Below are 144,179 nucleotides of genomic sequence, written 5' to 3' on the forward strand. Positions count from 1 at the left end.
CAATTTGCTCCTGTTTCTCCCACCATCCTGGAATCTCAATTAGGTCTATATTCAATCTCCTGCAGAAATTTGGGGTCTCCTCTGGAAATCTTAATGTTGCCGATCTGCCCTCCTTACGGCCAGTCAAGCAAGCAGGAAAACCCCATGTGTACTGAATATTTTTTGATTTAAGTAGCTCCAGTAGTGGCTTCAATATTCTTCTCCGCGATAGCGTTTCTCTTGAAACATCTGGGAAGATCTGTAAACTAGTCTCTCGATATTTAGTCGGATGGTTAGCTTTCATATAGCTATTTATTTGCTCCTTGTCTTGATAATTATGAAATCTAGCTATCACGTCTCTTGGGGCCTCTACCCCCACTTCTGGTGGCTTTCTGATCTGGTGTATCCTTTCAAACTTAATTTTTCTTGGAGCATATTTATTTCCCATCATGCGACCAAATATCTCGTCCATTTACATCAGATGTCCCCATCACAGTGCCACCTTACATCAGGTATTTCTATCACATCAGGTGTGCCCATCAGAGTGCTCCTTTACATCAGGCATTCTAGTCAGAGTGCCCCTAACATAATATGTGCCCATCAGCGTGCCCCCACTAGCATTAAATGTGCCCATTTGCATGCCCCTTATTTTATGTTAAGGTTCACTCTGATAGACACATTTTATGCTAGTGGTGGCACACTGATGAGCACATATTATGTTAAGGGATGCTCTGATGTGCCCATCAGTGTGAACCTTAACATAAAATATGCCCATCAGAATGCCCTTTATTTTATGTAAAGGTGCACTCTGATGGGCACATTTTGTTGTGCTCATTAGAGCACCCCTTAACATAATATGTGCCCATCAGCGGGCCACCACTAGCTTAATATGTGCCCATCAGCATGCCCCTTAAGAGAAAATGTGCCCATCATTGTGCTCCTGTATATATTACATCCCACATACCTTGAGGGCAGTTGGGGGGTGGAAGCCAGCACAGGTAGAAAGTCGCAGGGGCCGAGAGCTGCACCATGCATCTTGCTGAAGGGGGCAGGGTGCGCATAATACCCCGTGGCTGGTAAGGAGTGAGAGTCAGTGTTCGGTCAAGATGTGCCCGCCAACGAAAAGTGCCCAAGCATGCGTAGAACGGAAGGGCACTCCAGCTGATTTGACGATCACGTCACCATAGCGCATGCACACATCGTAGGAGCCTTTTTTGATGGGAGATACCTTTTTTGAAAGCTATACAAAGAGCGGAGGAACACCATAGATGTCAGATTAATAGGTGGGGAAGAGGGCGCTCGTAAAGAATATATAACCTTGTATTGGGACACCCTCAGTGCGAGGATCCCAATGGTATAGGTGAGAAAAAATTAAATTGGTATTAAACACTCTAGTGAACATAAAAATCATATATGTATATATCTTAATTGTGTACAATGGTTGTTCACACAAAAACTGTGATGCATGCAGCAAAAACAAAAAACGAATAAAAAAAAAAATTAATTATATGCGACCAGTGATAGTGTAAATATGAACATCTGATAAAAAATATATATATGCGACCAGTGGTAGTGCAAGTAATAATATCTGATACAAAATAGATGCGACTGGTAATAGTGCAAACACCTCACTATGCGATTAAGAGTCTCTGAAGTAAATCTTCAAAAACCGCAATAACAGAAAGAAACGAAAAAAACACAGTCCATAGGTGATTCTTTCCACAGGTGAGTTCAATCCAAAAGACCATCAAAACATGCAAAAGGTCTTGAGTGCTACTGCAGCCACCACCATCTAATACAGCTTCACCCAAAGTGATCTTGCCAAGAGATAGGCTTACCAGATGCAGCGGACCCCTTTCGTGAAAAATGGGTCTAATGAGCTAAACAAGTTTAAGTGCCTGCACACTGTTCACCACCTTTCAGACTGCTATCGATCTTTCAATCAATGGTATCCAGAAATCCATCCAAAAAATTAAACAGGAGAGAGCTATAGTGCATTACCTTTTATTAAAATAAAACAAAATATAAAAAGCTGATTGGCCCCTTACTTGGAGGGTGCCTGCCCGGCACTAGGTCTGCATGCATCTTTGTCTGGACCCAGACTGCCTCTTGTGGGTCACTGTAGGGCGCGTTTGTATTGCAGAGTGTCGGCAACAGCGAGGCACAATATGACAAGTACGCTGTCCCTCCGCTGTTTGCATAGCATTAAATTGTGCCTGAGAAATTATATCTCCCATCAAAAAAGGCTCCTACGATGTGCGCATGTGTTATGGTGACTGCAGCAGATCAGGAAATTAGATGGCGTGCCGTTCCATTCTGCACATGCGTGGGCACTTTTTCATTGTGGGCACATCTCGACAGAGCGTAAAGAATACGAGCAGCAGTGGGCAGCCGCACATGTGACGTCACACCTTACCTTGCCGGGAGCCGCAAGATAAGCAGCAGGGGTCGGGGAGCAAATGCAATGTCATTGGCTGCAGGGACGCCCGCGCTCCCTGCAACCAATGACGGTGAAGCGGAGGCACATTACACTGGCGATCTGACGCTCCCAATAGAAGCATCGCTCGGTCCATGTTCGGACCGTAGGCCTCCATTTGATAACAACTGCTATAGAAGATATTTTTTATTTTATTGAAGAAGTTCATCCAAAAATATGTTATTACACTATTAGTCATTGCATAGACATGTTCTATGTATTTATTATTGTGCAGTCCAGAGAAGATAACATTTTAATCATGGTTGTCCTAAACATGGACTACGTGCCATGGGTCCAACTGCACTGTAAAATATCTACTGCTTGGTGACAACCACCAAGGCCAACTCAGAGAACTACAATAAACCTGTGCCACCACACACACACACACACGAGTTTAATGCTTGTTAATGTTAAAGTGTTAGGAATATTGTATGATACTTACCCTTTTCCTTGCTCTGGTAGACATGATCTGTTTGTATGACTGTTCCCCTAAAGACTTTTCTATAAAGCACTGCAGATGCAAGATAATATCACCAAGTACCATGCAGGGCTAATGGCTCTGCATTTTATGTGATGATGACGAGAGACTGCTCCGTCCTAACCCATAATGAAGGAGAAAACCAGAGCCTGCTGGAGCAAGCAATACAACTTATTCCTTATCCCCTAGAGTTAAAGCTGAATTAAACACAAAAACAAATATGTATTATATTGCAGCTTAAAAGAGAAGTATGGGTTTGTTTGTTTTTTGATAGTCATACTTACCTTGGTGGATGCAGCATCAGACCGATGCTGCATCTGTCCCCCAGAGTCATTGCACTGAGAACCGAGCCACGAACATCGCTGATGGCTTGGTTCTCACTCCTCCTCGAGCAGAGCGATGCTGACTGTCAGCTAGCATAGCTTCTGCTCTATTTCTATGTGCTCATTGGAGTGCTGAGCCATGAAGGGGTGCAGAGCGGTCGTCTCAACGGCTCACTGAGACTGCCATCAATCAAGGCAGCTGGTGGATCCAGACTTGGGAAGTCGGAATGATGCACTGCCTCGACTGATGGCAGTAATGTCAGTGGAGAGTGAACTTCAAGTTCAGACTGCTCTCCACTGAAAAGAGGTCACAGGAGTGCAAAACTAATTGCACTCCTGTGACCCAGAGGAAAAGCCCAGCCAAGCCTAAAAAGCTCAGGCTGGACTTCTCCTTTAATATACAATATTGTAACAAATTAGGTGTCCTAAACATGCGCATGGGAGCCACCGGTAACGGCAGTCTAACTGAAACAACGGCACGACGTGCTATTGCTTCAGTGCGCATGTGCTGATGACTTTGACACATGCAGATACAGGGGGATATCTCCTAAACCAGGCATGTCCAAAGTCAGGCCCGGGGGCCAAATGCGGCCCCCCCCTGTTGATTTAATATGGCCCCCCTGAGGATTTGGATATATATATTGTTTGTGGCCCCCTGGGCCACAAAAGATATATACTGTATTTATTGGCGCTGCCTTGGAGGGGACAGGGAGGGGGCAGGACGAGCACCGTCAGATTACATGAAGAGAATCTCCTGTTTACTCAGCAGCGTCTCTATTGGAAGTCCCGTCTCCTGGGATGCCATTGGACGACTGTTCTGTCTATCATAGAAGGCAGGACTTTGTATTAAAGAGGCCACAGGGTAAACAAGACATTCTCCTGTTTGTAATCTGTCGGCACTTGTCCCGCCCCCTCCCTCTGCCCTCCGAGGCTGCAGATGGGCATCGTTCAGGCTGCACTGATGGCAATGGTAAGGCTGCATTTATGGCACATGTGAGGCTGCATTTATGGCACATGTGAGGCTGCATTGGTTGCAATGGTGAGGTTGCAATGGTAAGGTTGCATTGGTTGCAGTGGTAAGGCTGCATTCATGGCAATTGTAAGGCTGCATTCATGGCAATGGTGAGGCTGCATTCATGGCAATAGTATGCCTGTGCGTGTTATACGCCGATAAATACGGTATATCCAAATAACACGCCCAAGCTCATCCTTAGTCCTAAGCAGCGCTCTGGGATTCGTTGGGGCCACAAATAAAATATATACAGTATATCCAAATAACACGCCCAAGCTCATCTCTTCACCACACACAGCCACAAAGGCAAGAGAATTCTTGTTGGGCCGTGTATTAGTGCTCAGACGAACACACTTAGACAGAATTTTAATGGTTCAAAGAATGCCAGGCAAAATAGTCGGCCCTCACGCATGTTCACTTAATCAAATCTGGCCCTCTTTGAAAAAAGTTTGGACACCCCTGTCCTAAACTGTGCAGGTTTAGGAGATATCCAGGGTAGCTACAGGCAAGCCTTATTATAGGCTTACCTGGAGAAAAAAAAGTGGTTTGTAAGGGTTTACAACCAATTTAAGCTTCACAGGAAATATGTGTCACTCAAACGATCTTACAGAATTTTTCTTAGCAATATTAAATGATATTGTGAGCCAGTCTGTTACATATTGGATCATGCTATTGCTTGCCATTTGGTCATTGCATACTGTATATGGATTGTACAATTCAAGTTAATTCAAATCAAGGAATAGATATACCAGTACTTAAATTTGCCCTTTCCTAGCGGATTGCTTTGGAAGCTTTTCTCAAAGTCTTTGTGTTTGGGAAAAGATAACGGTAATACAAAATGTAATATACAGCATACGTAATCAAAAGTTCACCGTCAAGGAGATCATAATGACTATTGATTAGTTAAAAAAAGGGAAAAAATGCCTAAAAAAGAAAACCAATAAGGCCACAACATTGGTGAGCTGAAATTTAATACATTTTTGGTTTTGGGTTTAATACTACTTTAAGCAATTAATTGAATCTGGCAGCTAAATTATACTTTTGAAATAGGAGCAGGCCAAACCAGGTATTTGTTGCAAATTAAAAACAACTCTGGGAATAATATTAATATGAAAAAACTTATGAGGTTTTTTGTAATCTGATGTGGATCTACTTTTAATACGACATTGGTATTAGACGTGCTTTATAAATGGCATTGCAATAAATACCAATACAAAGTTAACCTGATATATCTATAAATACTTTCTTGCAAAAAATAAAAATAAATACTTCACACCGAAAATATATTTATTTTTGCAAAATGTGCACCTGTAAGTGAAAATTTGCATCATATTTAATAACCTAACAATCTATTTCTGTAAATGAGCCAAATATTTCAGTACTGTGTGTGCGATGCTTTATGGTTTGCTGCCACCTTCTGGACACGCATTTTCATCTACAACCAATTCATGTGTTTTATAAACTCACTAAGCTTCTCTTATACAACCCCAATTCAAAAAAAAGTTGGGACACTGTGTAAAATCTACATAAAAACAGAATGCAATGATCTTCAGATCTCATAAGCCCATATATTGTATTCACAATAGGAAACAGAAAACATATTGAATGATTAAACTGAGAAAATATAAAATTTTAAGAAAAAAATAAGGTAATTATTAGGGCTGTTACTGATCAAAATTTTTCTGTTCGATTCATCGTTTTTTTTTTAAAATCTATTAATCGACTAATTTCGATTAATTATAACGCACATACAGATCCAACTATTTTTAGCTGATCTCCTTGCAGGCTAATTCCCAGTGCAGCTACCAACCACTGGAAAAATGAATAGCAAGATACAAAAAACACACAAAGGCAGCACTCGATGGGAATAGCATTAAAACTTTTATAGTCTTAAGTAGGTAACCAAATAAATATTGCACTGGAGATAAAATCGATGTAGCTACATAAACTGTAAAAATGGTGCGAGTAATACCAAACGGTACCAAAAGCAGTCATAAAAACATGTAGCCAAGTATGGTAGTGGTAAAAAAATGTGTACAACGATACCGCTGCTGAATCCAGATGAGGAGAGGTTAACATCAGTCCGTCGGCATGTAGATGTCCCATGAAGGGAACTCTCACAACTCCCAGTGGATGGTTGTAGAATCCCAGGTTGATAGAGGGAAGTGATAGAGAGAAGTGTAACAGCCCTTGCGTGTGGCAGATAGTAAGGTCCCGCCGGCATGCAGATATGAAGGCACAGCAAAGGAGCCCTTAAGATGGACATGGCAAGCCCCGCCGGTGTCCGTGGCGTTACTGGATCTCCGACGGAACTCCCTGAAGGCCCAGAAGCCGGCGGAGAGGTGAGTACCAATCAAAAGAATTTTAATAGATCAAAAAGATTTTGATCGATCAAAAAAATTAAAGATTAATCGATTAAAGTTAATTTGCACAGCCCTAGTAATTATAAAACTAATGGAGGCAACGTGTTTTAAAAAAATTGGGATAGGGCAACAAAAAGCTGGCAAAGTAAGTGGTACGAACAATGAAGAGCTGGAAGAACATTTTACAACCAATTAGGGTTATTGGTAACAGTTCAGTTTCATGATTTTGTATAAAAAGAGCATAAAGGCTGAAACGCAATATTGGATGTCCGTGATCTTCGGGCACTCAGACATGTCTCCCCTTATTAAGGTATTTGATGTTAGATGGCCCTCTAAAGGAGGATCCATGGGGTTTATTTTGGGATAGGTGTGTCCCAAGTGGACCACCCACCCTGTCACTTCCATCTCAGAGCTTCCATTGATTGTCTGTTCGGCAACTAATTTATTTTGCCATTCAAAGACAGTCGCTCCCTGGTAATCAGCCAAATCCCTATTGTTTTTTTCCTTTTTCTTAATTTTCTGTTCCCTCTCCTCCTTCTCAAGGAGAAGGTGTTGATGGACATCGCTGAATGGGTTCAGGAATAATTCCAAAAAACACTGTCTGTGAACATGTGCCACTGTGCCATCCAAAAATGCAAGGTAAAGTTCTATCATGCAAAGAGGAAGCCATATCTGAACATGATCCAAGAACTCTGCCATCTTCGCTGGGCAAAAGGTCATTTAATATGGTCTGTTGCAATGTGGAAAACTTTTGTGGTCAGACAAACTGAAATTTGACATTCTCTTAGCAACCATTGGCGCAGTGTCCTCCAAACAAAAGAGGAGAGGGACCTCTTGGCTTGGAATTTAGTACTCAGTTCAAACGCCTGCATCCCTAATGGAATTGGGGTGCATTATATGTATGGAATGGGCAGCTTGCACATCTGGAAGGGCATCATCTATGCTGAAAAGATATCCAGATTTTCGCCTAGGTACACACTGAAGGTGGGTGTGAAATTGTGCGAGTTCAGTTCCCAGAGTGCTGTTGAAAGAGGGGATGATACACCATATTAAACATAGCCTCGGGCATGGCCTAGGCATGGCGGCGTGAGGACGTTTCTTCACAGGGCTCCCGGCCAGTGGCTCCCTCGCAGCTAATAACCGATACACTACTGCACATTACCTGCATTCACCCACAGCCTCAGACACCCGAGGACCCCGGTCAGCCACCCGCCTGCTCTGAAAGCCGGTATGGACCGTTACTTACGCCTGCTCCAGCCGGCTGCCTCCACTGACGCAGCAGCCAAGATGGCGCCGGCCCGCCATACAGCCCAGGACACACTGGAGGTTCCGAGGGACGCTGAACCCCCACAACAGATGGCGGATGATCACTGCATGCCGCCCTTCTCGCCGCCCAGCAACCTCTAGCCCTGTCTCCCCAGATCCCTGGCAGCCTCTCCAGACAGGGAAGACACTCTGCACGGCTCTTCACTTGTGGCTTTACCCCCAGCCCCCACCCCATCCAGTGCTCTGTGCTTCAGCCCAGGAGACATGGAGGAGCAGAGACAGCCATCAGACTGCAGTGAGTACACCCACTTTCATACAGCAGCCACAGGGTCTCCCTCTCAATGCCTCATCTGAACAAAGACTGTGGGCTTTCTTGCAGCAGCTGCCCACAAGAAATGACTTGGAGTCACTTGTTCAGAGAATAGAAACAGCCTTGAAGGGTGAGATACAATCTGTCAGAAGAGATGTAGCAGCACTAGATTCCCGGGTCACTGTGGTAGAGCAGGAACAGGTTGCAGTGGCTCAATCTGTACAAACCCTGCATACTTCCCAATCCGAACTTACTGACCAAATCATACAGCTACACTCAGGCTGCGGGGAGTGCCCGAGAGTGTCCCACACTCAGAGCTACGTTCCAAGGTGACTAACGTCTTTAATCGGTACCTGGATCGACTGTCAGACTCCGAGATTATCATTGACAGAGTTCATAGAACCCTGGGCCAACGATCTGAGCCCTCTGACAGACCAAGAGACGTCCTCTGCTGTTTACACTCCTTCACCCTCAAGGAAGACATACTACAATGGGCATGGCAGGTGGGAGTCCTGGAATTTGATGGTGCAGCTGTCCACCTACTACCAGATGTCTCCAGGAAGACTCTCCTAATGCAACGATTGCTTTAACCACTTCTGGATGGTCTTGTGGAGAAAGGTCTCACGTACAAGTGGGGACACCCATTTCACCTCATAGTCCGCAGGGGCCCGGATACCTTTTCATTGCGTCACCCCTCAGAGCTTCCAGGCTTGTTTACCTTTGCCGATCTGGATCCGTTTCCAGTACCCAACTGGTTGCTGACAGTCATTTCCAGGGATCCACCACACCAAGCTCCCCCGGGTAGACCACAGAGGGCTCACTACAGTCGCCGTGGTTGTGGGAACCAGTCTCAAGCTCGGCGGGCAGGCAACCCCCGCCCACATCCCCTGAATGAGGAGGCGGCTGGCTGATAATGTATTACATATGCAGACTGCGGACTCCTACCAGATAAGCCTTACTCTTTTTCTGTTTTTTTGGGTTGTTTTTTGTTTTACTATTCTTATTGTTATCCATGGGAGATATGCCGGGAACAATAGGTTTCTGGCCTATAACCTGGAGGCCCCTTTTTTTCTTTTTTGTTTGGCCGTTTAGCTTTTTTTCTGGTCCGTGGATGACTGAGGGCCTCTTATATGTACCGACCACCTCACACAAACGCTGACAGGCCTCCTACTTTTCTCAGCCCTAGTGCAATGCTTACTGCCGTAATCATTGACCTATCACCTCCACTTTGGTATATACCGAAGGTCCTGATAGAACACTGGTCCTTAGACTATGCATGGGAGCATTTGCTCCCCCACCATTTTTTTTAGGTGTTTCTACGGCTGATCACGGCCAGGGGCAGAGGGGTGGTTGAGGTGGCGGCTGCCTGTGGCTGGTTCCATGGACTAACATCTCATTACCTGCCTCCGGGACCTGGCGTAATAGTTCTGTTATTTTTCATGAGGTCGCACATTTGTATATGTCTATGTTTAGTGATATATATATATGTTTACTTGCAGGGGTATTTAAACGATTGCATATGTATGTATTCCCTTAACTAACTATAACCTTGCTTTTAACTTGTTGTGGGTTATACATTTTGTTTATGGTCTTCCTGGTGCCGGTGGGATGCCGTGGTCCTGCCTCAGGGTAGGCACGGCTGGCCCATCGTGTCCAGTTTTGGGCGCCGCATGGCTGGGCCGCGGGACCGGCGATGTCCATGGCCTTGACTCAATACTGGGCCACTACTTTATGACGTCGGACTGTGAATCCGTCTTTACCAAGTTTGACTTTACTGTTTATTTTTAATTTTTCTTTTTTCTTTATATATTTATATATATATTTATATATATATATACATTGTATCTTTTGTTATCGTTTGCCGGGCAACAATGATGCCTTACTGACATGACCACAATGGCTGCGGGGGCTCCAATGGTCGGGGCCCGGTACTTAGCTGTGCCTTACTACTCCCCGCACTAGGCACACTCTGCCCTGGTGGCAGTAGCTCCTCTCTGCGGAGTCTATATTTTTGCTTAGATCTCTTCTTCTCTTCCCTTTATTCTCTTTTACACTTTATTTTCCCACTTTTTTTTCTCTCCTCTTTTTTGTTTTTGTTGTGGTTCTTACCCCTCTCCTCTCCCTCACCCTATCCCCTTTCTTTACAACCCGGGAGTCAACGCAAGTTGACACCGAAATCGGACAACATGTCTGCTAAGATCCTCTTGTGGAACATAAAGGGGCTGAATTCCCCGGAGAAGCGCACTAGTTGTCTTGCCGAGCTATGGAGACAGAGGGCTCAGATTGCAAATTTTCCAAGAGACTCACTTTAGAGCAGACAAGATACCCAAACTAACGAATAAACACTTCCCAACGGCCTATCACAGCCCGTCTTTATCCTCTAAATCCAAAGGAACTAGTATACTTATTTCTAAATCCCTCCACTGGCATTTTCTCGATGAGTGCCGCGACCAGGAGGGCAGATTCCTGCTCATTAAGGGAAAGATATATTCTCAGACCTTCATTCTTGCGGAAATTTACCTCCCGAATTCCAATCCTCTTCCCACCCTTGAGGCCTTCCTGTCCACCCTTGACTCCTTTCTCGAGGGAACCCTGGTTTTGGGAGGGGATTTCAACTTAACATTAGATCCTCACAAAGACTCCTCTTCAGGCCTGTCTTCCCTCCCAAGGGGAACCAGATTCCACTTAAAAGATCTACACTCACATCAACTAGTAGATATCTGGAGAATAGTCCACCCACAAGAACGGGACTATACCTTCCATTCTGCCGTTCATGGGTCCTACTCCAGAATTTACCTTTTTTTCCTAAAGCACTCAGCTATTCCCATGGTTACTAAGACGGATATAGGTCACAAAGCACTATCTGATCACGCCCTGATTTTACTGGAACTGGCTATCTCGCAAACATCTCCCTGATCATCCACGTGGCGACTTAATGAGGCGCTCCTTAAAGATTCTGAAATTGCCGCTGATGTCCTCAGGGAACTTAAGTCTTACCTTTCTGTCAATACGGACTCGGTAGATAACCCTGCCACGGTATGGTCGGCGCACAAGTGCTTGATCAGAGGCATACTAATCAAACACGGGCACGCGGCCAAACAACATCGCGTTAAAACCCTGAATGACCTCCTAGTACAACTTCACACTCTGGAACGCCAACATAAGAACCGGCCAGATGGGGCTACTGAAGCGGAACTGCTACGTCTTTGGGAAGCTATACGGGATCATTCTATGTACGAGGCGAAACATGTGCTGCTGAAGGCCCGTCGCTCTTTTTATGAATACGGCGACAAATGCGGCCGGCTATTGGCCAACGCCTTACGTGCCAAGCGCTCCCAAATGTACGTACCCACTCTCCTCTCGTCCATTCATCTCCAGAACTAGCGGACACTTTCCATACTTTCTACTCCAAATTGTATAACTTAGATCCAATCTCCGCACCTCGGTCATCACCCCAAACCGCCCTAGATATTCACAACTATCTGCGAGAAACTGACCTCCCTACGTTGACGACAGAAGAATAAGAGGATTTGTCGAAACCCATTACCGCAGAGGAATTCGCAGCCGCAATAGCTGACACCCAGCCTGGTAAGTCTCCCGGACCGGACGGATTCACCCTCCACTACTACAAAATGTATCAGGACACTTTGACACCTTCCTTTCTTAACGCCGCGATCGACGGACACAACATCCCGGCGGACATGCTGCGCGCCTCTATATCAGTGATCCCTAAGCCGGGAAAAGACCCACTATTATGTTCCAGTTACAGGCCCATTTCACTTTTGAATTGTGATATGAAGCTATTCACTAAAATTTGCCTCTAGGATGAATACTTTGCTGCCACGCCTAATTGGAACAGACCAAGTCGGCTTTATTCAGTCCCGAGAGGCAAGGGACAACACTATACGGACACTGAACATCATCGATAAAGCAAAGCGTCCCAGATTACCCCTGTTGCTCCTGTCCACGGATGCCGAGAAGGCTTTTGACAGGGTGGACTGGTCTTTCCTCCTGGAGACGCCTAAATTTGTGGGTATGCCAGACTCCATACTGTCATGGATATCGGCCATCTATGATAATCCTTCAGCTACTGTTCGGGTGAATGGCTACTATTCCAGTCCTTTTCATATCTCGAACGGTACCAGGCAGGGCTGCCCCCTTTCTCCACTGGTGTTCGTCCTTTCCCTGGAACCTTTCCTGCACCACATCAGAGGCAATCAGTCTATCAGAGGTATCCAGTCGGGCCAATGTCACCACAAGGTTGCAGCTTATGCCGATGACCTTTAATTTTACATTACCGAGCCCCTCACCTCTTTACCTTCTCTGTTGCTGGAGCTGAAGCGTTATGGCACCCTGTCCAATTTTAAGGTAAACCTACAGAAATCAGAGGACCTAAGTGTTTCCTTGTCGGACTCTACCATCTCTAACCTACGCCCTTTCTTCCGTTCAGGTGGGCTGCCTGCTCAATCCAATACTTGGGAACAAAAATCTCTGCTAACTTACAAGACATCGTTGTCCTCAACTTCCAGACCCTTTTATCTACTCTTACAGCTGATCTTGGGAGATGGGACTCTCTGGCCCTCTCCTGGTTCGGCCGTTGCAATGTACTAAAAATGAATGCAATGCCCAGACTCCTGTATTTATTGCAGGCACTGCCCATCAAGATCCCTCAGACATTTTTCCATGCCGTACATTCCACATTCATCAGATTCATATGGCGCGGCAAACATCCGCGTCTCGGCAGAGCACTCCTAACACGACCAAAGACCAAAGGCGGTCTTGGATTCCCAGACCCAGTCATGTACTATACGGCAGCTCACATGACCAGGGTCGTGGATTGGTGTCGTCAGTTATTTGAGGGTCTGGGTGTCGCTTGAGAGGGATGCGGCCGGGGCACCCCTTGCGGGACTTCCATGGGCAGGGAATACTCCTGCCACACATTTTACTACCCACCCACTGATGTTCTTTCGTTTAGCCTCGCTGAAAATGTTTCCATCTCAACTGACGCCAATCATTGGTCACCCGGATTTTGTACCTGGCCTTACTGATCAGTCTTTTATTTGACAAGCCCCGCAGGGTCTCATGAGGGCTTCCTCATTCCTGCGTCCCACCGGTTGGCTCACTACGGAGAACTTGTCCTCAGGCCAGGCCCCACTTTAAATAGGAGGGTCAACCAACTATCTCACTTTCTCGGTTCACTGCCCAAGCCAGCCCATTTCCTCAGAAAGCTTCACCTTTTCAAAGAACTCTGTATGGGTGAGGGTACCGATCCGGAGGTCCTTATCTACCTCCTACAAATCCTTGTTAGATCTCCATGCCACTGAAGACCCACCATTCCTGGCTAAGAGGGAAAGAGACTTGCATGTAACCTTCACGGAACCCCAAAAAGACTGCATCCTTTTTTTTGCACAGAAATCTCTTTGCAGCAAATACCAAGAGACCACATATAAAATAGTGGCACAATGGTACAGGACTCCTTCTGTTCTGGCTAAGATATTTCCTCTACAATCTCACAATGCTGGCGTTGCGACCTACACACAGGTACGCTATTGTATTTATTTTGGGACTGCCCTGTGCTTCAAACTTTCTGGCAACCGGTACTTAAGCTCATACAGAAACTCACAGATGTTCCCCTTCAGGATAACCCAGCTGCAGTTCTCCTTAACCTTACCCCCCTATCACGGAAAAGTTACCATAAATCCCTCCTAAAACATCTCCTTAATGCTGCCTGGGCCAGCATCCCACCTCTCTGGAAGCAACAGTCAGCGCCCACGGTGGTCCATTGGTTTGCAAGGGTGAGGGACCTTAAGCAAATGGAAGACCCGACCTCTGCACTGCGGGACAAATCTGAGGAACATAGGGCCGATCTGGGCTCCCGGGGGGGTAATTGCCCCTCCCCTCCTGTCATCCCACCCTTTTTTTTATTTTTATTTCTCTCTCTCGTCTTTCCTTCTCTTCTTCTTTCTCTCTCTCCCTTCTTTCTTTATCTTCTTCTCTCTTTCTTTTAGTTTCTCTCATTAAAAAAAAAAAGGAACGAACTGTGATGAGTGTAACGGTCACCACCGTTACGACCTTCCATCCCATCCAAGACAGCTTATCGACACTCCAATCAACAGGACCCGATCCATAAGAATTCCCCCCCAGACACGAGACACACAGCTCTGTGCTTCTGGTTTCAAATGTAATGATACTTTAATGGTTTCTTCTCAGCTGTATATACAGTACAAGGCATTAAAGCAACAATGAGATCTCCACCCCCCTAATCACACACTAAGGCCTAGTACACACGAGAGGATTTATCCGCGGATACGGTCCAACGGACCGTTTCCGCGGATAAATCCTCTCGAGGATTTCCACGGATTTGGATCCGATGGAGTGTACTCACCATAGGATCGAAATTCCGCACCGAAATCCCATTGCGATGACGTGTCGCGCCGTCGCCGCGATGATGACGCGGCGACGTGCGCGACGCGGTCATATAATGAATTCCACGCATGCGTCGAATCATTACGACGCATGCGGGGGATCCATTCGGACGGATTGATCCGGTGAGTCTGTACAGACCAGCGGATCAATCCGTTGGGATGGATTCAAGCGGATAGATTTGAAAGCATGTCTTCAAATTTTTATCCGCTTGAAATCCATCCCAGGGGATAAAAATCCGCGGAAACAGATCCGCTGGGTTGTACACACCAGCGGATCTATCCGCTGGAACTGATCCGCAGATCAATTCCAGCGGATAGATCCTCTCGTGTGTACGGGGCCTTAGGGTAATTACTTAACATTCCTTAATCAACAGCATAACAACAAAACACCTTCACCCACTCCGTCTCCGCATACAGCTTGACACCTATTCACACCTCTGATCATCACTAGGCTCTAGACAGTGTTATCACACATAAACAGTATTTAGTATGCATAATTATAGGTCTGGGAGCAGACCTGGGATTAACACCTGTCCGTTACAACACCTTTACACAAGGACAATGGAATGTCTTCCAAGCCCTGATTCAATTAGCATGTCACTAGAAATGAGTCATAGAATATTCTTTGCAGGCATTTAAGGAATATACTGTAAATCACTATCCACGCCAAAACAATCCAACATCTTGCAGTATCTCAAAATCCTGCAATACGAACTATCCGTGATGTCAAATCTCATGTAATACATGAATTATGATTCACTTGCCACTCCATGCCCAAAGGGCACAGAGTGGACTCAGACCCAAGAGTTATCAGTGACGCTGACACAGGAGTATCCTCCATCCTCACAAAGTCTTTGGGTGTCACGGGTCATTCCGTTACAATGAGCACAGATGTTTATGATTACCCCTGTATTAGACTTCAGCGAGTAGCAAGACGCTGACTGAATGTGATCCTTACCCACAAGTAACGGTTTTGTTTGGTCATTATTTCTCATATGCTCATTGCAATCTATCGGTAATGTGAAGTTGCTTTTTATGCTTGTATCTGTGTCTTAGGCCTCGTACACACGACCAAACATGTCCAATGAAACTGGTCCGCAGACCAGTTTCATCGGACATGTTCGGTCGTGTGTACGGCCTATCGGACCGTTTTCCAGCGGACATTTTTCCAGCGGACCGTTTTCCAGCGGACAAAAGTTTCTTAGCATGCTGAAATGTTACATTTTTTGCTTGTGATTTTAGTTTTTGTAAATGTTTGCTAGCCAGATGTCCGAACTTTTTTTTGGTCCTCCACATGTATATATTTGTGTTCTTTTTAGTTAACGTTGATCTTATATATTTGATTTTTTTTTTGTTATGTCAACATTGTTTTTTTTTTTACTTGCTATATTTTTTTTATTTCTTTTGTTGGCAAGTTATGTCAAAATATTGTTTTTGTGGATGATTTTTTTTTTTATGGTTTACAAAGTTGGCACACCAAATGTACCCCCCCCCCCAATGAGTTTGTGTCCTTTGTAAATGACACATTGTATTTGCCTACATTGTTTGATGCCTAATCACCACAGTATAAAACACAATAGACAAGGTTTGAACGTAAAGAAAAAAGCCATTTATTTTGGCAAAACAAAAAATTAGAAATAACCAGAACGGCAGCACTTGATCAGTTAGCAAAATACATGCTGCCTTGGAATTCCAACATGATCAAGGAGAAAGTGAATAACCTCAGGAGGCACGAAAAAAAAACCAGAAGCAGCAGCACATGACCAAATGAACCCAAGCTGTGGTACTCCAACAAGCTCACTTTTTGGGTTAATTAACTGGAAGGCAGGGAATCACTTTCTCGTCTTCTTTCCAGCCTTTCTTCCAGGCTGCCTTGCAGCGGAACTTCCACGGACCCGTCCACGGCCCCTTGCAGGTGGGGATGATGTGGCAGCAGGAGGATGTAGCAGATGTGGAGCAGGCCGGGCCGGGTAACTTAGATCAGTGTCCCTGGTCAGCAGGTCCCTATGCATCCACCAAAGGACCTTATTAATCAGGTCCTTTGCCAGGACCCTTTGCTCCTCCCCCCCTTGGTTTAGTTTGTGCACAATGGAGGCGCTGAAGGCTTCAGTGGGGTTGAGGGGGGCCCTCATTATAGCACTTGCCTCCCTGATCATTTGAAGGCTCTCGTCCTCCACCTGCCTCATGCCTTAGGCCTGGTCGCCTCATCTGGAGGGGAGGAACCTGGCTGATGTTGCTGAGCCTGGGCCTGGGGACCTGCTGAACTCCACTGGGCCCGGCCTCCTCCTGGCTGCCACTCACCCCTTCCGCCTGGCTGACATGTTCCTCAGGAGCTGCCACCTCCTGGCTGGTCTCTTCTTCCTGTGTCTAAAAAAGGGACATGTAATATTTTGCACAATCAAATCACACACACATTTTCATGCTCTAGACTGTTTTAGTTTTTCTTCATTTAACTTGAACAGACTCTCCTTCTGACCCCTGCAGTTGGCATCCCTGACACCTTTTTTATGCCCACGACTTGTGTTTTTGTTTCCAAGCTTGGTTTTTTGTTTACAATATCAACTCAATAAACAAACAATAATTAGCAGCCAAGAAATATGTTGGAAACTACTATACCTCACTGAAGATCGCCAGATCTGGGTCCATGTCAGCCAGCCCCTCAGCGGACCCTGCAGGGGTGTGGGGATCTGTGGAAGTTCCGCTGGAAGGAAGCGTGGAAGGAAGGCTGGAAGGAAGACTCGAAAGTGAGTCCCGGCACTCCATTTGATCCCCCAAAAAGCGAGCTCCTTGAAGTACCTTTGGCTCACTTGCTGCTGCTCCTGATTTCTTTTGTTGTTGCTCTCTGTATGTTCTTCTGTACGTGCTCCTGGGGTTTGCCATTTTCTCCTTGACCATCATGTTTGTGCAGTCTGGAACCCAAGTCTGTATGTATGATGCTATCTCCTTCAGTGCTGCCGTTCGTAGTTTTTTTTTGTGATAGGCAGTGTGCTTGGGATCCCAAAGGATGGGCATTTCTCTATATTTTTCTATTAACAGCAGGATGTTTTCCGGAAGGTGCAATTGATCCATCCTTATCCTTATTGTTTTTTTTCCCAAAAAATATGTCTAGAATAACAAAAGATAAATAAACAGAAAACATGATTTAAATAAGGCTCAGCTTTGACATTGTCAGAATATGTGCCCAATCATTTTTGAGCTACTATACAAACACAGTGTCTCCTGCTGCTAAAATGCTGGCCAGCTCTGCCCCATTGTTGTACAAAAAAATGATTTTACATGCAGACCTTTTGGTTCCATTTCACTAAATACGTGGCATCTATAACCATCCACAACTATTATTAATGATAGCAATCATCAAGGCACTATTTCATGTGTAGATATCATGCCCCTCAGCATTGATGACATAATACACTACCTAATTACCTCTGTCCAACCAACACAGAACAATACTTGCATGATCTGAATACACAAGACTAAAATAAAAAAGAGGTAGAGCATTATCACATATAGATTTTGTGATGTGTCAAGCAGTTGGAGAACAAAATAGCATGTTGGGCCCCAAGATACATAATAGCGTAAAAGGATGCAAACAACATACAAAACCCCCATCCCATGGCTCTCAAGTTTCTAGGCCTCTGCTGATCCCATGTTGTAATTTATTACCTTTGTCTCTGTAGCTCCTCGCTCAGAACGCTCAAGTAATCTCTGCGTAACCTACGTAATCACATCGTTTTCCTTATATACTCCGCGTATGCGTGAAACGCCGCCCTTGTCGCCGCCCATGACGGATCCTTTACTCTTTTCCACGCCCCTAATCACTGTGAAATGGAAAGATGGCGTAACTCTGTAGCTCCTCGCTTAGAACGCTCGAGTAATCTCTGCGTAACCTACGTAATCACGTTGTTTTTCTTCTAAACTCTGCGTATGCGTGAAACGCCGCCCTCGTCACCGCCTATGACGGATCCTTTCCTCTTTTCCACGCCCTTAATCACTGTGAAACGGAAAGATGGCGATGTCACACGAGCGTGCATTAACCTCTCATCATGATCGGGAAGGGACAGAGGCAGGAACGTCCTGATCCAGGCCCAAACGCTACAAGGCAACAAATATGTCTTTACAAGAGATGGTGGAGATGGTGGACATACTGCGGAGCTAAGAAATGACTGATGAAAAGACAGTGATGTCTATGTTAAACACACATATAAATGAACAAAAAACGTGAGTCCATGATAAGTGAATAATTCGTATAAATAAATAATGTGATGAGACACCATAGACCTGAGTCTAAAATGTTTATAAGATTAAAAGTCCATAAGGTGAACGTGACATCAGAAATCAAGATGGTCAATCAAACGACAGTGATGAGGCACCCACGGTGATTCTAATTAATCTGTACTGTTAGTGATAACGCCCACCACCAGGAGGGAAGGCTTACCAGATGCGATGGATCCAAATGAGCTTATGCCCAAAGGATCAGTAAAGCTTTGTATATACAATGGGAGGATAAACCAGGACACACCAAACAGAGCGACCAGCAAGTGACGGTGGAGTCTTCGCTTAGTAATAGGTGGAATTGCCCAAAGTATGTGGAGGAAAATAAAAGGCACATAGCGTGATACCGTAAAAACGGGAAAGGTTTTAATGCCGGTTAAAAACACTTACAATTTGGTTGATAAAAAGGACATCATAGTGGAAAAGTGCATGGCAGCAGTAGAGTTTGGGACTCTACTGCTGCCATGCACTTTTCCACTATGATGTCCTTTTTATCAACCAAATTGTAAGTGTTTTTAACCGGCATTAAAACCTTTCCCGTTTTTACGGTATCACGCTATGTGCCTTTTATTTTCCTCCACATACTTTGGGCAAGTTTTCCAACTCCCATGAATCATCTCCCAGCTGAGGTTATCCCTTCCACCTATTACTAAGCGAAGACTCCACCGTCACTTGCTGGTCGCTCTGTTTGGTGTGTCCTGGTTTATCCTCCCATTGTATATACAAAGCTTTACTGATCCTTTGGGCATAAGCTCATTTGGATCCATCGCATCTGGTAAGCCTTCCCTCCTGGTGGTGGGCGTTATCACTAACAGTACAGATTAATTAGAATCACCGTGGGTGCCTCATCACTGTCGTTTGATTGACCATCTTGATTTCTGATGTCACGTTCACCTTATGGACTTTTAATCTTATAAACATTTTAGACTCAGGTCTATGGTGTCTCATCACATTATTTATTTATACGAATTATTCACTTATCATGGACTCACGTTTTTTGTTCATTTATATGTGTGTTTAACATAGACATCACTGTCTTTTCATCAGTCATTTCTTAGCGCTGCATTGTTCGATTTTTGTTTGTATTTCTTTCCTATTTTCACTGGATTGTATGTAGCTGCTTTTTTACCCTGATAGCGCAGATTTACTTTTTTATTTTTCGACATACTGCGGAGGAAGGCTAAAATTATGGACAAGGTTGAGAGGAGACTTTGATATCTTTGGGGTCACCAGGTCCAAGGAGCAGCTCCGTAAACAGTGGTCTGACTTGAAACTGCATGAGCCAGAGCAGTTTAGGAAGATCAAGAAAATTATTGATAAAAGTAGGTCCTTTTAATTATTTTGTTTGTCAATTGTCTTTCTTAATTTGTTGGCATGTATATTTCTTCATCTGCCTCGTTGGCCTGGTTGTACTTTGGAACACATGTATAATTTTTATGTGGTTTTTGTAAATAGGATTTTTTTCCACGATCGTAGTAGTAAACATCGTTCCATCACATAGTTTCTCAGATATCCTATGTTGTTCCAGGAACAGCACACCTGGACATGGCTATTTGGCGTAAAACAACATTTATAAACATTGGGGAAAAGATGATGTGTTTGTTCAAACTTACTAGAATGTGAAAGGCAAACAGGATTCATTCACACAGTGATAATAAGCAGCTGTTTTCACATCTGGACTCAAGAGCACCTGTGTCTCCCCCATAACTAGATTACTTTTTTAGGGTCTCCGACAAATAATTTTTAGGGGGGCCATCCATGTGTGTCACTTCGCTAAAAAGGGGCTGTATCACAGCTTGGGATAAGTCATATAAAAACAAAGGTTAGGTTTGGTGGAATAAGCCCAAAAACACAAAATTGTAAACCATTTCTAAGCAATGTTTGCGATTTCTGCCCTACAATATCTGTGTGCTGATGAGTATACCTTTTGTTTCATGTTATTTAAGGGAAAGAAGAGGACAGCATTTGGAGGAGGCAGGGAGGCCCAGACTCTCTAAAAAAAGAAAACATCTGCATGTGGAGGAGGAGGATGTGGAAGAAGGAGTGGTGGAAGGAAGAGAGGAGGAAAAATAAATTGTGGAAGGAGGAGTTATGGAAGAAGGAGGAGTTATGGAAGAAGGAGTTGTGGAAGAAGAAGGAGTTGTGGATGAAGAGGGAGTTGTGGAAGAAGGAGGAGTTGTGGAAGAAGGAGGAGTTGTGGAAGGAGGAGTTGTGGAAGGAGGAGGAGTTGTGGAAGAAGAAGGAGTTGTGGAAGAAGGAGTTGTGGAAGAAGAAGGAGAAGTTGTGGAAGTTAGGGAGGTGGAGATTATCAGCACAACAGGTCAGTCACCCCAGCTTCACAGGGAAAAAGAGATGTAGATAGGCCTGCACAATACTATTTTTTTTTATTTGTGTTTTTTTTAGGGGATGAAGATGGTGTTAGCACATCTGCTAGTCCGCATTTTTCACGTGCAAGTGCACAAATTATCATCCAACAAATCATGGAGTGCAGCACAGAAATGGACAATATGAGGGAAAGGATGATTGTGATTGAACAAAATTTCAAAAAAATCATTGACATGTTGGGCCGTATCCAAGACTGAACCCCCCTGCCCCCCCCAACCGTTTTTAAAAGTTTAAAATCAATACGCCAAAATTTGAAGATGCACACACAGTGTGTCAACATCTGCTATCTGCCATCACAGGATATCGATTGTCTGTGCTTTGTGGGTACAACCCCTTCCTCGCTTCTCAAATAGGTGAGTGGAAGGGTTTGCACCCACAAAACACATACCTTGATCACCCATGATGGCAGATAGCACATGTGGACATTTGTCATGGTATTTTAGGAGAGAAATCCCCATTTGGCCCCTCACACAGAATGTGTGCATCTTCAAATTTTGGCGTGTTCCGGGGTGACATCAGACCATGACTGTTGTTGGGATTAAAAGTTTGAACTTTGTAAGTTCCATTGTTTGTAAAAATGTATATTTGGATTAAAAAACTGGTTTGGATAATCCATAACAAAATAAAAAATATTTTTTAAAAAAAATAAAAATTAAAAAAAGCCACGTTTTGCAAAAGAAAAAAAAAATTGGCAAATGAACAAGTTGAAAATAAAAAGGTTAAACCAAAAAACACAAAAAAGAGTGGCTTCTTCTTTCTATGCTCAATACCCAGTTTGTAGATGAGTGACTAATGTGTAATTGTGGTTATTTACTAAAACATGAAAACTACATTTGGCACTAGAAGTGCACTAGTTGGAGAACCAGGAAAACAGATAAAAAGAGAAAAAGCAATAATGACAAACAACTGTATAAAGTCCAATGGTCTAATTATTTATTATTTCTTGGAATATTTCTTTCTTTTGGGGGCCGAATTAGAAAGAAATATGATCAGGCATAGCAATGGCCCCCCGTCCCATGAAGTACTCAACATATTTGTCGCGTACCTCACAAGCAGATTGGGTGGCCAAGCCAGCGCGACCAGTGTCCAGCCCAGGAAGGGTATCTGAGGGTAGTCCTGCCTCAGCAACGATGTTGGGTAGGTACGACTGGGAGTGCCTGCGTAAAAAAATTGTGCAAAATGCAGCAGGAAAAAACAACAGTGTTCAATTTATATTCCGCCAGGTGTATCGCTGTCTGGAACAGGGGGAACCGGCTGGCGAGTATCCCAAAGGCATTCTCGACTACCCTTCGGGCTCTGGCCAGCCGATAATTGAACACCCTCCTCTCTGAGGTGAGGGTCCTCTGGGGAAAAGGCCGCATGAGGTGAGGTCCAAGCCCGAAAGCTTTGTCCGCTAAAAAAACAAATGGAAGTCCTCCCACATTGTCTTCATCCGGTGGCAGTTCCAGACCACCAGTTTGTAGATGCCTGTAGAATTCAGTCCGCGCGAACACTCCCCCATCAGACAGCCGGCCGTTCTTCCCCACGTCCACATACAAAAATTCGTAGTGTGCCGACACCACCGCCATTAACACGATACTATTAAAACCTTTGTAGTTAAAATAGTACGACCCCGAACGGGGTGGCGGCACTATGCAAACGTTTTTCCCATCTATTGCTCCTCCACAGTTTGGAAAATCACACCGCAGGGCAAATTGGGAAGCCACAGTCTGCCATTCCTGTGGCGTGGAGGGAAACTGTGGGGACAAACAAAAAAAATTAGTACTTTGGCACATAAACATTGCAAACACAATACAAAAACCATCCTAGTGCAACATCACAGTATTCACATTTCTGAAAATAATTGTAGAGTGAGTATTTCTGGCCACAAATATAGGCCCACTTAATTATCAGACTCCACACCCCTCTGATGGGGCAATAAACAATTTTAGGGTGGGGGCAGAACTACAATGGAGTAGACAAAAAAATGCCTCGAAAAAAATAGGCTAGGCGTGTTTGTCTCTAGGATAGCATGCTGGACAGGTCAATAGTGATAAGGTAAAAATATTCAGGTAGGCCAACAAAAAGAACATGGAAAGCTTATCAACATGCATGGGGAGAAAAGGGAACATTCAACACACAGCATATTACAATCATGGTAATTAGGGAAAAAACAAGAAAAACAATACATTAGCATACATTATTAAAGACATAGATTGTGATGTTAAAATGAGGAAACTTACCTTAAGATACTCCTCCTGCAGAACTTGTATGATGGCAGAACATGTGTCCGGTATGATGATCCCAAGCGCCTGGGGAGAGATGCCTGTCGAGAACTTGAGGTCCTGCAGGCTTCTCCCAGTCGCCAGGTACCGCAACGTGGCAATAAGTCTCTGCTCGGCCATGATGGCTTGGCGCATCACAGTGTCCTGCCTCGTGATATAGGGGGACAGAAGATCCAGCAGACGGTGGAAAACGGGGTCCGTCATACGGAGAAAGTTCCTGTAGTCATCAGGATTATTCTCCTGGATTTCCCTAAGCAGAGGCATATGAGAGAATTGGTCACGCTGGCACAACCAATTCTTGGCCCAGGAACTCCTCCTCCCCCTGTTCCTGGCCAAACTCCTGGATTGATGATAAAATCCAGAACCAAGCCCATATCCAGCACCAACTCGAGTGAAGTCACGCTGCTGCTCCATCATGGCTTCAAACCGGCCGGCTGGTCAGTCAAGAACGCACTCAAACAGAAAGCACACCCAAATCCAGCAATACCTGCAAAGAACGCGCGACAAACAGATACGAGCGGACAGGACAGCACTGCAAAGCAGAAACGACCTGAAAGCCTGCACTGACTGCCAACTACGATCCCACAAGCACACACTGAACCCGAGAATACGACATGTAAAGCGCGGAGACTGAAAAGCGCGAATCGGCTCTAACCAAACCTTCGCTAACACGCGGGAACACGTAACTAGCAAAAGCGGAACAGAGGGCGGCGCCGTAGGCTTTGGCCTTTCCCTTTATAGTGACGTCGTACGTGGTTTACGTGCCCGCGTTCTGGCCCGAGGGAATTTTTGTCCGCTGGTGTGTACGCACATCAGACCAACGGATTTTTGTCCGCTGGAAACGGTCCGTCGGACATGTTGCATCGGACATGTTCGGTCGTGTGTACAAGGCCTTATCCTTAAATAAAAAAAAATAAAAAAAAACATAGCCTCGTTGACGTGTTGCTGCCATCAATTTCAAAATTACCTTTTTTTTTTAAATGGTAGGTTTTCTCAGTTAAAACATTTGATATGTTTTCTATTTTCTACTATGAATAAGATATGGATTTATGAAATTTGCAAAACATTGCATTTTGTTCTTATATGGATTTCACACAGCGTCCCAGCAGAAAGAGGAATGTTTCTTCTTTTCAGTGATTTTTTTTGTCCAAGTGTGTTATACCATCCATGTCAATGTAAGGGTTGTGATTGGTCGGGTATTGGCACCAAACTGTACAAGGCCCTGCCCTGCTTCTCCTTGCATAGAACAACCCACGCATGCTCAGAAGCAAGTTATGAGATGGGAGCTTGAATGGAACAGAGTGCTGTCGTACGTGTTGTACGTAACCGCGCTTTGCTAGAGCATTTTAAAAAAAAAACGATGGTGTGTGGGCAACGTCGTTTTTTAAAATGAAGTTTGAAAAACTTCGTTTTTTTTTCATGATAAAAAACTTTTTTTTCATGATAAAAAACAATGTTTTTTTCCAAGACAAAAAACGACCGTGTGTACGCGGCATTACTCCTGGCTGTAGGCCTGCTCACGACATTCCTGGCCATAGGCCTTAAACTTTGAGACTAAAGGAATATCCACACACAAATGCATTTTCCACACTTTAGTGTACTGTGTTCCCCCTGAAAATAAGCCCTAGTTTAAAGTGGTTGTAAAATCTTAAAATGCACTTTATTACAGTATTATATAATGTAAACTGTGTATGTTCCTGTATCTATTTGTGAGAAATATCTTTGTTACGACGCTCAGCTGATTCCCCCACTGCTCTCCTCCCAGCTGTCAGCGGGGGCGGGCCATGAAAGCATTAAGTGGCACTCAGCTGATCCCCCGCTGCTCTCCTCTACCAGCTGTCAGTGGGGGATCTCGGGCCCCCAGTTCCTCTGCAGGCACTATAAGAAGGTATTTATCACAAATAGATTACAGAAACATGCAGTTTATATTATATAGTACTGTAATACAGTGCATTTTAGGATTTTACTCAGTTCCACTGGCCACTGGGGATACCTGACAGGCAGGGAAGGAGATGGGGAGGGAAGACAGCAAATGACAAGCCCTACCCTGAAAATAATCCCTACAGGGTCTTTTGTTACTAATATTAATGTAAGACCCAAGCTTATTTTCGGGGGAAACATGGTAGTTTTGCAAGATTTCTATGACATATGACATCACATGTCACGAGTGAATGAATAACTTGTATAGCGCTACAAATGCGAACTGAATCGCCTCAAGGAGCTTGGTATCCATTGTCTTCCTTATGCTTCAGAAGAGGTGGGTCTTGAGTTTTTTCCTGAAGGCCCGATGGTTTTCTTCCATTCGGATGTTAGTTGGTAGCGCGTTCCACAGCCGGGGGGTCCTTGGACTGTGAATCTTCGTTCTCCTTTTGACTTGTAGCCGGACTTGGGGATTTAAAGTAGATTTTGGTTTGTTGATCGAAGAACGCGATTGGGGCTGTAGTATTTTATTTTCTTGCATAAATATTGAGGGGCGATTCCTTGTGTACATTTGTGAGTGAGGCAGAGGGCCTTGAATGTGACTCGATCCTTTACGGCTAACCAATGAAGGGTCCTCAGGGACGGGGTGATTGATTCCCAGGGTTTTTGTCCCGTTATCAGTCTGGCTGCCATGTTCTGGACGACTTGTAGACATGAAATCTGGTATTTGGTCCGAGGTAGAGGGAGTTTGCATAGTCGAGCTTGGAGTTGATAATTGTTCCAATCACTACTGCTGTATCCTCTTCCTCTTCCGGGATGAGTCTTTGTAGCAGGCGGAGAAGATGGTGAGATCTGCTGACTACTGATCCTATTTGTGCGTCCATAGTCATGTCAGAGTCAAAGATGACTCCTAGACTTTTGATTTTGGTAGTTGGGGTGATGGTTTGTCCCAGAATGGGTGGTGGCATCTATGTCGTCTTAGAGTTTGTCTTTTGGTTTGCGTGAAGTAGAAGTTCTGTTTTGAATCCATTAAGTTTAAGATGGCTCTCCGTCATCCAGTTTGTCTATCAATATGAGGCATTGTTCTAATCCGCGATATTGGTCTTTTTTGTTGCTGATGCGAAACTAAAGTTGAGTGTCGTCAGCGTAGGAATGGTAGGGTAGGTCCTGTTTACTGATGATTTTGAGGAGAGGGCGCAGGGCCGGCCTTTGTGTTGTGCGGGTTGTGCGACCGCACAGAGCGCCATTGACTAGAAGGGCGCCGTGCGGCCGTCACAGTCCGCAGTCCATTTAATGTGATTGTGACTCGTGAGTGTGCGGGGATGTGTCCGGGACTCTGCTCAGGCAGCCAGCACGTCTGCACGGCGCTGCAGAGGAGGGGGGGGGTTTGGCTCCGATGCGCCCGAAGTGTCTGCCACTGGTCCCCTTGGCACGCACACAGTGACGCACGCACGCACGCCCTTCCTCCCTCCCTCCTCTGCGTCTCAGTCAGGTCAGGTGGTACTGTCTTGGGGGCTGGGTAGCGCGGCGCCGTTGCGTGCATGCGTAAGGCATGCAATTCAAATTCAAAGGCGGGACCAGGACGGGACTGACAGACTGCGCTGAAGAAAAGTAAAGGTAAGGCCGCCCGTCCCCTACCACCTCACCTGTACTCCAATGAGATGTGAGCTAGTTTATAAAAAAAAACGTAAAAAAAAATAAAAATGTCAAAATTGGTCTTTTGTTGGAAAAAAATTAAACGCAGAGGTGATCAAAAACCAAAGCGCAGTTGTCATCTTAAAGTGGACGTTCACCTAAAAATAAACTTTTAACATTGCATTTTCGAGATTAATGACAATTAGAATCGGCTGTTTTTTTTTTAAAAATACGTCCGTACATACCGCATACCGTTTCCTATATGTGTTCTCACCGCCGCTTCCGGGTATGATGGCCGGGCGTTCCTAATTGATTGACAGGCATCCGACCGATGCATACAGCGCGTCACGAGATGCCGAAAGAAGCCGAACGTCGGTTCGCAGGCGCCGTATAGAGCCACACCGACGTTCGGCTTCTTTCGGCATCTCGTGACGCGCTGTATGCGTCGGTCGGATGCCTGTCAATCAATTAGGAACGCCCGGCCCCGACCATCATACCCGGAAGCGGCGGTGAGAACACATATAGGAAACGGTATGCGGTATGTACGGACGTATTTTTTAAAAAAAAAACAGCCGATTCTAATTGTCATTAATCTCATAAATGCAATGTTAAAAGTTTATTTTTAGGTGAATCTCCACTTTAAGTTACGCAGTGCACATATACAAAATGGCCTGTCATGAAGGGGGGGGTAAATCACTGATTAACCACGTGACCTCTGGAAGATTTACCCCCCCTTCATGACAGGCCATTTTTTGCAATGTGCACTACGTAACTTAAGCTGACAGCCGCACGATCATGCAACGCTGTACACAAATAAAATTTGTATTTTTTTTTTCCTCATTTATTTTTTTTCAAATTTGGTCTTTTGTCAAAAAATAAATAAAAAAATAAATAAAAAAACACGGAAAAAATAAAATAACGCAGAGGTATTTGATCACCTCTGCGTTATTTAATTTTTTCCGTGTTTTTTTATTTATTTATTTTTGACAAAAGACCAAATTTGAAAAAAAATAAATAAAAAAAATGACTTTCGGCTATATAACTTATCCAATTTATTTTTTTTACGTTTTTTTCATAAGTTTAGGCCAGGTGTCTCCAAACTTTCTAAACAAAGGCCTGGTTTACTGTGCTTCAGGAGGGCCAGACTGTGGCCATTTGGAGTACAAAAGGTCCTGATGTCAGTGGGGAAAAAACAATGCTCCATCTTTGGTGTCAATGGGAGAAATTGTGCCCCATAATTGGTGTCATTAAAGCGGGGGTTCACCCTAAGAAATTTTTTTTTTTTCCTAGCATGCCATCAAGCATACTAGCTCGAGCTAGAGTATGCCTTTATTTTATTTTTTGGCCCCGTACTCACAGTTTAATGCCGTAGTGAAGTTTCAGACTCCCTCTGGGAGTAGGCGTTCCTATCAAGAGCGGAACATGATTGACAGCCAGCTATGGCGCGTCACGCTTCTCCGGAAATAGCCGAAATAGGACTTGGCTCTTCACGGCGCCTGCGCTTAGTCTGTGCGCAGGCGCCGTGAGGAGCCGAGACCTACTCCGGCTATTTTCGGGAATCGTGATGCGCCATAGCCGGCCATCAATCATCTTCCCTCTCCATAGGAACGCCCATTCCCCGCGGGGAGTCTGAAACTTCACTATGGCATTAAACTGCGAGTACGGTGCCCAAAAAAATAAATAAAAGGCATACTGTAGCTCACGCTAGTATGCTGGATTTTATGGTAGAATGTTGTTATTTAGGGTGAACCACCGCTTTAAGAGATATTGTGTCCCATCATTGATGTCAATAGGAGTAATGGTTGCCCTATAATCGGTGTTGTCAGGAGAAATTGTGTCCCGTCATTGGAGTCATTGCTAGAAATTGTGCCCCATTATCGGTGTCATTGGATGAATTGTGCCTACTAACTATTGGATATATTTATGGAATTTATTATTTTTTTCTAGTAATGTCGGAGATCAGTGACTTATAGCGGGGCTGATATATTGCGATTGACAATCTGACACTTTGTGGGAACCAGTGACGCAGTAAACAAGTGACAATTTTCATGTCAGTGAGAGGAGTAATGACCCATCGTTGGTGTAATTGGGAGGAACTGTGCCCCTTTGTTGGTGTTATTAGAAGAAAATTGTTCCTCATTGTTGGTGTCATTAGGAGGAATTGTGCCTCTTTGTTGGTGTCATTAGGAGGAACTGTGCCCAATTGTTGGTGTCATTAGGAGGAACTGTGCCCAATTGTTGGTGTCATTAGGAGGAACTGTACCCAATTGTTGGTGTCATTAGGAGGAATTGTGCCCCATTGTTGGTTATTAGGGGAAGAGATGGAACACAGAATCCATTACTACCCCACTTCAGCGAAAGAGAGCTCTACCTCATTTACATAGACAGAGCTCCATTCTGAGTCTCTGCCCGATGATCAGAGGGTGCCAGTGGACATCAAATGCCCACCACCCACAGATTGGTTTCTGCTGTGAAGAATCTCAGCAGAAGCGGAACGTGCCCCCTGCAGGCCAGAAGTGCAGATTACGTGTATAAATATGTCAGTAAAACAGCTGTAGAGCGGTCAGCAAGTGGTTTAATAGCAGCCTGTTTTAAACCTTGGTTCACAGTAGTGCTTCCGCAACATGATGCGTTTAGTGGTGCGGTTTTTGTAGTGAGACTGTGTATTTTTCAAGATCCCGCATCTCTCCCTGTTGTACCTCTGGGCCGGCTGGCAAGTTGCAGCATCTCTTACTATAGAGGGGGGGGGGGGGCAGCGGGAGTACAGTGGGGAGCATCAAAATACATATTTGCCTGTGCAGACAAAAATTCTTGCACCAGCCCTGGTCACACATACCGCACTGAGCTTTCTGAAATGCCTGGCGGCGCTGTAACAAAGTCCCGCCTCCTAGACTGGGCTCCTGTAATATACGGCACACTGATCCAATGCCGTAAATTTGAATCAGTGTGACATGTATCATAGGAGCCTGCAATTTTGAATCCAAGCTCCGTGACAGCAAGAGATCGCTGCTCTGTGTGATCCATAAGGACACTGATAAGGCTGCAATTGGTGGGCACTGATAAGGCTGCAATTGGTGGGCACTGATAAGGCTGCATTTGGTGGGCACTAGTAGGCTGAATTCTATGGGCACTGATAATTACCATTACCAATGCAATTATGTAATAAGCATATTATTTTTATTAATTTTTTTATTGTATTTTACTCCTTTGTTATTTGTCTTATGTTAACCACTTCTGGACCAGAAGATTTCGCTACTTAATGACAGGCCCTATTTTGTGATTTGGCACTGCGTTAATTTAATGGACAATTGCGCGGTCATGCGACGCTGTACCCAAACGAAATTGGCGTCCTTTTTTCCCACAAATAGAGCTTTCTTTTGGCGGTATTTCATCACCTCTGCGATTTTTGTTTTTGTGCTATCAACAAAAATAGAGCGACAATTTTGAAAAAAAACAAACAATATTTTTCACTTTCTGAAACAGATCATTTGTTTGTATCCATACTTAAATGGCCTATCTTTTATATGCATATGTATTTTTTATTGTATTGTGTTGCAGCATTATGGGTCCTAAAAAATTGTCAGGTGCTCAGAATAGAAAACGGAAGGCCCTTATGAATTTGGAGGACCAGAAGAGTGCTGGAGCAATAAAAAAATATTTTGGAACACCAGCATCTAGTGGTTTACAAACCACAGAAGAAAAAGGTGAAGAAAGCTGCAGTGGGCAAAGTGATGACCATGTGCATGTTCAGCTCAGTGAGCCTTCACCATAAAAAACATCCTTGGAAGAAGAGGATGCTAATACATCTTCTAGCCCTATGGTTTTTGATGAAATCACTGAAAAAAGAAAAGATCGGGAAAGCTGCAGTAGCCAAAGTGATGTACATCTTCAGCTTAGTGATCCTTCAACATCAAGGACATCTTTGGAAGAAGAGGATGCTAATACACCTTCTGGCCAAGTGTCTTCTGATGAAACAAACACGTGTGAAAAATCAAGCTTCACAGATCCTGCTTTGTGGCCAAAATTGATTTCTAAGAATATTGATAGCATTTTAGAGGTTGGTCCTGTACAGGTGCAAGATGTTGATTTTAAAAAAGATGCCTATAATATGCATTTTTCTTCAGCATTCTACAAAAGGAAATTAGACAGTGGTGAAGAGCAAAAACGACGATGGTTGGTATACTCCTCATCTGCCAATAAAGTATTCTGTTTCTCTTGTAAATTATTCGATAAGAATCCTAAAACATTGCTTGCCCTTGGAGGATCAGATGACTGGGCACATATGTCAAGTATGTTGAAATCGCATGAAACCTCCAGTGGTCATTTTACAGCCCAGCAGATGTGGCATGAAACACAAATGAGACTGAAATCAAAACAAGCAATCGATCAAAACTATCAAAATCTTATGAGCCGTGAAAGGCAACACTGGAGATCTGTGATGGAGAGGCTGTTAAGCATTGTCCAGTTTTTAGCAGAGCGTAATCTGGCCTTCAGAGGATCTTCAGATCGACTTTTTACATCCAATAATGGAATTTTTTTAGGTCTCGTAGAACTATTAGGAAAATATGACAGTGTGATGGCAGAACACTTACACAGGGTGGTATCAAAAAAAACTGCAGACCACTACTGCGGAAAAAACATTCAAAATGAAATAATAAATCTTATGGCGAAACAGGTAATTGAGGACATTTTACAACGCTGCAGAAATGCTAAATATTTCTCCATTATTCTTGACTGCACTCCAGATATTAGTCATAAGGAGCAAATGTCTTTTACTATTCGATTTTTGGAAGACGTTTCTGGAAATTTTCAAGTAAAGGAACATTTCCTTGGGTTCAATAAAGTAGAGGACACAACTGGAAAAGGATTAAGTGATTTCCTCCTTGAATTTCTTTCAGGAAAAAATTTGGATATCGATAATTGTCGTGGACAGGGTTATGACAATGGAGCCAATATGGCAGGAAAAAACAACGGAGTTCAATCCAAAATTCTAAACTTAAACCCAAGAGCAGTATTTGTACCATGTGGCTGTCATTGTCTCAATCTTGTAATTGGAGATGCAGTACGCTCATGCAAGGAATCAATGCAACTATTTGGTATCATTCAGCACCTTTATGTTCTATTCTCAGGATCAGTAAAGAGATGGAAAATTTTGACTGACCATGTTTCTGGCCTCACTTTAAAACCTTTGTGCACCACACGGTGGGAATGCCGTATAAATTGTCCTAAACCACTAAGACATAATCTAGGCGAAATACAAGAAGCATTGATTGTTTTGTCTGAGGAAACCCACACTGAACCGAACATTTGTCATGAGGCTAACACACTAGCTCAGCAGATTGTGGAGTTCAAATTCATCATGTCATTGTGTTTTTGGTATGAGATATTGTACCAAGTTAATATTGTGAGCAAAGCTATGCAGAATGAGACTGCTGATATAATTTTAGTCTCAGACCTAATCCAGAAATGTCACAATTTTTTAATAAATTTCAGAGAGTCTGGATTTGAAAGGTCCTTTCAAAATGCAAAGGAACTAGCAGAAAAAGTGAATGTGGAGCCTGTTTTTGAAAAGTCTTCTCGTATTCGCAGAAAAAAAGCCTTGTTTGAATATGAAAGCCAAGATGAACCTTTAACAGATCCCACGGAGAAATTTAAGATTGATTTTTTTTATGTTTTGGTTGATACTGCTACTAAATCTTTGGAGGAGCGTTTTACTCAGATGGAACGACACAACAAAGTATGGAGATTTCTATACAACATGAAACAACTTCCAGCAAGAGAAAACTTAAGGGACTGTTGCCTGCAGTTACAGAAGGCATTAGAGAAGAGCAGCCAATCGGACATTAATGGTCTAGATCTTTTAGAAGAGCTTTGGCATATTCAAAGCCTACTACCTCAAGATGTCACAGCACCCCGCCATACACTCAATTTCATAGTGAGAAATGGCCTGACTGACACATTTCCAAACATGTGGATAGCATTTCGGATTCTCTTAACAATTCCGGTTTCTGTGGCATCAGGAGAACGCAGCTTTTCCAAGTTAAAACGTATTAAAACTTATCTGAGATCATCAATGACTGATGACAGACTAACCTCTTTATCAGTCTTATCAATTGAAAGTGATGTATTGAAGACATTGGACATGAACAACGTGATTGATGAGTTTGCAAAGGGAAAAGCACGTAAACTTGCATTTTGAACACACATTTACCCCTTTACACTGGAGCGTTGTTCGAGCGCTATTGAGGCGTTATTCGAGCGCTATTGAGGCATTATTCGAGCGCTATTGAGACGTTATTCGAGCGTTATTGAGGCGTTATTCGAGCGTTCTTGAGGCGTTATTCGAGCATTATTCAAACGTTATTCGAGCATTATTCAAAACGTTATCTGAGCATTTATTTGAGGTTATTTGAGCGTTTATTGAGGCGTTATTCAAGCATTATTCAAACGTTATTCGAGTGTTATTCAAACGTTATCTGAGCATTTATTTGAGGTTATTTGAGCGTTATTCGAGCAAAGCCTCATCTGCAATCCCAATGTGCTGGTAAAGCACCGCTAAAACCCTAACGTTTTAGGGCGTTTTTGCAGTGCCTCATTTCAATGGAGAGGGGCATTTTTGGAGCGTTTTTTTTTTCAACACCCAAAAGCTGCTCCAAAAGATGCTGCTTGCAGGGCTCCTTGTGAAAGGGTCCATTGAGATGCATGGATTGTTTGCACATGCACTTAAATTGTCTGTTTGTTTATTAAAACAAATGATTTGTTACAAATATTGTTGTCCTCTTTGTGTATGTTTAGGTGACCAGGGGGCGATGGGTGAAGATGGGGGGGGGGCGCCACAGGATTAGCTCGCACAGGGCACCTGAACACCTAAGGCCGGCCCTGAGAGGGCGGAGGTATATGTTGAAGAGTACGGGCGACAGGGGTGATCCTTGAGGGACTCTGCAATAAATGGTACGTGCTTCCGAAGTGAAGGCTCCTAGTTTCACTGTCTGGGATCGATTCTTTAGGAACGATGTGAACCAGGGTAGATCAGAGTCTGCGACTCCGGCTACTTCTGTGAGGCGAGTTAGCAACATTTTGTGGTCTACTGTGTCAAAAGCAGCACTAAGGTCCAGCAGCAACAGTAGACACGATTCTCTGTCGTCTGCTGCTTCAAGGGCATCATCCCATATTTTGAGAAGTACCGTTTCCGTCCCGTGACCTGGGCGGAAACCCGATAGTAGTGGGTCCAGTAGTTTGTGGGTGTCCAAATGGCGCTGTAGCTGTTGTACTACTGCTTTCTCAATGATCGTGGAGAAGACGTTAAGGCTAGTTACAGGTCGGCGGTGGTTTGGGTCTTTGGGGTCGAGGTTGGGTTTCTTTAGGAGGGGTTTGATTATACCTTGCTTTCGGGAGGTCGGAACCATACCTTCTTTAAATGATTGATTTATAAGGTGTGTGATTGTGGGTGCTAAGATGTCGAAACATCCTTTCAGAAGGTTTGTGGGAATAATGCTGTTTGGTGATGTACTGTCTCGGAGGCTTCCAATGATGCTTTTGGTGGTATGAGTGGTGATTGGGTCCAGTGTAAATTGTGTTGATTGTAGAATATTTAGATTGATGTTTCCTTCTTTATTTGTAGAAGTGATGTTTGTTGTTTTTTTCTGTTGAATTGTTTCTTGGATTTTTTTTATTTTGTCAATGAAAAAAAAAACAGATAGTTCATTGCAGAATTCTTGTGTTTCATTTTTTGGAGCCTTTAGGCAGGCTGAGCGACTCCCACGCATATTTCGGGTCAAACTCTCAACCTCATCTTCAAACAGAATATGGACATCAACACACTGGATAACACGCCTTTACCCTGGACGGATCACCATGCAATTAAATTCGAAATAACCACCAACACCATCTTTAAAAAACCAACACACCCATTAATAACACACTGGACAAGATCACAGAAGAAACTACACTCGGAACTCTTCAAAACCACACTATTTAACAGAATAACAATGGTAAATCAATCAACGGAAGAAACACTGAACTCCATTAACAAAGCATTACTACAGACAGCAGGCATAATCGCTCCGAGACGCAGAGCACTCATCCGCAAAAATAATTCCGGTTGGTTCAATGACGCTCTCACATTATTGAAGCAAGAATGCAGAAGAGCGGAAGGAGCCTGGAGAAGAAACTCAACAAAGGAAAACCTTACAAATTATTTGAAGCAAAAAAAGAACACTTCTCTAACACCATCTCAAAAGCCCTCCTAGTCCCTCCACAACTCCTGCGCGGTGTGGGGTTTTTCCCCCAAACAGGAAAGTTTTAAAACTGCCTGCTGTCGTTTACCCATGACTGCTGAAGTTGGTGGTGAAAGTGTTACGCTGACTGGATGAGGAGACGGTAGAGGATGAGGAATCGGAGTAGGAGGGGTTAGCAACAGGAGGCAAACTGAAGCGCCCTGAAATCCTCAGTGGTGAAAGGACATGTGTCAAACTGCTATCCGCCTCAGGCCCAGCCGCCACTGCATTTACCCAGTGTGCTGTTAGGGAGATATAACGTCCCTGACCATGCTTACTGGTCCACGTATCTGCAGTTAGGTGGACCTTGACACAGATGGCGTTGCGCAGTGCACACCCGATTTTGTCCCCCACTTGGTTGTGCAGGGAAGGGATGGCTCGCCTGGAAAAGTAGTGGCGGCTGGGCACGATGTACTGTGGGACAGCCAATGCCATCAGGCTTTTAAAACTCTGCGTCTCCACCAGACGGAATGACAGCATTTCAAAGGCCAGGAATTTTGAAATGCTGGCATTCAGGGCCAGGGATCGCGGGTGGGTAGGGGGGTACTTCCTCTTCCGCTCCAGTGTTTGGGAGATAGAGAGCTGAACGCTTCCATGGGACATTGTGGAGATGTTTGGTGACCCAGGTGGTAGTGTTGCTTGCCGGTCCTCTGAGGCAGGTGGCACTGTCACTACAGAGGTGGATGAAGAGGCCGAGACCAAAGCAGAAGAGGAAGCAGGAGGAGCCAGAGACCGTTCTTGGTTTTTGAGGCGTCTACTCCACTGCAGCTCATGCTTTGCACTTAGATGCCTGGTCATGCAGGTTGTTCTCAGGTTGAGAATGTTTATGCCTCGCTTCAGGCTCTGATTGCACAGCGTTTATTTGCCCTAAATAAAAAAAAAATTAATAGCACAATAGAAAAACAGTATCTAAAGTGTGTATCTCACACGTACAGATATGGCGGAAAAACTGCAAACACTGGAGGAAACACTGCAAAATATATTTTTTGGCCCTAAATGGGTGTTTGTTGAATAGAACAATAGAAGAACACTAGCTAAGATGTTTATCTCACACGTACAGATATGCAGGAAAAACTGCAAACACTAGAGGAAACGCTGCCAATTTTTTTTTTTTTTTGCCCTAAATGGATGTTTTTTCAATAGCACAATAGAAGAAAAGTATCTAAAGGGTGTATCTCACAGGAACATATGCAGCGCTGGTGTAATTTGATTTCTGAAGCAGGACAGTCTGACTCCTATATATTTCTCTCCCTACAAGCAGCAGCAGCCTTTCCCTACCCTAACTAAAGCAGAGTGACGTGCTGTGCTATGTGCCTCTAGCTTATATAGAGGCTGGGTCACATGCTGCACTGGCCAATCACAGCCATGCCATTAGTAGGCATGGCTGTGATGGCTTCTAGGTCACACAATTAAAACAAATGGTGATTGGCTGCCCTGCAGCGCGCCATTACATTGCCGAACACCGAACGCGAACTTACAGCAAATTGTTCGGGTACCAAAAACCCAAAAGTCTGGTACGAACCCGAACTTTACAGTTCGGGTTCGCTCAACCCTATTTTTAGGTGTATTAGTACTCACATTGGAGGCGTGGCCTAAAATGCCTTATGCACACTAGTCACGACCTGCAGAATACCATAAAAACAGTCAGGGTGACTACATCTGTTCCTACTGAGTTCTGAACCACCTTAAATCGGATTTCAGCTCTTTATATGGTCATGTAGGTCAGTACCCAATTACAGTGAGGAAAATAAGTATTTGAACACCCTGCTATTTTGCAAGTTCTCCCACTTGGAAATCATGGAGGGGTCTGAAATTGTTATCGTAGGTGCATGTCCACTGTGAGAGACATAATCAAAAAAAAAATCCAGAAATCACAATGTATGATTTTTTTAACTATTTATTTGTATGATACAGCTGCAAATAAGTATTTGAACACCTGAGAAAATCAATGTTAATATTTGGTACAGTAGCCTTTGTTTGCAATTACAGAGGTCAAACGTTTCTTGTAGTTTTTCACCAGGTTTGTAAACACTGGAGGAGGGATTTTGGCCCACTCCTCCACACAGATCTTCTCTAGATCAGTCAGGTTTCTGGGCTGTCGCTGAGAAACACAGAGTTTGAGCTCCCTCCAAAGATTCTCTATTGGGTTTAGGTCTGGAGACTGGCTAGGCCACGCCAGAACCTTGATATGCTTCTTACAGAGCCACTCCTTGGTTATCCTGGCTGTGTGCTTCGGGTTATTGTCATGTTGGAAGACCCAGCCTCGACCCATCTTCAAAGCTCTAACTGAGGGAAGGAGGTTGTTGCCCAAAATCTCGCAATACATGGCCCCGGTCATCCTCTCCTTAATACAGTGCAGTCGCCCTGTCCCATGTGCAGAAAAACACCCCCAAAGCATGATGCTACCACCCCCATGCTTCACAGTAGGGATGGTGTTCTTGGGATGGTACTCATCATTCTTCTTCCTCCAAACACGGTTAGTGGAATTATGACCAAAAAGTTCTATTTTGGTCTCATCTGACCACATGACTTTCTCCCATGACTCCTCTGGATCATCCAAATGGTCATTGGCAAACTTAAGACGGGCCTTGACATGTGCTGGTTTAAGCAGGGGAACCTTCCGTGCCATGCATGATTTAAAACCATGACGTCTTAGTGTATTACCAACAGTAACCTTGGAAACGGTGGTCCCAGCTCTTTTCAGGACATTGACCAGCTCCTCCCGTGTAGTCCTGGGCTGATTTCTTACCTTTCTTAGGATCATTGAGACCCCACGAGGTGAGATTTTGCATGGAGCCCCAGTCCGAGGGAGATTGACAGTCATGTTTAGCTTCTTCCATTTTCTAATGATTGCTCCAACAGTGGACCCTTTTTCACCAAGCTGCTTGGCAATTTCCCCGTAGCCCTTTCCAGCCTTGTGGAGGTGTACAATTTTGTCTCTAGTGTCTTTGGACAGCTCTTTGGTCTTGGCCATGTTAGTAGTTGGATTCTTACTGATTGTATGGGGTGGACAGGTGTCTTTATGCAGCTAATGACCTCAAACAGGTGCATCTAATTTAGGATAATAAATGGAGTGGAGGTGGACATTTTAAAGGCAGACTAACAGGTCTTTGAGGGTCAGAATTCTAGCTGATAGACAGGTGTTCAAATACTTATTTGCAGCTGTATCATACAAATAAATAGTTAAAAAATCATAAATTGTGATTTCTGGATTTTTTTTTTTGGATTATGTCTCTCACAGTGGACATGCACCTACGATGAAAATGTCAGACCCCTCCATGATTTCCAAGTGGGAGAACTTGCAAAATAGCAGGGTGTTCAAATACTTATTTTCCTCACTGTACATCCTAGTAGCTCTGGGGTGTTCCCATGCCCCTCCTCCCCATGTCCCTTCCATCTTGGCACTTATATGGGTGCTAACTTCACTCATTATATAAGTAAAAGAAAGGTTTTCTCTAAAAATGGGCCTAAGACTAAGTTACCAATTTCCCTTTACAATATTGGGAAAAGAGCCACCTAGGGGCAAACTGCACCTGCCAACACAGTTATGGCCATTACCACAAACAACTTTTAAAAAAGGGCTATGTTGCATATTACACATGTTCTGGACTTGTACAAAACTCTAAAACTACACCTACAAAACTGTACCCCACCACCACTAGCCCTGTTAATGGATCTACCAATTTTGTAACAATCTACTAATCATGGTACATCATCACCGCTGCATTGTGCTTGTAACAATACAATCACTATTTGGTTATAAATGTTTTCTATGCCATTTCCATAAATAAATCCTAAAAAACAAACAAAACACTTCTCCCTACAGCCCCCCCCCCCCAAATGTGAAAAATACCATCCTCTTCACATTCAATCTATCAAACCGTACATTCTTGGAAATCCCTCAACACTCACTGATTGTTCGGCTGCATCTATGCTACCAAAATCACTATCCTCCCCAGATTACTATAATATTTTTGTGTAGGTCAGTCTCTGTTCCCTCGTTTGGCCTCTAAACTATAAATAAAAATCATATATTTTCCTACATTTGACATCATAGTCACCCTATAATTTCCAGGCAAACTATGTTTAGGTACAGAAAGGAGGATGGCTCTGGTGCCATCCAAAAATACTGTATTTCCAAGCAGCCCATATGCTCCCAATTCTAACCTCACAGGCCACAACTGAACCCCTTTTTTTGGATAAATTATGATGAGACTTTATACAAATCTCCAAAGCTTAGTCCTACGCTGAACCAATGTACAGTAACTATGTGAAAATAGCCATATACTTAAATTAAACTTTAATTACCCCCAAGTCAAACTTCTTAAAATGTGGTCTCCCTTGCTGTAGCAGGAGACTATTTTGACATCTCCTGCCTTGTATCTTTAAAACTAGACCTTAAAATTGTCCCTAAAAAAATTGTTTGATAGTTCTTGCCAAATACTAACTCGGTCTTGGTCATATTTGTAAACTGTGTCATAAGTCTCCTTTTGGTCTCTCTGATAAAAACACAGTAGGGAGATTAACTTGCACAGTAATTCCTGTGGAATAATCATGATAATAATGAGCACCCAATTTTCATCAAGTGTACCTGTCTCATGGGCTGAGCAAACATCCCTAGTGCTAGCCTTATATCGAGTAAACAGTAGTCAATTTCTGATTAATATATCCCCCCTACAGAGCAGCTGCTAAAGTTCCCATAGGTGTTTCCCTTCCAATTGTTAACTGAACTTGGAAGACAGACAATCTCATATTAACAGATAGCTTCAGATCATCAACAAGCTGAAGAAGCTGCTAATTGTGTTCTCTGGCTCTCAAAAGTCAGGACTAGGTTTTTCAGCTTTCATGGTACAGCAATGTTATGCAATGTGAGAGAACATTAAGCCCCTGTTAACACTGAATGTAACTTTAAAATCCTGCTACTTCAAAGCCGCAGATCAGTGAGATTTCAGGTGCAAATTGCTTGACATCTGAGCAACTTCTTTCACAGATGTCTATGCAAGTCGCACACAAAATTGTAAAAAATAGTGCAGGAACCTTTTTTTAAAATCAGTGCAGCACTGCAAAGTCTGAGTCGCACTGACTGATGTGAACACTTTCATTGCTGACAATAGGGTGCAACTTGTCATGCGATTTGGACCTGTCAAATCGCATGACAAGTCGCACTGGTATGAACAGGGGCCAAGGGTAGATTTATGCATCTAAATCTCCCTTTCCTTTGAAGCCTGACCAGCATTCGGATCACGCTCCAGAGGCTAGTGACAGGTGATAAAGAAGCAATGCAACGTCTTCTCACCACATTTTTTAACTCCCATTTTTGCTGACAAATGCACCGCAACCGCTTGTGGCACATTCCAATTTACTTAAATGTGTAGCAGTCAGCAGGCAGTAAGCTACCTGCTGGTAAACCTTTCCACACATGCACAGTGACGAATAGCGACTCTGGCAGGTAAACACCCCTGTCCTCTGCCATTTGCAGCTTAAAGGGGGGGGGGGGGCGGACACTATAGGTTAGTATTTCATCACTAGGTGTGGCTTTTCAGCAATAGTGGAGCATTGTGGACAGATATCATTACTAAATAAAAATAACAATTTCCATCTCTCACTCAATACTCTAAAAGAGAGGGTAGGGGTGTAGGGAGGTCTCTCATATACCTTTCCTTTACAGTCTTCAAAGCTAAAGAAAACTTAACATGCCACAATGAGACACAGATGGCAAAAAAATAAAACTGACAGGGGTTGTAATCCTTTCTTGCTTTATCCTAAATGCCTTTAGTGACACTTTAAAGCCAACCACTTTGTGAATGTTGCTCCTGACTGTAAAGCACGTGTCCATTCAGCTGGCAACATGCTGGGGAGAAGACACCATACTCCACTGAGGTTCCAAGCTTCAGATCCCAGCTTCTCAGGCTCCTCAGGATATCTGGACTTCTCCCATGAAATTAAATCCTTGTGTTTTACATACTAGGCCTTTGTCCAGCCACATGGCCACCTTCCTCATGCCTGAGAGGATTCAACAGCCAAACACATCCCTCCCCCAGGCAGGAGCCCCAGGAAAGCACTAAATCACTAAGGTCACATCTTGAAGTAAGGCGAGGGAAAAGCCTATCAAATATGCAGTACCACTACATATTATAGATGCCAAGGTTAAGCAAATGTGAGTGGTGATAAGGAAAGGAAGGGTACTCGTGGATGCTAGGTGCTGGCGCTCAATGAGTCTACACGTAGATTTGTATTCCATCATGGGGGCAAGCACAGAGGGGTGGCTATGTTCACATACACAAGGGGGCATGGAAAACAAATGTAGCCACTCTAGAACATCTTGCACTTCAGAGATGAAAAGACGGAAGGGAGAGATAGAAAGTACATTACATTAATATTTAAACGTATTTATTTTATTTAATAAAAGCTGTAAGTTTAGCCTTCTGTTAACCGAAAATGTGTGGTAGTCACACCTATAGTTTCATCATACATGTGAATGTGATTCACTCTCCTTGTCACATGAGCACGAGGAAAGGATGAACTACAAAGACATTTTGAAATTGGACTTCCACTGCATACTTACGTCGCAGGAAGAAGTATGATCTGTTCATTTAGCTGGGGGTGGGCATGCTGCACGCAGGGGAGCACTGCCCGAGGGCCCCATGCCACTAGGGGGCCCCATCAGGGTTGCCAGCCTCAGTAAAACCAAGGACAGTATGTAAAAATCTGTGTTTTTTTTTTTAAATCCCAAGATTATAGCTGGAACAGATGCAGGGAAATAACCAAGACAGGAAACAAGTAATAGACTGATTTTATTGGCAGCAGGACAAGTACAATACTTACTAACAGTTCTTGGCAGATGCCATTACCCTCCATACAGTAAGTAAACCTAGCAGGCATAACTTTGCACAGCCACCGAGTAAAGGCACCTGCTATAAAAGCTGGTAAAAGCCACTTCTTTCTGAAGAACATGCTTTTCCCTATAAAGTGGTATCATTAAAATGTATAAACACTTTTAATTTTCAACTCCCTTTTTTTTTAATCATGATAGCTTATTTGTAACATGCAGTAGTCACACACTAAAAAGCAGTTTTTCACATTCTTGGGAAGTAGTTTACGCGCCGTGCTGTGTCATGATATAGCAATGCACATAAATAATGCTCGCCCACACTGTTTACACAAGATGTCAAACCAGCTCCGAAAACCCACGCAGCATCAATCTGCAAGTGAATGTCTATCATCTGTATAAATTGAAGTAGAGAGGAACATTAGTGTTTGGGACACACTTCGCTCCAGAGCTAATCTGGCCTGAATACATTTAGAAATAATGTTTTGTTTTTTTCTTAAATAAATAGCCACCCAAGCAAAAAAATAAAAAATAAAATTAAAATTCCATACGCTGCATTACCAATGGTAAGACTTAAAATTGTAGAACTATCACATGCTCATTAAAGAACCCATGTTGTGAAAACTGTGCAATGCAAAAAAAAGGACCTCATTACAGAAAGTGAAAGCAATATTGTTAGACACAGCCTACCAGATTCTGATTTGATGTGACTTGGAAACATGGAAAAGATTATCCGTTTGGTTGCTGCAGACAATACAGTATTTCTTTCATAAACTTTTTGATTGTAAGGTACATATTCACAATAAAAGGCCACTTTAACAAGAGAAAATGTAGCGGTTAAAGGCATTGTGCAAATTTTAAAAATCTCCCCGACCTGGAAAAAATGCAGGTGTTTAACCCCTTTCCCAAGATGATGCACATCACTTGGAGCCTGCAGACAACTTCTTTCTCATGAACATTCAAAACTGATGCCTGTTGTAGAGCCACAAGAGGAAAGCTATGACCAGTCACTAATCACTATGCAGAGGCTGTAAATCAGAGCATTTACTAGATATAGTTGTAACACTAGCTTGCCCAAGGAAATGTGCTGGCAGGCATTCCTCTGTGACATGATGCACCTAGCATGTTGCAGGATACATGCATATTGCGCTTACGGAATACTAAGGTGACCACAGATGTCCTTTAACAATAACCGCTTGCAGTAAGAACTCACTAATAGAACGATCAAGATTTGTTTTTGGTCCCCAGATCAGTGCCAGCTACACTGACAAAAATGTTCTATGCTTTTAGTGCAGCTGCACATGATGTTAGCCATTTTACTGGTATAGCTGTGTAATGGTAACGATAGAGAGTATTGTTCTAAGGTACAAGAAAACATATGGCACAGGTACACATACATTTTTGGAGGACCACCCGAGCACATCTGTTTCTGCACGTATCCAGCAGGAATCCAAGTATCCAAGTAGTAGGAACCCACTTTCCCCCTGCTTTTAGGCCTCAATCAGCCACATATGCAGCACCTGCACTTGACTACTGACCGGAGGAGTAGGAACCCACTTTTACCCCCTGCTTAAAGGGTTTAATGAGCCACATATGTAGCAATTCAGCAGCACCGGCACTTGACTGCTTTCCCATGGGTCATGAAAATTGTCTAAATAGGATGTGTTCCTGAGAAGGTGCAATGCACAGCCTTGGGCAAACTACCTATACACAGAACACTTCATGAGCGCTGATCATTAGATTCAATGAACCATAAAACTAGGGGGTGAAAGGGCCAGTCCACCTGCAGTTTGAGCTAGACACTGTTGGAGTTTTGGACATCCTTAGGAGCCCATGTACATCTAGCCCTAATACTGTGCACAACATTGGCATTCACTTGCTAATTGCAAATTGTTGGCAGTGTGGTAAGAGGATAGAAATGTTCAGTATTATTAGGTGTTAATAATTACCTGTAAATTTCCACTTACTAGTGTTGAAAAAAAGGATAACCGTTTTATAGTATAGTGGTCCTTTGTGAATGGAATGCTTTTTTGTTGTGGGTGGATTCTATTAAAATTAAATAATAGGTGATAACCTTGCAGGGAAAACACTGGATAAAAAAACAAACAAAAAAAAACGAACGTTGTGCTTGTGTATATTGTTTTGCAGAACAGAAGACTTTAACTTATTTTTCTTTCCGTTAGGTCAGGGCAGCATGTCATAGCTTACAATGTTGGGATTGTTAAGACTCTCTTGTCTTTGGTCAACAAAAGCAGTTCAAGTTGCAGAAGCCAAGTCTAAATTTGTCCATTGTGGGGGTGAGAAACATCTGAACATTACTGTTCAATTTCTAAATTATCGATTTTAATATCCGGAACCTTGAAGCCAACCACCTCCTCATATGTAATTTCTGAAAGAGAAAAAAAAAGAAAAAAAGAAAAGAGGAAAATATATTAAAACAATAATAATAAATAAAATAAACAATTTCAATAGGGCGCCTTTCACACAGAAGGACTGATCGGGTCCACCTGTCCGTTTTTTTAGACGGACCCAACCGGACCATCCATTGCCCTCTATAGAGTCCATTGACACCCGCCAACATCTGATCTGATCTACAGACAGATGGGGGAATCGATTTACCATCCATCTGGCAGATCAGATGACAGTCAGATGTAAACAGACAGGTGGTCTGTTTACATCTGACCGCCCATACAGGACAGCCGGCTGTGTCTATGTACGCTCTGCATAAGCGGAGTGTACACAGATAAGCCATCTGCCTGCTCGGGGGGGGGGGGGATTCCCTGCTGAATAGGTGGACTGGCAAAGTATGCCCCATGTGAAGGGGGCCTAGAGCACTGGCCCCACCCTAGCTCTCTGGTGATAAACAAGGTTGCTCACCACAACGAGGGGCCAAAAAAAGAAAACAAAAATCGCACCTAGTCTTAAAAAGAAACCTGGCATGTGAGAAATTTACAGGCAGCCATTCCTGATATTCTAAAAAATGCTAGTTGCCTGGTAATCGTGTTGATCAAATGACTAAATGTGGAACAAGTAAGCAGCCCCAAGAGTGGTGACTGGACATAATTGCTCTGGGTCCATGACTCAAAGTACTGAAGCCACTGGATCATTATGGCAGTCAGAAAACTAGCTTTTAAGACGAGGGCATCTTATGGACATATTCCTGCCATAATATGTTTCCCAAAAACTAAGGAAAGAAAGTTGGAAGTGAGGTTCTCCAGTGCCAGAAAGAAATGATGCAGGAGAAAGAGTCGAACAGAAGATAAGTATTACAGCCAGGGCGGATTTTTGGGATTTGGGCTAAAACCAATTGACCTCCAGAAGGTTTTAGCTTCATGACCAGGGCATTTTATGCTAATCAGCATGGTGCTACTTTAAATTGGCAACTGCTCAGCCTTGCAACTTCAAATTACATTTATATTTTTTTACCACTAATAATCCTCCTTTTTGGTGGTATTTGATCACCGCTGGGTTTTCTATTTTTTATTACATAAATGAAAAAAAAAAAAAAATAATAATAATAGTAATTGGGAAAAACAAACAATATTTTTAACTTTCTGCCTTTTAAACATGTCCAATAAAAAAATAAAAAGATACAATTTCTTGATAAATTTAGACCAAAATGTATTTTGCTACATGTTTTTGATAGAAAAAAATCCCAATGAGTGTAAATTAATTGCTTTTCATGAAATGTATAGCACCTTCAAAGTGTGGTGGGAAATCTGGCACCAACAGACTGACCAATTGACACGGACATCAATAGTGACACTAATACAGTGATAATACTGTACACCGACTGCAAAGGGGTTACCATTTGGGGGCAATCAACGGGTTAACAGTGTGCCTAACAAGTGTAATGTGAGTAAAATGTGCTGCTTTTAAGAGATCTGGCCACTTTTCCTCCCTGCAAACAGCCAGAGCATGTGTACAGAGTCCTATGTGTCTGTAAATTGGGACTGGCCAAATCATTGCCCGGGACTTGCTGCCAAAATTGTGCGGTAGTCAGAGTGGGTCGGGGTGCGCACATGCAGATCCTGAACTCGGCAGAAGCTGGAAGACAAACATGTAGTGATCCAGCCTGGCTGTGCCGCCCGCAGTACATGTACCGTAAGCGGGCGGCAAGCAGTTAATGACTGCTGTTGGCAAAACCTGTGCATTCTCGTCTATGCAAAATAAAAAATAAAAACTGCTCTACCTTTCCATTCATCAATAGTGCGCTCCTTATTCTCTGTAGATTCGTCATAAGGCTCAGCCTCTGGCTCATCTTCTGGATCATGATACTGTTCAAAGTAAGGGTGTGCAAGGGCTTCAGATGCTGTGATTCGCTTGTCACTATCCAGAATGAGCATCCTCTTCAGCAGATCAATGGCTTTAAAATAACATAAACACAATGTTTGTAAAAAAATTGTAAAATCAATAGCATTATCAAATCAAACATCCATGAAGCCAACAATCCATACATGGCAAAAACATGCACAGCACCGTCTTTAAAGGATTTTGTACTGATATGTTCCTGCGGACATATACAGTTCTAATTTAAATCTTGTTTTACAGAGCTTTATAATGCATGGTGGCACATTTTTAACCATTAAATGTCACACAATAAAAAACTGTATCTATGCCATGACTATTGTACAAATTGGAATATCACATGTGTGGTGATACAGATTTTACTGTCAAACCATCTCAGATGTGCTTCTGGACCTCTTCAAATTCCAGCATCAGTTAAACAAGCTGCCTGGCTTAAAGGACCTCAAATCAAACTGCAGTATTTCTTAACCAATGTTATGTCTAGCCTAGGCATACTTTAGCTTGTCAAACTAGATTTAGTGCAGAGGGGAAACACAAATCAGATCCCCAAAACACTTGCAGAAGAAATGAGGTCCGATTTCTAAACTTCGTGTTTGCACATTTAAAAACAAGGCAGCAATACCAGTATGCAACCCCAATTCCCCAAAAAAGTTGGGACACAGTGTAAAATCTACATAAAAACAGAATGCAATGATTTGCAAATCTGATAAACATTCAATATTTTCTAGTATGAAAAAATATGGGTTTAACCACTTAAGGACAAAAAGGATTTGCCCCCTCAATGATCAGACAATTTTTTGCGATTTAACAATTGCGCGGTCGTGCGACGCTGTACCCAAACAAAATGTACGCCTTTTTTTCCCCCACAAGTAGAGCTGTATTTTTATGGGGAGCATCCACTCGGGAGATGTATTGAGGAGCCCCCATGTGGAGGAGATCGAGGAGACAGGATACCTCTTGCTACATACCACTGAGAGACCCTGGGCGGGGGAAATAACCACATGCTACAGTGATCTCCATAACAATAGATCCATTGGAGTAGGTAAAAAGATTTGATTTAGGAGGTGGAGGATCCCTTTCTTTTATCTTCTTGGCACTTCTTCTTGGGTGATAACCTGCTTGAAGTCACGGATAATCACGGACTATCAACTCATAGAACGGACTGTCACTTATACTATGTTATTTTGGAATATCAGTTGCTTCTTTATTGATCAGTTTATGTTTCCAGTGTCACATAATTCAGCAGGAGCAATATTCATAATTTTTCACTGTGTCTAGTCACCTTGGACTTTTCTAGATTTTTATGTACAGATAAGAATTCATTTTAAGTGTTTTTTTGGTGTCAACATTTAGGTACATGTTTGCAAATTGTGTGCAATGCAGCGCAGCTATATTTTTTCTATATTTTCCTAGTGTGTGTATCTTGCATATCTAGTTGCGGCAGCTGTTGCACATCACTAATCATTTTTTTCACGTTATTTCAGAGACATGTTATATTTACATTCACTGTGACTGTGCAGTATTTCCTTTACACAGAGAGCTTTCTTTTGGTGGCATTTGATCACCTCTGTCTTTTGTTTTTTTTTGGCGCTATAAAAAAAAAATAAAATCACTATTTCCCCCCACCAAAAAAAATTCTTCATCAGTTTAGGCCGATATATACTGTTCTACATATTTTTGGTAAAAAAAAATTGTAATTGCAAAAAACTTATATTGATTGGTTTGCTCAAAAGTTTTAGCGTCTACAAAATAGGGGATAGATTTATGGAATTTTTATAATAATTATTTTTTTCTACTAGTAATGGTGGCGATCAGTGATTTTTAGCGGGACTGCGACATTGCGGCGGACAGATTAGACACTTTTTTGGGACCATTGACATTTATACAGCGATTAGCGCTACTGTATAAATATCACTGGCCGGAAGGGGTTAACACTAGGGGGCGATCAAGGGGTTAAAAGGTGTAACCTCATGTGTGCTCTAACTGTGGGGGGGGGGGGTGGTGGGACTGCCTGGAGGAGACAAATCGCCGTTTGTGCGACATAGCTACCAAACAAAATGGACGTCCTTTCTTCCCCACAAAAAGAGCTTTCTTTTGGTGGTAATTGATCGCCTCTGCAGTTTTTATTTTTTGCGCTATAAACTAAAATAGAGCGTAAATTTAAAAAAAAAAATATGCACAATTTTTTACTTTTTGCTATAATAAATATCCCCAAAAATGATATAAAACAATTTTTTTCCCCCCTCTGTTTAGGCCGATACGTATTCTTCTACATATTTATCAGGCAAGAATGGGACAACATTCCTCTTCCAAAACTTCAGCAACTGTTCCCAGGTGTGAGTGCTGTTACAAGAATAGGGAATGCTATACCGTGGTAAACATGGCCCTGTCCCATTTTTTTGGAGATGTGATGATGCCATCAATTTCAATATCACCTTATTTTTTTTTCTTAATACGGTACTTTTTCTTATATTGGTTTATGAGATTTTCAAATCATTGCATTCTGTTTTTAGGTTGATTTTACACAGCATCCCAACTTTCTGGGAATTGGGGCTGTAGATTTATATTCTCATGTATGTACATAATTTTAATCAGTGCTCATACTGTTAGGCTAGATTTACAATATGTGGTAATATGCATAAATCACACACATTCCCATGGCTACCAGCATCTACAGGCAAACAGTGCTGCTCTTAATGCCCCCCCCCCTTATCTGAAAACGCAGCTCATTTTCGGGTGCGGGAAATCGCAGGTTACAAATGCATCATGAGATTTCTGTGCAGCTGCAATTTTAAAAAGGCGTAGGGACCTTTTTCCTGAGGTACAGCAGGCTGTGCCCCCTCAAATGTGAGCCGCACGATTGCATGTGAATCTAGCCTATGAGAAGAAGATATGTAGTGTTTTATCAGCAGCATAAACTAGCAGCTGGTTTCTAGGAATTTAGTTCTCTTTAGTAAAATCCTTTGGTTAGGATGAATCTCGCCCTTTGAAGGCATTCATTGAAAAGCTCTGTAGTGTAAACAAGGAGTCTGTAAGCTTTACACTGTACATATTACTGACTTACCTAGAGGGTTGGCACCACAAAACAACTCATTTAGATCTTGCTGTGGCATGTATGGCAAAGATTCAATATATCGTCTAGCCTGGTAATAGAACAGATGATTACTAATCACACAAAGATGACCATAAACAGATACAAGAAGCAGCTACAATGCTGTGAAAAAGTATTTGTCTCCTCCTTGATTTATTTTTATTTGTTTGCATATTTGTCACACTTAAATGATTCAGATCATTTGAAAAGTACACAAAGATATCCACAGTAAATACAAAATGCAGTTTTTAAATGAGAATTTCATTTATTAACCACTTCATTCCCAGAATTGGCTGCTCAATGACCAGGCCATATTTTGCGATTCAGCACTGTGTCACTTTAACTGACAATTGCGCGGTTGTGCGACGCTGTACCAAACAAAATTGATGTATTTTTTTCCCCACAAATAGAGCTTTCTTTTTGTGGTATTTCAGCTCTGCGGGTTTTTTTTTTTACGCTACAAACAAAAAAAAGAGCAACAATTTTGAAAAAAAAAAGGGCTGTTACTGATCAAAATGTTTTAATCTATTTTTTTTTTAATCGATTAATTTTGATTAATTATAACGCACATACAGATCCAACTACTTTTAGCTGATCTCCTCCTTGCAGGCTGAATCCCAGTGCAGCTACCAACCACTGGAAAAATAGATAGCAGGATACAAAACACACACAAAGGCAGCGCTCAATGGGAATAGCATTAAAACTTTTATTCACACTATAACGCGGTGTATTTTGCCGCGACAAATTGCGGCGTATTGTACCGCAACAAAACGAGTCGTTTTAACCTTTTTTTTTACAAAACATTGTTAACATTGTTATCTATGTCGAACGCCGAAAGCCGCCTGAAAAAAAGGGTCCGGGACTTGTTTTGAGCTTCAGGCGTACGGTGTTTCGGCGTTCGGCGTGGAGATGTGAACCATCTCCATAGACATCAATGTTAAATCACCCCTCCAGCGGCACGAGCGTCGGGCGTAAATACGTCAAGGTGTGAATGCACACTAACAGTGTCTTCAAGTAGGTAACAAAATAAATATTGTACTGGAGATAAAATCGATGTAGCTACATAAACTGTAAACATGGTGCGAGCAATACCAAATAGTAGCAAAAGCAGTCATGAAAAGCAGTCATGAAAACATGTAGCCAAGTATGATACTGGTATAAAAATGTGTACAACGATGCCACTGCTGAATCCAGATGAGGAGAGGTTAACATCAGTCCGTTGGCATGTAGACTCTCAGTGGGTGGTTGTAGAATCCCAGGTTGACAGAGAAAGTGCAACAGCCCTTGCGTGTGGCAGATACTGTAGTAAGGTCCCGCCGGCATGCAGATATGAAGGCACAGCAAAGGAACCCTTCAGATGGACACGGCAAGCCCCGCCAGTGTCTGTGACGTCACCAGATCTCCGACGGAACTCCCTGAAGGCCCAGAAAGCCAGCGGAGAGGTGAGTACCAATCAAAATAATTTTGATCGATCGAAAAAATTTAAGATTAAATCGATGAATCAATAGTTAGTTTCCACAGCCCTAAAAAAAAAAAGCTACTTTTTTTCTTAGTTTAGGCCGATACATATTCTTCTACATATATTTGGTAATACAAGTCACATATTGATTGGTTTGCGTGAAAGTTATAGCGTCTACAAAATAGGTGATAGATTTATAGCATTTTTATTATTATTATTTTTTTTACTAGTAATGGCGGCGATCTGCGATTTTTATCGGGACTTGCGACATTATGGCAGACACATCGGCCACTTTTGACACATTTTTGGGACCATTGTCATTCATACAGTGATCAGTGCTATAAAAAAATGCACCGATTACTGTAAAAATGTCACTTGCAAAGAAGGGGTTAACACTAGGGGGCGATCAAGGGGTTAATTGTGTTCCCTATGTGTGTTTCTAACTGTAGAGGGATGGGACTGACCTAGGAGGAAATTACAGATTGTGATTCCTATCTATTAGTAACTCACGATCGGTCTCTCCTCACAAAACAGAACAGGGATTTGTGTTTTTACACACAAACACACACACAAAGTCCCTGTTCTGCCTCTCGTGCCCGCAATCGCTAATGGCCGGCGACCACCGGTCACGAGCATCGGCACCTACGCTTAAAGGGACCAACGAACAGCTACGACGGTTTGCAGGATCTTGACAGTGGCTGGTCAGCAAGTGGTGAAGAGAAGAATCTGTCCAAACCTGTCTGGCCTGGCCCTATGTGAAAAAGTAATTGCACACTAAAACGTATAAAAGTGATTGTGTTACCCTTGGCGGCAACAACTGCAATTAAGCATTTGCAATAACTGGCAATGAGTCTTTCACATCCCTGTGGAGGGATTTCAGCCCTCTCTTCTTTGCAGAACTGTTTTAATTCAGCCACACTGGAGGGTTTTGCACCATAAATGGCCTGTTTAAGGTCATGCCACAGCATCTCAATTGGATTTAAGTCCAGACTTTGAATAGGCCACTCCAAGACCTAGATTTTGTTTTCTTTTAGCCATTTAGAGGTGGACTTGCTGGTGTTTGTCGGATCATTGTCCTGTTGCATAACCAATTCAATTACTTTTTCACACTGGGCCAGACAGGTTTAGACAGATTTTTCCCGTTAATAAATTAAATCATTTAAATCTGCATTTGGTATTCACTTGGTTTCTCTTTGTGTAATATTACAATTGGTTTGATGATATGAATCATTTAAGTGTGACAAATATGCAAAAAAAAAAAAAAAAATGCAGGCAAGGGGCAATTACTATTTCACAGCACTGTACACAGTTCTAAGCAAACAATTCACCACTACCTGTGCACATTGTCCAGTATATATTACTTACATGCTCAGATGAAATTTTCATAAGAAATTCAGAATTAGGCGTTCCAACAACTTCCATTATCCTTTTTAACTGGTCGATATCTGTTATTATTTAGGAAAATGATTACTCTGCAATCTTGCAGCAAAATATTTTGTGAACCATGGTCCATGAAAATGGATGGTAAGATGTGTATATTAAATTAATTTATTTATGATGCTGTGGGGATCTAAATACATAAGTACCAGTAAAGGATACAGTCATTCCCTGGAAAAAGAGCTTTGCCTTTTAAAAGCTCTGCCATAATGCATCCAACTGACCAAATGTCAACTGAAAAAAAAAAAAAGAAGGTTAACGTAGTTGTGAAAATACAATGTAAAATAGGCTTCTTTGTAAAGTTATAATTATGCAGGCGCCATAACTGCTTTTGCTTAGTTCAGAAATTATCGTTCCTACCTTTTAATAAGGTTAAAACATTCTGCCGTGTGACCATGCATTTTGTCTTACTGATAGCAGGGGGAGGGGTTGCAGGACCCTGTGCAGACATACCTTGTACTTGTATACCATAGTCTGTTCAGCCTGAGGAAAGATGCAGGCTTTGTAGGGGCATGTTCAGAGGCTGGGGTTGGGAGGGTGGAGGATAAACAAACTACCCAATACAGGCATGCTGTGTATCTGCACAATGTCCTGTACCTCTGAATGTCCAACCAAAAAGGATGAAAGCTGACCATGCTAACACAGATCAGCTTCTGTGCTTTGTGTGATCAGTTTAAAACCAGGAAGAAAGGTAACTGGCAGGATCAACCAGGTACTTCAGATAGGAGTAGTAGATGAAAATAATAGAGACTATGATTTATAAAATACACATATGCAAACACACACATAGGAAAAAACAATATTTAGGTTAACATACATTTAAAGGGCTTCACTTATCTTCAAAAGTTAAAAACATATTAATGCCATTAGTCAACATAACATAGGAAATGTATCATTTAATTACAAAGCAGAACACCTGCTCCATGTGCCTGTGATTTTGGGTAGCTTAAAAAAGCAAGACCCAGGAGGCCTGGCTAATAATGACTAGGTTCTAAATTGACGTCTCTATAGTTAAAACGAGGGACTCATTAAAAGTCATAGGAAATTTCTCGCCATGCTCAAAATTTACTTAAGCTGGACCTCAGACTAAACAGTTCACAATGAGTGTTAAAATCTAGCAAAAAAAACGTGCGACTTCTATAAAAAAAACAGCCTATTGGTGGTACTATTGTTCAGCCTAGCGCTCATCCCAAGCCCAGGTGAATGGCAATTATGACTGATGTTTTGCAAGAGGCGTAAAAGAGGCCAGCTTTCTCAAAACTGTAACATCCAACTCTGAAGAGGGGTGAGGGCCTTCAACACCATCTGTCTTCCACATATGCCGCTATTTTATCTTCTATACTCTGACAACAACTTGACAACAGTTGACACCTTCAGCCATGTAAATCAAAGGACTGACACCTATGCAGAATTTCTGACACCAAGGATGGAATTCTGTAACTAGAATAAAGTGGCTCTATAACTGCCACAGCTTCCATCCTTGGACAATCAATATCTGCCTTGAACATTCTATTGTGACTGGATCATGGTATCTATGCGGCTGTATGGACTATGGATATAAAATACTGGGATTTGTTCCGGACATGCATTGGAACTAAAGAGTTGGCTTAAATAAGCTGCAAATAAAATAAGCTGTAAATTGTCTTTAACAGCTGAACGTGACTACTACTAGCTACAGTGCCTTGAAAAAGTATTCATATCCCTTGACATTTTCCACATTTTGTCATGTTACAACCAAAACTTTAAAAGTGAATATACTCAAGCGCTGATAGGAATAAACAAACAGGTGATATTAAATGATAAGAGCTGCAACTATTCAAAAAAGTGTTCTGACATCACCAATAGATTAAAAGGACATCTCAGACTGTGATATAGTTCCAATGTGCAGACAAAAAATTGTATAAACCACCACCACCACTTTGAGTTGCCTGCTCACCTAAAGATAATTAATCAGTGTGGTTCACTTTAAACACTTGGCGCCCACGCTATAGCCGAATGATGGCTACAGCGCGGACCCCAAATTCCCGGGAGGACGTCAATGCGTTCCCTGATCACTGAGACTCGGGTGATCACAGATCCAAGCAAGGGGCCGGTCCCGGTCCTTTACCACGTGATCAGCTGTCAGCCAATTACAGCTGATCATGTGATGTAAACAAAAGCCAGTAACTGTTTTTTTTTTCTCCTCACGCTAACAGCCCAGGTGCCACTGGAGAAACTCCTAAAAGTGGCAAATTAATGTTTACAGGGGAGGAAGGTACTGAGCAGGTGCGGCCAGAGCCTCCTGTCTCAGGCGGTGCCGTTTTCTTGCTCCTAGTCCCTGATCCCTTTTTAGTGGAAGACATATAAAGCAAGAAGCCGAGGTACCAAAATGCATGTATTGCTGTGCCGAGTTTAACATCTAAGCATGCAACTTAACACACAGACTGTATGCATAGAGTGGGTGCCTCTCATTTGGTAGTGCCCTAACAGCCACCTAGAGCTTAGGTGCCCCCAATGCTGCTGTGTCCCGTGGGAAGATCTGCTGCTGACCTCCTAGATGAATTTGTGGCTCTTAGAAAGTGCCATTCCCTGCACGCACCCGTGCACGTCTCTCTGCTACCCTCCCCTTCCTGTGCAGATAAAGCACGCCCCCGTGCGCACACGTGACCCAGACACAATGGCGACTGCCTGGGAGCCTAACCGGCTTCCCCCTGCCTTCTGGGGGCTTCTTACTGGCATCTGTGGGGAGAGCATCGGTGGCCGTGTTCAGCAGAGCTCTGCGGAGGAAGTGTGCTTGTCCAGCGGATCGGACACTTTTCTGAATGAGGCGAGTCAAAACTCAGCTCTTTACTCCCTCTAGTGGCCCATTTTGAGAAGACACTCCTCAAAATTTTGAAATGGTCCTTCAGATAAATCCTTAGGCTCCTTTTCTTCTTACCTTAATCCCCGCCGCAGGTTTTTCTGATGAAATATTTTCAGACAGTACCAATCTTCACCCCTCTTGGCGGGCTTTGTGTGCCAACCTTCAGGGATACACGTTTCCTATTTAAAGGAGACTTCCCCCTGGGCCTTGTAAAAGACTCTGACCAGGACTTTAAGTCTTAATACAAAAAGTCCCGGACACCAGAGCCCAGTCCTCCGAAGAGAGACATTACAGGCGACGCCTCTTTGCAGGAGGCCCGGATCCATTCCAGTTTTGGCATAGCTTCATAGCCTCTTGGATGGATCCAAAAAAAGGCATAGCTCCTTAGCCCCGAAGGGGCGTGAATACTTTTTCAAGGCATTGTATACCATGGCTTGGATAAATTAGAACCTTCACATTCAGCACTGACATTTATTAGGGTTCTGAGAATATTCTGCACCAGTATTGTTAGATTTTTGTAAACAGAACTAGTACAAAGGATCTCCTGAGCATCATTTGGTTACCTGTCTGGTTATAGTGCATCCAGTTTAACATGATCTCTGGAGCTCTGTACCACCTGGTTGCTACATAACCAGTCATTTCATCATCTGTCTGTCGTGCCAGCCCAAAATCTAAAATCTCCAAAAAAAATAAAAAATTGAAACTGTAAGACAGCGATATTTGACATTTGAGAATCTTTTCCACTTTAAAAGGGAATGTGAAGTGGTGACTCTTACCCTTAATTCACAATCTTCATTTACTGCTAAATTGCTGGGTTTTAAGTCCTATAGTACAATAATAGGATTTAGGTATTAGAACAGAGAAACAGTTCTAGTCACGCAAAAATAATGCTTGCATACAATTTTTCTACAAATCTTGTAAAATAAATATCCTGTCTGGTTTCTGTTAGGAAAATATATTACAGACGGATCGGTGATAAGGCTGCAAGTATAAAGTGTCCTTATTTGTGTATGCCAACTAACTTCAGAATGTCATTTGTCCAGTGCACTTTCACGCAACAGGTGAGGTTTAGCCTGTTTTTTTTGAAGCAGCATAACCGTCTCATCTTATTTTTATTTTGTGGCCCAAAATTTAGTCAATAGGCCATTCAATGTAGTTTGAACTGGTGTTAGAACAGAGGAATTTTGCTAGTTAGGAAGTAAAGCAGGAACTTGCTGAAAAGGATGTACCGTTTCATATTATTATGAAACGTGGAATATCAGGTCCTGATAGCTGGATTTAATATAACTTAAAAGGTGAAGTCCAGCCTGAGATTTTTAGGCTGGGCTTCTCCTCTGGATCACAGGATATTCATTTTGCACTCCTGTGACCCGTTTTCAGCAGAGAGCGGGGCTGAAGTCCGCTCTCCGCTGACGTCACCACCATCTGTTGGGGCAGCGCATCATCACGACTTCCAAGTCGAGATACGCCAGCTGCCCTGATTGATGGCTGTCTCAGCATATTAGCGAGCCGCTGAGATGGCCGCTCCCTGCCCCCCCATCAGCCTAATGCTGCATTCACCGAAGTAAGTATGAGTAGGAAATAAAAAAAATCATACTTCTCTTTTAAACTATATTAGAAAACTGATTCCTGCAATCAAACAGTTGTTTGGTATGAGTACATCCATTGCTTTATTTTGAACAAATAAAAAAAAAGTCTCAGCCTGTTAGCATAATTAGGCATGTGAGCTCCAGGCTGGCTTTAGCACATCCACCCAGCTTTTAGTCTTTCATCTTTCTAATGTCAAACAAAAGTGGAGTGGGAGTAAATTTTAGAGGGCTGTCTTCAAGACTGACTTTTTAACAGTACTTCTTTCCCACAAAAAAGACTTACTATATTGGTGATATGAGGGAGGACGTTGTTGTGTCATTATTGAAGGCTTTGGTAAACCAGTTTATGAGATGTATGGGCTATCTTTACATTACAAAGAACAAGTTAGCAGACTTGTGGATGCCCCAGCTAGCTCATAAGGTGTGGAAAGAAACATTCCTCTCTCTTCTTCCCCACCAAATTATTTAAACCCCCTTTTTCTGTTATAAACAAGTCAGGTGCCTGTCAACACTTGGCTCAAATTTTGAGAACGCGGCCCCATTCTAAACACTCTGTTAAGCAACCATCCAGTGCCATATGGCATACAGACTGGTAAACTCACCAGGAGATGAAAATCTCAGGTATGAACTGGCCTACTCTGTGTAAAACCTTCATGAATTTCAGGTATGGAGGTTTTATACAGTTACAGGTCCAGCTTGAACCAAAGTAACTATGTACTGAATATCCTATACCTGGCCATTGCCCAAAAGGGAAATCACAGAAGTAGAGACCACTACTCCAGTGATCTTTACTTGCTTCAAGGTCTCCTGCTGAGCATCTGCCCTGCTGCATTCTAAACACAGGAAGTTGGCAGCTTGGAACAGGCACCATTCAGAGAATGCATTTTCAGAATGAATACAAAGCATTCTCTGATTGTATATTATGGAGATGACAGAAAGGCATTTTTTGAATGGTGCCTGTACCGAGTGGCCAATCTCCTGGGTTCAGAATGTAGCAGGCCAGCTGTTCAGCATGGGACCTGGAAGCAAGTGGATATCACTGGAAAAGTGTTTTCTATTTTAGTGATTTCCAGGGGCATCAGCCAGATGTGGTATACAAATAGTTACAATGGTCCAAGCTCGATGTAACTATGTATAAAATAAAATACCTGGAATTCCTCTTTAAACATGTTGGATTGCAGATTCTAGGAACATGACTGGTGGATGGTAAAAACAGATAAGAAAATACATTTGAAAGACGTTTTTGATACTTACTCTATGTATGATCCCCGCTGAATGGATATACTGTGGAAATAAAATGGGTAACTTTTAAATTATTGAGCATTTTAAGTTATAAAAACAAATCGGATATCAAAAGTTTCTTATAATGTACTTCCTTGATTTCATGTGCAACAGGGCAGGCCTTAATCCCATTTTGGAAAAGGCCCAGGCTTAGAAGCCAGTCTGCTTGCTGTTGGTAATCTTATACAGTGCCTTGAAAAAGTATTCATACACCTTGAAATTTTCCACATTTAGTCATTTTACAAATAAAAACGTAAATGTATTTTATTGGGATTTTATGTGATAGACCGACACAAGTGGCACATAATTGTGAAGTGGAAGGAAAATGATAAATGTTTTTCCAAATCGTTTACAAATAAATATGTGAAAAGTGTGGCGTGCATTTGTATACAGCCCCCCTGAGTCAATACTTTGTAGACCCACCTTTCTCTGCAATTGCAGCTGCAAGTCTTTTTGGGGATGTCTCTACCAGCTTTGCACATCTACAGAGGGAAATTTTTGCACATTCTTTGCAAAATAGCTCAAGCTCTGTCAGGTTGGACAGAGAGCGTCTGAACATAAATTTCCAAGTCTTGCCACAGATTCTCAAATGGATTTAGGTCTGGATTTTGACTGGGCCATTCTAACACATGAATATTATTTGATCTAAATCATTCCATTGCAGCTCTGGCTGTATGTTTAGTGTCATTGTCCTGCTGGAAGGTGAACCTCCGTCCAAGTCTCAAGTCTTTTAAGATTGCCCTGTATTTGGCTCTATCCATCTTCTCATCAACTCTGACCAGCTTCCCTGTCCCTGCTGAAGAAAAGCATCCCACAACATGATGCTGCCACCACCATGTTTCACAGTGGGGGTGGTGTGTTCAGGGTGATGTGCAGTTAGTTTTCTGCTACACATAGCTTTTTGCTTTAAGGCCAAAAAGTAAAATTTTGGTCTCATCTGACCAGAGCACCTTCTTCCACATGTTTGCTGTGTCTTCCACATGGCTTCCCGCAAACTGGACTTTTTATGGCTTTCTTCTTGCCACTCTTCCATAAAAGGCCAGATTTGTGGAGTACACGACTAATAGGTTGTCCTGTGGACAGATTCTCCCACCGGAACTGTGGATCTCTGCAGCTCTTTCAGAGTTACCATGGGCCTCTCTTGGTTGCTTCTCTGACTAATGCTCTTCTTGCCCGGCCTGTCAGTTTAGGTGGACGGCCATGTCTTGGTAGGTTTACAGTTGTGCCACACTTATTCCATTTTCGGGTGATGAATTGAACAGTGTTCCGTGAGATGTTCAAAGCTTGTGATATTTTTATATAACCTATCTCTGATTTAAAATTCTCCACAACTTAATCCCTGGCCTGTCTGGTGTGTTCCTTGGCCTTCATGATGCGGTTTGCTCATTAACAAACCTCTGTGGGCTTCACAGAACAGCTGTATTTATACTGAGATTGAATTACACACAGGTGTACTCTATTACCATTTAGGTGACTTCTGAAGGCAATTGGTTCCACTAGATTTTAGTTAGGGGTATCAGAATAAAGGGTGCTGAAGACAAACTCTCGCCACACTTTTCACATATTTGTTAAACATTTTTTATTTTTTTTTACCCATTTATCATCATTTTTCTTCCACTTAACAATTATGTACCACTTTGTGTGGGTCTATCACATCAAATCCTAATAAAATTACATTTATGTTTTTGGATGTAACATGACAAAATTTGGAAAATTTCAAGGGGGTATGAATACTTTTTCAAGGCACTGTATTCACTTGGAGTACATATTAATGTCTTTCTCCACAGGAATATTTGCAGAACACACCCTGTGACCAGTGATAACAAGCAACCTAACTTTTCAACTGGGCTCACTGAAGGGTCACGGTAAAACCAAAAGCAGATCTTCCCATGAAGCTCCTAAACAGCAGAAAGGGCAAACAGTTTAGAGCCCTACACCACTTTGCGCCAAAATTATTTTTTAAGTTTCTCTTTAATACAAAATGTATTTCTGGTATAGTGCACTTATATGGCTACAACAAAACTTCACTTTAGGGTAATATGTAACACCACAGCTTTTATCTATGCATGTTATAAAAACATAACATAATGACTAACGTATTCAACGTAAAAAAATGCATCCAAAGTCGGGGGTCGTCTTATACGCCGGTGACAGTCTCCATTAGAGGTCGACCGATATGGGTTTTTCTCTGGCCGATGCCGATATTAAGAAATCGCGATTTATGATGCCGATTTTTTTGGGCCGATATGTTACGCCGATCCCCCCCCCCCCCCTTCATCTCATAAAATCTAACAGTTAGACCCCTTTCACACTGGGGCGTTTTTCAGGCGCTTTTGGGCTTAAAAATAGCACCTGTAAAGTGCCTGCAAAACTGCTCCCCTGCAGTCTCAGTCTGAAAGCCAGAGTGCTTTCACATTGAGGCGGTGCGCTGGCAGGATGTTAAAAAAAAAAGTCCTGCAAGCAGCATCTTTGGAGCGGTGTATACCGCTCCTCCACCACTCCTGCCCATTGAGATGAACGCCTGCAAAGCGCTTCTGCAGTGGCGCTACATGGGAGCATTTAACCCCTTAATCGGCCGCTAGCTGGGATATAAGCGCCCCGCTAGCAGCCAAATAGCGCTGCTAGAATGATGGTCCAGTGTTTAGGCAGCGGAGTTCTGCGAAAAAAAATAATAAAAGTCAGCAGCTACAAATACTGCAGCTGTTGACTATTAATATATGGACACATACCTGTCCTGGGTGCCCGCAATGCTGGCACCCGAAGCCGATCTCTCCCTCGGGTGGTGCTGCCGCCACCATCTTCGGTAAGGGAATCAGGAAGTGAAGCCTTGCGGCTTCACTTCCTGGTTCCCTACTGTGCATGCGCGAGTCACGCTGCGCGATCCCACTGGTCCCTGCTGTCTTCTGGGACCTGTGCATCTCCCAGAAGAAAGCTGGGGGCGGATTAAGCGCCAGATGTGGTGTAGGTCACCACAGTCACTGCAGTGATCTATGCCCAGAAGAGGGAGCAAATACCTTGGATTACACAGGTATCTGCTTCCCCCTCCAAGGTACCAAATGTGACACCAGATGGGGGGAGGATTCGGAAAAACGGAAGTTCCATTATTGCTCTGCTAAGTAATACAGAAAATTTCTTACCATTTAAACACAACAAGCCTCCAAATCAGTGCACACACACATATATATATATATATATATTACACAAAAACAGGTAATGAAAACTTTTGGAAGAAAAAAAAATATGGGCTAACTTTACCGTTTAATTTTTTTTTTTATTATTATTTGTTAAAGCATATTTTTTTCCTCAAAAAATGTGTTTGAAAGACCGCTGCGCAAATACCGTGTAACATTAAATATTGCAGCAATCGCTATTTTATTTCCTAGGGTCTCTGCTAAAATATATATATATATATATATATATATATATATATATATATATATATATATATATATATATATATATATATATATATATATATTAGGGCTGTGCAAATTAACTTTTAATTAATCGATTAATCTTTAATTTTTTTGATCGACCAAAATCTTTTTGATCGATTAAAATTCTTTTGATTGGTACTCACCTCTCCGCCGGCTTCTGGGAGTTCCGTCGGAGATCCAGTAACGTCACAGACACCGGCGTGGCTTGCCTTGTCCATCTGAAGGGCTCCTTTGCTGTGCCTTCATATCTGCATGCCGGCGGGACCTTACTGTCTGCCACACGCAAGGGCTGTTACACTTCCCTCTATCAATCTGGGATTCTACAACCATCCACTGGGAGTTGTGATAGTTCCCTTCACGGGACATCTACATGCCGATGGACTGATATTAACCTCTCCTCATCTGGATTCAGCAGTGGTATCGTTGTACACATTTTTATACCAGTATCATACTTAGCTACATGTTTTTATGACTGCTTTTGCTACCGTTTGATATTACTCACACCATTTTTACAGTTTAGGTAGCTACATCGATTTTATCTCCAGTGCAATATTTATTTGGTTACCTACTTGAAGACTATAAAAGTTTTAATGCTATTCCCATCGAGCGCTGCCTTTGTGTGTTTTTTGTATCCTGCTATCCACTGGTTGGTAGCTGCACTGGGAATCAGCCTGCAAGGAGGAGATCAGCTAAAAGTAGTTGGATCTGCATGTGCGTTATAATTAATCGAAATTAGTCGATTAATCGATTAAAAAACTATTAATCGAACACAAAAATTTTGATCAGTAACAGCCCTAATATAGTGATGGCACAGTGGGGGCAAGTGATGGCACAGTGGGGGCAAGTGATGGCACAGTGGGGGCAAGTGATGGCACAGTGGGGGCAAGTGATGGCACAGTGGGGGCAAGTGATGGCACAGTGGGGGCAAGTGATGTAATGGCACAGTGGGGCATGTAATGTAATGGCATAGTGGGGCATGTAATGGCACAGTGAGATTTGAAAAAAGCCTGTTTCTGTCAGCGGTTGTTTCTGTCAGCGGTTGTTCTGGCTACCCCTCAGCTTCCAGAAAGACTAGAAGGAAGGGTGTAGTCTTATATGGCGAGTATATCCCAAAACCAAAATGTTTCCTGGAAAATTAGGGGGTCGTCTTATACGCCCAGTCGTCTTATATGCCGGCAAATACGGTATTTATATTAATTGCAGGACACAAAAGATAAACAGAGGTGGTTGAGATGTAAAAGGTAAACATATTATATGGGTGGGTTGGCACTACATATGATCTTAAAAAGGCAATTCTACCCCTAAAATGCGAGCTAAAAATAACTAATAATTACATTTTCCAATTGCCTTCACTGCAATCTACTAAGAGTGTTAGGACTATATACTGTATTAAAATAACCTGTGCTTTGCTTGTGCTTTACTTCTTCCCTCTCCAGCAGAGTATACTCACCTTTCTTCATTCATGTGTACTTTGCTTAGGCACCAGGAGTGATTAAAATAAAACTTCTGGGTATAGAGAAACATGTGACTTTCTCCATGTTTCAGTGATGATGCTTAGTGATTTGTCATACGCTGGCACATGGGAGTGGGGAGAGTCCAGCGTGAATGATCACACAGGATCAAATCTTACACAGGGTTGTCTTTCCTCGCTCCTGGTGGCTAAATAATCTGGTAGGGGAGTGAAAGAAGGGAAAAAAGAGACAAGTATATCCTACTGTGGAGGGAAGAATTAAAAAGTGAACATGTTGCTATGCTTTGCATGGGCAAAGCACTGGTTCACTTTAATTTTACCCAAATATGAGGTCTTGGACCATCATAAAGCTGAATAGTATCAGCCTCCCTTGTTCTGGTGGCCTCCAAAGCAACAGTAGCTTTTTCTGTGACTACAAATATTATTGGCAATAATATTGACAGCCTAATAATCATATGACAGTATTTGCAAGTAAAACATTGCCACCCAGTGACACAATTAAAGCCTGGCTGGATCTCTCATTTCCAGATAATACATTTCTCAGGATTCAAATTAACCTTTTTTTTTTTACATGTTTTCAGAATAATGCTCGGTACACACGATCCGATTATCGGACGAACGATCGTCCGTTTTTTTTTTTTGTATGCCAATCTCACATTGAATCTGATGAGTTTACTAAAGTCACGAAAATTCTCGTACGGCAGAATAAAAAATCGGAAGTGATGTCATGTGTTTTAATTTGTATTGCATTTTTGAACAGCTGTACTGATTAAACGAAAATCGTACGGAAAAAATTCCGTGCATGTCCGATAGAATAAAATCGGATGAACTGTCCTGATCGGCTGTAAAAGCTCTGTACTAACGATCCGATTATCGTACGATCGTTTCGAGAACGGCATTTTTCGTCCGATTTTCGGATCGTGTGTACGGGGGTTAAGGAGTCAAGCATAACAGCGTACAGAGTGACAGAAGCACACTGCACAAGACAAGACATTGCTCACTCACTGCTGTATGTGCTGTTCCTTGGCAGTCCTTTGTACGGGGCTCTTAGTTTATGCCCTCTATTTTCAGCAAGTAAAAAAGCAAAGTGAGGTCAGATTAGCAGATTGTTCCACTGGGCACCGCTTCAGCCCTGTGGTCTGCCACAGTAAGAATAGTCTGAGTGTTGCTGCTTGCTTAAGTCCAGGTCCTGGCCACAGAGAATAATGGAGAGGAAGCAATGTAAACTTCCGCAGAGACAGCTATGGGTAAACTGTATTTTTTCCCTAGTGTCTACAGACAGGTACACTCTTCTTTTAGGCACGATTTACACCTCTGCATTTTTAGTGCTTTTTGCATTTTACAGATTTGCACTACAGTCCAATTAACATGGTTCCCTATACAACATGTTCTGTAGTGCAAATCTGCAAAATACAAGAAGCACTAAAAATGCATAGGTGGGAGTCAGGCCTTAGTTAAGAGGCTCTTTATTTTTTATAAATATAAACCAAAAGAAGTTTTGTGTCAAATACCTTGAGGCCCCGAAGCAGCTGATATATTAGGAATTGGATGTGGTCATCTGTTAGCTTTTGGCACTTTACAATGTTATTCAGGTCTGCACCCATCAGATTGGTTACTAGGTACCTGGAAATTTAAAGTACAGTTATGGTGCATTGCCATTAGTAATTGAACACAATACATGATATATGTGCACAAGGCTGCAGGCATCGGCTGTGCCACAATATACAAGAAATTACTCAGTGGCACAAAAGTGCTCTTTGTGATAACACTGGACAACAAATGTTCACTTCCTGAAAAACCTTTGATGATTATAATAGACCCCTTCAAACCGAACACAAATCTAATTTCAGAAGGGCTGTATCATGTAGGAATCTTGAGAAATTGAAATTAAAGTATAAGGCAAAACTTTTTTTTACAGGTTACCAGTTTAAAGTTACAGAGGAGATCTAGCGCTATAATTATTGCTCTCGCTAGAATGTTTGTGGCGATAGCCAGCATGTGTGATGCGAACACCGTTTACAATTGTTCTGCTAGTTTGAGCATGCTAGGAGGTAAAAATAGGATTTTTGTAATCACCGTAAAATCCAGTTCATGGACGGACACAGCAGCAATTGACCTGAGGGGTTATCTACCTTCCTTTCAGGAGATGACTAGGCAGAAAAAACAGCACTTCAGGTGTAAAAACACTTCTCTCAGTATAGCACCTTCCAGGGGGCGGGTCCCCCGGGTACATCCCTCTCTCTGCATCATGCAGCCCCAGTTCGTAACAAGCAGTACAAAGGAGGGGAGGGTGCTGTGTCCGTCCATGAACTCAGAGAAATGGATTTTACGGTGAGTACAAAAATCCTATTTTCTCTTCCGTTCATGGACGGACACAGCAGCAATTGACCTTAGGGACGTCCCCAAGCAGTGTAAAATTTTTTCCGAGGGGTGGGAAAAACACAGCAGACCAAAGTTCACCCCAAACAAACCAGATTTCCTCAACGGAGGAACTTCAACCTTAAACAGCCGCCTGTAAAACCTTGCGGCCAAAGGAGGCATCCGAAGATGCACTCACATCCACCTTGTAAAACTTTGAGAAGGTGTGGACCGACGACCAGGTCGCTGCCTTACACACCTGTAAAACAGACGCTTGATGGCGGAAAGCCCAAGAGGCACCAATCGCCCTGGTCGAATGCGCCGTAACCTGAAAGGGAGGCGCCCGCCCCTTTAGGGCATAGGCCTGGAGCACGACCTGTCTGATCCACCTAGAAATGGTGGCCGACGAGACCGCCAGACCTTTCTTAGGACCAGTCACCGACACGAACAGTGAATCCAACTTCCGAAACGGAGCCGTAGCAGACAAGTACACCCGTAGGGCCTGAACCACGTCCAAGGAACGTGGCTTCCTTCGGGTTCTTCGGCCGAGGACATAAGGATGGCAAAACAATGTCCTCATTAATGTGAAAAGCCGAAAAAACCTTTGGAAGGAATGATGGCTGCAGCCGCATTACCACCTTGTTCTTGTGGATGACCAGGAAAGGAGCCTTGCAAGACAAGGCCGCCAGTTCAGAAACCCGTCTGACCGAAGTAATTGCCACCAGAAAAACCACCTTCTGGGACAGAGTCAACAAGGGAATCTTTCGAATGTCCTCAAACAGAGACTCTTGATGCACCGAGATGACTAAGTTCAAGTCCCATGGAGGCAGTGGAGGACGCACAGGAGGGGCCACATGCCGAACCCCCTGTACAAACGTACGCACCAGGGAGTGCGCCGCCAATGGTCGCTGAAAGTAAACAGCCAGGGCCGAAATCTGACCCTTAACTGTACTTAAGGCGAGAGCCTGATCCACTCCACGCTGTAAGAAGAGCGGAATCCGGGACATCACGTCACGGAGGTACCAATTCATCTCCTCACATATAGAGATGTAAGCCTTCCACGTACGATGGTAAATCCTCCGTGAAGTAGACTTCCGTGCACGTAGCATGGTAGAAAGCACCGAGTCTGACTGGCCTCGATCCTTCAGCACCTGGCTCTCAACAGCCACACAGTTAAAGCCAGCGACTGTAAAGCAGGGTGAAAGATAGAACCCTGCGACAGAAGATCTTCTCTCAGGGGTAGACGCCAAGGGACGTCTGCCACCAGACGCACCAGGTCCGCGTACCAGGGACGGCGTGGCCAATCCGGGGCGATCAGGATTGTTGCTATCCCCTCGGCTTCCACTCTGCGCAGCAGGCGGGGAAGAAGCTTCAGAGGAGGAAAGGCGTAGATCAGGCGATAGTGACCCCATGGCGCCACCAACGCATCTGACGCGTCCGCCCATGGGTCTCTTGACCTGGCCACGAACCGTGACACCTTCCAATTGAGAAGGGACGCCAGAATATCCACGTCTGGAGTGCCCCATTTTCGGCACAGACTCTGAACACTTCCGGGTGCAGCGACCATTTTCCTTGGTCTAGCGTTTGGCGACTTAGGTAGTCGGCCTGCCAGTTCTGCACCTCCGGAATGTACACGGCCGACAAAGCCGGAACGCATCTTTAGGCCCACCAGAGAATGTGCGCGACTTCCGTCGCCGCGGCCGAGCTCCATGTGCCCCCCTGATGATTGACATATGCCACGGCCGTGGCGTTGTCGGACTGGATCCTGACCGGTCGGTCCTACAGATCCCGAGACCACTTGGAGAGGCACAGCCGGATCGCTCGGAGCTCCAGGACATTGATCGGCAAGCAGGACTCCTCCTGAGTCCAGCGCCCCTGGGCTGACTGGACACCCAAGACACTCCCCCAGCCGGAGAGGCTGGCATCCGTCGTGACCACTGTCCAATGGCACGGCAGAAACGATTTTCCGGTCCGAAGTACCGGAGATGTCAGCCACCACACTAGGGAGGACCTGACCAGGCGACTCACCCGAATCTGGTAATCCAGAGACGAAGGGAGCTTGTCCCAACGTGACAGAATCTCTTTCTGTAACACTCGAGTGTGGAATTGAGCATACAGAACTGCCTCGAACTAGGCCACCATCAGACCCAGAACTCGCATGCAAAAGGGAAGCGACGACCACTCCTGGGTTGCCAACCGCTGCACCACAGCGTCTGTAATTTCTCCGTTGGGAGAAAAACCCTTGCCTCTGAGGAACTCAGGACCAACCCCAGGTATTCCAACCGCTGAGACGGTACCAGTATCTGGACTTCAATAGCCAACCAAACTCTCAGAGGGCCTGACAGGTTATAGACACTTCCTCTTCTAACTCTGAGCTTGAGAAAGCTCTCAGAAGGTCGTCCAGGTATCCCACGATAGCGATCCCGCGCTGCCTCAGCAGGGCCAGAATCGGAGCGAGCACCTTGGTGCACCCCGACAGGGCCACCCGGCGTTCCGGAGGAAGCTGGAGGTTGGAAGGAAAAAATCTGTTTGGTGGACAAGAGAGAAACTCCATCTTGTAACCCGAGGAAACTACTTTGCAAACCCATCGGTCAGAAAGAAGAGACCTCCACCGAGCCATGAAGCCGGCCCCCCACCCGAGATACGGGCGGGGGCAGACCTTCATGCAGAAGCAGGTTTGTTGGGCTTGCGGTACCAGGTGCACTTTTGTCCTTCAGCGGGCACCTTAGCACCCTGGAAACGTTTTCCTGCCGCACCTGGTGGGAGAAAAAAAACGATTGGGGGCAGTAAAGGAGGGCCCTTGCTTACGGCGAGGCTCCTTACCCTTCCCAGATTGCAGGAGCAGAGTGCTCTTACCTCCTGTGGCATCTTTTATGATGTCATCCAGGAAAGCCGTTCACCCTTAAAAGGTAAATCCACCAAGGCCTTTTTAGAAGACTGGTCCGCAGACCAACACTTCAGCCACACAAGGCGGCGTAGCACCACCGTGTAGGCGGAGGCCCTGGAAAGCAAGGGAAGCGTATCCAGGGCCGACTCACAGACAAACTTTAGGCCCTGCACCAACAGGTCGGCCAGGTCCACACCGAGCTCAGGAGCATTCTGCGTGTCCAGCTCCTGCAGCAAGGACACCAGAGCCCCGGCCAAAACCGGTCTCACCGCCGACCCCACCACTGTGAACATGGAGCGGGCCACAGCCTCAGCTCTCCTATCTGCTGGGTCCTTAAAAGCGGGAGCCCCTTCCACAGGTAACGTGGTAGCCTTGTTCAGCCTGGACACAGGGGGGTCCACTGCCGGAGGAGAGATCCACTTTTTTAAAAAGTCCTCCTCAAACGGGTAACGGACTGCAAAGTATTTTGGAACAGCAAAAACTTTCTGTGGCCGATCACACTCCTTGTACAACAATTTGTCCAGATAAGGAACACAAGAAAATACATTCGTGGTGCGGGGCGGCTTGCGGAACCCAAAAGGGACCGGCATGTCTGATGCCTCCGCCGAATCCTCAAGTTTTTGAGTATCCCGCACCGCAGTGATAAGAGCTCCAACAAATGCCTCAAGGACTGCCGTCATAGCATCCACCGAGGCCGCAGGAACAGGGGCACTAAGGGTTAACTCTGGCATGCTTGGGGTAGAAGCCTCCGGTTCAGACGTCATGCTGACTCACTGTAAATGCCACCCTTGTACTGCAAGGCAAGACCCACAGGCCACCCTCCCGGCCGCAACAGAGAGCAGGGGACCCCCCAGAGGACTCACCACCCAACCAGGCTGCAGTGCTGCTGAAAAGCTAGAAACGCTGCCCGTGCTGTGCCGTCCCTCAGGAAGTGTGCTGGAAGTATTTGCGCCGTTATTCTGGTCACTAGAGGCCAAATCCCTTCCAAGATGGCCGCCGAAAAACAGCATGCGGGCTACAAGAAAATGGCTGCCGATCGTCAAGAGCGGCCGTCACTGGCAAAATGGCGGCCAAACACATTTTTAAAACACATAGTGACAAAAACCAACAAAAAAACACGGCAACGTATTAGACCCACAGGTTACCCCCCCGCACACACGGCATCAAAAAAAGACATACAGCACCCCACAGCAGCCGCAGCTCCCAGGTAGGACGGAGCCCCCCCAGACGGACCCCTCACCTCACGGCCGTCACCCAGAATGTGGGGAAGGAGGGAGAGGAAGGGAGAGAGGAAAGTAGGGCAGACCACTGATCGACCTCCCCAGGAATGCACCAGCCGAACCACCATGCCAAGGCAAGGGTATACTACTTACCCATTCTGCGACTACCAGCTGGAGGCATTCCAGACAGACCCAACGTCCGCTTACGGCATGGCTGTCGGCCCGGCACACTGTGACTCGGCCATAGAGACCGGTCATATGTGTGCCCTGGAGCGTATAGCTCACCGTCCACCCCTGGAGCAACGGGGCATGTCGTGGACGGCCCAGCGCGTAGCTGATGGCCGAACATGGGGGGACTACAAGGATCGAGGATCCAGCCTGTCACCCAGTCGGCAGTTGATTGTAAATCCCAGGATCCAAAAATGCAGGAAAAAAATAAAATAAAAGCGAAAAAAAAAAAAATCTTAAAAATTCTCCAGAGCACATGGGCCCAGAGGAGCCATGTCTTCTCCTTACGCTAGGCAGAAGTAAACTGGGGCTGCATGATGCAGAGAGAGGGATGTACCCGGGGGACCCGCCCCCTGGGATGTGCTATACTGAGAGAAGTGTTTTAACACCTGAAGTGCAGTTTTTCTGCCTAGTCATCTCCTGAAAGGAAGGTAGATAACCCCTAAGGTCAATTGCTGCTGTGTCCGCCCATGAACGGAAGAGAAAGCTTTTTTTTTTAACTTTAGATAGAATAAGGAAGTGTTTCAAACCCAGAAGATTTTTATAAATGGCACATGACAATACTAAGTCTCTAACTTGGTACGCTCTTTTTCTCACTGTATTCCTAATGTACAATCTTATATGCTAGTAGCTCTATGAGTATTCATATTCTCATGCATGTATGAGCTTCTGAATGCTCTTTGTAGCTCTCATCAGAGTGATCACTTGTAAACAAACCAAAGCATGTCTGGATCGGCTCCTCCCCTTTTCTCACACCGATCGTTACAGCTTGCGAGGAGAGGGAGCAGGTGCAGCAGCGCTGTGGGCTAGATCTGAAGTGCCCACATCACTGATCTGTGCCCATCCCTGGCTCATCCATCCACATTCATGCTCCATCCCTGGTTCATCCATCCACATCCATGCTCCATCCCTGGCTCATCCATTCACATTCATGCTCCATCCCTGGCTCATCCATCCTCATTCATGCTCATCCATGTTCCATCCCTGGCTCATCCATCTTCAATCATGCTCCATTCCTAGCTCATCCATCCACATTCATGCTCCATTCCTGGCTCGCTCATCCATCTACATTCATGCTCCATCCATGGCCCATCCATCCACATTTTATGCGCCATACCTGGCTCATCCATTCACATTCATGCTCAATTCCTGGCTCATTCATACTCATCCATTTTCCATCCCTGGCTCATCCATCCACATTCATGCTCCATTTCTGGCTCGCTTATCCATCCACATTCATGCTCCATTTCTGCCTCGCTCATCCATCCACATTCATGCTCCATTTCTGCCTCGCTCATCCATCCACATTCATGCTCCATTTCTGGCTCGCTCAGCCATCCACATTCATGCTCCATTTCTGGCTGGCTCATCCATCCACATTCATGCTCCATCCCTGGCTCATCCATCCACGCTCCATCCCTGGCTCATCCATCCACATTCATGCTCCATCCCTGGCTCATCCATCCACATTCATGCTCCATCCCTGGCTCATCCATCCACATTCATGCTCCATCCCTGGCTCATCCATCCACATTCATGCTCATCCATGCTCCATCTCTGGCTCATCCATCCACATTCATGCTCATCCATGCTCCATCCCTGGCTCATCGATCCTCATCCATGGCTCATCCGTGCCACATCAGTAATCATCTGTGCCACATCCATGCCACATTAGTGAAACTACCATTACAACTCACCATGCCTCTTTCTAAATATCTTAGACTGTCTACTTTCTAAAAAGGTGTCATTTGCTAGGGTCTCAAGTAATGAGATAGGCCGTCAGTACATTAGATGTGATACATTTTCAATGATTGTCACCATAGCTTGTAGACTCTATAAAACTTTCATACAGACCAGATAATATATACCAATTTGGGTTATTTTTACCAAAGATTTGTAGCAGTATACAGTTTGGCCAAAATTTATGAAGAAAAATTACATTTAGTAATTTTTGCAAAATGTTATAACAGAAACTAAGAAAAAACTTATTTTTTTTAATTTTTTACAACATTTTCGGTCTTTTTTCATTTATAGTGCAAAAAAATAAAAAACCCAGTGGTGATTAAGTACCACCAAAAGAAAGCTCTATTTGCGTGAAAAAAAGGACAAAAATGTCATATGGGTACAGTGTTGCATGACTGAGTAATTGTCATTCAAAATGCGAGAGCACCAAAAGCTGAAAATTGGTCTGGTTAGGAAGGGGGTTTAAGTGCCCAGTGGGCAAGTGGTTAAATATCACAGTGGGGCTCTTATCATGATTGGTAGTATCCATCAGGTAATGAGTGCAGCCAGCAGTCATGTGCACAGAACTATGTCGGTCCTCAGAATAAAGAAAAAGTGGGGTTGAAAATATTAATGTTTAAACATGGAATACTTACACTTCAGTAAAGGTTTCAACTGACGTTGATGGAGTAAACACATCCAGCAGACCTATTACCTATAAGAAAAGCAAAACGATTTTCACTGTGGTACTGCAGAAATGGGAAAATATCACATACCATGCTCAGGTTATAGCCCCTGGAGAATCAGCATTTTATAGGCTAGGGAAAACATATTGTTTTTTTTTTTATACAAAAAACGGCCGCACAATACACTCATCCTACCTATAAATGAAGTATCTGCCCCACAAAAGATTCATCCTACCTATCAATAGAGTATCTTTTGTCTTCAATCATGTCAGAAAGATCTGGCAGACACTGGAGTTGTGGTACACTATTCCACTATAAAGAGATACTTGTACAAATATGGTCTTCATGGAAGAGTCATCAGAAGAAAACCTCTTCTACGTCCTCACCGCAAAATTCAGCGTTTGAACTTTGCAAATGAACATATAGACAAGCCTGATGCATTTTGGAAACAAGTTCTGTGGACCGATGGGGTTAAAATATAACTTTTTGGCCGGAATGAGCAAAGGTACGTTTGGAGAAGAAAGGACACAGAATTTAATGAAAAGAACCTCTGTCCAACTGTTAAGCATGGGGGTGGATCAATCATGCTTTGGGGTTGTATTGCAGCCAGTGGCACAGGGAACATTTCACAAGTAGAGGGAAAAATGGGTTCAATAAAATTTCAGCAAATTTTGGATGGTAACTTGATGCCATCTGTGAAAAAGCTGTTTAGTTAAAGAGAGGATGGCTTCTACAAATGGATAATGATCCTAAACACACCTCAAAATCCACGGTGGATTACATCAAGAGGCGTAAACTGAAGGTTTTGCCATTGCCTTCACAATCTCCTGACCTCAACATAATTGAAAATCTATGGATAGACCTTAAAAGAGCAGTGTGTGACAGACAGCCCAGAAATCTCAAAGAATTGGAAGACTTTTGTAAGGAAGAATGGGCAAAGATACCTCAAACAAGAATTGAGACTCTTGGCTGGCTACAAAAAGCCTTTACAAGCTGTGATACTTGCCAAAGGGGGCAGTACAAGATATTAACTCTGCAGGATGCCCAAACTATTGCAGACGCCATTTTTTTGTTTTCTGTAACTTTGAAAGTGAAAATGATGAAAATAAAATCTAACTTTTTTGACATATTATATTATAAGAATGTCTAATCTGTAATTTGATGCCTTTTAGAGATTTTTCCATCTTTCCTTGGCTTCTTTATGCACATTAATACACATTTTTACCTGGGGTGCCCAAACTTTCGATCCCTACTGTACCTTTGACAGGTTTCCTGAGAATCCCCCCACCGGTCCTTCCCCAGTTGCAGCGAACGCTACCACTTAATTGGGCTATGCCCTTCCCTGCCAGCCTAATATCCAATCAGAGTACCCTTAGTGAAGCAGAATTCTGCAAATGAAGTGTATGGAGAAGCCAATGCAGATCTAACTACACCTAAAGGCCCGTGCACACAATTAGATATTCCGAAAAACAACTGTGTGATGGCCATGCTCTCAAATTGTCCGACAACAAATGTGTTCCGTCAGAGTATCCGATCGTGTATACACAAGTACATTGGACTAAACTCCAAAGTACAAACACGCATGCTCTGAACCAATGCTAACCATAAGACAACATTAGCAGAAGTTGCCCAAAGGGTGGCGCTAAAGAGCAGAAGAAAAAAAACACGTAGTTTAGTGTATGTTGGCTGAAAAAGTTCTGCCTTCTGTATGCAGAACAAATCCATGGCCAACACCCTTCGGACAAAAATACACGGATTTGTCCGATGGAAGTCTGGTCGTGTGTATGAGACTTAAGGTATATATACAAGTCAAAGAATGAGAACTATGTTGAGATATATATAGAGTATCACATCCAATGACTACATATAAATCTTAGGTAACCACCAAAAACTGTGTTTACATGATTAAAACCATCAATTAATAACATTCAATTAAAAACAATAATACGTTTTACAATTGGAATATACAGCCTCACTATTTGACACCTTATTAGCGATCTTTATAGGTCAATTTCATTTCTGCATATGAATCCTATTCACATAAAGTATACATTTGCTAAACAGGCAGTGACTAGCGCAGTGTATCTTGATGTTTCATGTATTTTCAGTATTTATATCTAATGATTTTATTCATGTGAACAAGTCTTGTGTGGGTCCCCAAGATGTCCACCTAAGGTATTCAAGCTTTACTACCAAACAATAAGATGGAATGCAGTGTTAACACAGTATAGTATACAAAAGGTTTACAGGACACTCCTTGGGCTCTGTAAAACTGCAAGCCCCATATGGCCTCATAGGTGTGTCCTTCCTCTATAGAAATATATATATATATATATATATATATATATATATATATATATATATATATATATATATATATATATATATATATATATATATATATATATATATATATATATACACACACACATATACACACAAGCCAGTACAGTATACTTGCATTTTGTACTCTCTGTACAACTAAGGCTCCATGCACACTGACGTAAAAAAAACGTTGCTTCTACATGAGTTTTGTGTTCTGCCTGTAGAAGCAACTCAATGTTATCCTATGTGTTATCCTATGTGTCCATGCACATTAGGATGTGTACAGGCATATTTTGAGATCAGCGTTTAGAGGCAGGAAATAAAAAACCTTCTCATTTGCGTTTCTGATTGGAGCTCACTGGCAGAAAAAAAATTAAAACTCTCCTAAACTTTGTACGAAATATGCTCTATATATATATATGAGTGTTTTTAACACCAAAGCAAACAGACTTTTTTTAAGCCCAGTGTTCATGGAGCCTTAAAGGGGTTGTAAAGGTACAATTTTGTTTCCTAAATGGCTTCCTTTACCTTAGTGCAGTCCTCCTTCACTTACCCCATCCTTCCATTTTGCTTTTAAAATGTCCTTATTTCTTCTGAGAAATCCTTACTTCCTGTTCTTATGTCTAACTCCACACAGTAATGCAAGGCTTTCTCCCTGGTGTGGAGTGTCGTGTTCGCCCCCTCCCTTGGGCTACAGGAGAGTCAGGACGCCCACTAACACACAGCTCCTTTCTCTATCTGCAATGTAGAGAGCGTCCTGACTCTCCTGTAGTCCAAGGGAGGGGATAACCACGACACTAAACACCAGGAAGAAAGCTGTGTGGAGTTAGACAGAAGAACAGGAAGTGAGGATTTCTCAGAAGAAATAAGGACATTTAAAAGCAAAATTGAAGGATGAGGTAAGTGAAGGAGGACTGCACTAAGGTAAAGAAAGCTATTTAGGGGAAAAAAATTGTACCTTTACAACCCCTTTTAAGTGGGCACCTTTTTAAATCACACACAGCAAAGTAAAGCCAATGTTTACTATTTGGACTATATGGCCAAATGTTTGTGGACACCTGACCATTACACCTCTATGAGCTTGATGGACATCATATTCCAAAACCCTTTGCAACTATAACAAATTCCACTCTTCTAGGAAGGCGTTCTACAAGATTCTAAAATGTGTCTGTAGAAATGTGTGCCTATTTAGCCAAAACAGCATGTGTAAGGCACTGATGTTAGACAAGACATAGCCCACAACTGGCATAGTAATTCATCCCAAAATAATTCAACAGATTTGAGGTCAGGGCTCTGAGTGGATCTTTTAAAATCCTTCACACCAATCTCATTAGAACTTTATGGACCTATCCTTGTGCGCTGAAGCACATACTAATGCTGGGACAGAGCAGGACCTTCTGCAAGGTTATTTTCTGTTTAAAGTGTCTTTGCATGCTGCCACTAACAAATCTCTTCTCTGAAAACACCTAAGCCTTTTCATTTTAACAAGCAATTTAGTAATCTAGAATCTCACCAACTGTATCTGCTCCACCCCACTTCTTGGATGGAAGACACCCAGCGTCATTCAGCAACTTCCTCTTTGCACAGGCAGTCAAGGCCACATCTACTGTAGTCTATTTAGGGCAGAGGTGCCGCCACGATGTTCTGAGCTTTAACATTGGGTATTTCTAGCAGGGTTAATTGATCACCTGTTAATATCCACTTGTTTTCTCGCACAAGCTTCAAATCTTCTTCTAAAAGTATAAAACATATACGTCACATAATGTGATTTATGAGTGAGTTCCTGAGAAATTCAAATATTGCCTGCATGTCTCCTGCTAGCAGCATACCAGGACCATCAGATTCAAATATCCAGCCTTGAAGCAGCAGCGTTTTTACTTTATCTTCCTGCAACAGCTGCTTCAAACCTCCACTAGATGGAGATGAATGGAATCTGATAGATGGACTGCTCATTTATCCCAATAAAATGTTGGTCTAATTTTCCCCGAAAGCACCCACTCCAAAATTACCAGTGTCGATCAAAAAGAAGTACAGTAAAACCTTGGTTTGCGAGCATAATTCGTTACAGAAACATGCTTGTTATCCAAAGCACTTTTATATCAAAGCATTTTTTTTACAGGGTAGAAAAGAAAAGAGAGGCACCTATAAGTGTAGCAATAAGTTGCTAAATGTTGTACCTTCATTAAATGTAACCATATTGATACACTTAGAGGCTCCTCTTTTTTTTTATACTCAGTTGTGACATGACGTTACTCTTATATCAAGACATCGCTTGTATATCAAAGCAAAATGTATTAAAACAATTTGCTTGTCTTGCAAAACTCTCTCATACCAAGTTACTCTCAAACCAAGGCTGTACCGTATCTGTGTGACTAGTTTGCCTACCTAGGCTTGTATTCGATACAATGGTTTAATGAATACCCTGCTCAGACTTCCCATTTGCTTTACTCTAGATACAAAAGACAAACATTTTCTTCTAATTAAACGGGTCAAGCCTTGTTGGTACGCCAAACATTTCCTAAGTCGCTCTACTTGGCTGTCTTTCTTTCAATTGGCAAATTCAGAGGAGTTGACTTCTATAGGGACTTTAGAGATATTATAGCTGTCCTACTTTCTATGGTCTCTACCTGCATCTGTCAAATTCTCACACATATCAATATCTTTCAAACAGGACAGCCAAACTGAGGGCCCCCGACTGCTCATGCCCTTTCGCCGAATTACAAATCGCTTCTTTTTTGGGCGTCTGCTACACCTTTACACTATTTAGATCACTGGGAACAAGACCTGGGAATCACTCTGGATCACCACTGGATGCACGTGCGAAAATACATTCTATGTCCTTAAGATCCTCTAAGGGTAACAAATAGCAGGATTCAGGGTACAAGATCCTAACTCACTGGTACCGCACTCCACCCCTTCTATCTACCCTAAAGAATCTGAGACCGGTTGGTGATTTTGCTGCATATATTCTGGTCCTGTCCATCTCTCGCGACTTTTTGAACTCCTTTGGTTCATGATATATTTCAAAAATGTACTGACCAGGAACTCTCCAAAACACCTGAATTCTTCTCACTGCATCATAAATCGGAAACCGACGTCGGCTTGCGAAAAAATCTGTGCTATGCCCCCTAGTTAACCTAACATGGTCATGCATACTGGCTTTGTGGAAATCACACTTTAACAATAGATTAGAAGGGTATGAGGATATCAGGGAGATGGAAAGTCTTACAAGCTCAAAAAAAAAAAAAAAAAGATACAGACACTAGATGCCACAATACAGTACATGGTTTTACTGGATTGAGTTTGAATTGCTTAATGCAGGTAAATCGGGCTGGCATCATGGCAGCACTGAGGTGGGTTGTCAGGGTCATTGAACGTCTCTGCAATATTCATACTGTGAATATGGCCAAGGCTTCTCCCTGTGGTTTAGCCAGACTGGGCCCCCTGCCGATTGTACCCTACCTCTCCCCCCTACTTCCTTCTCCACACCCCTCCCCCCCTTTTCCCCCTCTCTCTTTTCTTCCTCCATCCTTCTTTCATGACCTTTTATAAATACCCATCTCCCCTAACTACTCAACAATGATTGGTTGTTGTGGTGCACTATAACGACCAATGACACTGTTTGCCTATGTCATCACAATCAATGACATCGGTTGGTGATGGCCCGCACAGTCTCCATGGTTTTCCTTTACCCATACCTGGCTCAGTGTACATCTACAGTAGGTGAACTCGATATTGTGTCAATCTCGCTCCCTTTCTCGGCGAGATTGAGCACCTACGAGCGCCATCGCGGGAGCCAGCGCCGAGCTGGCTTGCCGCGATGGAGACAGAGCCGTCATAGAAGCGACGGGAGATCCGACTTGGATTCCCGCCAATTCTACACGTGTGCGGCGTTTGTTATGAATCCTGAGGGGGAAGTCACCGCCGGATTTTAAATAAAAATCCGGCATGGGTTCCCCCCTCAGGAGCATACCGGGCCCTTAGGTCTGTTATGGGTTGTAAGGAGAGCCCCCCTACGCCGAAAAAAACGGCATAGGGGGTCCCCCTACAATCCATACCAGACCCGTATCCAAAGCACGCTACCCGGCCGGCCAGGAAGGGAGTGGGGACGAGCGAGCGCCCCCCCCTCCTGAGCCGTACCAGGCTGCATGCCCTCAACATGGGGGGGTTGGGTGCTCTGGGGCAGGGGGGCGCACTGCGGCCCCCCCACCTCAGAGCACCCTGTCCCCATGTTGATGAGGACAGGGCCCCTTCCCGACAACCCTGGCCGTTGGTTGTCGGGGTATGTGGGCGGGAGGCTTATCGGAATCTGGGAGCCCCCTTTAATAAGGGGGCCCCCCACCCTAAGTGAATGGATATGGGGTACATCGTACCCCTACCCATTCACCTGGAGGAAAAATGTCAAAGTTAACACACCACACAAGGGTTTTTAAAATAATTTATTTTTCAGCTCCGGAGGCCCCCCCTGTCTTCTTTATTAGCTCTGTTTACCAGGGGGGGCTTCTTCTTTGACGTCTTCGGGTGGGTGGGGGCCGCCGTCTGGTTCTCTTCCACCGCCGGGGGGGGTCGCTTTTAAAAAAGCCCCCACCCCCCAGCGGGTTTCCTCCGTGGGTAGGTATCACATGGGTAGGTACAGAGCATGATGGGACTGTGAGGCCTATATAGGTCCGATGCAAGGCGCACATCCGTCATTTCAGTGAGAAGAGCCGGCGTGTCAACATCTGGAGAAGTGAAGAAGATGACGTCACAGCCCGGAAGAAGAAGATAGACGTTCAGCGCTGAAGGAGAAGGCACCGGACAGCTGGAGGAAGAACCGGGGTGCGCCGAGTCAACAGCGGAGAGCGGCGAACATAGAAGGAGACCCCCGGAGAGTTGAGAAGACCCCCCGGATAGCGGAGAAGACCCGTCGGGATAGCGGAAGAAGAAGCCCCCCCGCCGAAGACGCCGGAGGAAACCCGCTGGGGGCTTTTTTAAAAGCGACCCCCCCCGGCGGTGGAAGAGAACCAGACGGCGGCCCCCACCCACCCGAAGACGTCAAAGAAGAAGCCCCCCCTGGTAAACAGAGCTAATAAAGAAGACAGGGGGGGCCTCCGGAGCTGAAAAATAAATTTTAAAAACCCTTGTGTGGTGTGTTTATTAACTTTGACATTTTTCCTCCAGGTGAATGGGTAGGGGTACGATGTACCCCATATCCATTCACTTAGGGTGGGGGGCCGGTATCTGGGGGCCCCCTTATTAAAGGGGGCTCCCAGATTCCGATAAGCCTCCCGCCCGCATACCCCGACAACCAACGGCCAGGGTTGTCGGGAAGGGGCCCTGTCCTCATCAACATGGGGACAGGGTGCTCTGAGGTGGGGGGGCCGCAGTGCACCCCCCTGCCCCAGAGCACCCAACCCCCCCATGTTGAGGGCATGCAGCCTGGTACGGCTCAGGAGGGGGGGGGCGCTCGCTCGTCCCCACTCCCTTCCTGGCCGGCCGGGTAGCGTGCTTTGGATACGGGTCTGGTATGGATTGTAGGGGGACCCCCTACGCCGTTTTTTTCGGCGTAGGGGGGCTCTCCTTACAACCCATAACAGACCTAAGGGCCCGGTATGCTCCTGAGCGGGGAACCCATGCCGGATTTTTATTTAAAATCCGGCGGGGACTTCCCCCTCAGGATTCATAACAAACGCCGCACACGTGTAGAATTGGCGGGAATCCAAGTCGGATCTCCCGTCGCTTCTATGACGCGCTTGCTGGGATGTGCTGTCACTATTCCAGTGAGTGCAAGATGTCGGCGAGATCTCGGCACCACGTCGCCGAGAATCTGCGCGATGCGGTCGTGCTAAAAACACAATATCACAAACACCTACTGTACATTTTTATTCTACAAAAAGACCATCTCCCCCTAATTAAAACACAAGCCTGGTGCAGGTGATGTCCACGTGCCAAAGACAGTAAAATAGACATCTATGGATTAGTTCCACATCATAATTTGATTATGTCAGTCATAAAATCATAAAAACAGGGGAAAAGGCTGGGAGCATAATTTCTTGATTTATACATTTAAAAAAAATGTAATTGTATCTCACCAGGTCACCACTTCTTGTCAGTTTTAAAAGGGAGACAATAAAATTAAAATTCGGAATGCAGGACCTATGCCTCCATGATATGCAAACACAAGCTGGTTATATGCCAAGACACAGTAAAAACAATTAAAATACATATTTATGGGAAATAAACCATCACATTAAAAGCAGGGGGGCTCAACGCATTGCTACCTTATGCTCTGGGATGGCAGATCGGCAAGCTCAAATCGCGATCAATGGGTTGCTGAACCGCCATTCCAGAGCATCAGAGTGCATCGGGCTGGCCGTGGAGGGAGCAGGAGCTGCATAAGCAGATGCTCCCCCTGTAGCGCTGACTCCCGCCCCTGGTGGAGCGATACCAAGTGCACTTCACCTGGGACCTTTCTAGCAGCCTGGAGAGCACTGCCAGCAGCTGGAAGACGAAAAGAAGGTGTATTAAACAACACATATACACTGCACTTTTGCAATGGACATATTAACACTTATAAAAAAAGAGTTATTAGGCTGCTTTCACACTGATCCGCAGGTCCAGCGAAGTGCTCTCCTTTGACTTTCTTGTGGGTTAGCTGCATTGAGCCGTAGACTTCTATTATATCCTGCAGGTTTAGCGTGCTTTCAGAATCGGCATCATACCCACAAGATGTAATAGATGTCTATGGCAAAGTGCAGCTAGCCCGCAGCACATCAGTGTGTAAGCGGCCTTATAGGGGCTCAGGACAGTAAGGGCTTGTTTATATTTGTGGTGTGTGGGGGGAGGCATAAAACCCCAAAGTTCCGGTTACCAAATTACATAAGTGGCCCTTTCTCTTCAAAAGGTTGAACACCACTGCAGTAGAGAAACTTTGAAAAGCAGCACAGCAGGAGATCTGATCCAGTGGAAAATGACTTCATATTCCATTTTGGAATAAGGCTGCAACATAACAAAATGTGGAAAAAGTGAAACGCTGTGAATACTTTTCAGATGCACTGTGTGTGTGTGTGTGTATACACACACACACACACACACACATTATATATATATATATATATATATATATATATATACATACACACACACACACACACACACACACACACACACAATGTATTTCATTTGTTTGTGGCCGATATGTACCAAAATATTTATGGACCAACCTGCGAGAACCCTACTTGTTCTATCCCAGTGTACAAACATTACAAAGTGATTCGTTCATAAATTAGGCCACACGATCATATTAAGATACTCCTATGAGACTATATCTTTCTGCCAGGAGATGGCAGGCAAATCAAGTGTAAAAAAATGCTTGTTTTGGTGTGTAATTAGGTGCGCTTATTATGCTGGCCAGTGCAATGAGTTTATACTCCACGCTATTTGCTTGTAATTTTTTCTGGAATTTATGTGCCTAAATTATGCTCATAGGACCCTCTCTGAATGCAGCTTTGGGGCATTTTTTTAAGTCTCTAAATCAGGTGTGCTCAACTTGTGGCCTGTGGAGCCCTCTGCTAGCTTGCTGCTGCTAGAGGAAAAGGTCACTGTATTAAACACATACATTGCCCTTTTGCAATGGGCATATTAGCGCCTATAAAAAGGGTTAACAACTATTAGGCTGCTTTCACACTGATTCGCGGGTGCACTGCACCCTTAAATTCAGCTTTCCTTTGGGTTAGCTGCACTGAGCTATTGACTTCTAATATATCCTGCAGGTTTGGCTTCAGAAAGTGTATTACACCCACAAGATATAATAGAAGTCTACGGCAAAGCACAGCTAACCTGCAGGAAAGCCAATGGTGCACTGTGCTGCACCCATGGTGTGGGTAAATGGGAGCACATCAGTGTAAAAGCAGCCTTATAGGGCAGGGATGGCGAACCTTGGCAGCCCAGATGTTTTGGAACTACATTTTCCATGATGCTCAACTACACTGCAGAGTGCCTGAGCTTAATGGGAAATGTAGTTCCAAAACATCTGGAGTGCCAAAGGTTCACCATCACTGTTATAGGGGGCTCGGGACAGTAAGGGCTTAGTTACATTTGTGGTTTTGGGGGGTGGTAAAACCCCATATAGTTGAGATGCCTTTTTACCACACACCCCCAACCACTGGTGTAGCGTCAGAGGTCACAATGGCAACCCCACCCCATGCACCAGGAAGCCTGTGCCGCCTCCCTGTCACATTCTGTTTTACACTTCAGAGTCCTTGAAAAAAAGTAAAGAAAGTTGATGTTCACACTAGTGTCATCCATTCTTTCTTTTTGTGATTGCGATTAAACAGCGAGTAAACAAATTCTGAACCATTTCATTTCGCTGTGGCCACCCGACTGGTTACAAAATCACTTAAGTGGCCCGCGCTCTTCAAAAGGTTGAGCACCCCTGCAACAAATGCTACTCTTAAAAAATGGAATTAAATGCCTAATGTGCATGGCCACATAGACCATCATAGAACTGCGATTAAAGACATTAAGACCCCTTTCACACTGGGGCATTTTTGGGCTAAAAATAGCGCCTGTAAAGCACCTGAAAAACGTCTCCCCTGCAGGGTCAGTGTGAAAGCCTGAGGGCTTTCACACTGAGGCCATGCGCTGGCAGGAAGTTTAAAACATTTCCTGCAAGCAGCCTCTTTGGAGCGATAAAGGAGCGGTGTATACACCGCTTCTCCACTGCTCTTGCCCTTTGAAATGAATGGGCAGTGTGGCCGAACCGCCAGCAAAGTGTCGCTGCAGCGGCGCTTTGCAAGTGGTTTTAACCCTTTTTCGGGTTAAAAGCAGGGATTAAAAGCTCCCCACTAGCGGGCAAATACCTCCGCAAAAATTACAGTTATTGCTGACCTCGCCCGTGCCCCAGTGGTCTAAAAAATATGCTGAATGCCTTTAAAAGCAGCATTTTTTAGGCTACATTCCCTATTGGTGTAAAAATGTTACTGAACTCATTACCCGTTTCACTCTAGCACAAATCTTCCCGTGTAACGATCAGTAAATAATTGCGTAAAATTGTCCTGTTTGTTTTCCAAAATCTGCATCTGGCTGATGTCTATACATATGTATTCAGACACAGATTTTTGGCTTTTGTGTTGTGCATGTTGTGTACCTGTGTGAATGTCTCTATTGAAAACAATGCAGCCATGTTAAGATTGGTACTTGTAAATGTGTTTTTTTTTTTTTTATGGCTGTGTGAATGACCCCTTATGCTCATGTGCGTAAAGACCTTACACAATCTTTCTGTGGAGTTATATACACACACACACACACACACACTCTGAAACTTTTAGCATATATTAAATCATTACCATAAATCCAGATTGGCATTTTCAGTTTTTATTGTGAAGTCCAATTAAATCATAAAATTAAGTATATGCATTACCCCCACAAGTTTTAATGAAAATTACTATATAATAATGGTTATTTCTTGCAGGTGTGTACACTGGTGACACTTTTAATGGAGCAGTCACCAAGATAAGTTTCTCTTTGTTCTCCTGCACAGTTATTTGCATCGATTTGTTTGCAAGCTAATTTAAAATAGCATTCAAAATGCAAGATAAATAAAATTGTGGACTACATTATGCTAGTAAATAAGGCATAAACACAGAGGGGTTAATTTACTAAAGGCAAATAGACTGTCTACTCTGCAAGAGCAGTTGCTCCAGAGCTCAGTAAATGAGCAGAAGCTCTGCTAACTACCATCATCTAATCATTTGCAAGTAAAAATGCTGTTTTTTTCCCTTTTGCATCTACATAAGATATTCTCTGCAAAGTGAAATTTACCTCATTTAATAACCTCTGGAGCAACTGCACTTGCAAAATGCACTCTCTATTTGCAATTAGTAAATTACCCCCAATGTCAGCAGTGAGATGGGGGGGGGGGGGGGTAATTTACTAAGGGTAAATCCACTCTGCACTACAAGTGCACTGCAAATGCATTTAGAAATGCAGTCACTGTAGATCTGAGGGGGACATGCAAGGAAAATTAAAAACAGCATTTTAGCTTGAACGCGATTGGATGATAAAATCAGCAGAGATTCCCCTCAGATCTACAGCGACTGCACTTCTAAGTGCATTTGCAGTGCAGAGTGGATTTGCCTTTAGTAAATAAATCCCTAAGGCAATATAGTCAGAGCATTTATAAAGAAACATTCTGGGGCAATGTCATCTTCAAAAGCGCCATCATGGTTCAGGAATGTACAGGAAAGGGGAAACAGATGGCTTACCAGTTACAGTTTGTGGCCACAGTTTGCGTTACTGATTGCACCAGAACTGCTTTGGACTCTGGAAGAATGAAGTGTAGCACAGACGTAGGTGGAGTTCTACTAAGCTGTATGAGAGGAATGTGAATGTGGATGTGCATGCCAAGGTACAGGTGTACCTTGGCATGCATTAAAAGAGGCGATACAAGCTAAAAAGTCCTCTGGGTTAATTCTATAAAGCAGTCTGAAAAACAAAGACCAGTAATCACCATCGCCACATTGCACTTCTCTTCATGCGCAGCGTATTGAATGAAGTGTATTTTCCCCATTTCTGTTAATGCTTCCCCGTGGTTAGACTCCTTATCATGGCCCAAACACACGATCAGAAAATCATACAAAAAGTACCACTTGTTAAGGGATTGTACATTAATCTGATCATTAGATTTCGCGAGCCGATCACAACAATTCATGCAAAATTATCTGAATGGACAAGCACGAAAAATTTTCTCCTACGATACCAGATCGTACAATTTTTGTTTAATCAGTACAGTTACCGTTTGAAAATACAAATACACTACAACACATTACATCACTTCCATATTTTTACTCGCAAGAGAATTTTCGTAACTTTAGTAAACTCTTAAAGCCTTTGTTAACCCCCAAAAAAATGGATCCTGCCCTTTTAACCACTAGAGGCCCACGCCATAGCCGAATGACGGCTACAGCGCGGACCCCAATTGCCGGGAGGACGTCAATAGACATCCTCCCCTTTGCACGCGGCCTGCAGTGATCACCGAGTCACTGAGACTCGGGTGATCACAGATCCGAGTAAGGGGCCGGTCCCGGCCCCTTACCTTGTGATCAGCTGTCAGCCAATGACAGCTGATCACGTGATGTAAACAATGCTCATTAATCGTTTTTTTCCCTCCTTCCACTGACAGCGCGAGGAGAAAAAAAAGCCGATCACCAGCTCCTGCATAGGGGACATCGGTCCCCAGTGAAAGAGGCACATCAGCTTCATTATTGCACACCAATGCCCCCTGCCAGTGCCTACAGTGACCACCAGTGCCAATAAGTACCACCTATCAATGCCCACCAGTGGTGCCAGTCAGTGCCACCTAGCAGTGCTGCATATCAGTCTCACCTACCAGTGCTGATCAGTGCCCATCACTGCCACCTATCAGTACCACCTATTAGTGCCAATTCTCAGTGCCCACCAGTGCCACCTATCAATGCCCTTCAGTGCCACCCACCAGTGCCGCCTATCAGGGCCCACCAGTGCCGCCTATCAGGGCCCACCAGTGCCGCCTATCAGGGCCCACCAGTGCCGCCTATCAGGGCCCACCAGTGCCGCCTCATCAGCGTACATCAATGAAGGAGAAAAAGTACCCATTTGCAAAATTTTATAACACAATATAAAAACGGTTTTGTATTTTTTTTATCATTTAAAAAACAAACAAAAAAAATAACAAAAACACAGAGGTGATCAAATACCACCAAAAGAAAGCTTTATTTGTGGGGAAAAAAATTATAAAAATGTCATTTGGGTACAGGGTTGTATGACCGCGCAATTGTCATTCAAAGAGTGAGAGCGCTGAAAATTGGTCTGGGCAGGAGGGGGGTTTAAGTGCCCAGAAAGCAAGTGGTTAAAGCATGTTCTATGACACAGTGCTTGTTCTGTGTCATTTGGCCCCCTGTAACACCTAAAAAACCTGGCTGATCCTGCCAGTTTCTCCCCACCCCTCTGTAAACTGACCACAGTGTGTCATGGCTGCTGAGACCAGACACTGTGGTCAGTTTATGTGTCTCTGTCATCAGCAGCCTGCCATCTGCTCTCCTTTCTGCTCATGTGTCCTCCTTTCCCCCTCCCCTCTCTGTCTGTGTGCGAGCCGCCCCTCCCCCTCCTGCTGCTCTCGTAACACTAACCTGAATATATCATCAGCACTTCCTCTTATTGCAGTGTCCCCCTCTGTGAACGATTTATTATATAAATGCTGTAAAAACTGAATTTAAGAGCCGAAATTGTGATCACATGACCAGCCAGCTCTCTTCCTCCCCTCCAGACTGACATCAAAGGAATCTAAGTCCCTCCCATTGCATCTCAGAGGAGGAAAGGCGAAAGCTAGCTGGTCATGTGATCACAATCTCAGTTGTTAAGTTAGGTATTTGCAGCATTTATTTTTATAAATCACACACAGAGGTGTACACTGCAATAGGAAGCAGTGCTGATGGTGTATACAGGTTAGAGTGGTTTAACAATTACTTTAATTTTCCAATGTTGTGATTAACATGCAAAAAAAGAAAAAAAAAGGATAATCATCCGTCCGATAATCTCATTGTGTGTACAAGGCGTTTAGAAGAACAATGTTTGAGTGGTGACCTCTGTTCCCCAAGCCTTAAATCTGCGTCTGCTGGCAGGTAATTATACAGTGAGTGAAAAAAAGTATTTGATCCCCTGCTGATTTTGTACATTTGCCCACTGACAAAAAAAATGATCAGTCTATAATTTTAATGGTAGGTTTATTTTAACAGTGAAAGACTGAACAACAAAACAATCCAGAAAAACGCATTTAAAAAAAGTTATAAATTGATTTGCATTTTAATGAGTGAAATAAGTATTTGACCCTTTTGCAAAACATGACTTAGTACTTGGTGGCAAAACCCTTGGCAATCACAGGGGTCAGATGTTTGTGTGCAAACCTGGTGGCCAATTAAATCTCAGGAGGTATTTTGTCCAGCTCCTCTTTACAGATCCTCTCCAAGTCATTAAGGTTTTGGAGGCAGACATTTGGTAACGCGAACCTTCAGCTTCTTCCACATATTTTCTATAGGATTGAGGTCTGTAGACTGGCTAGACCACTCCAGGACCTTAATGTGCTTCTTCTTGGGCCACTCCTTTGCCTTGGTCTTGTGTTTTGGGTAATTGTCATGGAGGAATGCCCATTCACGACCCATTTTCAATGCCCTGGATGAGGGAAGGAGGTTCTCACCCAAGATTTGACGATACATGGTACATATTTCCGTGGCGACTATGGTCCCAGCTTCCCTGAGAACATTGACAAGACTCTTCTGTGTAGTTATGGGCTCATTCCTCACCGTTCACATGATCATTGAAACTCCACAAAGTAAGACCTTGAAAGGGAGTCACCGCTCAAGGTAGAAAATGCAAATGATGAACCTCTTCACTGAATCTGAAGCCACAGGTGCTGGCAATGCAAATGAACGAGGATATCCCACACTCCAAAAATATTGCTTATTATTGTTAAAACAGGATCACAGGATACATGCCGACACGTTTCACACTATAACTTAGTGCTTAATCAAAGTAAGATCTTGCATGGAGCCCCAGACCGGGGGATTGACCGTTATTTTGCGTTTCTTCCATTTGCCAATAATTACACCAACTGTTGTCACCCTCTCATCAAGCTGCTTGGCGATGGTCTTGTAGCCCATTCCAGCCTTGTGTAGGTCTACAGTTTTATCCCTGACATCCTCGGACAGCTCTTTGGTCTTGCCCATGGTGGAGAGATTGGAATCTGATTTATTGCTTCTGTGGACAGGTGTCTTTTAAACAGGCAACAAGCCCTCCCTTTAAGAGAGTGCTCCTAATCTTAGCTTGTTACCTGCATAGAAGATGTCTGGGGACCAGAAATCTTGCTGATTGATAGGGGATTAAATACTGATTTCATACTGATTTCAATCATTAAAATGCAAATCAATTTAGAACTTTTTTGAAATGCGTTTTTCTGGATTCTTTTGTTATTCCATCTCGCACTGCTAAAATCAACCTACCATTAAAATTATAGACTCATCATTTCTTTGTTGGTGGGCAAATGTACAAAATCATTAGGGGATCAAATACTTTTTTCACTCACTGTATAATTACCTGCCAGCAGACCCAGACTTAAAGTGGAGGTTCACCCGGAAATAACAACATTTTTTAACCTTAGATTCCTGCTCATTTTGTCTAGGGGAATCGGCTATTTTTTTTAAAATCGAAGCTGTACTTACCCGTTTTAGAGATGCATCTTCTCCGCCGCTTCCAGGTATGGGCTGCGGGACTGGGCGTTCCTATTTTGATTGACAGTCTTCCGACTGTCGCATCCATCGCGTCACGATTTTCCGAAAGTAGCCGAACGTCGGTGCGCAGGCGCAGTATAGAGCCGCACCGACGTTCGGCTTCTTTCGGCTACTCGTGACGCGATGGATGCGACCGTCGGAAGCCTGTCGGAAGACTGTCAATCAAAATAGGAACGCCCAGTCCCGAAGACCATACCCGGAAGCGGCGGAGAAGATCGCTCTCTAAAACGGTAAGTACTGCTTCGATTTTAAAACAACTAGCCGATTCCCCTAGACAAAATGAGCATCAATCTAAGGGTAAAAAATGTTTTATGGGTGAACTCCCGCTTTAAGGCCACACTCCCCTCACCAAATGCATGTGACTTCAGAATGAAATAATTCCTGGAGTCTCCACACTTACAAGACAGCAAGATTTATTTATACCACGACTTGCTGCTAGCAAAATTTAGATTTTTTACTAAATATAAAATGACAGCAAAGAACTGAATATCAGCATAGAGCTTTTTTAAAGTGGGTCACACTATCTGATAAACTTATTGTCTTCTGTGTATTGTGGCACAACACTGATATTACTTGGCTCTTTTCATCCAAAAAAATACACTACTTACATTTTCATGCTTCATGTGTGTGAGCAAACGCAGCTCCCGATACGTTCGCCGTGCATGGACCAATGACTGAAACGGCCTGGATAATTTTTTCACTGCTATCTTTTGTCTTGTTTTGGTGTCATATGCAGAGCTAAGAGAAAAAAAAAAAAGATAACAAAAAATAAGTTCAAATTATTCCAACAGTGAACATTAGAATGCCACACTTGTACACTGCCTGGGTCACACGCAAAGTTCAGTGTAAACTCTCAGCACAAATACCATAAATGGAGCAACGGCAATAACAACATAACGCTAACGCACACAGGGTACATTATCAGTGGCCAGCCAATGAGAAAGGACAGAAGATGCTAAAGGTGGAAGAAGATGCAAATATGGCAGCAGCAGTAATGGGGAGGATGCCAGATGGATCCAAGCTGCTGTCTCGTGGTGAGCAGCGGCCTTCATGAGAGTGTATTTTGCCATCTTTTTGAGTGCTCTGCTTTTATATGGTCTTTCGTTTTATAATAAAGCTCTTATATACTACACTAAGAGTTTTTTCTTATGCCGCGTACACACGATCAGAATTTCCGACAACAAATGTTCTATGGGAGCTTTTTGTCGGAAATTTCGACCGTATGTAGGCCCCAAGTTTTGTTGTCGGAAATTCCAATGAGTATACACAATTCCAACGCACAAAATGTCGGAATGTCCAATCGTCTGTATGCGGCATTACTGTGTATGGCATTTGGGAGACTGTCTTGCGGCTTGGAGAAGTATCTGATCCGGTAATTGAGAGCTTCTCCTGGATGTCCGTGGGGCTGACAGACAAATAGGGACACACGGGGAGGAGACACGAGCAGTGGCAGCAGCCTCTCTGCAGTGGGGAATAGATTTCTGAGAGTGAATTCTACCCCGGTGTGATGCATTGGGTCCGGTAAGCGCATTACTTACCTTAAAGGGGTTGTAAAGGTTTGTTTTTTATTTTCCAAATAGGTTCCTTTAAGCTAGTGCATTGTTGGTTCACTTACCTTTTCCTTTGATTTCCCTTCTAAATGTTTTTTTTATTTGTTTTCTTTGTCTGAATTTCTCACTTCCTGTTCCTCCTCAATAAGCTGTTCTGGCTTACAGCTAGCTACCATAACCCAGATATCCTCTTCTTTAGTGAGCGGTCCTCTTTCAGATAAAAGTGGTCCCTGTGGCGGATTCGCCACAAGATCACTTTTATCGGTGGTGGGAGAGGGGGCCCCCCTTCCCAACACTCTCTGGTGCCCCCTGCTGCTTACCAAACCGTCAGCAGCAGCGGAGGCGATCGGATCCTCTTCTGTGCCCCCACCCATCTCCATAACATTGCAGGGCGGAATCAACGCTAAAAACGCCCCTTCCGCTCATAGCGGGCCATTTTTTATTTTTCATTTTTTCAAATGACAATTTTTTTTTCCATTGCATTTTAGTGTAAATATGAGATCTGAGGTTTTTTTGACCCCGGGTCTCATATTTAAAGGGTCACTAAAGGAAAAAAAAAATTTCTGAAATTACTGTTTACAGGGTATAGAGACATAAAAGTTAACCGATTCCTTTTAAAAATGATTAAAAATAGATTAAATTCTATCATATAATGTGCCTCTAGTTTCACTTTCGGTTTTAAACTGGTTTCATGTTTATGTGAAGTAAAGAGACCCACAGAACAAAAACAAACAAATCCAGGGCAGCGTTTTGTTTTTAAAATGAATCTGATTGGTTCTGAGGAGTTTTAGACACACAGTAATGACAGCTTAGACCACAGTGAGAAGCTCCCATGAGTTTTTTTCATAAGGAGCCAGACAAGCAGGAAGTGTGGAGATCACAGCAGAATTACAGCTACTTCAAAGCAAAAACGAACAATGGGGACATGAAACCAGTACTGCAGTAAGGTAAAGGAAGCTATTTAGCTAAAAAAAAAAAAATATCCTTTAGTGATCCTTTAAGAGGTCCTGTCATGATTTTTTTCTATTACAAGGGATGTTTACATTCCTTGTAATAGGAATAAAAGTGACATTTTTTTTTAAAAGAACAGTGTAAGAAAAGTAAATAAATAAAAATAAATAAATAAAAAGGTAAAATAAATAAGAAACATTTTTTTTTAAAAGTGCCCCGTTCCGACCAGCTCGCGTGCAGAAGCGAACGCATACATGAGCAGTGCCCACATATGAAAACGGCGTTCAAACCACACATGTAAGGTATTGCCACGATCGGTAGAGCGAGAGCAATAATTCTAGCCCTAGATCTCCTCCATAACTCAAAACATGCAACCTGTATAATTTTTTTTAAATGGCGCCTATGGAGATTAAGGGTTAAAATTTGTCGCCATTCCACGAGCGGGTGCAATTTTGAAGCATGACATGTTGGGTATCAATTTACTCGAGGCAAAATAAATTAACAATATATATAAAAAGAAAAAAAATTGGGCTAACTTTGTCGTCTTATTTTTTTTATTTCATTTCTTTTTTTTTCAAAAAAAGTGCGCTTGTACAACCGCTACGCAAATACGGTGTGACAGAAAGTATTGCAATGACCGGCATTTTATTCTCTAAGGTGTTAGAATACAAAATGTATAATGTTTGAGGGTTCCAAGTAATTTTCTAGCAAAGAAAAACTGTCAACTTGTAGGCAACAAATCTCAGAAAGAGGCTCGGTCCTTAAGTGGTTAAATAATGTTAATGTTTGCAAAAGTATGACACACTGGTAGATACAGTACACACATACATACACACACACTATCTCACAAGAGTGAGTACATCCCTCATATTTTTGTAAATATTTTATTATATCTTTTCATGTGACAACACCGAAGAATTACACTTTGCTACAATGTAAAGTAGTGAGTGTACATCTTGTATAACAGTGTACATTTTCTGTCCCCTCAAAATAACTCAACACACAGCCAATTAGGGGTGCAACGGATCAAAAAAGTCACGGATCGGATCGATCCTCGGATCAGGAGTCACGGATCGGATCATTTTCGGATCAGCAAAAAAAAAAAAAAAAAAGTCCCTTTTCATCGGTCCAAAAAAAAAAAAAAAAAAAAAAAATAATAATAATAATAATAATAATAATAATAATAATAATAATAATAATAATAATAATAATAATAATAATAATAATAATAATAATAATAATAATAATAATAATATTATTATTATTATTATTATTTATATATATATATATATATATATATATATATATATATATATATATATATATATATATATATATATTTTCACACACACACACACACACACACACGTTATAGTCATTGTCAGAACTGGGGGGAAATAACATGCAGTAGTAGTAGTAGTAAATAATCCTGCTGTAAAAACAGCAAGATTGTACTTTTAACAAGTCCTGTCCAAACAGCCTCTTTAATCCACCCTTGTGAATTGCTACTGTGCTCTTTTTTTTTTTTCCCCCTCCTCTCAAACAGTGCTTTACTAACTTTCCCTCTCCAAGTCTGCTTGCCAGAGCCCAGTGCACAGCGTGACACGCCTCCCCGGGGAGGTGGGGAGGCGTGTCACGCTGGGCTCTGGCAAGCAGACTGGGTGGAGCAAGATGGCCACCGCTCCGGAGCTAGGCCGAAGCCGGGGACTTTCCTAGGCCTAGGCTTCGGAGCGCTCCGCGGGGTGTGCCGATCCGAACGGGGTGACCCGTTCGGATCAGTGACGATCCGTTGCACCCCTACAGCCAATAATGTCTAAACCACTGGCAACAAAATTGAGTATATTTACAAAAATGTGGAAGGGTGTACTCAGTTTTGTGAGATACTGTACATACACATACAGCAAGTACTGAACACACCACCATTGTTCTAGGTAAATATATTTCTAAAGGTGCTATTGACATGCTCACTGGAACATTCAGAAGATTAGACATCCTTCTGTATCCAATGCCATCAGTATGTTTTGCAACAATAAGACCCCTTTCACACTGGAGTCACGGTCGGGTTAGCGCTAAAGTGCCGCCCGTTGTAGCTGTGCTTTACCGCCGTTTAGCAGCACTTTTGCGCCTCCTAACAAGGCACTTTTAAAGAGCTCCCCAACCGCAAGAAAGATGCTGCTTGCAGGGCTTTTCCTAACGTCCCGCAAGCGCACAGACTTGGTTTGAAAGCACCCATTGCAATAAATGGGAGGCAGTTTTCAGGCATGATTTCTAGGGCTAAAACCCCTGAAAACTGCCTCAGTGTGAAAGGGGTCTATGGATGGCGAAGGTCTTGAGAGCTTTTTGCTTTTACTCATCATGAGATGTTTCTTGTGTGACACTTTGGAAATGAGACACCTTTTTATAGGCCATCAGTTGAGAATGAACACGTTGATATTAATGGACACTGACAATTGCTTTCTAATTACTGATAGATTTCAGCTCTCCATGCCTTAAGACCCCTTTCACACTGGGTCGCTTAGCAGGTGCTATAACACTAAAAATAGCGCCTGCAAAGCGACCTGAAACAGCCACTGCCGTCTCTCCAGAGTGAAAGGGGCCTTAGAAATATATTTACCTAGAAAAATGGTGATGTGTGCAATACTTATACACACACACACACACACACACACACACACAGTATCTTGTTTAATAATTAGAGCGCAGACTTATTATACTGTATATATTTTACAGCATTTAGAAAAACTGAAACACAGGCTGAATAAATGTTTTATATTTGGAAAGAAAACCAACTGCTCCAGTTCTGCTTCACTTTTTTGTTTTAGTTTTTTAATGAATTACTCTCATTGTCAATATAGTGGGGCCTTCAAATTTCATCTAAGCAACAGGCTTGACTGAATTTCTATTTAGAGGCTTTTCAGTGCAAGGAAAATAAAAAAAACATATGTACACATTAATTCTATCACCTGGAAAAAAAAAAAAAAAGGGGGGGGGGAATTCACAAGTTTGGTACAGATACAGAAAATGAAGGCCTATACCATACTTTTGACACAGGAAACCATGTGGTTTATCTGCACAAACACAGAAAGAGGTTTGTAAGAACCTGACCAACCACTCACTCATCTGTCTATTACAAAGATGCTCATCCCGAGTCACAATAACCTAGATGTTTCTGGATAATAGTAATATAAAAGTGCTGGGAGGATCACATCACAGACTGGAAAAACCTGCTCAGAATTCATCATCATTTTTTATAGTTCAGCTATTACCCGAAAGCTTTCAGCTTGTCACGATACTAAATGATGACAAGCTACCATTTATAATAAATGTATTCCTTAATGACTTAATGATTAAAAAATAACCTGTAGTTTCTAAAATAGGCCAGGACCAAGCCTCAGAATAAGGTAGCCAATGCAATCGAGTGCCAACTCCCAACCTTTATGAGACATGCTCATTTCACATCAAAGATAGCACAGATCACCTGACCTCCTAAAGCGGTTGTCCAGTCATATGTTCAGAAATTAAAAGTCAGCAGCTACAAAAAAAACTGTAGCTGCTGACTTTTAATAGGACGCTCACCTGTCTCAGGATCCAGTGCTGTCCTCATCCGGTCAGTTTCTTCACTGGGCTTCAGTCCCTGGCGCCGGCATACTAACTGTTCGCAGCCGCTGTGACTGCTTGCGGCTTCACAGCTAGCTGCTTACTGCATGTGTGCGGACCACGCTGTACTATTTGATTGGTCACGTAGCTTTCTGGGACCTGTGACGGGTCTCAGAAGGCTGCAGGGGAAGGAGGGGGGCGAACTTACGCTTGGATTGCAGCAGTGATCTGACCGGAAGTGGTGGAGTAGGTACCTGTTAAAACCAGGTACCCACTTTATCCCCCAAAAAATGATGTCCCAAATGTCAAGGAGGAGGAAGAAGAGCAGGACTTCAGCTTTTGAGTGAAGGTCTGCTTTAAAATCTCTTCTGATACCCAGAGTAGACCTCATTTATATGACAGATAAATATATCCTACCGTACACCTAACCCTGCAAACATAAAATAAGTGCACCGCCGAATATGCTTCAAAGCCTGAGCCATGATAACAGTACTTACTGGAGCTTATTACTACTACAGAAAAGTGAAGAAATTCTGCATCCCTCTACCATGGATTGCAGACTGGACGATAAGGGAGTGTCAGCACCTTCCATATCTCTGTGATCTCCCCTTTTAAGGATGTCCCTAGTGCCAGACTGATCCTTTGTGCAAAGTACAGTTAGGACCCTTTCACACGGGACGGATCAGTAATGATCCGGCCCGTGAACCTCCGCTTGCTCAGCGGGGATCGCTCCTTTGATCCCTGCTGAGCCGGCGGATGATGAGACGGTCCCTGCACACTGTGCATTCAGAGCGCTTCACTTTTTCCACATTTTGTTATGTTACAGCCTTATTCCAAAATGGATTAAATTCATTCTTTTCCTCAGAATTCTACAAACAATACCCCATAATGACAACATGAAAGAAATATGTTTGAAATGTTTGCAAATTTATTATAAATAAAAAACAAAAAGCATCCCATGTACATAAGTATTCACAGCCTTTGCTCAATACTTTGTTGAAGCAGCATTGGCACCAATTACAGCCTGAAGCCTTTTTGCGTATGATGCTACAAGCTTGGCACACCTATTTTTGGGCAGTTTCTCCCATTCTTCTTTGCAGGATCTCTCACGCACCATCAGGTTGGATGGGGAGTGTCGGAGTACAGCCATATTCAGATCTCTCCATAGATGTTCAAATCGGGTTCAAGTCTGGGCTCTGGCTGAGAGACCCAAGGACATTCAGAGAGTTGTCCCGTAGCCACTCCTTTGTTATCTTGGCTGTGTGCTTAGGGTCATTGTCCTGTTGGAAGATGAATCTTCGCCCCAGTCTGAGGGTCAGAGCGCTCTCGAGCAGGTTTTCATCAAGGATGTCTGTGTACATTGCTGCATTCATCATTCCCTCGATCCTAACTAGTCTCCCAGTCCTGATGCTGTCACCACCATGCTTCACTGTAGGGATGGTATTGGCCAGGTGATGAGCGGTGCCTGGTTTCCTATAGACATGACACTTGCCATTCAGGCCAAAGAGTTCAATCTTTGTTTCATCAGACAAGAGAATTTTGTTTCTCGTGGTCTGAGAGTCCTTCAGGTGCCTTTTGTCAAAATCCTGATGGGCTGTCATGTGCCTTTTACTGAGGAGTGTCTTCTGTCTGACCCCTTCTACCACATAGGTCTGATTGGTGGCGTGCTGCAGAGATAGTTGTTCTTGTGGAAGGTTATCCTCTCTCCACAGAGAAACACTGGAGCTCTGTCAGTGATTATTGGGTTCTTGGTCACCTCCCTGACTTAGGCCCTTCTCCCCCGATTGCACAGTTTGGTCGGGTGTCCTGCTCTAGGAAGAGTCCTGGTGGTTCCAAACTTCTTCCATTTACGGATGATGGAGGCCACTTTGCTTATTGGTACCTTCAATGCTGCAGAAATTGTTCTGTACCCTACCCCAGATCTGTGCCTCGATACAATCCTATCTCAGAGGTTTACAAACAATTCTTTGGACTTCGTGGCTTGGTTTGGGCTCTGACAAGCACTGTTAACTGTGGGACCTTCTATAACCAGGTGTGTGCGCCTTTCCAAATCATGTCCAATCAACTGATTTTACCACAGGTGGACTCCAATCAAGTTGTAGAAACATCTCAAGGATGATCAGTGGAAAAAGGATGCACCTGAGCTCCAATTTTGAGTGTCATGGCAACGGCTGTGAATGCTTATGTATATGTGATTTTTTTTATGTAAAAAGAGCTGTGCATGTGCAGCTCAGTTGGCATTTCACAGAAGAATGCGAGCAGGTAAGTAGGTTTATTATATTGCAGAACAGAAATTGCATGTCTCTTCTGCAATAAACAACCTCCCTGATTGTTTTTTTTAATGTTACCTTTAGTTCCATTTTAAGGCACTGCAGTGACACTTTTGCGATCACAGACATTGCATGTGATTCGCCCTGCATTACTGTGCAGATCACATGTGATGTCTGTGTAACATGAATTCAGCCATACAAACTGTATGCCTGAAGTCACATTGCATTCACACCAAAATGGTGCAGGACCTTTTTTTTGATCTGCACTGGAATCGGATCACATGGGTGTTCACACCTATGCGATCCAATTTCTGCACCATTTGACAGTTCGCACTACGATCTGCGAACCGATCTGGCATTGTCATTAACTTTACATTGACACCCCCGGCAGTTTTCAGATGTCAGTGTGAACCAGTGTGCGATTCAGAAGCGATGTGGCACTAATATTGCAGGGTTTCCCGCATCGCACCAGTGTGAATCGGGACTAAAACATGTGGCATTTCTAATATAAGCCCATGTGCAGATTCTTCTCATCTTCTTAATGTTTTTATCGGGGCTGATATCAAAGTAGAAAGATCTAGTAGTGCCTCCGTCCTACCACAGGGCTGGTCATATACAGTCACTGCTCAGAAACCCAGGCAGACATTGGTGCTGCAGCTACTGAATACAATAGCTGACAGTGGAGATTATCCCATCCACGCTAATCAGCATTGATAGGGGAATCGATTGATTTCTCAAGGCATGTATGGACAGTCAATAGTGATACCACCCTGATAAGTGTAAGGTATACTGGTAAGAATCATTTCATGCATGTCGGGATGACACAATCCATTGTCACAATTCAGCAGTCAGTATAATCTTCTTATATCTTGTCTACGGCTGATAAGCAGTATATCAGATCTAGGATATAAGCAGCCCAATGGCCAACAGAAGGAGCTTGCATGATAGGCTGCCCACCCTGCCAATTACAAGGGGGTGTCATTAACAAAGTTAATGACACCCCCAGTTTAGTTCACAGATCGCAGTGCGAACTGCAAACTCGCACAGGAATAAGACTGCATGATTGCCTAGGCCAGAATAGTGCGGGGAAAAACAAGTCCCTGCACTATTTTCTGTGCCAATCCAATGCGAGTTCAGCCATACAACTGTATGGCTGAACTCGCATTGCTCAGAGATCGCATGTGATCGGCACCTGAGATCGCACTAATGTGAACCCAGGCTGAAAGACACTTTTGCAGTCAAATTTGAGAAAACCTGCTATATGTTTGTTATGTGTTCCCATTCCCACAGCATGCCTAAAAAATAAATAAAAAAATAATGAAATATTTCTTAGCTTTTAGGTTGCACTGACATCTCGACACCTGTCGCTCATGCGGTGCCATTAGCTAAAAATACATCCCAATTATGGAAGAGGAGGGGGGAAGGAAGGAAAAGTGGAACTTCCCCTATTGGGCAATGTTCCGCTTAAGGCTAGGTTCACACTTATGCGAATTGAGTGCGGTTTAAACCGCATCTAATTCGCAGGACATTTCAAAATACATTGTTTTCAATGAGGCTGGTTCACATATGTGCGATGCATTCGCACTGCGTATTGCCTCCAAACCGCATGCGGTTTTTATGTCTTGCGGTGCGGCTCAGGTGCGAATTCAGTCCCATTATCTTCTATGGGTACGCATCTAATTCGCACATGTGTTCAGTTCTCTGCAGGAGTTTCTCTCATTCAGCTCAATACAATTCTCCCCCACTCTCCTCTCACCCGGAAGTTCTCCCAGGTCTCCAAATTCGCACCTGATCTGCAGCTAAACCGCAGTTGATCTGCAGAACACCCTCTAGAGAAATCTGCAACGACAACGCAGCTCAAAAAAGCAACGCACTAGTGTGATTCCGGCCTTAAGCTACAGAAAGTCATGAGATGGAAAGTGGACATGCAGGTATAATCTGACTTCATGAAATATAGACATGGGTTAATTGTGCACATTTAGCTTTGGTTCACACCAGAGCGATTTGTCAGTTCAAAATTGAATGACAAGTTGCATCCCTGTGCTTGCCATAAAAACCGTTCCGCGACTTTGAAAAAGGTTCCTGCATGATTTCTTAAGCAACTTGTGTTGACATCTGTGTATATAAAGTTGCACAGTTGTCGGCAAGCCGCACATAAAAAAGAAAAAAAAAAAAGAAAATCGCACCGATCGGTGGCTATGAAATCACGCTGAAATATGGAGGAGATATGCTAATGTAAATTCACTTTTTGAGAAAAAAAAAAAACAGATGCACATTGTTTTGCAGGTGAAAAAAATAAATAAAATGCGCATTCATTTTTATGAATTTAATCCATTTTGGAATAAGGCTGTAACATAACAAAAAAGGTGGAAAAAGTGAAGCGCTGTGAATACTTTCCAGATGAACTGTATACATCTATTCACAGTTACACACAGTTGCATGCTGAATTTGCACGCCCCTAGCCAAATTACATACTATATTTGGTAAATTAGTAGAAAACTACGAGAAATGGTGTGTTAATAAAACAACATATTTACAAATGTTAATGCACAGTTACATTTTACTTCACACACATTAAAGCAGATTCCTGGAATAAGCAAATGTCTAAAAATATAAAGGTATGTGCACTTGAATATTGGTATTCTCTGTATTTCTTCCAGATCTGTGCCGTAATTCAGTGTAAAACTCTGCCTCTGAGCAGGAGCTACCTGTAATAAAGACCAGTCACTGCTGCTCTCTATCCTTGTGCACAGTAACAGGTCTAGTCTCCGCCCCCTCCAATCGTTTTCTGCATGCTATCTAGTGTGGAGCCTGCTGAGTCCCTCCCACAGATCTCCTCTTTACACAGACTTTGTGCAGCACATTGATAAAGTAATTAATACTGTCACTATGTAATACAGTAAAACCTTGGTTTGAGAGCGTTTTGCAAGACAAGCAAAATGATTTTAATACATTTTGCCTTGATATACAAGCAATGTCTTGATATAAGAGCAGCGTCATGTCACAACGGAGTATAAAAAAATAAGAGAGAAGCCTCTAAGTGTAGCAACATGGTTACATTTAATGAAGGTACAACATTTAGTAACTTATTGCTACACTTAGAGGTGCCTCTCCTCTTTTATACCCTGTAAAAAAAAAAAATGCTTTGATATACAAGTGCTTTGGATTACAAGCATGTTTCTGGAACAAATTATGCTCGTAAACCAAGGTTTTACTGTATCTGGGTTTGTAAACAAACCCGTACTGCAAGGGTTAATTGCTCGTTAGTCTAGGGCAGTGCTTCTCAATTATTTTCTGTCATGCCCCCCCTAGGAAGAAGAAAACATTTCGGGCCCCCCCGCGCGACTGTAAATAGTATCTTTTGTCTATAAAATTGTTATACGGTTTTTAGGTGAACCTCCACTTTAAGCTGACAACTGCGCGTTGGTTTTTGATCACCTCTGCGTTTTATTTTTTTCCTTTTTTTTTCAACAAAAGATCAATTTTGACTTTTTTTTTTTAACGTTTTTTTTATAAACTGGCCCTCCTAATTGGAGTACAGGTGAGGTGGGAGGAGGGATGACACCTGTCAGCCTGCTGTATAAGGTGGAGGGGACGGGCGGCCTTACCTTTTTTCTTCAGCGCAGTGTAAGGCGGCAGTCTGTCAGTCCCGTCCTGGTCCCGCCGTTAGAATTTGAACTGCATGCGTTACGCATGCACGCAACGGCGCCGCGCTACCACCTGACCACCTGACCTGAGACGCGGAGGAGGGAGGAAGGGAGGGCGTGCGTGCCAAGGGGACCAGACAGTGTCAGACACTTCGGGCGCGTCGGCGCCACCCCCCCTCTGCAGCACCGGGGTGCCGTGCAGATCAGCATCCCCACCCACCCCGCACACATCATTCACGATCAGGCCGTATGGCGGTAGTTCCGCCACTGGCTGGAAACGGGGGATAATTGCCAGGTCCCACGAGCCCCCCTTTACGGAGCCTCGCGGCCCCCCAGGGGGGCGCGCCCCACTATTTGAGAAGCACTGGTCTAGGGGGAGAGTAATAGCCTGTACGCATGTTCAGAAAATCACATGAAAAATACAGCGTTCAAAGCGATCGTATGATAATCTGATTATTAGTACACAGCTTTCGACGATCATTCGTCTGATAATCTCACCAGGCATAAGACTCCATTCACATTAGCGCTTCTCCAAAGTCACACGATTTCCAGTGCGACTTTGATCCGACTTTACACTCTCTGTACCAAACTCACATCAAAAAAGTCAAACCAAAGTAGTGCAGGCACCTTTTCAAAGTCGCATCGATTTGAATGGGTGCCATTGAAAAGAATGGGCTGAAACTTGTCAGGCCACTTTGATGTCCAAGTGGAATTCCTGTTTGGACATGTCCTATTATAAAGAAGGTAAACATACCATGTCATAGAAATAAGAATGACAGGTCCTCTTTACGGAGAGGTCTGGGGGTCAAAAAGACCCCAAATCTCTTCTTTACCTTTAACTACTTGCCCTCCAGAAGGTTTACCCCCCGTTAATGACCAGGCCTTTTTTTGCGATACGCTAATGCGTTACAAAGCTATACCCAAACAAAACTGCATTTTTTATTCTTTGCGCTATAAACAAAAAACTTTTTTTTACTTCCTGCTATAAAACATATTAAAAAAAAAAAAATGTAAAAAAATTGAATTTCTTCATTAATTTAGGCCAATATATATTCTGCTACATGTTATTGGTAAAAAAAATAAAAATAGAAAAATCCCAATACGCGCATATTGATTGGTTCGCGCAAAGTTATAGTGTCTACAAAACTATGGGATATTTTTATGGAAGTTTTCTTTCTTACTTCTTTTCTTATACTATTAATGGCGGCAATCATCGACTTATAGCAGGACTGTGACATTGCGGCGGACACCAAGTGAACCTTTTGGTGACCAGTGACACCAATACAGCGATAAGAAATATGCACCATCACTGTACTAATGACTGGGAAGGGGTTAAAATCAGGGGTGATCAAGGGTTTAAATGTGTTCCTAGGGGGTGCTTTCTAACTGTGGGGGGATGTGCTTTAACTGTGGGAAGACAGAGATTCGTGTTTCTGCTTAGCAGAAACACAGGATCTCTGTCTTCCCTACTAACAGAACGGCGATCTGCCTTGTTTCCATAGACAAACTGCCATTATGCCTGTCGGAAACGATTGGTGTGTCCCGGTGGACGTCGGGTCCGACGGTGGCACGTGTGTGCACCGCAGACCAGGAGGAGCAAAATCATGTACCTGTAATTTGTGCACAAAGGAGCCGCCGCCTTGCAGTAAATGAAAGTGGGGAGGTCAGCATAAGTGATAAAAGCAAAAGATTTAAGAAAAACAAACTTTTTTTTGTTGATCTTTTGCCTTTAATGAAAAAAATAATTGGTTTACTTCCACCCTGGACAAGAAATGACGTCATGGCCCCGTATCGGTACTCCAAGGCCATAGGGCCCTTTCACACCAGCGGACGAACGGTCCGCTTTTCATAAGTCCGTTTCCGGACCTACAATGGTTCCCTATGGGATCGCGGCTGTTAGCGGATGGAGCATCCGCTAACGTCTGTAATCACCCGCCTCCGTCAGAATCTGTCTGACGGATCGGATGAATACGGACAGACGGTCCGTATTCATCCGATTCCCCATAGGGGAGAGCGGAGGAGAGACAGGGCGGTCTCTGCACTGTGTGCGGGGACCGCCCTGTCCGCCGACAGCTCAGCGGGGATTAACGGAGGAATCCCCGCTGAGCCAAACGGGCTAACGGAGCGGATCAATACGGATCCGCTCCGTGTGAAAGAGCCCATAGAGGTGATCAAAGATGATCTAGTCTTTTATTGCCTCTGTGACCAGGCAGCTGCACCATTGTATCCTTTTCAGGCAAGCTGGTTGAAACGGTAAACAGCTGGCTGGGGTTATGGCTGATAGCGGCTATTTGCTAGTTAGCCACAGAGAAAGGGGAAAGAGGGAGCTTTGCGATCATGTGCCCACACAGAAAAAAAAATAGACTTATTAGAATATGTATGCAGGGAATATCAGAGCAATAGGGAAGCAACACGATGGGCCATTCACACCGCAAAGTGTGCATTAGGCACTCTATCACAGCTGCATTGACATGCACCGGTGTGTTACATTTTGAAATGCACTGCAATACTTTTTTCAATTTTCTTTAATCATCACCAAGTTATATTTGTAAAGAAAACTTTGACTGGTATGTGTTTATGTGCAGTGCGCTGACATGCATTTACACAGAAAGTAGCACATGTTCAATTTTTTCATCAGTGCAACATACTGGTGTAAACAGCTCCTCCTGAAATACATGAATTTATCGCTGATACGTATTGATCTAAGCAGGTCAGCGAATCACGTGTAAATGGACCTTAAAGTGGAGGTTCACCCAAAAAATCATTTTTAACATTAGATTGGGCCTAATTACGGGAAGCAGAATCAGGTGTTTCGTTTAAAATCAATGCAGTACTTACCGTTTTAGAGATAGATGTTCTCCCGCCGCTTCCGGGTATGGGCTGCGGGACTGGGCGTTCCTATTTGATTGACAGCCTTCCGATCCGTCGCATACAGCGCGTCACCAGTTTCCGAAAGTAGCCGAACGTTGGTGCGCAGGCGCCATATAGAGCCGCACCGACGTTCGGCAACTCGTGACGCGCTGTATGCGACCGTCGGAAGGCTGTCAATCAAATAGGAACGCCCAGTCCCGAAGACCATACCCGGAAGCGGCGGAGAACATCTATCTCTAAAACTGTAAGTACTGCATTGATTTTAAACAAAACACCCGATTCTGCTTCCCGTAATTAGGCCCAATCTAATGTTAAAAAAATGTTTTCGGGTGAACCCCCGCTTTAAGAAAGGTGGTTATTGTGCAGTCTTTCCTTTTACTTCAACTAAATATATAATTTGGCCAGGCATGCCCCAAAATTGACTTTTTTCATGTACTAGTATCAGGTGTTATTGTAAGCGGGATAGCGAGCCGACAATAAACAAATGTAACAAGAAGCAAAAGAGGAGCTAGTGAGCGGTATTTATATTCTCAGCATTCAATATCCTGGACTGCACTTCAATCCATCTGACTGATGGTACAGTTAAAGCAAATGTTTACTCATCATGAGAAGGAAGTCCTGATCTGTACAACCCTGCGTATTATTGTATGCTTTAGTCACGAGAGGCATGCAGTCTTCATAGTAATGTTTGAAGAGGCAGTTCCAGAGGGGCACCTGAATTATGAGTGACATGGGGCAATTCAATATTCAAGAAGGGCATCACAAAATAATCAGTAACATATCAGACATAATAATAAAGCACATGTGGCTACTTGTTGCTGGCCCCTAGGTCAAGTACGGCTTCACCTGCAAGCTCTGAATCTGCTACTCAGCCCTACTTCCTTGTATACCAAATGTCCAGGGTGGTGAAATCGATTTTTATGGCTATGCATATTTAGCATGATTATAGAAGTATCACAGATCACTCCATCAGGCTCTGACAGTCCCTCTGCCGCTCTATACAGCCCTGTATCCTGCATTCTACCTGCTTGGCCCAGCTTGTCTGCATTCCCCCAACATGGCCCAGTTTTTCACACTTCTCCCCATTAGCCCAGTCTCTCCAACATTCACAGTGTCAGGCAAAAAGCCTTCAGAATTCTCCCCGTCTGGCCCGGTCCATCCGACATCCTCCCTGTCCGGTCCCTCAGCATTTCACTGGCCTGGCCCAGTCTCTCCGACAATCTCCCCACCCAACCGAGTATGTCAGGCATTTTGTCTTCATCCAGACTAGTCCCTTGGGCCATTCCTAACCTTCAGCCTGGTCCCTTGGGCATTCTCCCCGTCTGGCTCAGTCTTTAAGGCATCCCTCTCCCCTTCTGGCCTAGCTACACTCCAAAATTCTCCCTGAATTTTCTGCCATTCTTCTTGGGATGCCCCTCCGGCAGGGGTAGGCAACCTGGGGCCCTCCAGCTGTCGCAGAACTACAAGTCCCATCATGCCTCTGGGAGTAATTGTAACTGTCAGTCTTGCAATGCCTTAATGGGAAATGTAGTTCCACAACAGCTGGAGGGCCCCAGGTTGCCTACCCCTGCCCTATGGCATTCCCATCTGGCCCAGTCCCTCCCTGTCTCCGTCTGGGTCTAGTCCCGCTGCCATTCACCCCGTCTGGGTCTAGTCCCGCTGCCATTCACCCCGTCTGGGTCTAGTCCCGCTGCCATTCACCCCGTCTGGGTCTAGTCCCGCTGCCATTCACCCCGTCTGGGTCTAGTCCCTCTGGCATTTCTTTCCGTCTGGGTCTAGTCCCTCTGGCATTTCTTTCCGTCTGGGTCTAGTCCCTCTGGCATTTCTTTCCGTCTGGGTCTAGTCCCTCTGGCATTTCTTTCCGTCTGGGTCTAGTCCCTCTGGCATTTCTTTCCGTCTGGGTCTAGTCCCTCTGGCATTTCTTTCCGTCTGGGTCTAGTCCCTCTGGCATTTCTTTCCGTCTGGGTCTAGTCCCTCTGGCATTTCTTTCCGTCTGGGTCTAGTCCCTCTGGCATCCTCCCCCCTCTGCATTTCCGGTATGGCTCAGTCCCTTCATCATTCTCCCCAGTTGCTCTGATATTGTTTCGGCCGAACCTATTTAGCTTTTCCGATTTGTCCCAGTCCCCCCCCAACATTCTTCTTGTCCAGCCTAGTACCTAGAGCATTCTGTCTCCATGACCGGCCCCAACCCCTCCAGCAGTGTACCTCAGTCCCTCCGGCCGCCTACCCACCTGCCTAATTCCCTCCGGCCGCCTACCCAAGTCCCTCCGGCAGCCTACCCAAGTCCCGCCGGCCGCCTACCCAAGTCCCTCCGGCTGCCTACCCGCCTGCCTAAGTCCCTCCGGCCGCCTGCCTAAGTCCCTCCGGCCGCCTACCCGCCTGCCTAAGTCCCTCCGGCCGCCTACCCGCCTGCCTAAGTCCCTCCGGCCGCCTACCCGCCTGCCTAAGTCCCTCCGGTCGCCAACCCGTCTGCCTAAGTCTCTCCGGTCACCTACCCGTCTGCCTCAGTCCCTCCGGCCGCCTACCCATGCACCCCGTTTGCTCTGGCATTTTCTCTGACATCCTTCGACAGGCACATTCCTGCTGGCATTATCCCCATCTGACTCAGTCCCATTTTCCTGTCTAACCTAGTATCATGTCTGGCCCAGCCCCATACGGAATTCCCCTGTCTAACCCAATCCCTATGGCATTCCCCCATGCAGCCTAGTCCCTACTGCAGTGCCTGTCTGGTCCCCTGAGGTAGTGATGCCACCTGTAGTACAGGGGAGGAGAAATCCCAGTCTGTTTCCCCTCACACATCCAATCAGAGAGGTGACACAAGCTGTACACCTAGAGAAGCTCTCCAATGACAGCACAGAGTATACAGACACAATCTAGTACATGATATGGGGGGACAGGAGGAGTCTGCTGAGATACAGACAATGGGTCCCTATGAGGGCTGCACCTCTCCTCGTCCAATCAGATGAATGAACCTTTATGGCACACCTGGCCAGGAGCCATGCACCCCTCCCCCCACATATAAAAGGGGAAGCCGACGGGCACGGGCCCAGGAGGACACTTGTTCCCTCGCACCCCTCCCCCCCCAGTACCTACCACACAGAGCCATAGGCCCCCGAGCCCACCGGGGTGAGGTGCTGATACCGCTCTGGCACCTCCCACACCGTCTTGTTCAGCTCTTGCCGGTAGAACCCGCTGCGGCTGCTCATCTCGGTGGAGCCCCGGTCACCGGCACACACAGCCCTGGCGGCGGTGCAGGAAGGAGGCGGGAGGAGGAGGAGGAGAGGGATAGCTGGGGGAGGGGAGGAGGAGGAGAGGAGGGATCGGTCAGGTGGAGGGACACTTCTCATAATACTCAGGACTGGATTAGATCAACGTGACACCTAATCCAACCGGTGTCACTAATCCAACCGGAATGTGTGATTCATATCCAGAGAAGTCCTCAGTATGAGATCCATGACACCCAGCGCAGTCACATTCTGTCCTCACCATGGACTTATCCTTTATGGCAGCTCATTCTATAACCTGTTACCACCCACATAACACACACACTCACCGAACACTTTATTATATATGTATTTATACACCTGCCAATCACATGGCAGCAACTCATTGCATTTAGGCATCTAGATGTGGTGAAGACGATTTACTGAAGATCAAACTGATCATCAGAATGGAGAAAAGGGGGATTTAAGTGACTTTGGACGTGGCATGGTTGTGGGCACCAGACGGGCTGGTCTGAGTATTTCAAAAACTGCTGATGTGGGATTTTCACGCATAAAACTTTTGTGAGTTCTGTCGCTGATTAACCACTTAAGCCCCGGACCAAAATGCAGGTAAAAGACCAGGCCCCTTTTTGCGATTTGGGACTGCGTCGCTTTAACTGACAATTGCGCGGTCGTGCGACATGGCTCCCAAACAAAATTAGCGTCCTTTTTTTCCCACAAATAGAGCTTTCTTTTGGTGGTATTTGATCACCTCTGCGGTTTTTATTTTGTGTGCTATAAACAAAAATAGAGTGACAATTTTGAAAAAAATTCAATATTTTTTTACTTTTTGCTATAATAAATATCCCCCAAAAATATATAAAAAAATATATTTTTTCCTCAGTTTAGGCCGATACTTATTCTTCTACATACTTTTGGTAAAAATCGCAATAAGCGTTTATCGGTTGGTTTGCGCAAAATTTATAGCGTTTACAAAATAGGGGATAATTTTATTGCATTTTTATAAAAAAAATTTACTACTAATGGCGGCGATCAGCGATTTTTGTTCGTGACTGCGACATTATGGCAGACACTTCGCACAATTTTGACACATTTTTGGGACCATTGTCATTTTCACAGCAAAAAATGCATTTAAAATGCATTCATTATTGTGGAAATGACAGTTGCAGTTTGGGAGTTAACCACAGGGGGCGCTGATGGGGTTATGTTTCACCTAGTGTGTGTTTACAACTGTAGGGGGGGTGTGGCTGTAGGTGTGACGTCATCGATCGTGTCTCCCTATAAAGGGATCACACGATCGATGCAGCCGCCACAGTGAAGAACGGGGAAGCTGTGTTTACACGCGGCTCTCCCTGTTCTTCAGTTCCGGGGACCGATCGCGGGACTCCAGCGGCAATCGGGTCCCACGGTCCCGGAGCTTCGGACCGGGTCGCGGGCGCGCGCCTGCGACCCACGGCTGGGTAGATGTACTGGACGTGCCGGTACGTCCATCTGACCAGCCGTGCCATTCTGTGGACGTATATCTACAGGCGGCGGTCGTTAAGTGGTTAAAACACTCACTTGGTGCCTTATCTGCATTAAATTAGCTTCAAATTCTGTGTAATACATATGTGTTCGGGTTTAAAGGGATGAGGTGGCACCCCTATGCATAACCATCTCTTGGGTTTACAGAGAATGGTCCGAAAAAAAGAAAATGTCCAGTGAGCGACTGTTGTGTAGATGAAAATGCCTTGTTGATGGCAGAGGTCAGAGGAGAATGGGCAGACTGGTTTGAGATGATAAAAAGGCAACAGTAACTCAAATAAGCACTCATTACAACCACGGTATGCAGAATATCATCTCTGAATGCACAACACATCGAACCTTGAAGCAGATGGGGTACAGCAGCAGCAGACCACACCGGGTGCCACTCCTGTCAGCTAAGAACAGGAAATTGAGGCTACAATTCTCACAGGCTCACCAACAGAATATTGGAAAAACATTGCCTGATCTGATGAGTTTCAATTTCAGCTGCGACATTCAGATGGTAGGGTCAGAATTTGGCGTAAACAACGTGAAAGCTTGCATCCATCCTGTATCAACAGTTCAGGTGGTGGTGTAATGATGCGGGGGATATTTTCTTGGCACACTTTGGGTCCCTTAGTACTAATTGAGAATTGTTTAAATGCTACGGCCTACCTGAGTATTGTTGCTGACCATATCCATCCCTTTATGAGTACAGTGTGCCCATCTTCTGATGGCTCCTTCCAGCAGGATAATGTACCATCTCACAAAGCTCAAACCATTACAAACTGTTTTCTTGAACATGACAATGAGGTCACTGTACTCCAATGGCCTCCACAGTCACCTGATCTCAATACAATAGAGCAGCTTTGGGATGTGGTGAAATGGGAGATTCGCATCATGGATGTGCTGACAAATCTGCAGATACTTTGTGATGCTATCATGTCAACATGGACCAAAATCTCTGAGGAACATATGCCACAAGAATTAAGGCAGTTCTGAAGGCAAAATGGGGTCCAACTTGGTACTAGGAAGGTGTACCTAAGAAAGTGGCCAGTAAGTGTCTGTGCAGCAGCAAAAGGGTGGACTGTAATGCCAACGTGGCTCACGTGTGCGTCACTGGGCAGCTGCTTTGTGTGCTAAAAGCATGCTACCAGCACACAGACCGAGCTGCCAAAACTAGCTCTTGGTTCCCACTAACGATTGGTAGCCAGCAGGATTGGCTCCTGACCATATGACCACTGTGCCAGCCAGCCAATCACAGTGGCCACATGATTGCAGATGCTTCCCACAGTCCTGCATTCAGAACCTTGTAAAGGGATGCCAGGGCAGGAGGTTAACCACTACGCTACCAGAGTCATTTTCTTAATTTTTGCACATGGTAAAAGGCCTGAAGATTAGTTATACCCCCTTGCAAACTGAAAGCCTGGAAAATAACATGATGGTAGATGAAATTTACATGACTCAATATAAGCACACATTTACATGATGACAATTTTTTTTTGTAAAAAAATACACTAAAGTTGATTTTGGTGCACACAAACACAATATGTTACCCACTTTATAGTAAAAAATTATGTTGAGTAAATAGATACCCAACATGTCGAGCCTTAAAATTGTGCACATCCATGAATCAGTGACGACTTTTGGCACCCATATTGTCTGTATGCTTAATTTTAACTGCTGCTCACCCTGCCTACTGCAAAATAACAGCCAAGCGGGAGCTCCCCTATTCTGGGTGGACATCTTATGACATCCTCCCAGGATCGGGCCACCATACTGCAGCACAATTTGTCACCTGTATGTCCATTGGACACAGGGGATGAGAGATCACTGTGCCGATGTCCTGTCGAAAAAGGTCCCCCGGCAGATAATGCCCCCCCTGTACTGCGCAGGTGCAGCACTTGCGCAGAACAAACCACAACGGGGCCGACAGAAATAGCCAAAGATAAACAGCTAGTCAGCAGAACATGGCGCCTGCGCAATGACGACCATATTGTGACAGGCGCTGCCGTACGCTCCCGATGCTTGTGCTACTCTGCAAGGGGGCGGGTGCATTACTGTTATATAGGGGCGGATAACTACAAAAGAGGCCGAGTTTTCTATTGATGTGCAAAGCTGATAACTTGACCGTGGTTTTAGAAATATACTACAAATCAGCACTGATACTGTGATAAATTAATTGTGTTACTTAGTTTAATAGGTTGTGCAAACCCGCCCATCAACATTGCAAAAACCCGCCCATCAACATTGCAAAAACCCGCCCATCAACATTGCAAAAACCCACCCATCAACATTGCAAAAACCCGCCCATCAACATTGCAAAAACCCGCCCATCAACATTGCAAAAACCCGCCCATCAACATTGCAAATCCGTCCCCTCATTTGTTTAAACACGACCCGCAAAGACGTGTAGTACATTGCTAATACCACCCCCAAGTTATCAGCTCTGCCCATCAATTGAAAACTCGTTCTCTTCTGTAGTTATCCGCCCCTTAGATGATATAACATAGCGTGTGGCAGCGTCTGTCACAATATCGTCGTCAGCTGACTCTGAGCTATTTATGAATGAATGAATGAAAAATGTATATAGCGCTGAATCAACTCAAGGTGCTTGGTATCCATTTAATTTTAATTTGGCCTTCATGATAGTTGGGTCTTGAGTTTTTTCCTGAAGGCCTGGTGATTCGTTTCCGTACGGATATTGGTTGGTAATGCGTTCCATACTCGGGGTCCTTGGACTGCAAATCTTCGCTCTCCTTTTGTTTTGTAACGGGCCTTGGGGATTTTAAGTAGATTTTGGTTAGTTGACCTGAGAACGCAGTTGGGGTTGTGGTATTTTTTTTTCTCACATAAATATTGGGGAGCACTTCCTTGTACACATTTGTGGGTCAGGCAGAGGGCCTTGAATGCGATCTGGTCCTTCACGGGCAGCCAGTGAAGGGACCTGAGGGAGAGGGTAATTGATTCCCAGGATTTGTTTCCTGTTACAATTCGTGCCGCCACGCTCTGGACGACTTGTAGACGTGCAAACTGGAATTTTGGAAGACCAAGGTAGAGGGCGTTTGCATAGTCGAGCCTGGAATTGATTATTGTTCCGACAACTACTATCTTCGGTTATTTCCATCAGCCCCGTTGTGGTTCGTACTGCGCAAACGCTGCGCCTGCGCAGCACATGGGGGCATTATCCGCCGGGGGGACCCTCATCGGCAGAACACCAGGCCATTGTCAGTACCGTGTGATTGTTGTGACCAATTACAGCAGATCACATGACAATTGTACACAATGGATGGCTTCCATTCATAGTCATTCATTGTGTACAATTGTGTTGGTCTCTTTGATTGGTCACAGTGACCACATGGTACAGACAGGGCCGATCACACCTAATCAAAATAGTACACACTGAATGAATAGATTTCATTCAGAAAAAAAAATGGTTGCTTTTAACACTGATTATTAAGCCTCGTACACACGATCGGATTTTCCGCAGACAAAGCCTCGGACTTTTGTCCGAAGGTCGTCGGCCAAAAACTTGTCTTGCATACAAATGGCACACCGTTGTCGGCCAACAAACACGAATGTAGTTACGTACTACGTGAAATTTTAGCTCTTGGGCGCCACCATTTGGGCACCTTCTGCTAATGTCGTGTTTGGTAAACATTGATTCCGAGCATGCGTTTTTGTACTTTGGAGTTTTCTCTGATGGACTTGTGTACACACGATCGGAATATCCAACAGACCGTTGTCCGCGGAAAAATTTAAAGCCTGCCATCCATCATTTGTCCGTGGAAAATCCGACAATTGTCCGATGGAGCGTACAAACGGTCGGATTTTCCACCAACAGGCTGTTAACATACAATTCCCGTTGGAAAATCCGATCCTGTGTACGAGGCTTTACTGTTATAAGCGATCATAGTGTGCAAAAAAAATGTTTTTACATACTCTTAACCAGTCAGGGTCCCTGATCACCGCCACACCAGTTATATGATAACGCTGTACTGCATTGGTGACAGTATGTAAAAAAAATATATATATTGTGCAAAAAACTATTTTTTAACATGTACTTATAAGGAAGGGTGCTGGAGTGCAGAACATTCTTAGTACCCTCATGGCCCCCATGGAGTCCGAAGCACTGGGCACCAATGAGATCTGCCCATGCTAGCTACAAAGATGCTATTGTGAGATGGCCCCTTTGTTAGCCTATGGAAGCTTATGCCAAGTACACACAGGGCCGCCATCAGGGGGGTACAGGCAGTACACCTGTTAGGGGTCCAGAGGCCCACAGGGCCCCAGATGGCAACCTCCCTTGTTTTATTTATTCTTTATATATTTATTTATATTTATTTTATTTTTTATTTATATATATATATATATATATATATATATATATATATATATATATATATATATATATATATATATATATATATATATATATATATATATATATATATATATATATATATATATACAGGGCTCAAAATTTCAAGTCCTGAGCTACTAGCCAGGCCTCAAGAGTTACTCGCCACCAGTTGCCCCACCTAATTCATACACTGCCCTGCGCCTAATTGCACCCGTAAACACGCCCTCATAGATTATCTCATGGAATGACAATGTTTTATGCAGAATCAAGTTACAAAATTAAATATTACCAACAACAACTTTAACAAAATGGGACATGGCACTGGGGGCAGACCAGAGGGACAGGGCACTGGGGGCAGACCAGAGGGACAGGGCACTAGAACTGGGTCTCTTCCCCATTCTCTTGCTGTCTCCTCTGCAACTCCCATCCATCCTCTCTCTCTCTCCCATTCATCTCATCATCAGGAGCCTGTGTGTGCGGCTCCACGCTTGCATGTCCCCACTTCCCCCTTTTATTCAGGCTGGCAGAGAGGAGAGGAGCTGCAGCACAGCGGGAGGGAGTACAATCCAGTGCTGAGATCCACACAACTGCACAGCCATTGACACCATAGCACAGCACACACTGACAGCGCACAGCACACATTGAGACCAGTCTGTTCACAGTGCTCAGGCTAAACTGTTGGACACTTACATAGAACACAAGGAGAAGAAAACTGCACAAACTAGAAGGCTGCCGCTCTCATGTCAGGGCAACTTTCAGTGAGCGCTGCACCGGAGTGGTAATTTTCAGAATCCTCCACCTCACTCATTACTTCTGCTCTCCAGCTACATTGGTCGGGGCCCGGGGGAGGGGGGCAGGCTCAGAGAGGTCATACTGTTAGGTCCCATGGCTTAATAAGAATTGTAAGGAGAGCACCTGTGTACTGCTCTGCCTGTGCGCGGCTCACCAGACTACTTTTCCCGAGCATGCACCTTTCCTCTTCGGCCGCCAATCTCATCGGGACTCTAAGTGTAGGCACAGATTGGAGGGAGATTGCTCATGCAGCCCTGTCATCACTCGACCCCAGCTTAAATCCACTCGCCAAATGCTAGTAGGCGAGTGGAAATTTTGAGGGCTGCATATATATATATATATATATATATATATATATATAATTATTGTTAAAGGGCCCAGGGCCCCGGATGGCAACCCCCCTTTTTTTTATAAAAACATTTAATTTTTTTTTATTTCTTTTTTTTATATATATATATATATATATATATATATATATATATATATATATATATATATATATATTTTTTTTTATTAAAGGGATCAGAGGTCCCCAGGGCCCCATGTGGCAACCCCCCTTTTTTTTATTTTATTTCTTATTTTTTTCTTTTTTTATATATATATATATATTTTTTTTTATTAAAGGGCTCAGAGGTCCCCAGGGCCCCATGTGGCAAACCCCCTTTTTTTAATTATTTTTTATAAATGTTTATTTTTTTTATTTTTGTTTATATATATTTATTTTTTATTATTATTAAAGGGCCCAGAGGTCCCCAGGGCCCTGTGGCAACCCTCTTTTAAAAAAAAAAAAATTATAAATGTTTATTTATTTATTTTTTATATATTTTTTTTATTTATTTTTTTATTAAAGGGCCCAGAGGTTTTTTTTTTTTATTATTATTATTTATTAAAGGGCCCAGGGCCCCAGATGGCAACCCCCCTTTTTATTAAAGGGCCCAGAGGGTTACCCCCCTTTTTTTTATATATTTTTCTTAATTTCTTCATTTTCTTCTCAATTCGCGGCAGCCCCCCCCCCCCGCTTCTCAATTTCAGGCGCAGGCAGCAGCACCCCCCCGGTTCTCTGCTCCTGGAGGGGGGGGGGCCATGCCTGAAGCTGTGTAAGGGGCCCCATAATTCCTGATGGCGGCCCTGCGTACACATGACCGTTTTTCTTGTTCTAGAAAAAAACAAAGTTTTTCTCGACGTGATTCTTGACGAGCCTGCCTTGCACACACACGATCGAGGAAAAAAAATGCTGGTGCAAAGCGCGGTGACGTACAACACGTACAACAGAACTATAAAGGGGAAGTTCCATTCGGATGGCGCCACCCTATGGGCTGCTTTTGCTGATTTTGTGTTGGTAAAAGTTTGGTGAGAGACGATTCGTGTTTTTCAGTCTATTACAGCGTGACGAATGTGCTATAACCATTACAAACGCTCGTTTTTCCAAAACGAGTGCTCCCGTCTCATAACTTGCTTCTGAGTATGCATGTTTTTTTCCCGTCGTTAAAGCCTACACACGATCATTTTTCACGATGTAAAAAAGAACGTGAAAAACGACGCGAAAATTTAGAGCATGTTCTAAACTTTTAATGCCCATTTTTCACGTCGCGAAAAATGCTCTGGAGCCCACACACGATAGTTTTTAATGACATAAAAAAAAAAGTCATTTTTCACGTCATGAAAAACAGTCGTGTGTATGCGGCATTAGTGTTGTCATCCCATAATGCTGTACTAAAAGCTGACATGCCAGTGCAGAGCACACCAACATGCTCAGTTAGATTCCTATTACTAAAACTGGCCCCATTTAATATGTTCTAATTTTACGTAAAATAATTAAAGTTAAAAACAATATTTTGTAACAGTTTTCCTATAGAATGAATTTATCAGAATATTATTGTATAAGCTACTCTTTACCACTTGTTTCAAACGTGCAGGATGTCATACGTATCTTTCCTTTACTAGCAGGGGTGCACCGTGTCACTGACATATAGCAAGTATGCAGGTAGCAAGTTCAAGCTGCATATTTTCCTGGGCAGAAACTCAATAGGTAATGAAGCTATAATTAAGATGACAACCCCAGAGCTTAGACCTTAAAAACAAATTGCTAATGACATCTCCTGCACATCTATCCTGACAGATTCCCTTTACATATAGGCTGGATGTTTCTCTTATTGGCAGCAGCAGCTATAATTACTAGCTTTCATTAGTGGTTGGATTGATCCATGGTGTTATTTCATTGAAGGAGTCATAAAGCAATTCCACTACCTTGAAATGACCATCTTCCACATAAATAGTATTAGAAGAGTGCTAGCTTAGGATGATTTTCATAAACTGGCCTTTCCTTGACCACATCATTTGATTCTTTAATATCAGACTCATAGGCGTGCGCACAGGGTGTGCCTGGGCACACCCTAATCATGTTGTAATGTCAGATTTCCCCTGCTGCTTGGATGAAGAGAAATAGGCAGGGGAATCTCTGTCCTCTGTCACTTTCCCTGTCTCAAAAGTGGGACAAAAGTTATAATTAAAGCGGGGGTTCACCCTATATAAAAAATATATATATATTTTTTTTCCTCTAGCATTAAATTCGGCATAGTAGCGCGAGCTACAGTATGCCTGTCTGTATTTTTTTATCCCTGTACTCACTGTGCAATTGTATATTGAAGATTGCGGGGAATGGGCGTTCCTATGGAGAGGGAAGGTGATTGATGGCCGGCCCTGGCACGTCACGCTTTTCCGGAAATAGCCGAAATAGGCTTGGCTCTTCACGGCGCCTGCGCATAGCCTGTGCGCAGGCGCCGTGAAGAGCCGAGACCTACTTCGGCTGTCTTCGGGGAGCGTGACGTGCCAGAGCCGGCCGTCAATCATCCTCCCTCTCCATAGGCATGCCCATTCCCCGCGGGAGTCGGAATCTTCAATATACAATTGCACAGTGAGTACGGGGATAAAAAAATACAGACAGGCATACTGTAGCTCGCGCTACTATGCCGAATTTAATGCTAGACTGTTGTTAAGGAGGGTGAACCACCGCTTTAACAAAAAAAAACTACCGACACCAATCTCTGCCCTACTGACATCATCCACTGCCCTACTGACCCTGTCCACTGCCCTACTGGCATCATCCACTGCCCTACTGGCATCATCCTCTGCCCTACTGGCATCATCCTCTGCCCTACTGACATTGTCCACTGCCCTACTGGCATCGTCCACTGCCCTACTGGCATCATCCACTGTCCTACTGACATTGTCCACTGCCCTACTGGCATCATCCACTGTCCTACTGACACCTTCCATTGCCCTACTGCCCATATATACACACACACATATGTGTTTGAACTTTGGGGGGCACACCCTAATGCAGTAGGCTGCGCACACCTATGATCAGACTGGAAAATTAGAGTTATATAAGAACAGTGATAAAGTTTGAACCATCCATTCTCAATCAGGGTTCCATGAAAACCTAGGAGGTGGCATACTTCCAAATGACCACCAATGCTAAGTACTGTAAATTGGTTTTAGTAGGGGTGCCTTGAGACCTGCAAATTATTTCAAGGATTCCAGTGGGGTTAAAAGGTAGGCAGGATACGATCACTGGATTTAAAGTGTTTGTACACCCTGTACAACCACTTTTACCTACAGGTAAGCCTAGGTGAAGGTTTACCCGTAGGTGCTGGAAATATCTCCTAAACCTCCACAGTTGAGGAGATATTTACAGTAGAGACGTGCACCAATGTCTACGGCGCAGGCACACTTTAGAAACGGCGATCGTGCTGTTTCTAAAGGAGGTCATGCCGTGACTGAAGATGGACGCTCGCTGCTAGTGGGGACTTCGGTTTCAGTTAAGTGACACATAATGGGCTACAATGCCATGCATAGGAGCCCATTATGCTTTACCTTTGCAGGGAAATAAAGAGGAAGTAAAACCCATCAGGGTTTACTTCCTCTTTAAAGGGGTTGTAAAGGTTCATTATTTATTTTCTAAATAGGTTCCTTTAAGCTTGTGTCTTGTTGGTTCACTAACCTTTTCCTTCGATTTCCCTTCTAAAAGTTTTTTTTTTCTTTGTCTGAATTTCCCACTTCCTGTTTCTCCTCAGTAAGCTTGCCCTCATCATCTGAGCCGTTCTGGCTGGGGGTTAGTCAGCAGGCTCGCCCCCTCCCTTGGGACTACATCCCTCATGGAGTCTACATATAGTGAGAGAAAAGACTGAAAAGCCCTCAAAACTTCCCACTCTAAACCCTGAATTCAACATTTCTTCTCTTTAAGATTTCTTTAGCTCTTATTTTGTGGTGTTTGGGATGAAGAAAGGACAGCTAAAGTGTTCTTAAGCACACCTAAAGCATACTGAAAAGGGCCACAGCCAACAGATGCCAAGAAAAATACCCAGAAATGTAAAACTAAGTTGCAGTTGGCGTAGGCACTGTTAGGCTGCATTCACACCTGAGCGTTTTGACGCCTGAAGCGCGACGCCCCAAAACGCTAGAGGGTAAAAAATACATTATTCTCTATGGAGATGGTTCACATCTCCACTACAAAACGCCTGACACCGAACGACTGAAGCTCAAACAAGTTCTGGACCCTTTTTTGACGCTCGAATTTGGGCGTTTTACATTGGTGACCCTAGACCTGTACAAAATTGCGGTAAAAAACGCAGCTTTTTGTCGCGGCAAATCGCGGTAAAAAAAACGCTGCAATACGCTACGCTCAGGTGTGAATGCAGCCTGAGAAACTCTTTGACTGCAGCCAAAATGTATTTTGTTTTGCTTTGGATAGAATGGCCATTCATAATGGAACTTGTGTTGTGTTTGATGCCCCAGCCACTGGATGTGTATAGCTGTTAGATGTAATAGCAATGACTAGCTATTTCCTAGTTTCCTTATTGTCTTTCTCACACACTGCTTAAATTGAATCGAGAAGAAATTGTACATTCGGAAGAATATGTGTATTCCTGCCCAGTAGGCTGCAAAATCGCAGTTGTTTTTCTGACAGAGCAGTGTTAAGCCGTGTACACACGATCGGTTTGTCTGAAAACAGGACTGTTTTCATCAGACAAACCGATCGTGTGTGGGCTCTAATCTGTCTTTTTTCCATCGGTGAAAAAAAATAGAAAATGTTTTAAATGTTTCGAAAAATCAGATCGTCTGTGTGGAACTCCATCGGAGAAAAATCCACGCATGCTCAGAATCAAGTCAACGCATGCTCGGAAGCATTACATTTTTTTTCGGCTCGTCGTAGTGTTGTACGTCACCGTGTTTTGGCACGGTCGGATTTTTGACCAATGGTGTGTAGGCAAGACTGATGAAAGTCAGCTTCATTGGATATCCGCCGAAAAAATCCATCGGATTAGATTCCATCAGATATCCGATCGTGTGTACAGGGCTTTTATCTTACAAAGAAAGTGTCCTATGTTGGGAGACGTTGGTTGCACCAAAGGATTTTTCCCTAGTTCGACCATCAGTTTCCCAGTCTGCTTCAGTGGATGTCTTTATTGTCCTTACATACTGAATGAAGTGACAAGAAATTGTAATTGCAATGAATTGTCAATTGCTGTACAGTATTCTCTATTAGGATGCATAATAATGCATAATCATTTTGATAAAGAATGATTTTTCTACCAGAGCAAAAAAGTGCACAATATTGTGGAATTGGTAAAGCAGCAGAGGACTTTAGCCTGTTGTGGCCAACAATTTCCTATTCTCCGTCACTAGATCTCAATGTCGTCTTTACACCTGTGGTGCTTGAATTAAAAAGGAAATCTAGATTTTTCCAGCCTTCTGAAAGGAGAGCTAACCTAAAGCATTGTCAGGCCCTGCAACCGGTTTAATCCATTGTTTTCACGCAGCTTAATTTTGTACATAGAGGTGCTAATAATAATAATAATAAAAAAGAAAATATATATATACACATACATACTACAGTATAGTCTCAGTCTTAAGCTGGATACACACTATACAACTTTTGTTGTTTGATTTCCTTTAGATTTACCTCCAACTATGAAGTGCAAGTGCCTGTGCCTGCCTGATTGCATGCGAATTGAAAATCTTAAGAAAATTGTGTAGTGTGTATCCAGCTTTAGTCTGTAGGGTTCAATATTGAGTTAGCCCACCCTTTGCAGCTATAACAGCTTCAACTCTTCTGGGAAGGCTGTCCACAAGGTTTAAGAATGTTTGACCATTCTTCCAGAAGCGCATTTGTGAGGTCAGGCACAGATGGGCACACAAAGGCCTGGCTCGCAGTCTGTGCTCTAATTCATCCCAAAGGTGTTTTATCGGGTTGAGATCAGGACTCTGTACAGGCCAGTCCTGGTTCTGGCCTGTACAGAATTCCTCCACCCCAAACTCGCTCATCCATGTCTTTATGGACTTTGCTTTGTGCACTGGTGCGCAGTCATTTTGGAACAGGAAGGGTCCATCCCCAAACTGTTCCCACAAAGTTGGGAGCATGAAATTTTACAAAATGTCTTGGTATGCTGACGCCTTAGGAGTTCCTTTCACTGGAACCAAGCTTAACCACTGAAAAACAACCCCCCACCGTAATCCCCCCTCCACCAAATGATTTGGATCAGTGCACAAAGCAAGGCCCATAAAGACATGGATGAGCAAGTTTGGGGTGGAGGAACTTGACTGGCCTGCACAGAGTACTAACCTCAACCTGATAGAACACCATTGGGATGAATTAGAACAGAGACTGCAAGCAAGGCATTCTTGTCCACATCAGTGCCTGACCTCACAAATGCTCTTCTGGAAGAATGGTCAAACATTCCCATAGACACACTCCTAAACCTTGTGGACAGCCTTCCCAGAAGGGTTGAAGCTGTTATAGCTGCAAAGAGTGGGCCAACTCAATATTGAACCCTATGGACTAAGACTGGGTTGCCATTAAAATGTATGTGTGTGTAAAGGCAGGCTTCCCAATACTGTTGACAATATTGTGTGTGTTTGTGTGTTTGTGTGTGTGTGTGTATGTGTATGTATATTTATATATATATTTATAAACATGTATCATAGGGTACAATCTATGTTGAGTTCCCATTAGCTGCTGCTGATGCTACCCAAATGCTGCTCCAAAGAAATAAAAAATATTAGGTAGATTCAGGTAGAGTTAGGCCGGCTTATCAGTAGATAAGCCGGCCTAACTCAGAATCTACGCCGCTGTATGTTTAAGCGTATGCTCAAACAGAGATACGCTTAAACATATCTAAGATAAGACGGCTTGCGCCGTCGTATCTTAGATTGCAATTTTTCGGATGGCTGCTAGGTGGCGCTTCCATTGCGGCCGGCGTAGATTATGTAAATGAGTTTCTACACCGATTCACGAACGTACGCCCGGCCGCCGCAGTCGATTTACGCAGTTTCCGTAAGGCCTTTACTTATGAGGTGGAATAACAATGTTAAAGTATGGCCGCGGTTCCCGCCGCGAGGTTCCCGTAAGTCGTCCGTGAATCGGGAGTTACGTCGTTTACGTCCACGCCAAAATCAATAGGCCCGTACGGCGTACTTAGCCGCAATGCACCCTGGGAAATGTAGGCGCCCGGCACATGCGCAGTGTAAAAAAAACGTCAAAAACGTGAGGTCAAGCCTCATTGCCATTAAACACGCCCCCCCCCAACCCATTTGAATTAGGCGCCCTTACGCCTGCCGTATTTACGCTACGCCACCCTAAGTAAGGAGGTAAGTGCTTTGAGAATCATGTACTTTCCTCTCTTACTTAAGACGGCGTAGTGTAAACACGCTAGGCTACGCCGCCGCAAAATAGCGCGCCTCTACCTGAATCTACCTATATTTGTTTCTGCCATACTTCCCTAACTGCAAAATCAAAAAAGGAAATCAGTAGTGTTTAATTAGCAAAACTTTATACATGGTAATGTTTCAGTCTGAAGCAGGCTAAAGCATAGCTGAACGTTCGTAGCCATGGTGATTTCAGCCGCTATGTCTTCTGTGCAGTGCCGGTGTCCTTCGGGGATAAGATGTATGTCAAGCCAAAAGCTTTATTTCGTTTAGAGTCGAGTGGGGAAGAGTTAGAACCCCAGCCCCTTTTTTTCCAAGAGATCTCTAATCAGCAGGGAGCATGAGCCTTGATTTGTAATTTGTTAACAAGACACAAAAATTTGCACAAACATAATTCAGCATACAAAATTAAGGCTACTATCTTTTTATTTTTAGGCCTTACTTTTTAGCCATGATCGGGTACTCACCTGGCACGACACACATTTTAAAGCCCAACTATGCTGGGAAATGTATCATTGTTAAAGTCCAGCTCTGAGATAAAAATTACCCCCACGTCCTACCCCCTCTCACTGATCGCTAGGATGATGAAAAATAAACACCTTTCTAAATACCCTTTTCATTTAAACTTATGCCATGGTCACGTGATCATCCAGCACCAGTTCCTTGTCCTCAATGTTTACTTAAAGGGTTACTAAAGGTTCGAACAAAAAAAAATAACAAACATTTCATACTTACCTCCGCTGTGCAGCTCGTTTTGCACAGAGTGGCCCCGAACCTCATCTCCTGGGGTCCCTCGGCGGCTGTCTTGGCGGTTTCCCAAGGGGGTTACCTTGCGGGCGCGCTTCCTAGTCCTGTATTCTGCGTCCATAGCCACCAACTACAGGACTCGGCCCGGCCCCCCGGCACTCTCGTCATTGGAGTTGATTGGCTGCACTGCTTTTAATCTATCTAATGAAAGCCGAAAAGAGACAAGAAGCTCAGCCGAGAAACCAACACGTTCATGACGCGGGACTTTCAAGGGCTCAGGTAAGTAAACGGGGGGCTGGGGGGGGGGGGCCTGTAAGCATCGATCGTTTTTTCACCCTAATGCATAAGATGCATTAAGGTGAATAAATGCGAAGCTTTACAACCCCTTTAAAGTAATACTAAAGTCTCAGTTTTTTTCTATAAAAATAACAAACATGTCATACTTACCTGCTCTGTGTAATGGTTTTGTACAGAGCCGCCCAGATCCTCCTCTTCTCGGGTTCCTTGCTGGCGCTCCTGGCTTCTTCTCCCTGCCAAGTGCCCCCATATAAAGCAGCTTGCTATGGGGGCACCTGAGCCAAGCCATAGCTCTAAGTGTCCCCCTCTCTCTCCTCATTGGCTAACTGACAGCAGAGGGGGTCAGTGGCTCTGCGCTGCTGTCTCAGCCAATCAGGAGGGAAAGTCCAAGACTCTCCTGCAACATCGCTGGATCAAGATGGGCTCAGGTAAATATTAGGGGGGGGCTTAGGGGGGCTGCTGCACACAGAAGTTTTTTATCTTGATGCAATTACTTTAATTCTGGGGTTCTTCTTCCAGGTGTGTAGGTAGGTGTGAACAACTAACATTGGCTATCCACAGGAAGGGTCCTCCCACAATTCAGAAGACCGCTAACATTGGCTCAAAGGTAGCAAAGGGGTCTTGATGGTGAGGGTTAATCTGAGGAGCTGGACTAGCAGTCCCCACAGGTGGAAATAGCATAATGCAGAGACCTGAATAGTGGGACTCAAGTGAGTATAATTTGCCTCACCAGGTTAGAAAATCTAAACACTTGGCAGGATGTGTTAGAAGGGGGCAAGAGGGAGGGATGTAGGAACATAGGGCCAGATTCACAGAGGAGATACGACGGCGTATCTCCTGATACACCGTCGTATCTCCTGTCGTATCTATGCGACTGATTCATAGAATCAGTTCCGCATAGATAGCCCTAAGATCCGACAGGTGTAATTGACTAATAATAATAATACCTCGGCTGCCGCTGGGGGGATTTCGCGTCGTATTCCAGCGGCGGGTATGCAACTGAGCAGTTACGGCGATCCACAACGTTTTTTCCCGTCGTTGCTAGTAATTTTTTCCCGTCGCAAATTCACACCTGCTTTAACATGGCTTAACTTTAGTCGAGCCATGTTAAAGTATGGCCGTCGTTCCCGGGTCGAATTTCAATTTTTTTTTTTTTGCGTAAGACGTCCGGGAATACGAATGGACGCTACGCACGTCGCCGTTCGAAAAAATGACGTCACTGCACGCAAAGCACGGCCGGAATTTCAAGACGGAGCATGCCCAGTACTTCCGGGGGAGCGCGCCTAATTTAAATGGTGCCCGCCCCATTTAAATTGGGCGGGCTTGCGCCGGACGACTTTACGTTACACCGCTGCAAGTTTCCAGGTAAGTGCTTTGAGGATCGGGCACTTACACTGAAAACTTGCGGCGGTGTAACGTAAACGGGTTACGTTACACGGCCGCAATTTTTTGTGAATCTGGCCATAGTTGTTGCCAGAGTTTGAGTTTTGAGACCATATACTCAAAATTCAATCAGACAAGCCAGCCAATCAGGTAGCTGTTGTTCTGCTATATCTTTAGCTAACACAATGCTCAGAGGATCCCTTGTCATATGTTTATCTGTACAACAAGGAATGTAGATAGATGGATAGATAGATAGATAGATAGATAGATAGATAGATAGATAGATAGATAGATAGATAGATAGATAGATAGATAGATAGATAGATAGAAAAGTGATCCATAATAAGTATAATTTCCATTTAAAGCTACAGTTCACCTGTCCTACTCTTTACATACCGTAATTAAACATTTCACAACTATTAAATAATAATAAAATAATAATAATAATTAAATAATAAATACAAATAAATTATCTTTACATAATTAGACATTTCACAGTTATGATAACATATTTATAAAGCAACTAGACTAGTCTAAGTTAGCATACAGGGATGAAACTGATTTGATTAACCGTTTTTTACTCGTGTGGACATTTTTTTTTTTTTTTTTTTAATTAAACAAAATGTTTATTGAGTAAAGTTGCATACAGAAAACAATCAGTAATTTGTGGGTACATTTGTGTTGACATTTTTGAAGGATCCACTTACATTTCATGGTTAATACAATCTTGTTTTGCTGATATCTTTTTGAGGATTTCAACCCCATAGAAAGTAAAAAAAAAATGTTATTGTGAAGAGAATTATAGCACACAAATAATGTATACTGTTTTTCTTATGTTTTCCTCCAAGGAAGGGTACATTTCCTTTAGAAAAAAATGCTACTTATAACAGAAGCTTCTGCCTAGCAGTTTACTAACAATGTGTATTTATCATGCTTCAGTGCTTCATAGTGGCTAAAGAATTTGCCTATTAGCATATGAAGAGAATTCCAGCTGCTACAGAAGGACCAGTTAGTTACTGTGTCTTGGAATGTGTTCTTTCCCACAAGCTCTAGACTAGAGAGATATACTTTTTTTAATTATTTTTAAATAGACATTCTTATAGATTGCAATATACATTACAGGGATGCCAGTGCGTCTAGTTTTATCTCTTTTAATGTTGCTGGTGTTAAGCAAGAGCCAATATTATGCCGCTTCTTTTAATTGCATTGTGCAGTATATTAATTTGCAACTACATTTTTACGGGGTCACAGAACAAAGGCATACTTTCATCTTTTACAACGGACGAAACAGTCAGTTGAAAAGAATTTCAAAACAACATCAACAGATATCATCAGGATATTTTGTTGAAAAGAAAATCTGATGTACTGAATAGGAGAACTTAAACCACTTAAGCCCCGGACCATATTGCTGGTCAAAGACCAGAGCACTTTTTGCGATTTTGGCACTGCGACGCTTTAACTGACAATTGCGCGGTCCCAAAAAAAATTGGCATCCTTTTTTTCCCACAAATAGAGCTTTCTTTTGGTGGTATTTGATCACCTCTGCGGTTTTTAGTTTTTGCACTATAAACAAAAATAGAGCAACAATTTTGAAAAAAAATAATATTTATTTACTTTTTACCATAATAAATATCCCCCAAAAATATATTAAAAATTTTTTTTTCCTCAGTTTAGGCCGATACGTATTCTTCTACATATTTTTCGTAAAGAAAAATTGCAATAAGCGTTTATTGATTGGTTTGCGCAAAAGTTATAGCGTTTACAAAATAGGGGGTAGTTTTATGGCATTTTTATTAATATTTTTTTTTTACTAGTAATGGCGGCGATCAGCGATTTTTTTTCGGTACTGCGACATTATTTGATTCATGTATTCTTGCGTTTGAGGACTCTCTTATAATATTATATATATTTATTATATTTATCACTCATCACTTTTTTCTAAAATATTTTTTTGGTTCCCAATTTTTGGGTTTTCATGTGGTCATATTTTTGTGTGTCACTAATTCTGTGAGATACGTTGCGCAGAATCACATCCACTTTTGATTTCTGTTTTGTGTATTGTAAACACCACTAGGTTTTGCTGCACTGTATATATTTTGTTTAGGTTATTGCACATTGAGGATTTGTATTAGCGCAAAAGCACTTGTCACTTTATTCACTGCGACATTATGGTGGATACTTCGAACACTTTTGACACATTTTTGGGACTATTGGCATTTTTATACCGATCAGTGCTATAAAAATGCATTGATTACTATAAAAATGCCACTGGCAGGGAAGGGGTTAACACTAGGGGGCGGGGAAGGGGTTAAGTATGTTCCCTGGGTGTGTTCTAACTGTAGGGGGGTGGACTCACTAGGGGAAATGACTGATCGCTGTTCATACATTGTATGAACAGACGGTCAGGCATTTCTCCCCTGACAGGACCGGGAGCTGTGTGTTTACACACACAGCTCCCGGTCCCCGCTCTGTAAGGCCGCGTACACATGATCAATCCATCCGATGAGAATGGTCTGATGGACCGTTTTCATCGGTCCAAACCGATCGTGTGTGGGCCCCATCGGTTAGTTAACCTTCGGTCAAAAAAATTAGAACTTGCTTTAAAATTTAACCGATGGACGCCTAACCGATAGGTCAAAACCAATGGTTAGTATGCAAAAGCATTGATTAAAAATCCACGCATGCTCTGAATCAAGTCGACACATGCTTAGAAGCATTGAACTTTTTAGTTTTTTTCAGCATGTCGTTGTGTTTTACATCACCACGTTCTGACACGATCGTTTTTTTAACCTATGGTGTGTAGGCACATCAGACCATCAGTCAGCTTCATCGGTTACTTCGAACCGTTCTCATCGGATGGACTGATCGTGTGTACGAGGTCTAACGAGCGATCGCGGGTGCCCGGCGGTGATCGCGACCTCCGGGCACGCGCGTGGGAGTGAGGAGCGAGCGGGGGCGTGCGCGCGCCCCTAGTGGCCGCTTCGAGAGCTGACGTTATACTACGTGCTCTCGCGCAGGAGAGCCGACCTGCCGCCGTAGAACTGCGGCGGCTGGTCGGCATGTAGTTAATAGCTTTAGGTCAATTTTATTAAATACCTTTTCTACATCTTTTTTGCTTACTTTCTTTTATTGTTCTAATAGACATTTAATTCAGCGTGCACCATTGTCACAAAGCATAATGCGGTTTCTAATGAGAGAGCACAGCAGATGTTAATTTCGTACAGAGCTGGAGCGGGAACTAAGTAACTCCTGTAACTCCTGTGACTAAAGCAAGCCATATATGGATTTAAATTTGTCCGGTTCAGCAAGGACCAACCTCATTTCAATCCATGTATGGGCTCTGTGGTTGTACAGAAGTCAATCCACCGATCGACTTCTGTACAACCACCTTGTCGGATATTCCCTACTCAATCAGCACCACAGGTTATAGCGTTCAGTGCTGATTGTGATGGTGTATTGTGATGGTGGGGAGGAACTCGCTGCCTTCCATTATTCGGCAAGAACCCTCTCTGAATCTGGTGCAGCAATGCTTAGAAACCAATCTGCTTCCAGGTTTGATTGTCAAAGCTTAATAGAAGCCGATATGGTACCATGCACAGCTGCACCAGATGTTACACCCTCAGGTTTTAGTAAATCTCCCCTATCTATTCACTATATACAATTTTTTTGTTTGGGTATTGATTCAAACAATACAAATATATACAGAAATGTTGCTCCTATGAATCTAACAACCCACCAAAGTCATAAATTGATCATATGTGAATACGGGCACATAGAAAACAATTGTTTTCTGTGTATCCTAGCAGCATGTGAACATGTGTCATATGTGTCATCAGTTTGTCCAATATCAACTTCTCTTACCAGTCTCAGGAGGGTGGGACCCACAGATATTATATCTCATTCTGATTGGTGGCCGTTGGGGCACCTTTAGCCAGAAATAAGGCTAAACAATGGAGGTTTCAAATGCCCACTCTCAGTCTTTTTCCATCCTCCAGTAACAGAGACCATGAAAGGTACAAGTTAAAGCAGGGTTTCTCAACCAGGGCTCCATGGAAGGGTTCCTCCGGAGGTTGCTAGGGGTTCCTTTAGCAATGTGCAATTCCTGCCTCTTTTTAGCTATCTGTAAAGGGGTATTTCCCAAAGACCACAAGTGTAATGAGCATCCTTCCCATTGACCATCACATTAATATATCATGAGTTGTAGATATAGTAATTTTTAGTAGGGGTTCCCTGAGACCAAAAAGTTATTTCCAGGGTTCCTCTGTGTTAATAAAAGGTTGAGAAAGGCAGCATTAGAAAATGCTGAACAAAGAAAATCAGAATATGAAGAATATGTACTGTATGTATTCAGAAACCACTGCTTTTCTGGGGCTACAGTTTCATTCAAGAAACCTATTTATACACCGTGTCCTTCAACAAGAGATCAGACTGCGTACTATGTTTCACTCAATATTTTTTCTACTTTCCTAATTGAGCATTAAGTCGCAAAAGATGAAAAAATCACCATTGATTTCCTATAGTAAACTGACCTTAAACAGTATAAAAGCACTGAAGAATAAACATAATTTAGTTTGTAGTTACAGCATGGTGTGGAAGAGGCCGGGTGACTAATAAGTGTCAAGTGAAGTGGGGGGATTAGGGGCCTGGATATGGGGAGGAGTGATTCAGAGCAGGAGTGGGAGACAAATATATAGTGAAGGAGGATCACAGAAAAAGATGTCAGTGGGTTCAAACTCATAGGGGTGTAATTACCAAATGCAAATAGAGCAGTGAAAAATTGGAAAACAACTGCGATAAGATATAATAGATAGCCTACGGCTGATGGTTAAAGCAGCAGCTAACCTGCAAATAAACAGTGAATAATCATAGAAAAAATAATAGCTGCGCTAAATCAAGTAAATTTGTGAACGCTACCAATGAAGGAGCATCAACATGTGCATAAGTGAAACATATAAGGGTAACATATAACAATGAACCATGCATATAATAAGATCTGCAAAAAGTCCATAAATGTGCATAAATATTAAATAATTAACATAATAAAGTTCATGTGAATAAAGTTCATCCAAGGTGTGGTGCAGAAACACCTGTGTGAAATCCAAGATCTAGATTCTGTGAAGAGGTCTAGCCAAACAAAAAAGATCCGCCACCATAGATAGGTATACTGCTTACCAGAAGCTTTGGTCCAAAAACTGACCTAATATAGCATAAGGATAGATTCCGATGGACCACAGCCCACGACCTCAAACAGACTCCACAACTCTCATACCCGTGTAGCATTGTTGACATGTAAGGAAATATGCCTCTCATAGTGTAAAACCAACGGTAATTTATTAAACAAAAATAGTAAAACTCACATTTCCATGCAGTGAGATAAGCCGGCCGGACGCAAACAGGCAAACCCGTCCTGTGTAGAGATTCAGCAGATGGGGGGTGGTGACGTCAGCACGCCGCTCGTTCCGCCCTATGCCGTTTCATGATAGGTCAAGTCGTTAGGTGATAGAGTAGTGTTTCTTAGCCTGAGTTCACACTGAAATGCGGGTTTCAAACTGGCATTTCAATCCAACTTCGGGGGCGATTTCAGAGACATATGTGCGGGTTTTGCACAGATGACTATTGAAATCGCCCCCCGAAGTCGCCAAAAGTAGTGCAGAAACTACTTTTGGGCATCAGTGCGGCACTGCAAAGTCGGTGTCGCACTGATTTGGCAATAGGTGTCGTTGCTGGCAATAGGCGCTGATTTGGCATGCGATTTGACATGTCAAATCGGGCCGATGGGAACGGGGGCTTAATCTCCCTGGTGACATTCCCGAGTGTGGCTCAGGGTTACATTTCAGTACCATTAGCGGTAACCCAGAGCCACACTCGGGATTGCATTGCAGAATCCTGGTTCAGTGTACTTAGCTTGTCACCAGGATCCTACGATGTCCCCCCGCTGTGTCCCCAGCCGTATCCTCCGCCTGATGCTCTGTGTGCCAGGCTCCGTTCCCTGCAAGCGGCGCGATGCATGGGGGCGGAGCCTGGTGGCAAATTCAAAAAGTACACAAAACATAACACATACAGTACACTGTAATAATCTTACAGATTACATTACTGTATGAAATCATTTCACATCCCTTTAGTCCCTAGTGCCCTGCATACAGTTTTATATTAAATATACATTTTTTTCTGCCTGGAAACTTGAGATTGTCCATGGCAACCAAAAAGTGTCCCTTTACGCCAAAAGTGTTTTAGACAGCAAGAAAACAGTGATAATAAATTAGAACACTTGCAGAATTGAGCAATAGTGATTAGTGGGGAAATTAATTGTATTATATTAATATTTTTTATAATTATTTATAGTTATTTATTATATTATAATTTATGATTTCGTGTTTCAAACTTTATCATACCCAGGATATCTACTAGACTCTTGTTTGGACAGATTTAAGTGAGTTATTACTAAGAATTACAAGCCTACAATATAAAACGCCAAATTTCTATGCAAAACAATGTACCACTTTGAGACACAAAAATCTGACATAATCATACTGCCAGGGAGGTTAACCTTTTTTCAATGAAGGCACTCTTTAAAATTATAGACAATCTCAAGGCACCCGTTAAAATTTTGGAAAGTCTTTTGCCAAGGCACCCCTGAAGAACCCTCAAGGCATCTGGTTGAAAAAGGCTGAAATAAACTGCGCACTTAGCAAAATAAATTGCACTCATTTTCCCCAGAGCTTAGTAATTATGGTGAAGCTTTGTAAAGAATACCCAATCAGGTGCAAGGAAAATAAAACAAATGCATTTTTGCTTGCACATAACTGGATAATGGAAATCAGCCAGTGGACTGACAAAAAAATTATAATAATAAAATTAACACAAATCAGGTAAATGGATAATTTTGAGAGCGAGGACTCCTCCGTAGTCAGAATACACTTATCAGAATTGCTAATGGTACACAATTGTCACACCACAAACACAAACGTAGTGACGTACTACGAGTAATTTCAGCTCTTGAGCGCCACCATTTGGGCCCCTTGTGATAATTTTGTGTTTGGTGAGCATGGATTCTGAACATGCGTGTTTGTACTTTGGACTTTTGTGTGATGGATTTGTGTGCCGACCATACGAAAATCTGACGTGAAACCGTTGTCCGCCGAAAATTTACTAGCCTGTCACCCAACATTTGTTGGCCGAAAGTTGGACAACAATTGTCAAAAGGAGTGTACTAACAGTCAGATGTTAAGACAACAGTCTGTCAACAGACAATCCCCTTCCAACAATAGTACCCTGTGTACGAGTCTTTAGAATGACTTGTCGAGCAGGAATGGTAATGGCCATAGATGGATAGAAATGCATCCGGTTGAGCAGGGACTGGCTGAATTTTAATCCATCTATGATCAGCTTAAAGAGTAACCCTGCCTTTGTTGGGAAAAAAAAATATTCCCCTCTGGGTGATCTGTGTACATTACAATGATTTTGCCAAACTTTGAGTCTAATGGGAATAGTTTCGGCATTATCAACCAGCTGCTGCACACGCAAAGCTCTGACGAAAATTGCAGGGTCTGCATCCTTTAAGGCCTGGTTCACACCTATGCAGGTTGCAGTTTGCATATTTCAGGTGCATTTTGCATTTTTAAAAATGCATTTTCCTGACTGACTCCATGGCAGCCTACGTGTGGGTTAATCCCGCCTCCTCTCCAATGCTATAGGACCCCATACCCATAAAAGTCAGCTCACCTATCAGTACTGTGTTCCTTTTTTGTCCTCCTCATGGACCTACATCACGTTTGTTCCTGCTGGCGTCCGTTTGAATATTTCCTGAATTTTTGGCATATCATCCATGCGGTACAGCTCAGGGCTGAGCTACGAGTTGGCCTGTGCAATTCTTTGGCAGTATACACTCCATAGAGAAGAAGGGATCTGCCGCTCCAGCTGAGTGCACTAAGCAATCAGTGTCCTCTCAGAAGCCTGGGTGCAGGCAATGCATGGAAACAAAGCTTGAAAGGAAAAAGGTGAACAACTGCACTTCCAAAAATATATACCCCAGTGATGGAATGGAGGTTGCCACGGTATGCCTGAAGGTGGACGCATCAACGGCTGGCAAGGTCTGAACCTTTTCACTTCCTCCATGGCAGTCGCCTCTGTGTCTATTTGTTTGTTTGTTTCCCTTTATTTTCTGGTACTCTCCGGTACCTCTGTGTCCCCTCACGGCGCATGGAATGCATTTGCTTCAAAGGTCTGCCTCCTGTCAGTGCGGGAATTTTCCTCAGACAGTGAGCGGTGGCTTCCCCCATGCTGAGTCTGCACCAGGATGCACTATATGTAAAAAAAAAAAAAAAAAATGTATATTTTTGATAATATAAAAACAAAAAATAATAATAAATAGATGTTTTTTCTTCTGGTTGGCTTCCCTGGCCTGGGTAGCATTTATGGGTCATCCGCAGACTGTATGTATTTTTTGCTGACGTCCTGTCCAGAGGTTATGGACAGGTCACTGCCTTTTTGCAGCCAGCCCTTGCGCACTGGGTAGGTGCAGGCAAGGGGAGGGGGGCTGAGGTTGCATTCTCAAGGGTTTGAGATTGCGTTTGGTGTCCCCACCCCCCAATCTTTCTTTTGCAGCTCTTTCAAAAGATCGGACCAGCAATTTGTGGTCCAGGATGTCCGAGACCTTGCCAGACCACAACTTTCTCCATTTATTGTCTAGATCTAGACGAGATTCGCCATCTAGACAGAAGAGGAGAAGTCACATTCCTCCTGCAACTGGAGGTGAAGTCGCATTCCTCCTGCGGCTGGAGAAGTCGCATTCCTCCTGCGGCTGGAGAAGTCGCATTCCTCCTGCGGCTGGAGAAGTCGCATTCCTCCTGCGGCTGGAGAAGTCGCATTCCTCCTGCGGCTGGAGAAGTCGCATTCCTCCTGCAACTGGAGAAGTCGCATTCCTCCTGCAACTGGAGAAGTCGCATTCCTCCTGCAACTAGAGGAGACGTTGCATTCCTCCTGCAACGAGAGGAGACGTTGCATTCCTCCTCCGACGAGAGGAGACGTTGCATTCCTCCTCCGACGAGAGGAGACGTTGCATTCCTCCTCCGACGAGAGGAGACGTTGCATTCCTCCTCCGACGAGAGGAGACGTTGCATTCCTCCTCCGACGAGAGGAGAAGTCGCATTCCTCCTCCGACGAGAGGAGAAGTCGCATTCCTCCGACGAGAGAAGTCGCTTTCCTCCTCCGACGAGAGGAGAAGTCGCATTCCTCCTGCAACTAGGACAGGTAGCATTCCTCCTACATCTAGGAGACGCGGCATTCCTCCTGCAACTGGAAGGAGACGCAGCATTCCTCCTGCAACTGTAAGGAGACGCGGCATTCCTCCTGCAACTGGAAGGAGACGCGGCATTCCTCCTGCGACTGGAAGGAGACGCGGCATTCCTCCTGCGACTGGAAGGAGACGCGGCATTCCTCCTGCGACTGGAAGGAGACGTGGCATTCCTCCTCCAACTGGAAGGAGACGTGGCATTCCTCCTCCAACTAGAGGAGACGTTGCATTCCTCCTCCAACTAGAGGAGACGTTGCATTCCTCCTCCAACTAGAGGAGATGTTGCATTCCTCCTCCAACTAGAGGAGACGTTGCATTCCTCCTCCAACTAGAGGAGACGTTGCATTCCTCCTCCAAATAGAGGAGACGCTCCATTCCTCCTCCAAATAGAGGAGACGCTCCATTCCTCCTCCATTCACCTTACCCACTGCCGTGACAGCCGCTCTGAACGCAGAGCCTGCTGGGGATATGGGACACGGGTCCCGGAGGGCAAGTCCTTATGTGACCAATGTGATGCCCAGGCGGTTGAGGGAAATAGAGACTGGAAACTATGAAGTATGAAAAGTCTCTGGTGAAATATGTGGTAGATCAATCCCTAAAGAAATGGGATACATCCCACACACGGAGCCAGTCCACCATTCTACATGGCTCCTTGGCTGATGCGGCCCAAAGGATTTGGATCCTTACAGCCCTACGCTGCTTCTCCGGATTCTTCGGTCAGCGAGCTGGAAGGTGATGTAAAGTGTCAGCGGCCTTGATGGCTCTTTGGCTCCCCCACTAGTCAGGATGGTTAAGGAGACCCTTAGGTGGGTGGACCCTTCCACCCCCGGCTAAGCGAAGAGGTTCTTTAAGATTCTTACGGAGTTAAAGGATATCATCGGAGTGGACTATGGTGGACATGAAAACTGCTTCATCAAAAAAAAAAAAAAAACATTTCCAGAGTATACCCCTTCATGACAGAAGAAGTGAAGTCTCTGGGAACACTCCCCCCATAGTTGCAGCATTAATACGGTTGGCTAAATGGGTTACCATTCTTTTAGAAGATCCTGCGTCCTTCAGGACGGGCTGGAGAGAAGAATAAGCCAAGACCCAAGAAAATCTATGGGATGGCTGTTGACCTGACCTGGCGCTAACAGCTATGGCTAAGGCTTTGGAAACCTGGACAGAGAACATATGTCTCCATACTCAAGCCTCGGTCACGGCTAGTGGGCCTTATACTTACGTCTTCCCCAAGGTTAGGCGTCTGTTTGATCGGAAGAGTTTCTAGTATGGAAGGTTCTGAACGCTCGGGAGAAGCTCATCCTTAAAGGCCTGGCTGGAACTTCTGGCACATCTGTGTGGACTTAAATCGTTGAAGTCGCAGGGAGCAGCGGTACATGTCCCAAGGGACGGAAATTCCCAGGGGGTATACCCCCCCCCTCTCTCGTAGCACAAGAGAAAAGGTTTATGGCGACCAGTGACAGTCTTAGCTTACCTAAACAAGTATATGTAGTATGAAGGGTCAAATGTAGACTCCGTCTGGCTATTCTTAATCGACTTAAAATACTTACCTTCATGTTCTGGTGGCGAAGGGGTTTCTCAAATACCTCCGGTTGCAAGTTGGACGATAACATCTACATTTCATCTTCCTTCCTTTTGGGCTGTCAACCCCACCCAAGTCTTCTCTAGAATTCATCTGGCCATAGTGGCTCTCATCAGAACGTACGTCCTTTCACTACTTCAACCTCCTGTTGCTGTCCCAAGACAAAGGGTAGCTGCTGGTTCACAGGGAGAAGGTAGTCTCCACCTTGGCCAGCTGTGGATGGCTCCTAGATCAGTGAAAGAGCCACCTAGAACTAGTCCAGTGCCCGCTGTACTTTGGAGCCCAGCTTTGTTTTTTCTATAGTGGAAGGCACCATCCCACTCCCAGTGGGGAAGATCTCGTTTTTTCCAGAGGAGAATTAAATTTCTCTTCATGGCTGAAGACCTCATGGTATCAAAGATTATCGGCCCAATGGGCTCCACGATCCCTATGGTCAAGTGGTCCCTGCAGACGTACGCCCTTCTTTCCAGCTAGGTTGTCGACAGCAACGGAAACCAAGGGGCAACAGTCAACCTATTTCACGTATCGAGGATGAGGGGCAACCTCTTCTGGTGGCTTCAGTTCTAAACCGGCGTAATTGCCCCATCTCATGGGTCATGGTCACGACTGATGCCAGCAGTTCCGGTTTGAGAGCCCTCTGCAGAATGGATCCTGCTCCAAGACAAATTGGCTATGCTTCTTCTCATCCCGGGCTAGATCGTTCTGGAGACTCAGGCAGCTTAGGGTGCCCTTCAGTCCTTCTCCCGTCTCCATAAGGGGGAGTCAGTTTCATTAAGAATGGTCGACACCACGGCGATCTCCTATATGAAGAGTTTGAGGGAGCACTCGGGGGGAGGTCAAGCCCATTCTGTCTTGGGACCAGAAGAACCAGTCCAGCATTTCAGCGGCTTGCATCCCCGGAGCCCAGATTGTCCAAGCGGACTTCCTGACGCGTATTCGGTTAAACACCAACAAGTGGTCTATTCATGTGCAGACATTCAAGTGGATCCTGTTCCTGGGAAGTCAATTCCGAAGTGGATCTATTCTCTTCACTGGCAACTTCAAGCTTAAGAGGGATTTCACTCAGGGCCGTACAGTTAAGGCCTCCGGTATGGATGTCCTGACAAATCGATTGGGTTCCAAGAGGGCATACGCCTTCTGACCACTCGCATTCATCCTCACGTTCCTAAAAAGACCTCATGCGGAAGCGATCTAAGTGATGGTAGTAGCTCCTTATTGGCCGCACAAGCTTTGATTTTATTTTCCCTCCCTGAGCTAGCTCAGCTTTTGGGATCAGGTGCCTCATCCTCTCAGGCTGGATTCTCTTTTCCTCGAGAGTCAGTTCTGCACCCCTGTCCGGTTTGGGTGCGCTTTAAGTCTGTTTTTTCATTCTCATAAGCTCTAAGGAAATGGGCATGAATTAGGTATTTAGGGAGGCTGAGCCTCTGTCAAGAATGATTGCGGCCTGAATCGTTCGGTCCATCCAACAAGCTTGTAGAGTCGAGGGCTTGGCTCCTCCGGAGCCAGTGAAGGCACTTTCCACCAGGAGTATGGTGGTTTAATGGACAGCAGTCCAGCACATTGCTCCAGATGTTATCTGTGAAACGGCCCTATGGCCTCCATTAAGACCTTATGTCACTTTTGTAGTGAGCCTGCTTCGCTATCTTCTGTGATTTTGTATTTGTAAATCCTGTTGGTTGACGGGTCAAATTGAATTTTTTTTCTGTTCATCATACCCACCCGTGTGGTTTGGCTAGTTATTTCCCACACGTAGGCTGCCATGGAGTCAGTCAGGAAAAGGGAAAATTTATTATCAATACTTACCGTAATTTTCCTTTCCTGATGGACTCCATGGCAGACAGAGTTCCCACCCTAAAGGTTAATAAGGGGTCCAAGAGTCGGCTAGTTACGGAACACAGTACTGATAGGTGAGCTGACTTTTATGGGTATGGGGTCCTATAGCATTGGAGAGGAGGCGGGATTAACCCACACGTAGGCTGCCATGGAGTCCATCAGGAAAGGAAAATTACGGTAAGTATTGATAATAAATTTTCCCTTTTTGATCCATTGAAGTCTATGGAACCAAAAACCAGAAAAAAGTCCCTCACTCTTTTCATAAAATGCACAGATGTGAACTACATCCATAGGAAACCATTAAACAGACTGTAGAGTGTTTGTGCAAATCAGAAAATGCACAAAAAATGCATAGATGTGAACCAGGCCTTGGATGTGATATCCTATTGTCTGTATCTTAGTACAGACTTCTGGGAAAATCAGTAATGGCCCATACACACGATCCTAAAATTGGACGACAGATCGTGCAACTTTTTTCGCTTAATAGTCGCAAGTAGAAATTTAATAGGTTACTAAAGTCACAAAAATTCTCGTATGACAGAAAAAAAAATCCGAAGTGATGTTATGTGTTGTAATGTATTTGGATTGTATTTTTCGAACGATAACTATACTGACTAAACGAAAATCGTACGATCTGGTATTGTACAAGGAAAATTTTCGTGCTTGTCCGATCTAATAATATCGGATGAATTGTTGTAATCGGCTCTCGAAAGCTCTGTACTAACGATCTGATTATCGTACGATTCTTCCTCGGATGACATTTTTCGGACGTGTGTACAGGCCATAAGCTAATCACACAAGCAGGAAATTACATATATGCTCAGTCTAATGGGAGTGATTTCTTACTTATCAACAAGCTGCTGCACTTGCAAAGCTCTAATGAGGAAAATTGCAGGGTCTGCATCCCTTTAGATGTTATTTCCTATTAGGAGTATCTCACCAAAAATTTAATTTTTGTTGCAGAGGATATCTTAGTACAGACATCTGGGAAAATCAGTAAGCCAATCACACATTCATTTTTCATGGTACATCTAACTGTGGGCATAACAGAGATGTGTCCTTTGCCTACGTACAAAGGAAAAGGTTGGGAGTTATGGGCACTCAATGTCATATGAGCTTACAGTTACTCTGTGAGGCATTATGCTCACCAGATACTTAGATGAGCATGTACAATATATCAATATTAACTGCACTGAGAATATTATGTGTAGCGCCCCCTTACTTTCATTATGGGCACTACGCTAAAGTTAGTGGGGAATGGGAGAGTTATTTTGCTCCCATTCGCAATTTGTTAAATTTGGGCTGCTGTCATTCCTGAACTATCCTGTAGGTCAGTCTGCGCTCCAGGGGTGTCGGTTCCACCCCTGGGTGACAGGTGGCGCTAGAGGGGTTCTGGCAGAGCCGCTTTTCCCCAGCAGCCAATTAGAGGAGTTTTCCCTCGCAGAGCATGCTGGGGAGGAGTATATCTGTGGCAGACGCCATTTTCTTTTGTCCTTCACGGGTTCCAGATGCAGCACCCACCTTTAGGGTGTGCGCATCCAACTGACCCCAGGCCGGGGTCTTATTCTATGCGGAGTTCCATGTTGCTGACAGGGGCCCCAGTGACATACTGGGTCTCTAGTTCTATTAAAAAGGATCCCAGGCTGGATGCCGCTCGATTGGGGGATCGGCTTGAGGAGAACCCGGAGGCAGGTTGTCCAATAGGGCTTGAACAAACCATCGGGGATCTGGTGACCGGGACATTGACAGGTACGCTTTAGCTGTGACCCGGTGACCTCAACTTAATCTACTGGGAGGATTCGCTCAATTTATTCGGTTCATTTAATTACTAAGCCTGTGGCAGAGGCCTGTTCCTCCCAGTAACCTAAAGTGACACTTCGGCTGCCAGGCTCGTGGCAGGAGTCTGTCCGGGGGCACTTCACTCACTCTGGCTAGAGTGGCGACGAACTGACATTGATATTACTGAGAGCAGGATTGCTTGGTTCAAATCCAGGCCTGATACTGTAAAGTTCTCTCTCTTGCTTCATCAATCTTTTCTCCTCATTTGATGTTGATGTTGGCCGTGTTGGGCCTGGAAATAAAGCATTTGAAAACCTTTATTCATTGACTGGACATTCGCTCACTACTCTACTCATCAAATACACTCCTAGACAGCACTGAGGTAACTTAATACGCCGATCCCAACAAAAATCAGCGGCTCCTTCAGGGGGAGCGCTACATATGGTATACTTCACTTGCAATACTTCCAAAAATGATTTTTTTCCCATTTGTCCTGTATACAGAAGTAAAGTGGTTTCATTCTAGAGAGCCAATTTAATGGATGAAATGCTTCACAGAGGTAGGTTTGTTCTCTAGCCCTGGATCAATAAAGCTGTTTGAAGAAAAAACAGTAAAGGATGTAACGAGTTTACCACATTTGTTATTTTAACTATTTTATTTTTTCCTGTATGTACAAATTAGCTTACTAATGCTGGCCATACTTCATGCTTCATGCTTCAATAAATGATCAACTTCTTTTCTGATCGATCTCTTCCGATAGCAGTAAGCAATCTATTCACAACCCATTTGATCATAATGCCACACTAGGGGAAGCGGATTTCAATAGACAATTAAGATACCATTTTAAGTTATAATTGGAAGTTATCAATCACATCTCTGTTTCCACCACATAATCTCATAATATAATAACTATAAATGGGATCGTATCTCAGTGTTGCAAAATGATCGATAATCTTCTGCCCAATTGAATCCAATTTAATAAGAAGGGAACTTTCTCCTTTTTGAATGCTTGCTTGTTTGATTGTAAAAAAAAAAAAGCGTGTGACTACTATAACAGATTTTAAAGCTTGGCTTCAAGAATTACAGAAAACGTCCCTTGCAGTGGGGCCACCCATGCACTGCAAGAGTAGGAAGAAGATGTTATACTTACCTTATTCTTTGCTCCAGCAGGCTCCCTTCATTTGTGTCACCAGTCCTCTGAAGCCTCTTTCCTAATGCGCTCTGACCAGTGATTGTGTTATGACATCATCAAGTAAAATGCAGTGCTAGTAGGCCTTTATTCTATGTGAGGATGTCAAAGAACTGCCCGCAACCTGCAGGGATTGTCTTTTTTGTTGTAATTCCTGGAGTTAGGTCTTTAGGCTTCATGCACACTAGCTGAAAAAAAAATGCTGCTCCTAGAGGCATTTAACTTTTTTTTTTCTTTTAATTATGCCTCTAGAAGCAACTAATGTTAGCCTAGGTGTCAATGCACAGTTTGTAGTCTAGAGGCATTTTTTTTAGCTCAGCATTTAGGAGCAGAAAAAAAAAACCTTCTGGTTTGCGTCTTTAAGAGAATTTTTTTGTGGCAGAAAAAAATGCTGAACACTCCTACAGGCTCCTAAGAGCTGCCAAGGACTGGTGCCAAGCATTTTTCCCATTCTAGTAAACGTCATGTTAAATCGGTTTCACTCAAAAATGGAACTTCCGCTTATCCGGTTCCTTCCCTCCTCCGGTGTCACATTTGGCACCTTTCGGGGGGGCAGATACCTGTCTAATATAGGTATTTGCTCTCACTTCTGGCGATAGATCGCCACAAAATCTGCAGCGATCTACATCATGTCTGACCCCTCCTCCCTCCCCCGCTGTCTTCTGGGAGACACACAGGTCCTAGAAGACAGCAGGGACCAGTCAGGACGTGCAGCGCGATCGGTGCATGCACAATATGGAACCAGGCTGTGAAGCCGCAAGGCTTATTTCCTGATTGCCTTACTGCAGATGCCGGTGCCTCCACCCGGGAGCCGAGGGACAGGTTGGCTTCGGGCAGGACATCGCGGGCGCCCTGGACAGGTAAGTGTCCTTATTTTAAAAGTCAGCAGCTACAGTATTTGCTGACTTAAAAAAAATTAATTTAGCGGAACTCTGAAGGAGTGGGCAGCCACCGGTGTCCTTAACAACCAGTAAATAGCGGGTTGCTAAGGAGGGGGTGGTCGCCGGGTCCTTAACAGCCGATGACTCATCAGCTATAAGCAGGATTCCCCGCTTACAGCTGAATGTAAATAAAAGAATGCCAGTATTAAATCCCCCCACCCCAAATTCATACCAGACCCTTAGGCTAAAAAAAAATTACGGAAAGAGGAGGAACGAGTGAGTATGCATGGAGCCTAATGGCTCGTACACACAAACCGAAAATTGTATAAAAAATACAGATTTCGAATCAACTGTACGATAATCTGATTGTTAGTACACAGCTTTCGATAGCCAATCACAACAGTTCATCCGATATTATCTGATTGGACAAGCGCAAAAAAAAATCTCATACAAAACCAGATCATACGATTTTTGTTTAATCAGTACAGTTGTCGTTCGAAAACACATTACATCACTTCCAAATTTTTTTTCCATCGTACGAGAATTTTCGTAACTTTAGTAACCTCTTCAATCTCTGTTTGCGACTAGCAAGCAAAAAAATTCAAACGATCTGTCGTCCGGTTCTCGGATCATGTGTACATAGTATAGTCACAAATACCACTATCCATATTTTCATGAGGTGTCTGTTGAGTAGAAACTGGAGGCATTCCTGATGTAGGCGACTAAATGAATGGAAAATATGGGTATGCTGTGGTTTAACAGCTATATTATTTGCAAAAATAGGATACCACACTTGTGGGTTATTTATTTACATTGCTTTATAATCATATGAAAAAAAATATAAAATTAACATAAAAGTACAGTTTTTTCTCTCCTTCCCTCCCCCTCCCCCTCCTGTACCCATCCCCCCCCCCCTTCACAAATTTGCTTGACCAAGCAACTATATTCTCTCATCTTAGTTCTATAATGAAGGCAATTTTGCTACATATATGCCTATATGAAATTGATTAATTGCAACCTCTTTATGATTGTTCATTTTTTGATGTATACAATCCTTCAGTTATTGTGCTTCTGTAAGTGTACGATGTATTATGCTTTATTATTCACCCAATAAAGACTCTTTGTGAAAAAAAAAAAAAAAAGTACAGTAAATGATCGCAGTGGGTGGATTTATTAGAAATCAAACAAGGGTCAGCAGCTCAGTTGGAGACATCTAAGCCTATCTTCCAGCACCCAGTTTGTGTTCTCCCTCTGTTACTAACACAGACTTGCATACTTTCCTTTTTCTGACCCTGCACAAGTTGTGTGAACTTTCCATTTCCCAAAAGTCTGCCAAGATCTGCAGAATCTCACCCAAATGTTTCCGGAGAGACATGCAAGTCAGGCGTTCAGGAAGTGTGTTGCAGCAACTTATAATCACTGTCTGTAAGGGACCAGCGTACATTAGGAATAAAACATTGAGAAACACAAGAACATTTGTTGACACTGCAGTAGAAATCACATAAATAAATTGTTTTATTTTATAGATATAATAAAAGCATAAAAAATGAACATATGTGGAGACAGATCTACGGTACTATAAGATTAATGTGTACAAGTTTCTTTTTTTTCTACTCGTGTCTCTTTAGTCTGACCCTTTAGTAGGGTTAAAGCAGAACTCCAGCCAAAAATAACAAGGTAAAAATGAGTAAACAAAAACTAGCTATTCCTAAAATATTCACCTTTAATCCATTGATTTCCTTTTCAATACTTTTTTTCTGCTACTAGATGTCCTCAGTCTGATGGCCATGGTCATTTGACTTGCTTCATTTTAGCTCAGGTTGTCCCGGATCGACCCCAGCCTGCGAGTGCATAGTGAAAAGAGAAGCAGCACAATGATGAGCTCATCTCTTTAACACTCTAATTTTGATTCCTATCAGCATGCTAATTGTCATCACATGATCTGTTTAAAGTGGTTGTAAACCCTTTGAAAACCCCTTTTCCCAGGATATCTCTTAAACCTGCACGGTTTAGGAGATATCCCCTGTATTTGCATGTGCTGATGTCATCGGCACATGCGCACTGAAGCATGTGCGGGAGTGACGTCATCGTGGCTCCGACCAATCACAGTGCAGGAGCCCACGATACCCGAAAGTAACTCCGGGAGAGATGTCGCCGGCCGGAGGGGGGTACGAGGACCGCTGCAGGGGCTTCGATGTAAGGTAAGTAATTCATAAGGATCTAGTATGCTATGCATACTAGCTCTTTATGCCTTTGTCTTGCATTTTTTTTTTACTAGGGTTTACAACCACTTTAAATCCTTGTGCTGCTTCTTCCTCTCTCACTTCAATACTGTTGTAAAGGAGGTTGATACCAGGTCCAATTACATCGCCTACATTTAAAAAATATATTTAATAATTTGTTGAGGATTACAGGGCTTCATTAATGTGTGCCTTTTTGTTTCTAAACAAAAAGGCACTCTCTTTGCCATGTTATCAAAAAATAATTATCCGCTTGCCGACCGTATACTGTACATACAGGCGCATCTCAAAAATTAGAATATCATCAAAAAGTTAATTTATTTCAGTAATTCAATTAAAAAAGTGAAACTCAAAATTTGATATAGATGTGTTACACACTGAGTGATATATTTTAAGCATTTATTTCTTTTAATTTTGATGATTATGGCTTACAGCTAGAGAAAACCCAAAATTCAGGATCTAGTAAAAATAGAATATTACATAAGATCAATAAAAAAAGGGATTTTTAATACAAAAATGTTGGCTTACTGAAAAGTATGTCCATGTATAGTATGCACTCAATACTGTACTTGGTTGGGGCTCCTTTTGCATGAATTACAGAATCAATGCGGCGTGGCAATGAGGTGATCAGCCTGTGGCAGCACTCCTGAGGTGTTATGGAAGCCCAGGTTTCTTTGATAGTGGCCTTCAGCTCATCTGCATTGTTGGGTCTGGTCTCATCTTCCTCTTGACAATACCCCGAAGATTCTCTATGGGGTTTAGGTCAGGCAAGTTTGCTGACCAATCAAGCACAGCAATACCATGATCATTAAACCAGGTATTGGTATTTTTGGCAGTGTGGGCAAGTGCCAAGTCCTGCTGGATTTCTTGGTAAAGGGCTACACTGACTTGGACTTGATAAAACACAGTGGACCAACACCAGCAGATGACAAATCATCACTGACTGGAAACTTCAAACTGGACCTCATGCAACTTTGATTCTGTGCCTCTCTAATCTTCCTCTATACTCTGGGACCTTAATTTCCAAATGAAATGCAACATTTTCCACAGTCCGTGATGATTTTTTTTTTTTTTACAAAAGGTTGTACAGAAAATATAAACAAGTACAGTAGGTACATAACAAACCCCCATTGACAACGTCCAATCGCGACGAAACGCGTCTGGGAAGGATCACGCAGTGACGCCACCACGACTAGGAGTAGGGCTCCTGTATGCCGGCCGGCAATTTACCTTTTTATGCTGTTTTAAACACGCTCGCTTGTGAGTATATTTTACCCTTTTTAAAATAAAGTGTATGCTACAGAGTCACGCTATGTGCGCCTGTCTTTCTTTATTTTCATCTCCACGGTGGTATTGAGACATCACGCTCAGGGGACGGAGAGCTTCCTGGGAACCATCAGAGGGATAAAGGCCTGGGCTGGGCTATAGCCACCTGCCTCAAACCGCTTGCCTTCTGGTAAGCGGCTTTCCATATTCCGGTGGAGGGTCACTGTATGCATATGTGTCACTGGGTGTTGTGGAACGTAGGATCGATCACTGCAAGGACTGTATCTTATTGCCTGTGAACACTTGTGTCATCTGAACAGCCACGGATTCATCACATCTTTAATGTGTGTGATTTAATTGT

General features: G+C 43.7%; 1 protein-coding gene across 2 annotated transcripts; it reads right to left on the minus strand.

Annotated features, from left to right (window-relative positions):
* Positions 1–42,159: 42,159 nt before the first annotated feature.
* MAPK11 (mitogen-activated protein kinase 11) lies at positions 42,160–107,017 on the minus strand. 2 transcript variants are annotated; one of them, XM_040343683.1, is made up of 12 exons: positions 106,834–107,017; positions 89,463–89,592; positions 72,200–72,258; positions 64,640–64,751; positions 58,194–58,223; positions 56,127–56,174; positions 55,914–56,028; positions 52,671–52,742; positions 52,437–52,516; positions 49,586–49,664; positions 46,406–46,579; positions 42,160–44,602 (listed from the first exon to the last, which is right to left on the minus strand). In XM_040343683.1, exons 1-12 carry the CDS (start codon positions 106,944–106,946, stop codon positions 44,529–44,531), a joined length of 1,086 nt encoding a protein of 361 aa, XP_040199617.1. In that variant the 5' UTR covers positions 106,947–107,017; the 3' UTR covers positions 42,160–44,528. The 2 variants fall into 2 exon arrangements, with proteins under 2 accessions (XP_040199617.1, XP_040199618.1); XM_040343684.1 differs by lacking the exons at positions 89,463–89,592; positions 106,834–107,017 and adding an exon at positions 76,068–76,247.
* Positions 107,018–144,179: the final 37,162 nt, after the last annotated feature.

Source organism: Rana temporaria, chromosome 3, assembly GCF_905171775.1.
Source record: "Rana temporaria chromosome 3, aRanTem1.1, whole genome shotgun sequence".
Lineage (NCBI taxonomy): Eukaryota > Metazoa > Chordata > Amphibia > Anura > Ranidae > Rana > Rana temporaria.

Bases quoted from the DNA above. Each gene is read 5' to 3' on its own strand.
- MAPK11 (XM_040343683.1), bottom strand. From the start codon at position 106,946: ATGAGCAGCCGCAGCGGGTTCTACCGGCAAGAGCTGAACAAGACGGTG. The intron at 56,029-56,126 runs GTAAGAGTCACC...TTTTTTTTGGAG, and splicing joins ATGAAGATTGTGAATTAAGG to ATTTTAGATTTTGGGCTGGC. The intron at 46,580-49,585 runs GTAAGTCAGTAA...GTTATTTTAAAG, and splicing joins TTGTGGTGCCAACCCTCTAG to CCATTGATCTGCTGAAGAGG.